The sequence below is a fragment of the Oncorhynchus clarkii genome, chromosome 17, assembly GCF_045791955.1.
Source record: "Oncorhynchus clarkii lewisi isolate Uvic-CL-2024 chromosome 17, UVic_Ocla_1.0, whole genome shotgun sequence".
Classification (NCBI taxonomy): domain Eukaryota; kingdom Metazoa; phylum Chordata; class Actinopteri; order Salmoniformes; family Salmonidae; genus Oncorhynchus; species Oncorhynchus clarkii.
In genome coordinates this window covers 8,019,776-8,163,954 of record NC_092163.1, presented here as the reverse complement: position 1 = coordinate 8,163,954, position 144,179 = coordinate 8,019,776, and the positions used below count along the sequence as shown (strand labels likewise).

The 144,179-nt window shown below is 43.1% G+C and overlaps 5 protein-coding genes and 1 pseudogene across 5 annotated transcripts in view; 2 read left to right on the top strand and 4 right to left on the bottom strand.

Annotated features, from left to right (window-relative positions):
* Positions 1-12,826: 12,826 nt before the first annotated feature.
* LOC139370173 (B-cell receptor CD22-like) lies at positions 12,827-17,255 on the bottom strand. The gene is made up of 11 exons (XM_071109502.1): positions 17,201-17,255; positions 16,619-16,963; positions 16,217-16,435; positions 15,695-16,027; positions 15,350-15,580; positions 14,737-15,000; positions 14,434-14,524; positions 14,203-14,242; positions 13,818-13,898; positions 13,051-13,127; positions 12,827-12,955 (listed from the first exon to the last, which is right to left on the bottom strand). Exons 1-11 carry the CDS (start codon positions 17,253-17,255, stop codon positions 12,949-12,951), a joined length of 1,743 nt encoding a protein of 580 aa, XP_070965603.1. The 3' UTR covers positions 12,827-12,948.
* Positions 17,256-26,407: 9,152 nt separating this feature from the next.
* On the bottom strand, positions 26,408-31,127 carry LOC139370169 (sialic acid-binding Ig-like lectin 7). The gene is made up of 10 exons (XM_071109496.1): positions 30,689-31,127; positions 30,119-30,460; positions 29,790-30,017; positions 29,318-29,650; positions 28,973-29,203; positions 28,383-28,646; positions 28,111-28,201; positions 27,949-28,000; positions 27,618-27,853; positions 26,408-27,310 (listed from the first exon to the last, which is right to left on the bottom strand). Exons 1-10 carry the CDS (start codon positions 30,900-30,902, stop codon positions 27,232-27,234), a joined length of 2,070 nt encoding a protein of 689 aa, XP_070965597.1. The 5' UTR covers positions 30,903-31,127; the 3' UTR covers positions 26,408-27,231.
* Positions 31,128-40,646: 9,519 nt separating this feature from the next.
* On the bottom strand, positions 40,647-50,800 carry LOC139370476 (sialoadhesin-like). Its single transcript, XM_071109975.1, has 9 exons — positions 50,723-50,800; positions 50,141-50,485; positions 49,759-49,977; positions 49,299-49,631; positions 48,963-49,184; positions 45,501-45,833; positions 45,180-45,401; positions 41,719-42,051; positions 40,647-41,607 (listed from the first exon to the last, which is right to left on the bottom strand). The coding sequence occupies exons 1-9, from the start codon at positions 50,775-50,777 to the stop codon at positions 41,315-41,317; spliced, it is 2,355 nt and encodes a 784-aa protein (XP_070966076.1). The 5' UTR covers positions 50,778-50,800; the 3' UTR covers positions 40,647-41,314.
* A 14,744-nt stretch (positions 50,801-65,544) lies between these two features.
* Positions 65,545-88,759, bottom strand: LOC139370471 (B-cell receptor CD22-like; annotated as a pseudogene).
* Positions 88,760-99,085: 10,326 nt separating this feature from the next.
* Positions 99,086-109,699, top strand: LOC139370470 (rho GTPase-activating protein 19-like). The gene is made up of 12 exons (XM_071109968.1): positions 99,086-99,141; positions 101,261-101,547; positions 101,792-101,872; positions 102,881-103,090; positions 103,290-103,516; positions 105,577-105,663; positions 106,137-106,202; positions 107,761-107,964; positions 108,116-108,232; positions 108,970-109,086; positions 109,331-109,429; positions 109,643-109,699. The coding sequence occupies exons 1-12, from the start codon at positions 99,098-99,100 to the stop codon at positions 109,697-109,699; spliced, it is 1,596 nt and encodes a 531-aa protein (XP_070966069.1). The 5' UTR covers positions 99,086-99,097.
* Positions 109,700-115,811: 6,112 nt separating this feature from the next.
* The window catches only part of LOC139370183 (slit homolog 1 protein-like), a 126,238-nt gene continuing 97,870 nt past the window's right edge, over positions 115,812-144,179 (top strand). Inside the window, exons 1-4 of the mRNA XM_071109520.1 lie at positions 115,812-116,123; positions 135,837-135,908; positions 140,287-140,358; positions 140,527-140,598. Of these exons, the coding sequence (XP_070965621.1) occupies positions 115,888-116,123; positions 135,837-135,908; positions 140,287-140,358; positions 140,527-140,598 (452 nt within the window). The 5' untranslated portion in view covers positions 115,812-115,887. The remainder of the gene's footprint in view (positions 116,124-135,836; positions 135,909-140,286; positions 140,359-140,526; positions 140,599-144,179) is intronic.

Here is a 144,179-nt window from a genome sequence, read left to right as displayed (position 1 = left end):
ATGGAGCCTGTTATCCATATATAGTCTAATACAGCCTCTTATCCATATATAGTCTAATGTAGCCTGTTACCCATACATAGTCTAATGTAGCCTGTTATACATATATAGTCTAATGTAGCCTGTTATCCATATATAGTCTAATGGAGCCTGTTATCCATATATAGTCTAATGTAGCATGTTATCCATATATAGTCTAATGTAGCCTGTTATCCATATATAGTCTAATGTAGCCTGTTATACATATATTGTCTAATGTAGCCTGTTATCCATATATAGTCTAATATAGCCTGTTATACATATGTTGTCTAATCTAGCCTGTTATACATATATAGTATAATGTAGCCTGTTATCCATATATAGTCTAATGTAGCCTGTTATCCATATATAGTCTAATGTAGCCTGTTATCCATATATAGTCTAATGTGGCCTGTTATTCATATATTGTCTAATGTAGCCTGTTATCCATATTTTGTCTAATGTAGCTTGTTATCCATATATAGTCTAATGTAGCCTGTTATCCATAAAAAGTCTAATGTAGCTTGTTATCCATATATAGTCTAATGTAGCCTGTTATCCATATATAGTCCAATGTAGCCTGTTATCCATATATAGTCTAATGTAGCCTGTTATCCATATATAGTCTAATGTAGCCTGTTATCCATATATAGTCTAATGTAGCATGTTATCCATATATAGTCTAATGTAGCCTGTTATCCATATATAGTCTAATGTAGCCTGTTATCTATATATAGTTTATTGTAGCCTGTTGTCAAAATATAGTCTAATGTAGCCTGTTATCCATATATAGTCTAATGTAGCCTGTTATCCATATATAGTCTAATGTAGCTTGTTATCCATATATAGTCTAATGTAGCCTGTTATCCATATATAGTCTAATGTTGCTTGTTATCCATATATAGTCTAATGTAGCCTGTTATCCATATATAGTCTAATGTAGCCTGTTATCCATATAAAGTCTAATGTAGCCTGTTATCCATATATAGTCTAATGTAGCCTGTTATCCATATACAGTCTAATGTAGCCTGTTATCCATATATAGTCTAATGTAGCCTGTTATCCATATATAGTCTAATGTAGCATGTTACCCATATATAGTCTAAGGTAGCATGTTATCCATATATAGTCTAATGTAGCCTGTTATCCATATATATTCTGATCTACCAAAACTACTCCACAAACACTACTACTATACTTCTCCTAAACACAACCCACCATCACTGTGTCTCATGTGATTACTACTCCTAAACACAACCCACCATCACTGTGTCTCATGCTAATACTACTCCTCAGCACAACCCACCATCACTGTGTCTCATGTTAATACTACTCCTAAACACAACCCACCATCATTGTGTCTCATGTTAATACTACTCCTAAACACAACCCACCATCACTGTGTCTCATGTTTATACGACTCCTAAACACAACCCACCATCACAGTGTCTCATGTTAATACTACTCCTAAACACAACCCACCATCACTGTGTCTCATGTTAATACTACTCCTAAACACAACCCACCATCACTGTGTCTCATGTTTATACTACTCCTAAACACAAAAGCTTCGACTCAATCACTCTTACTCTTACTTTAGGCCATTTTCAAAATGTCTCCACAACAATCTGTTGCTCTCAGAGGTCTTAAAATTGAATACACAAGTCTTTATGTGAAACCACATGTACAACGCCCATCTTTTGTAGCAGACAATAAAACACACACACACACACACACACACACACACACACACACACACACACACACACACACACACACACACACACACACACACACACACACACACACACACACACACACACACACGCATGCACGCACACACTCACACACACGCACACACACACTCACACACGTACACACACGTACACACACACACACACGTACAAAAATACATTTACACACACACACACAGTTATCATTGACCCTGTTATACTATGACAGTGAACATGACCCTATTGACTGGAGATCTGGGTGTTACTGGTAAACTCTACTGATCATGTTTTAAACATGCAACTGAATAAACTGAACTAAACTAAACACATGAAAACACAGTCCAGGGTCAGTATTCACAAAGTGTATCAGAGTAGGAGAGCTGATCTGGGATCAGTTTAGCCTTTTAGATCATAATTATATGGACCATCTGAGACACTTTATGAATACAGGCCCTGATGTAACAACCAAAACACAGTTCAATATAAACCAACAAGTACAAAGATACAGGAAGTCATGTGATGTTTGGCTAAAAACATCAAAACTAAAACTATATTTCAAGATATTGTCAAGTGTACTTACAGAGTGAAGTGAAGAGGAGAGGTCTTGTACTGTCAGTCAACTTATTGTCACTGCGTGGGAACAAGAAGTAGTCTACTGTAAGTGTTAGTAGAAGCAGACGAAGCCTAAGTGTGAGTTCTGTGGTTGACACATTTTAAAGTAGCCTAGTCAGGTCATTAACATGCAGGAACAACATGTCACATAAGGGATGTTACTGTATCTAAATAGAAAATGGTCTAAAGTCAGAATACTGTAGTTACATTTCTTTATTTGAGGAGTGGGCCTACATGTTTTACAAGAGACAAAATGTGACCCATTCCCATCACTCCTCATCAGCTGGTACTGAAGGTTCCAGAACAGAACAGATGAATTACATCAAGACCCCATACTTAGCTTGTGAGCTAGTTAGTTAGCTAAGATTTAGCTATCAACATTAGCTAGCTAGAAACAACAGACAACAGTGAGCTGTCATTATGCCAAGGCCAAGGCAAGCTGCTCTGTATTTCCACTGTGTTCTTGTGTGAAAGAGATGTGTTCAGCTCACTGATCTTCAGAACAACGGACTCAAAGTGAACCCTGACATCCATATAACTAAGTCTGTGTGTCCTACTGTATTTGTGTCTGAGTGATGAGTGTTTTTTTAAATGACAATGAATAATCTTTCATGTAATTGTTTATTGCTGCTTCATTATTGTTATTTTATTGTGTGATCTTTTTTTGTAGCATTTTTATAATATATATTTTTATTATTTTCTGACATATATATATATATATATATACACAAAAAATCTGACATAAAAACAACTGCATTGTTAGTTAAGGGCTTGTCAGTTACCATTTTACAGTAGATCTACTACACCTGTTGTATTCGGCGCATGTGACTAATACAATTTCATTTGATTTGTGTGTCTAGGTGCTGGACATTGCTCCCTCTGACACAGGGTTTCTGAACCTCTAAAAGTCTAAGCCGTTTGAGGGGGGTACTGTCACGTTCTGACCTTTATTTCCTTTGTTTTGTATTTATTTAGTATGGTCAGGGCGTGAGTTGGGGTGGGCAGTCTATGTTTGTTTTTCTGTGATTTGGGGATTTGTATGTTTGGTTCTCTAGTATGGTTCTCAATCAGAGGCAGGTGTCATTAGTTGTCTCTGATTGAGAATCATACTTAGGTAGCCTGGGTTGCACTGTTTGTTTGTGGGCGATTGTCTATGTTAGTTGCTTGTGTCAGCACAGGTCTCATTTATAGCGTCACGGTCGTTATTTGTTTATTGTTTTTGTATCGTTTGTATTCAGTGTTCAGTGCTTTCTTTTATTAAATACTCATCATGAACCCATACCACGCCGCATTTTGGTCCTCCGATCCTTCTCGCCTCTCCTCTTCAGATGAAGAGGAGGACGACGTGACAGAATCACCCACCGACCAAGGACCAAGCAGCGTGGTAAAAGACAGCGACGAAAGCAGTAGCAACAACAGCGGCCAGCATCACAGGACTCCTGGACATGGGAGGAGATACTGAACGGAGAGGGACCCTAGGCACAGGCTGGGGAATATCGCCGCCCCAAAGCAGAGCTGGAGGCAGCGAAAGCTGAGCGCCAGCGATATGAGGAGGCAGCGAAAGCTGAGCGGCAGCGATATGAGGAGGCAGCACGGCAGCGCGACAGGTACGAGAGGCTGAGGGGGGGGACACACGAGGTGTGGGGCTAAGCCAGGTAGCAGACCTGAGCTCACTCCTCTAGTCAGGCACCGTGTTATACGGTTAAGCGCACGGTGTCGCCAGTACGTGCCCATAGCCCGGTGCGCTATAGGGCAGCCCCCCGAGAGTGTCATGCGAGTGTGGGCATCGAGCCAGGGCGTATGGTGCCTGCTCAGCATGTCTGGTCGCCAGTACGCAGTTTTGGTCCAGGGTATCCTGCGCCGGCTCTGCATACTGTGTCTCCGGGGCGCTGGGAGGGTGCAGTGAGTCCTATGCCTGCGCTCCGCTCATGCCGGGCAAATGTGGGAGTGGAGCCTAAGGAAGAGGTGCGCGTAGTAGGCACTAGATCTCCCGTGCTTACCCACAGACCCGTTCAACCTGTGCCTGCACTCTGGAGGGTCCGGGCTAGAGTAGTGATCCAGCCTGGGGGAGTGGTGCCAAGGCTGCGCACCAGAGCTCCAGTACTCCCCCGCAGCCTGGTCCTTCCGGTGCCTCCTCCTAACACCAAGCCTCCTGGAGGTCTCCCCAGCCTGGTGGGTCCTGTGGCAGCCCCACGCACCAGGCTGTCTCTCTGTCTCCTCCCTACAGGTGTTCCTGTCTGTCCGGCGCTGCTGCCGGAGCCTCCCGCCTGTCCGGCGCTGCTGCCGGAGCCTCCCGCCTGTCCGGCGCTGCTGCCGGAGCCTCCCGCCTGTCCGGCGCTGCTGCCGGAGCCTCCCGCCTGTCTGGCGCTGCTGCCGGAGCCTCCCGCCTGTCCGGCGCTGCTGCCGGAGCCTCCCGCCTGTCCGGCGCTGCTGCCGGAGCCTCCTGCCTGTCCGGCGCTGTCGGAGTGTCCAGCGCTGCCGGAGCCGCCCCTCAGCCCAGCGCTGCCGGAGCCGCCCCTCAGCCCAGCGCTGCCGGAGCCGCCCCTCAGCCCAGCGCTGCCCGAGCCGCCCCTCAGCCCAGAGGCGCTGATTTTTTGATTTTGAATTATAGTACCCCTTTAGGTTAAAAAAAATACAATTCTTAAAAATGATTTGATAAAATATTGAATTAGTCCTTTACTGTTATATCCCATATAAACACATTGAGTAACACTACCATAAATGGCAAAGACAGTGATGAAATGTCTAATAAGAACTAAGGTTTTGTAGTGACTGTCCTCTATCTAGGAGATGTAACAACGCTCAGGATACTATATATTCAAAAGTATGTGAACACCACTTCAAATTAGTGGATTAGGCCATAACAGACCCGTTGCTGACAGATGTATAAAATCGAGCAATCTCCATAAACAAACAGGCAGTAGAATGGTCTTACTGAGGAGCTCAGTGACTTTCAACGTGGCACCTTCATAGGATGCCATCTTTCAATTTGTCACATTTCTGCCATGTTAGGGCTGCCCTGGTCAACTGTAGGTGCTGTTATTATAAAGTGGTAATGTCTAGGAGCTGTCTAACGGCTCAGCTGCAAAGTGGTAGGCCACACCAGCTCACAAGACGGGACAGCCGAGTGCTGAAGTGCCTAGCTTGTAAAAACAATTGTGTCCTCGGCTGCAACACTCACTACTGACTTTTGAACTGATGCTGGAAGCAACATCAGCACAATAACTGTTTGTTGGGAGCTTCATGAAATGTGATTCCATTGCCAAGCAGACGCACACAAGCATCAGATCACCATGTGCAATGCCAAGCATCCATCTGGCAGTCAGATGGATGAATCTGGGTTTTGCGGGGCTCTTTGTCATGGTTTGGGCTAGATCCCTTAGTTCCAGTGAAGAGAGATCTTAATGCTGCAACATACAATGACTTTCTATACGATTCTGTGCTTCCAACTTTGTGGCAACAGTTTGGGGAAGACACTTTCCTGTTTCAAAATGACAACTCCCCGATGTACAAAGCAAGGTCCATACAGAAATGTTTTGTCGAGATCGGTGTGGAAGATCTTGAATGGCCTGCACAGAGCCCTGACCTCAACCCCATCAAAAACCTTTGGGATGAATTGGAACGCCGATTGCAAGCCAGGCCTAATCACCCAACATCAGTGCCAACCTCACTAATGCTCTTGTGGCTGAATGTAAACAAGTCCCCACAGAAATGTTCCAACATCTAGTGGAAAGCCTTCCCAGAAGAGTGGAGGTTGTTATAGTAGCAATGTACAACGCATCAGCTCTATGTGACCAGGCGAAAAAACCTTTCCAAGCCAAACCCCTACACACACTCTATATCGTTGCCACCATATTAGCTAAAGTGATGTCATAGTCAACATAGCTAATGGAACTAAAGTGTTAGTAAACCAGCTAAAATCATGCAGTAACGTTACTGTGAACAGTCAGTAAGCAGTTTAGCACTTACACAGGCGAGCCCCGGTGGCAATAAATTAGTAAAGCCAAAAGCTTCCCTTGACTTGGAAGAGTTCCAGTGTTGTGTTGGATCATCATAGCCAGCTAGCTAATATAGCATCCCTCTGTTTGAGCAGGGTGTTTCAGTAGGCTAAACTAGATAGCTGCATTTGATAGCTAAGTACTGTGTTTGGAAGTACTGTGTTTGGAAGTACTGTGTTTGGAAGTACTGTGTTTGGAAGTACTGTGTTTGGAAGTACTGTGTTTGGAAGTACTGTGTTTGTTCAAAACTGTTCAACTATTGTCTTTCTCTCTTTCTGAGTCAACTACTCACCACAATGTTATCCACTGCAGTGTTAGCTAGCTGTAGCTTATGCTTTCAGTACTAGATTAATTATCTGATCCTTTGATTGGGTGGACAACATGTCACTTCATGCAGCAAGATCTCTGATAGGTTGGACGATATCGTTCAGAAGTTGTCATAATTACTGTGTAAGTCTATGGAAGAGGTTGAGAACCATGAGCCTCCTAGGTTTCGTATTGAAATCAATGTACTCAGAGGAGGACGGAATCTAACTGTTCTCCAGCTACACCATGGTGCTAACCTACAGAATGCTGTCCACTGTAGAATGTGGACCCGGTAGAACTTCATTGCGAAATAGTATGTTTTAATCATTTATTTGATGACATAATTTTATCTTAAAAGGATTACTTTTTTAAATGTTAAAACATTTAATTTTTATGAAATTCACTAAGGAGTATGGTTCTCCCCTTCCTCCTCTGAGGAGCCTCCACTGTGTTACATGGCCCCGTCTGCCTCAACATAAAGCTGGAGAGAAAAGAGGGGAGGAAGGAGGGGGGGTGGAGAGACAGTCAGATTTCTGACAGACAAACACACACACACAGAGCAATGGATGGGAGTATAGTGGTGTTTTGTGTTATGTACCTGTGGTTTTTGGGGTTATAGGCTAGAGGTCAAGCTTTAAGGTGTTGTGTATCTGTGGTCTTTGGGGTAATAGTGGATAGCCTCAGAGAACATGTTCACAGCCTGAGAGTACTGGCCCTGCTTAAACAACTGAATACCCTTCTCTGGAGGAGAACACACACATACAGTGTTAAACTGGGGTCATTTCAGTGAATGGAAATAATCATTCTGAGACAATTGTGTTCATGTCACCTGTTAGTGAGACTCTCTTCCTCTTCGCAGGGTCTGAACTCTCCACCTGAAATGAGACAACTCAGTTAACACTGCCTCTGTGTGCGTGTGTGTGCATGTGTGTGTCTTTGTGTTTGTGTGTTTGTGTGTGTGATTGTTAGTGCACACTTTGTGAAGGGTGGAGAATAGGGACGCAGGCAGTAAGCAGGGGCCATGAGCAGAGAGAAACAGGCAAAGCCTAAATCGTTTTCCTAGATACGGTCTGTCTTTGCCAGTAGAGGATTCACATCTTTCATCAATGTCGTTTTTTTATTTAATTGTCACTTGACGAGAAAATTCAGACAATCCAATCAGAGGGAAACGTTCATATAAAGATATGCCACATGGCAGCGGATAAAGATACAGATTAAAATGACATTCAATAATGAAACTACATCTGATTTGATACAACTGTATTTTATTATGAATTAATACAACTGATTGTCATAGTAAACCAGTAGTCATTAGTTCACCCAGCTCCCCCACATGCGAGGATGAGAGGATACAGACAGATTGTCATTTTACATTGATATTAACACTGCCTCTCTCTGCGTGTGTGTGTGTGTGTGTGTGTGTGTGTGTGTGTGTGTGTGTGTGTGTGTGTGTGTTTTATTGTGTCCTGTTGTGTCTGAGTGATGAGTGTTTTTTTAAATGACAATGAATAATCTTTCATGTAATTGTTTATTGCTGCTTCTTTATTATTTTATTGTCTGATAATTTTTTAAATTTTTTTGCATTTTTATAATAAAAAAAATCTAATATTTTCTAACATAAAAACAACTGCATTGTTGATTAATAATTAAGGGCTTGTCATTAACCATTTCACAGCAAGGTCTACACCTGTTGTATTCTGCACATGTTCTGTTTAATTTGAGTACCCCTTTAGGTTAAAAAGGAGAAGGACTAATGTTTGTGAGAGCAGGCAGGTGACTGCAATATAATCTGCCCCATACACTGGTACATTCTTATTCAGAAGACCATTTAAGGAAAACTGATATATTATATATCCTCTCTTCTAGCATGACATGAGAACACGTACATACTCAGATCTCAATCTTGTTTTATGATAACAGTACCGAAAACTAGAACCAAACATGGAAAAAAGTCCTTTCATTATTCAGCCCCTTGATCTTGGAATGTGTTTCCTTGGACGAGTTCAAAGGACAAATAGATGAACAGGTTATTGAGACATGTAGCTGTTTCTAGTTGTCAGCCCATGTCACTAGTTTGCATTGCCTTTTTTAACCCCCGTCCCCACAGGAGACCTTATGCCTCTTGAAAGGCCGCCATTGTAAATAAGAATTTGTTCTTCATTGACTTGCCTGGATAAAATAAAGGTTGAATAAAGATTATCCTAAAAGTGCAATGGAACAAATAGCATTGTCCCAAAAGTACAATAGAACCAATCGCGTAGCCCTAAGCGTACACTGGAACAAATAGTATAGTCCCAAAAGTACAATGGAACCAATGGCATAGTCCTAAAAGTACAATTGAACCGATGGCATGGTCCCAAAAGCACACACTCCTTAAGTTCAAGCTGAAAAATTGAAAGCACATCTCACATAGTTAAATGCATATGACAGCATTAATTTCATCCCACCTCTCACCTTTAGCCTCTCCAAGGTGCAAGTGGACATGTTGGGATTCTTGAAGTTGACAGAGGCATATAATCTCTCTTGTAGAACTCTGATACTCTCTCTCTCCCCACATTTACAGTAGAGAACAAAAAAGTAGAATGTAGAACTGATACTCTCTATCTCCCCACACCTACAGTACAGAACATAGAGTATTAGAGTTCTACATTCTAATTATATCTCCCCTCACCTACAGCACAGAATGTAGAAGGAGGAGAGGAAGGGATGGAGGTGACCACAGTCAAAATAGAAGGAATGTAGGAACAGCGTGCTATTTGAGACAGCCTATTAAACCTATAACTGTAGAAATGTATACTGTGGAATAACCAGAAATAAACATACTCACCCACTGGAGTCCTGAGGAGAGGTGAGTCCACCACTGAAGTCATGATGGGAGGAGAGTCCACCACTGGAGTCCTGAGGGGAGGAGAGGTCCACCACTGGAGTCCTGAGGAGAAGTGAGTCCACCCCTGGAGTCCTGAGGGGAGGAGAGGTCAACCACTGAGTCCTGAGGGGAGGAGAGGTCCACCACTGGAGTCCTGAGGAGAAGTGAGTCCACCACTGGAGTCCTGAGGGGAGGAGAGGTCAACCACTGAGTCCTGAGGGGAGGAGAGGTCCACCACTGAAGTCATGAGGGGAGGAGAGTCCACCACTGGAGTCCTGAGGGGAGGAGAGGTCCACCACTGGAGTCCTGAGGGGAGGAGAGGTCCACCACTGGTGTCCTGAGGGGAGGAGAGGTCCTCCATCAGGAAACATTGTAGCTAAACATCACAATAAATCAATGTTAGATGTACAGCATGTATTTCTTCATTGTTGTAGTGTTTTGGTAAAATCAGAAAACAAACTCCTCTAATAATGGCTATGCTCCCTGTGATGGTGTCTGGTTGTGCAGTCTGTATATACTATGCCCCCTGTGGTTGGGTCTGGTACTGCAGCATTTCTATACTATGGTGGGGAGATGGAGAGACACAGACAGACAGACAGACAGACAGACAGACAGACAGACAGACAGACAGACAGACAGACAGACAGACAGACAGACAGACAGACACATGTAAGATGAGGGAGGACACGTGTTTTATGAGCAAGGCCGCATTTCTATCACAGCATTTAGGATGACTGTCATTCATATTCCATTCGCCCAGTTCAATGTAACACGGATATATTTTAGCTACTACATATCATGATATTCTAATGTTCCCTATAGCCATCATGAGGTTGTTACAACCTAGCTAGAAAGGCTACAACGTAGGTGCACAGGTCAACAGAAACAGAGTAATCAAGGTGACAGACAGTGACACATTCAGTACCACCAAAAAAAACACCAAACACCACCAAAAAAAACGTTTTTCAACAGAATCGGTGGAATGAATACACCTCTGATCACATTCAAACACAGTTCACTTTCAAAGCAGACACATACAAACAGCATGATCACATTGCCCATTGTAGAATTCCTTCTTACATCTCTGCACTATACTCCTCTCACCTTTTCCCTTCACCTGTGGACTTCAGTGCACAACACATCAGCTGTCTGTGAGCAGGAGAAAAAACCTTTCCAAGCCAAACCTTCATATCATGACTGCTAACGCTACACACAGCCTAAATCGTTGTTACCATATTAGCTAACGTATTGACAACATAGCTACTAGAACTAATATGTTAGTAAACACGCTACAATCATGCAGTACAGTGTACAGTCAGCAAGCAGTGTAGCAGTTACACCGGTGGGCCCAGGTGGTAATAAATGAATAAAACGTAAAGCTTACCTTGGCTTGGAAGAGGATAGCCGTAGCCAGCTAGTTAACATACCATCCCTCTCTGTTTGAGACGGTTATTTGAGTAACTAAACTAGCTAGCTATATTAGATGCTGGCTAAGTAAGTGAAAGTGAAAGCAAAAATCAAAGTAGAGTTTGCTAGCTCTCTCCCACTCTCTCTTGCTTCTCCTTCATTTTTAAAGAAATACATATTTTTCAAAACTGTTCAACTATTGACATTATCTTTGAGTCAACTACTCACCACATGTTATGCACTAAAGTGAGAGCTGGCTGTATCTTATGCTTTCAGAACTAGATTACATATCTAATACTTTGATTGGTCGGACAACATGTCAGTTCATGCTGCTTGAGCTTTGATGGGTTGGAGGACATCGTCCGGAAGTTGTCATAATTACTTTGTAAGTCTATGGAAGGGTTTGAGAACCATGAGCCTCCTAGGTTCTGTATTGAAGTCATTGTACCCAGAGGAGGATGAAAACTAGCTGTCCTCCGGTTACATGGTGCTACCCTGCAGAGTGCTGTTGAGGCTACTGTAGACATTCATTGCAAAACAGCTGCTTTAGTGAAAATAAATACTGGCTGTGCTTATACAGCTGAATACCCTTCACTGGAGGAACACACACAGGGTTAAACTAGGGTAATTTCAGTGACTAGAAATCATATTTCTGAGGTTAATAAGACAACTAAGTAACACTGCCTCTGTGTTTGAGTAATCAACTCGACAGTAAGATTTTATTATTTGAATCAGCTGTGTAGTCCTTGGGCAAAAACCAAAACGTTCACACCTTGGGGTCCCCAGGACTGAGTTGAGGAGACGCTGGCCGAGCCACTCATGGTTAAATGATTCAATGTCGCCATCATGTGTCTAATAGGCAGAAATACAAGAAACAAGAGCTGAGTGGAAATAGTTATGAATCAATGTATTATTAGTTGATCAAATAATCTATGTATTTATTGTCTTAAATGTTGATCTTATTTACAACATGATGCTTCTACTGTATTGACACTAAACTGTAAAAACTGAAAAGGTAAACACGTATTTAACATATATAAAATACGTAATAATGAAAAATGTGACGACAAAACACGTGATATCATGACACTGAACAATATATTATTACGTAATATACAATTATAATTAATATAAAATGTAAAAAAATGCAAATGTTTAAATGTATGTAATGAACTGATTACATTTAAAAAATATATATATATAGTATTATAAAATCTAAAATAAATAATGTGTGATAATGTCTGACAGCAATACAAAGTTAATCATCATTAAACACATCAGGAGAATCTTGACCCAAAAGCAAAAAATATTAAAAAGCTGTTGTCAATATGATCCATATTAGTTGCTGAGGAAAGTAAAACTATTGATGTTATAAATCCCTCATTTGCAAAATTCCATAGAAAAATATCAGGAATATAATCTTAAACTATAGATAGGAAACAGATTGGTACACAAGAAAAAATATGGAAATGGGAAAATCCCATTGAAAAAAAGCAGAAGCATAACCCCTCCCATTTATCATCAATATACATAATTATCATAATAAGAAAATAAAAAATATATTCCAGCATTTACTCAAAGGTTAAAGTTCATGGTCTGGAAAACCATCTAGATATGGTTGCAAGAGAATAGAGGAGTGAGGCCTGGCTTTGGATTGGAACCGTAGCTGTTCAGTCCAGCTTCTGTGGTGGTTCTCTTCAGTCCAGCTTCTGTGGTGATTCTCTTCAGTCCTGCTTCTGTGGTGATTCTCTTCAGTCCAGCTTCTGTGGTGATTCTCTTCAGTCCAGCTTCTGTGGTGGTTCTCTTCAGTCCAGAATCTGTGGTGGTTCTCCTAAGTGCAGGTTCTGTGGTGGTTATCTTCAGTCCAGCTTCTGTGGTACTTTTCTTCAGTCCAGCATCTGTGGTGGTTCTCTTCAGTCCAGGATCTGTGGTGGTTCTCTTCATTTGATGTTCTGAGGTACTTTTCTTCAGTCCAGGATCTGTGGTGGTTCTCTTAAGTGGGAGGGTCCCCTCACATTCTGAAAGAAGATACTGAGTTAGCAATTTACACTCCCACTAAAATGTTTGTGGACACACACACACACACAAACACACTACTGCCAGGGTGTCATACTCTGGTGAACTGGTCTTCATGTTCAGAGGTGTGTACATGTCACTGTTGGGGTCACTGTTAGGGTCAGGATTGACACTCTGTGGACAGGAAGAGAGAGAGAGTGAGAAAGAGAGAGGGAAAGATATATATAGAGAGGGAAAGATATAGAGAGAGTAGGAGAGAGAGAGAAAGATATATATAGAGAGGGAAAGATATAGAGAGAGTAGGAGAGAGAGGGAAAGATATATATAGAGAGGGAAAGATATAGAGAGAGTAGGAGAGAGAGGGAAAGATATATATAGAGAGGGAAAGATATAGAGAGAGTAGGAGAGGGGGAGAGAGAGGGAAAGATATATATAGAGAGGGAAAGATATAGAGAGAGTAGGAGAGAGAGGGAAAGATATATATAGAGAGAGAAAGATATAGAGAGAGTAGGAGAGAGAGGGAAAGATATAGAGAGAGTAGGAGAGAGAGGGAAAGATATATATAGAGAGAGAAAGATATAGAGAGAGTAGGAGAGAGAGGGAAAGATATAGAGAGAGTAGGAGAGAGAGGGAAAGATATAGAGAGAGTAGGAGAGAGAGGAAAAGATATATATAGAGAGGGAAAGATATAGAGAGAGTAGGAGAGAGAGGGAAAGATATAGAGAGAGTAGGAGAGGGGGAGAGAGAGGAAATGCATGTGTTCTTTGAAACACAACTTTCCATCATTTTCTCTAAACACATTCAAGTACTGTATAAAACACACACACACTCACAAACAATCAAAATGTATTATAAGAGACTTACTGCCAGAGTGTCATAGTCAGGGGACATGGTCCTCATGTTCAGACCTGTGTACGTGTCACTGTTAGAGTCAGGACGGACACTCTGTGGAGAGAGAGAGAGAGAGAGAGAGAGAGAGAGAGAGAGAGAGAGAGAGAAAGAGAGAGAGAGAGCGAGAGAAAAAAAAAAAAAGAGAGAGAGAGAGAGAGAGAGAGAGAGAGAGAGAGAGAACAATGAAAATAGTATGAAAGAGACTGTAGTGACACAGTAAATTAGTTGTAACTCAGGGTTTCCCAAACTCGGAGCTGGGGCTCCCTCTGGGTGCACGTTTTGTTTTGTGCCCTAACACTACACGGGGGGGGGGGGGGGGGGGGGGGGGGCTGGTGTAACTGATAACCGATATAATCACCTGTGTGTCTGTTGTCGCATCACTTCCTCCTGTGAATCTCCTGTAAAGATGGACAGAGTGAGTTCTGCTCTCTACTGACCTCTAGTGGAAGTGTAAAGTGTATTACTAATACAGTTTAGCAGTTAAGGGCGTTGGGCCAATAAATACATTTATGAATGAATTAAGTTAGCAACAAATCAGAGTGCTAAGGTGAAAGAATAATACAAATATCAGTTTTCCTTCTTTACTCACCTGAACCACATGAGTCCAGAGAGACAGAGGATGAGAACTGGAACAACCACTATGATTCCTACAGCTGCAGTCACAACTGAGGTCTGTTTCCCTAATAGATGAAATGGATGATATGAGTACAGGTTATTATGAAGTGAAAACGAATATACAGCAATACAGGACATTAATGTAATACTTGTATATAGAAGCCTATGTATAGTTATAAACCAAAGTGTAATGAGGCAAACTAGAAGAAGATCACCTTGAAACATCATTTCTTATTGAACATCATTTTGTATTGAAGTATTGAAGATGTAACTTTACCTGCTACAATGATCATCAGAGCTGTAGAGTTCATAGATCCTCTTCCATTCTGGGCCTCACAGTAATATTCTCCTCTGTCCTCAGAGATGATGTTAGTGATGCTGTAACTCTGTCCTGATGCTTTTGGTGAGGTTACGTTCTTCTTGTACCAGGTGTATTTGTCCACAGGTGGGTTGGCATTACTGCTGCAGGTCAGAGTCACTGAACTGCCCTCCACTATTTCACCAGAGGGACTGACTGACACTGAGGTGTTCTTTGGAGCATCTAGTAAAGGAGAATATGTCAGAGGGTCAGGATTGTAGTATACTACCTCAAATGACATCATGTCAAAAATAAATAATATCTAAAGTCAGAGAACTATCTAAAACTATCACTTACACAAAACATGAACAATAATACATTTGGAGATACTTTAGGACTTTAGTGTCTACTAAACTATTCTTCAAGTGTCTGAGGTACTGAACATTCTAACTATAGACATGCATACATCTATGACATTGTCTGTAATTTCTATGTAATGATGAATATGTATAGATAAAGCAGTAATACTCTTCTCATTGATATAACGTTTTTGATGCTTTCTAAGTAGAATAGTAGTTTAATACACACTCACACACTGCAGGAGAGTGGAGGTCCTCATGGTGTTCTACAGTACAGGAGTAACTGTCTGCAGAATGACCCAACACTACTAGGATATTACTAGAGTATTGTTGGGAAGTGGGCTCATCTAGACGTTGTCCGTTCTTGTACCAGATGTAGGTGGGGTTGTCAGTCAGAGTACAGGTGGTGATACAGGTCAGTGTCTTCTGTCCCTCTGCAGCAGGAGTCACCTTCACCTGCAGACCTGAAACAATATGTATAAAACCACATACACCTCTGTGTTAACAGGATGGTTAATATATTTATCCTGTAATTCAATATGATTTACAGTTGTATCATACAGGGTAGTATTTATTACCTGTGACAGACAGAGTTGTTCCTGGGAAACTATGACCCCATTCAAAGTTGTCTGTTTTAAAAGTGAAGCGATACTCAGCTGAGTCCTCCTCTCTCAGATCTGTGATTCTCAGGGAGGAGGGACCTCTGTATGTTCCAGGGTACTCCACACGACCTGCATACCCTGGGTCTGTGGTTAGGTCTTCAGGGGTCGACTTATCACTTCTAAACCAGAATGATGATGTGGTGGAATAATAACTAACATAAGTACAGGATATGTCCACTGTTGACCCCTTCAAGACACAGATTCTCCTCTTGGTGTAAGTCACTCTGTTGCAGCTCTGACCCTGAACACCTGAAACATAATGACAAGAGGGCATTACTTATACATTTACACAGTAGAATCATAAACTGCAGTAATCCAGAATAGTTATGCCATCTGGTCTTGTGTTGCAGTTTGGTTAGATAACTGTGAGGACTGTTTAGCAGACAGAAAGTTCTACTTGAAAAGTTATACTAAAAACTGAGTTAAATCCATACTCACACACTGCAGGAGAGTGGCGATCCTCGTGGCCTTTTACAGCACAGGAGTAACTGTCTGCATCACTAAAGTAGTCTGAGTACAGGCTGGAGGTGTCCTCCTTTACTTTGTGTCCGTTCTTGTACCAGATGTAGGTGGGGTTGTCAGTCAGAGTACAGGTGGTGCTACAGGTCAGTGTCACCCTATTTTGCCAAGTTTTAGAAGTTATCTTCACCTGCAGAGCTGGAATAGATCACAGCATTAAACCCTGAATCACTTATTGTCTTGTTTAATCACATGATGCAAGACATTCTCAAACTAATTTAATTCTCAAATCTGTTTCATATATACAAATCCAATTTCTAGACCTAAATGGACAGTAGATATTAATTGAACAGACTAGCAGTATAAAGCATGTTACTGTACCTGTTACAGACAGAGTGACTCCAGGATCTCCATAATATTTCCCTCCTTCCTGATCTGTTATGAATCTGAACTTGTACGTAGCTGAGTCTCTCTCTCTCAGGTCTGTGATTTTCAGGGTACAGTCTTTCTTCTTAACCCCATGATACTCCAGACGACCTGCATACTCTGGGTCCTGACCTAGATCTTTAGGTTCTTTACCAGCCTCCATTTTAGTGAACCAGAGTGTTGTTGTGACTGTACCTCTGGGATATGTGTAAGAGCAGAACAGATCCACTGATGACCCCTTCAAGGTACAGATACTCTGAGTGGTGTATGTAACACTCCATCCTTTCTGACCCAGTACCACTGAAACACAGTTAGACATCACAATGGTATCAGAATTAGGACAAGGTATTTGGCTCACACTGAAGGTAGGGTTTGTCCACACTTTGTTGCCATATTGGAAACCACAGATAATCATCACTCAGTGAGGTGTGAAACCTAACTATTTAAAGTGAAGTGGAGATGCCTAACAGAACACAAGCAAATGTAATACACATGTCTGTAGATTGAAAAACATATAAGTTATGAATGAGACCATACCTGTCACAGACCAGAGAAAGACCACCAACACACTTCCTGCTGTTCTCAAGGCCATTGTTACATCTCCCACCCTGCAGTCTTAGAAACATAAACAACAACTCACTCTATAGCTGGTGAATAACTCCACCTGATACATTGAAGTAGAAACTGTAAATGGGGTACAGGGCCTCATTACTAAAAATGAACCAGGCTCATATTGTGTTGTGTTGTATTGTGCTATATGGTTGTCTATGTGAATACTGTCTGTCTGTAAGTCTACTGCACTATGTATGTAATGTGTGTGATGTGTTGCATGTCTGTCTACGTCTGTCTACTTAAACTGACATGATGCAAAAATAAATTCCTAATATATACAGTAGTCATCATCATCATTGTAAACAACAACAACAACAATCACTTATTGAACTGTAAACACATATTTCTACATTGATTGTTCTGAAGCTGTTTTATTCTCAGAACCCCAAATATAGGAGGATAAATGTTCAAACCTCTACAGTCCGTCAAGCTGTACAGCAGCCTAAAGTCTGACCACCAGGGTCAATGACAGCAATGACAGTCAATGACAGCTGTGAGGCTAAACAGCCAGTGACTTTCACTCTCTCACTCTCTTTCTCTCTCTCTCACACACACACACACACAAATGATACATTACCCTCAAGTATTTGACTTATGACTAAAAACAAATAACCAAAAACTATATTTCAAGATATTGTCAAGAGTAGTTCCAGAGTGAAGTGAAGAGGAGAGGTCTTGTACAGTGAGTGAGTCAACTGTCTGGTAGTGAGTGAAAACAAGAAGTAAGAGTTGAAACCTTATAAAAGCAGTCGGAACACAAGTAGTGGATGCAGAACTGTCCTTCCTGTTTAGTAAAGACATTAACATCCACGACAACCAGACCAACACGCCAGAAAAGGGCTGTTACTGTAATAGAACAGAAATTGTGAAAAAGACAAGTCTGGGCATACATTTATTTTATTTTAAAAAATGTGTAAATTTTCACTGTGGTCTTTTATACTACATACAGAATCATGTAAACAATGTGTTGACTAAACTATTTATAACATTAAAACCAGTTATGCATTAGGGGGCGCTATTAAAATGTTTGGATGAAAAACGTTCCCGTTTTAAACAAGATATTTTGTCACGAAAAGATGCTCGACTATGCATATAATTTACAGCTTTGGAAAGAAAACACTCTGACGTTTCCAAAACTGCAAAGATATTGTCTGTGAGTGCCACAGAACTGATGTTACAGGCGAAACCCAGAAAAAAATCCAACCAGGAAGTGCCACATTTTTTGAAACCGCCTCATGCCAATGACTCCTTATATGGCTGTGAATGAGCTACGAATGAGCTTACGTTTTTCACGTATTCCCCAAGGTGTCAATAGCTTTGCGGAGTCTTTTTAGGCATTTCCATTGAAGAATGGCCGTAAGGGACCATATATAGTGGTCACATGGTGTCTCCCGCAGAAAATCTCACGTAAAATACTGAGGTAGCCATTTTTCCAGGTGGTCTCATGTTAATACTACTCCTAAACACAACCCACCATCACTGTGTCACATGTTAATACTACTCCTAATCACAACCCACCATCACTGTGTCTCATGTTAATACTACTCCTAAACACAACCCACCATCACTGTGTCTCATGTTAGTACTACTCCTAAACACAACCCACCATCACTGTGTCTCATGTTAATACTACTCCTAAACACAACCCACCATCACTGTGTCTCATGTTAATATTACTCCTAAAGCTCTTACGAAGCATCCACTCAATCACTCTTACTCTCACACACGTTTTCCTCACCCTGTTATACTATGACAGTGAACACGACCCTATAGAATTGAGATCCGTCCCCCTTTCGGCAGAAATGCATCTTGGTAATACTGGCAAACTCTACTAATCATGCTTAAAACATCAAGAAATTGAATAAACTGAACTTAACTAAACACATGAAACCGCAGTCCAGGGTCAGTATTCACAAAGTGTATCAGAGTAGGAGAGCTGATCTGGGATCAGTTTAGCCTTTTAGATCATAATTATATGGACCATCTGAGACACTTTATGAATACAGGCCCTGATGTAACAACCAAAACACAGTTCAATATAAACCAACAAGTACAAAGATACAGTAAGTCATGTGATGTTTGGCTAAAAACATCAAAACTAAAACTATATTTCAAGATATCGTCAAGTGTACTTACAGAGTGAAGTGAAGAGGAGAGGTCTTGTACAGTTAGTCAACTTACTGTCACTGTGTGGAAACAAGAAGTAGTCTACTGTAAGTGTTAGTAGAGTGTGAGTTCTGTGGTTGACACATTTTAAAGTAGCCTAGTCAGGGCATTTACATGCAGGAACAGCATAAGTCACATAAGGGATGTTACTGTATCTAAATAGAAAATGGTCTAAAGTCAGAATACTGTAGTTGCATTTCTTTATATGAGGAGTGGGCCAACATGTTTTACAAGAGACAACATGTGACACATTCCCATCACTCCTCATCAGCTGGTACTGAAGGTTCCAGAACAGATGAAAGGGGAGTATCTTTGGTACCAGTGTTCTAGACTATAGCTCTCCCTACTGACATCTCAACATTACTGCAGACTCCAGTGTTTTAGACTAGAGCTCTCCCTACTGACATCTCAACATTACTGCAGCTTCCAGGCTTCATATGTCCCTACTAGTCGGATGAAAATATCTAAAATAGAAGGTAGAAAATGTAACAAATATATACAGAATAAAACAGTCACGCATGTAAAAATACTGTTATTGGGACTTATGTTGAACTGGCGTTTGAATTGAGTGAATCAGTGAGCTCAGCTAGCTTGTTAGCTACATGATGATGTTGTTATTCAGCGATAAACAAGTATTTTTGTGAATCACACAGCTACTCTGAATGTACTGGATTGTGAACAATATGATGCGCTGCCTCTGAATTACAGCAAGACCCTATAGTTAGCTAGTGAGCTAGATAGTTAGCTGTCATTTAGCTATCAACATTAGCTAGCTAGAAACAACAGACAACAGTGAGCTGTCATAATGCCAAGGCCAAGGAAACCTGCTCTGAATATCCACTGTGTTCTTGTGTGAAAGAGATGTGTTCAGCTCACTGACCTTCAGAACAACGGACTCAAAGTGAACCCTGACATCCATATAACTAAGTCTGTGTGTCTTACTGTATTTGTGTCTGAGTGATGAGTGTTTTTTTTCTATGACAGTTTATCTCCTGACAGTAATGTAGCAGGTCTGACGAGCCTTCAGCCGAGCCACTCATTGGCTACGTGGTTCAATGGCGCCATCATGTGTCCAAAAGGCAGAAATAACATCAAATTGGAAATAGTGATGAATCAATGTTTTAATAATGCATTAATGTATTTGTTGTAAAAAAAAAAAAATATTATTTACAACATGATGCTGGTATGATGTTTATCCTGTACGGACACTGATCCACACACAATCTTTCATGTATCTAAATATGTAATATTTGTTTAAATAATAAAACAAGCATCATATCATGACCCTGAACAATATGGTATTATTTAACATAAATCAAATCAAATCAAATTTTATTTGTCACATACACATGGTTAGCAGATGTTAACATTATATTAGGTAGCATTGTTTAAAGTGGCTAGTGATATATTTTACATCATTTCCCATCAATTCCCATTACTAAAGTGGCTGGAGTTTAGTCAGTGTGTTGGCAGCAGCCACTCAATGTTAGTGGTGGCTGTTTAACAGTCTGATGGCCTTGAGATAGAAGCTGTTTTTCAGTCTCTCGGTCTCAGCTTTGATGCACCTCTACTGACCTCGCCTTCTGGATGATAGCGGGGTGAACAGGCAGTGGCTCGGGTGGTTGTTGTCCTTGATGATCTTTATGGCCTTCCTGTGACATCGGGTGGTGTAGGTGTCCTGGAGGGCAGGTAGTTTGCCCCCGGTGATGCGTTGTGCAGACCTCACTACCCTCTGGAGAGCCTTACGGTTGTGGGCGGAGCAGTTGCCGTACCAGGCAGTGATACAGCCCGACAGGATGCTCTCGATTGTGCATCTGTAGAAGTTTGTGAGTGCTTTTGGTGACAAGCTGAATTTCTTCAGCCTCCTGAGGTTGAAGAGGCGCTGCTGCGCCTTCTTCACGATGCTGTCTGTGTGGGTGGACCAATTCAGTTTGTCTGTGATGTGTATGCCGAGGAACTTAAAACTTACTACCCTCTCCACTACTGTTCCATCGATGTGGATAGGGGGGTGTTCCCTCTGCTGTTTCCTGAAGTCCACAATCATCTCCTTAGTTTTGTTGACGTTGAGTGTGAGGTTATTTTCCTGACACCACACTCCGAGGGGCCTCACCTCCTCCCTGTAGGCCGTCTCGTCGTTGTTGGTAATCAAGCCTACCACTGTAGTGTCGTCCGCAAACTTGATGATTGAGTTGGAGGCGTGCGTGGCCACATAGTCATGGGTGAACAGGGAGTACAGGAGAGGGTTCAGAACGCACCCTTGTGGGGCCCCAGTGTTGAGGATCAGCGGGGTGGAGATGTTGTTGCCTACCCTCACCACCTGGGGGCGGTCCGTCAGGAAGTCCAGTACCCAGTTGCACAGGGCGGGGTCGAGACCCAGGGTCTCGAGCTTGATGACGAGCTTGGAGGGCACTATGGTGTTAAATGCCGAGCTGTAGTCGATGAACAGCATTCTCACATAGGTATTCCTCTTGTCCGGATGGGTTAGGGCAGTGTGCAGTGTGGTTGAGATTGCATCGTCTGTGGACCTATTTGGGCGGTAAGCAAATTGGAGTGGGTCTAGGGTGTCAGGTAGGGTGGAGGTGATATGGTCCTTGACTAGTCTCTCAAAGCCCTTCATGATGACGGAAGTGCTACTAGTCGTTTAGCTCAGTTACCTTAGCTTTCTTGGGAACAGGAACAATGGTGGCCCTCTTGAAGCATGTGGGAACAACAGACTGGGATAGGGATTGATTGAATATGTCCGTAAACCCACCAGCCAGCTGGTCTGCGCATGCTCTGAGGGCGCGGCTGGGGATGCCGTCTGGGCCTGCAGCCTTGCGAGGGTTAACACGTTTAAATGTTTTCCTCACGTCGGCTGCAGTGAAGGAGAGTCCGCATGTTTTGGTTGCGGGCCGTGTCAGTGGCACTGTATTGTCCTCAAAGCGGGCAAAAAAGTTATTTAGTCTGCCTGGGAGCAAGACATATAATATAATATAATATAACATGTGGAATAATGTCTGACAGCAATACAAAGTAAATCATCATGAAACACATCAGGATCAACTTGGTCCAGGCCTCCCTTGTGGCGCGGTGGTTTAAGTTACTGCATCACAGTTACTAGCTGGTTCGAGTCCAGACTCTGTCGCAGCCGGCAGACCCATCAGGCGGCAAGTAACTGGCCCAGCGTCTTCCGGGTTAGGGGAGAGTTTGGTCGGCAAGGATGTCCTAGTTCCATCGCGCTCTAGCGACTCCTGTGGCGGGCTGTGTGTGTCACGGTGTTTCCTCTGACACATCGGTGTGGCAGGCTTCAAGGTTAAGCGGGCGTTGTGTTAAGAAGCAGTGTAGCTTGTTTGGGTTGTGTTTCAGCGGTCGCGTGGCTCTCAACCTTCGACTCTCCCGAGTCCGTACGGGAGTTGCAGTGATGAGACAAGACTGGAACTACCAATTGGGTAGAACGAAACTGTGGGGTAAAAGTAAAATGTTTTTATGACTGAACATGATAACAGGCTACATTAGACTATATATGGATAACATGCTACATTAGACTATATATGGATAACATGCTACATTAGACTATATAGGGATAACATGCTACATTAGATTATATATGGATAACAGGGTACATGAGACTATATAGGGATAACATGCTACATTAGACTATATATATGGATAACATGCTACATTAGACTATATATATATGGATAACATGCTACATTAGACTATATATATATGGATAACAGGCTACATTAGAATATTTTGGGATAACATGTTACATTAAACTATATATGGATAACAGGCTACATTCGACAAAATATTGACAACAGGCTACATTAGACTATATATGGTTAACAGGTTACATTAGACTATATATGGATAACATATATAACATAACATATAAATATTTATATATATATGCATAATGTAACCATTAGACAATATAATGACAACATGCTACATTAGACTATATATTGACAACAGGCTACATTAGACTATACATGTATAACATGCTGCATTAGGCTATATGTGGATAACTGGCTACCTTATACTATATATGCAAACAGGCTACATTAGACTAAATATGGATAACATGCTACATTAGACTATATATGGCTAACAGGCTACCTTAGACTATATATGGATAACATGTTACATTAGACTATGTATGGATAACAGGTTACATTAGACTATATATGGATAACATGTTACATTAGGCTATGTATGGATAACAGGCTACATTAGACTATATATGGATAACATGCTACATTAGACTATATATGGATAACATGCTACATTAGACTATATAGGGATAACATGCTACATTAGATTATATATGGATAACAGGCTACATTAGACTATATATGGACAACAGGCTACATTTGACTATATATTGACAACAGGCTACATTAGACTATATATGCATAACATATATAACATAACATATATATATGCTTATGTAACCATTAGACTATATAATGACAACAGGCTACATTAGACTATATATGGATAACATGCTACATTAGACTATATATGGATAACAGGCTACCTTTGACTATATATATGGATAACAGGCTACCTTAGACTATATATGCATAACAGGCTACATTAGACTATATATGTATAACATGTTACATTAGGCTATATATGGATAACAGGCTATATTAGACTACATATGGATAACATGCTACATTAGACTATGTATGGATAACAGGCTACATTATACTATGTATGGATAACAGGATATTTTAATGTGTGTATACATACAGTATATAGTGTAAAATATGTACTTTAATATCAGGTTTTAAAAGTGAGATTTTCATTGGACAGTTACTACTTCTTGTGACTCCCCATCCCGGGTCTGGGAGCGTAATCATCGCCTGACACTAATTAGCATAACGCAACGGACATAAATCTTCCTAGAAAATCTTACTATTCATGAAAATCACAAGTGAAATATATTGGAACACAGCTTAGCCTTTTGTTAATCACCCTGTCATCTCAGATTTTCAAAATATTCTTTACAGCCAAAGCTAGACAAGCATTTGTGTAAGTTTATCAATAGACTAGCATAGCATTATGCCTTGCTAGCAGCAGGCAACCTTGTCACGAAAATCAGCAAAGCAATCAAATTAAATCGTATACCTTTGATGAACTTCGGATGTTTTCACTCACGAGACTCCCAGGTAGATAGCCAAAGTTAATTTTTGTAGGCGCAATAGCTTCGTTTGTTCTTCACGTTTGGCTGAGAAATCGCCCAGAAATTGCAGTCACAAAAACTGTGAAAAATATTCAAAATTAGATCCATAATATCAACAGAAACATGGCAAATGTCGTTTATAATCAATCCTCAAGGTGTTTTTCAAATATCTATTCGATAATATATCCGTCGGGACAATTCGTTTTTCAGTAGGACCGATTGGAGTAATGGCTACCTCTGTATTTTACTCGAGAGTCACCCTGGGAGCCATCAGGTGACCACTTACACAATGTAGCCGCCTACGGCTATTCTTCAACATAAATGCGTAAAACTACGTCACAATGCAGTAGATGTTTCTACAACTTGATTGGAGCCCACCTGTAGTATATTCAATCAATTGGACATGATTTGGAAAGACACACGCCTGTCTATAAGGTCCCACAGTTCACAGTGCATGTCAGAGCAAAAATCATTAAGGTCGAAGGATTTGTCTCTAGAACTCTGAGACAGGATTGTGCTGAGGCACAGATCTGGGGAAGGGTACCAAAACATTTTTGTATTTTTGAAGGTCCAAGAACACAGTAGCCTCCATCATTCTTAAATAGAAGAAGTTTATAACCACCAAGACTCTTCCTAGAGCTGGCCACCTGACCAAACTGATCAATCGGGGGAGAAGAGCCTTGGTCAGCGAGGTGACCAAGAACCCGATGGAGCTCCAGAGTTCGTCTGTGGAGATGGGAGAGCCTTCAAGAAGGACAGCCATCTCTGCAGCACTCCACCAATCAGGCCTTTATGGTAGAGGGGCCAGATGGAAGCCAATGGCATATGAAAGCCTGCTTGGAGTTTGCCAAAAGGCACCTAAAGACCCTAAGACCATGAGAAACAAGATTATCTGGTCTGATGAAACCAATATTGAACCCTTTGGCCTGAATGCCAAGCTGGAGGAAAACTGGCACCATCCCTAAAGTGATGCATGGTGTTGGCAGCATCATGCTGAGGGGATATTTTTCAGCGGCAGGGACTGGGAGACTAGTCAGGATCGAGGGAAAGATGAATGGAGAAAAGTACAGAGAGATCCCTGAGGAAAACCAGCTCCAGAAGGCTCAGGGCCTCAGACTGGGGTGAAGGTTCAACCTTCCAAAAGGACAAGGACCCTAAGCACACAGCCAAGACAAAGCAGGAGTGGCTTCGGGAGAAATCTCAATGTCCTTGAGTGGACCAGCCAGAGCCCGGACTTGAACCTGATCGAACATCTCTGGAGAGACCTAAATATATCTGTTCAGTGAAGCTCCCGATCTAACATGACCAAGCTTGAGAGCATTTGCAGATAAAAATGGGAAACTCCCCAAAAACAGGTGTGCCATGCTTGTAGCGTCATACCCAAGAAGACTCGAGGCTGTAATCGCTGCCAAAGGTGCTTCGACAAAGTACTGATTAAAGGGTCTGAATACTTATGTAAATGTGATATTTTTTAATTTATACATTTGCAAAATTGTCTAAAAACCTTTTTTGCTTTAGCATTATGGGGCTTTGTGTGTAGATTGATGAGGGGAGAACTATTTCATCAATTTGAGAAAAAGTTTGAAACATCACAACATGTGGAAAAAGTCAATGGGTCTGAATACTTTCTGAATGCTCTGTAAGATATAACTGAAACTCAAGGTTTCCTACTTCAGAAATACAACATTTTTCAATGTAAAAATATATATAAAAGATGTTAAGGCCCTTTTCTAATTCATAATTGTAACAATTCACAATTCATAATAATAACAATTCATAATTGTTTCAAAGTCATAACTGACCCTAGATCAGAACTCCTACTCTAAGTGTGAATAGAGTCGTCCTGTGGCTCAGTTGGTACAGCATGGAGCATGGGTTCCATTCCTGCTGGGACTTCCCATACGAAAAGTGTTTTCAAACATGACTGTAATGACTGTGTGAATTTGGATAAAAGTGTCTACTAGATGGCATATATTATTAAATACAATTACAAACTGGGTAGTTTTGGCCCTGGATGCTGATTGGCTGAAAAAGCATTTCAGAAGACAATATACCACGGGTATGACGTAAAAATACTTGTTTACTGTTCTATTTATGTTGTTAACCAGTTTAAAATATGCCGTGGAACAGTATGTTGGTCATATAACACAAACCCCTGAAGTGCCTTGTTGCCATTATAAACTTAAGCAATAAGGCCTGAGGAGGTGTGGTATATGGCCAATATACTACCGCTAAGGGCTGTTCTTATGCACAATGCAAGGCGGAGTGCTTGTATGCACCACAAATCCCGAGGTGCCTTATTTTAAACTGGTTACCAATGTACTTAGACCAGTAAATACAAATGTTAATACCCATGGTATACGGTCTGGTATACCACGCCTGTCAGCCAATCAGCATTCACAGCTCAAACCACCCAGTTTATAATGGTCAATATTCCACACCTCCACAGGCATTATATCACTTAGTTTAAATATACAGGTCCTGAGTCACAAGGTTATTGTCAAACTTCTTCTGTTCAAGTCTTCTTGGTTCTGGGTTTGTTGTGTTCAGGTCTTCTTGGTTCTGGGTTTGTTGTGTTCAGGTCTTCTTGGTTCTGGGTTTGTTGTGTTTGTTGTGTTCAGGTCATCTTGGTTCTGGATTTGTTGACTGTGTAGAGAACAGAGGAGTCCTCCTCTCCTGCTTGTGCTGCTGCGGTTCTGAAGAGAGAAACAAAAATGAAACAAAGACAGTGTCCCAAATGGTGGCACCCTATAGGGCTCTGTATAAAGTAGTGCACTAAATAGGGAATAGGGTTCAATTTGGAACAGAAGAACAGTTCCTCAAAACCATCATCACGTCACTCCCTCATTATAGACATGTCATAGTAACTGTCCTGAGATGTCCATTGTTGGGTTCATAGTTTGGGTTCATAGTGGTCACTAAGGATCAACTGTTTTTCTTATTGATGACATCTCCTACAATAAACTGCAGCATATGAATGACCTTAATGCAGAATATGCTCACTGGGTGGCAGCACTGGGGAGGTTGAATTTCACAGCAGCGTAGTGGACATCCTCATCCTCTTTCTGGGGCTGAGGCACTTGGACGGTGGAGTACAGAGGCACTTCCTGGTTTTTGGAGCCAGAGAAGTGGACACTGGCGTAGTGAACATCATCCTGGTTGTCTGTGTCAGCTGTCTGTGCTGCAGTAGAGGTCATGGCCACGCTTGAGATGTTGTCATACACTGGACTAGAGTCTCCCTGATGGAGAGAGAGAACAGACAACATGAGGAGTGAAAATGTTCCACAAAGAATACACAGTCATCACAGTCTCCTTCTGATTCCAACAGACTCACCTGTCCAACGTCTGCTGTGTCTCTTGTGTTGGTGGGTTTGGAGGCCTTCTTCCTGTTTTGCACATTAATTAATAAATACATTACGTCATAAATGAAGTTAACAATAAATCAGAGGGCTACATTTAAATAATGAACAACATGATACTATGCATTTTCACTCACCTGAACCACATGAGTCCAGAGAGACAGAGGATGAGAACCAGAACAACAACTATGATTCCTACAGCTGCAGTCAGAACTGAGGTTTGTTTCCCTATAATAAAATATGGATGATATGAGAACACAGCATTATATAATAAACTAAAAATACACTATAATACTTGTTAAGGGATCTTATAACCCAATGTATAGTTATAACCTAAGGTGTAATAAGCCAAAACATAATGATTAAGATTAGATTGAAACATGTAGGTTTGTATTGAGATGTATTTTACCTGCTACAATGATCATCAGAGCTGTAGAGTTATTAGATCCTCTTCCATTCTGGGCCTCACAGTAATATTCTCCTCTGTCCTCAGAGATGATGTTAGTGATGTTGTAACTCTTTCCTGATGCTTTTGGTGAGAATACGTTCTTCTTGTACCAGGTGTATTTGTCCACAGGTGGGTTGGCATCACTGCTGCAGGTCAGAGTCACTGAACTGCCCTCCACTATTTCACCAGAGGGACTGACTGACACTGAGGTGTTCCTTGGAGCATCTAGTAAAGGAGAATATGTCAGAAGGTCAGGATTGTAGTATACTACCTCAAATGACATCATGTCAAAAATAAATCATATCTAAAGTCAGAGGACTATCTAAAACTATCACTTACACAAAACATGAACAATAATAATAAACTTTAGGACTTTAGTGTCTACTAAACCATTCTTCAAGTGTCTGATGTACTGAACATTCTAACTATATGACATTGTCTGTAATTTCTATGTAATGATGAATATGTATAGATAAAGCAGTAATACTCTTCTCATTGATATAACGTTTTTGATGCTTTCTAAGTAGAATAGTAGTTTAATTCATACTTACACACTGCAGGAGAGTGGTGGTCCTCATGGTGTTCTACAGCACAGGAGTAACTGTCCTCAGAATGACCAAACACTACTAGGGTATTACTAGAGTATTGTTGGGAAGTGGGCTCATCTAGACGTTGTCCGTTCTTGTACCAGATGTAGGTGGGGTTGTCAGTCAGAGTACAGGTGGTGATACAGGTCAGTGTCTTCTGTCCCTCTGCAGCAGGAGTCACCTTCACCTGCAGACCTGAAACAATATGTATAAAACCACATACACCTCTGTGTTAACAGGATGGTTAATATAGTTATCCTGTAATTCATTATGATTTACAGTTGTATCATACAGTGTAGTATTTATTACCTGTGACAGTCAGAGTTGTTCCTGGGAAACTATGACCCCATTCAATGTTGTTTGTTTTAAAAGTGAAGCGATACTCAGCTGAGTCCTCCTCTCTCAGATCTGTGATTCTCAGGGTGAAGGGACCTCTGTATGTTCCAGTGTACTCCGCACGACCTGCATACCCTGGTTCTGTGGTTAGGTCTTCAGGGGTCGACTTATCACTTCTAAACCAGAATGATGATGTGGTGGAATAATAACCAACATAAGTACAGGATATGTCCACTGTTGACCCCTTCAAGACACAGATTCTCCTCTTGGTGTAAGTCACTCTGTTGCAGCTCTGACCCTGAACACCTGAAATACAGTGACATAACAAGAGGTCAATTGGATTGTATTCTCAGTTATTTCTAGAAATGCTAAAAGTTCTCAAGTTCTCATAGTGAAACCAACACACATTTAGGTTAAACAGTATTGTTAATAAAGAAACACTCACACACTGCAGGAGAGTGGAGGTCCTCATGACCTTTTACAGCACAGGAGTAACTATCGTCATAGTTACTGGAGACTGGGTTTTTGTACTGGGGGGAGTTTCTCTCATCTAGATGTTGTCCGTTCTTGTACCATATATAGATGGGGATGGGGTTACTCAGAGTACAGGTGGTGATACAGGACAGTGTCTTTGACTCTGAACTCCATTTAGGAGTCACCTCCACCTGAGAACCTGAATTAAAGGAGATGCAAAAAATAGTATATGGTTCAGAATTGGTTTGAGTTAATTATTAACATCATGACTCTTCAAAACGTTATAATGTGCTATGTTACCTGTGACAGTCAGAGTTGTTCCAGGGAAGCTGTACCCCCATCTTGCCTCATCAGATGTAAATCTGAACTTGTACTCAGTTGAGTCACTTTCTCTCAGGTCTGTGATTCTCAGGGTGGAGTCCTTTTCTGTTTGTCGATGATATTCCACACGATCTGCATACTCTGGGTTCAGGCTCAGGTCTTTAGTGACACCAGACTCCCATTTGTTGATCCAGGACACTTCTGTGACGTTATGCCAACTGGGATGTGTGTAAAAGCACGATATGTCCACTGTTGACCCTTTCAAAGCACATATACTCTGATGGGTGTAAGTCACATTCATACAGCTCTCACCCACAACACCTGAAACAAAATGTAACTGATCAATTCCTGAAACCATAATGAGACTCAATGTTATAGATGTGTTGGACAGGTTCATTTTGAATAATAAACAATATATATATTGACATAGATCTATAAAACTGTTTATCATTCCAATATATCTAGTTAAGAATATTGACAGAGAAAGTAAAACCATTCTTATTTGTTCCAAATGATACCACATAAAATACTAGTTTCATTCAAACTCACACACTGCAGGAGAGTGGAGATTCTCATGGCCTTTTACAGCACAGGAGTAACTGTCTTCATAGCCATTGGAGACTGGGTCTTTGTACTGGGGTGAGGTGCTCTCATCTAGATGTTGTCCGTTCTTGTACCAGATGTAGGTGGGGTTGTCAGTCAGAGTACAGGTGGTGATACAGGTCAGTGTCTTCTGTCCCTCTGCAGCAGGAGTCACCTTCATCTGCAGACCTGAAACAATATGTATAAAACCACATACACCTCTGTGTTAATAGGATGGTCAATTTATTTATTTATTTTTCACCTTTATTTAACCAGGTAGGCAAGTTGAGAACAAGTTCTCATTTACAATTGCGACCTGGCCAAGATAAAGCAAAGCAGTTCGACACATACAACGACACAGAGTTACACATGGAGTAAAATAAGTCTACATAATACAGTATAAACAAGTCTATATACGATGTGAGCAAATGAGGTGAGATAAGGGAGGTAAAGATTAAAAAAAAGCCATGGTGGCAAAGTAGATACAATATAGCAAGTAAAACACTGGAATGGTAGATTTGCAATGGAAGAATGTGCAAAGTAGAAATAAAAATAATGGGGTGCAAAGGAGCAAAATAAATAAATAAATGAAATACAGTAGGGAAAGAGGTAGTTGTTTGGGCTAAATTATAGGTGGGCTATGTACAGGTGCAGTAATCTGTGAGCTGCTCTGACAGTTGGTGCTTAACGCTAGTGAGGGAGATAAGTGTTTCCAGTTTCAGAGATTTTTTAGTTCGTTCCAGTCATTGGCAGCAGAGAACTGGAAGGAGAGGCGGCCAAAGAAAGAATTGGTTTTGGGGGTGACTAGAGAGATATACCTGCTGGAGCGTGTGCTACAAGTGGGAGATGCTATGGTGACCAGTGAGCTGAGATAAGGTGGGACTTTACCTAGCAGGGTCTTGTAGGTGACATGGAGCCAGTGGGTTTGGCAACGAGTATGAAGCGAGGGCCAGCCAACGAGAGCGTACAGGTCACAATGGTGGGTAGTATATGGGGCTTTGGTGACAAAACGGATTGCACTGTGATAGACTGCATCCAATTTGTTGAGTAGGGTATTGGAGGCTATTTTGTAAATGACATCGCCAAAGTCGAGGATTGGTAGGATGGTCAGTTTTACAAGGGTATGTTTGGCAGCATGAGTGAAGGATGCTTTGTTACGAAATAGGAAGCCAATTCTAGATTTAACTTTGGATTGGAGATGTTTGATATGGGTCTGGAAGGAGAGTTTAGAGTCTAACCAGACACCTAAGTATTTGTTTTTGTCCACGTATTCTAAGTCAGAGCCGTCCAGAGTAGTGATGTTGGACAGGCGGGCAGGTGCAGGTAGCGATCGGTTGAAGAGCATGCATTTAGTTTTACTTGTATTTAAGAGCAATTGGAGGCCACGGAAGGAGAGTTGTATGGCATTGAAGCTTGCCTGGAGGGTTGTTAACACAGTGTCCAAAGAAGGGCCAGAAGTATACAGAATGGTGTCGTCTGCGTAGAGGTGGATCAGAGACTCACCAGCAGCAAGAGTGACCTCATTGATGTATATAGAGAAGAGAGTCGGTCCAAGAATTGAACCCTGTGGCACCCCCATAGAGACTGCCAGAGGTCCGGACAGCAGACCCTCCAATTTGACACACTGAACTCTATCAGAGAAGTAGTTGGTGAACCAGGCGAGGCAATCATTTGAGAAACCAAGGCTGTCGAGTCTGCCGATGAGGATGTGGTGATTGACAGAGTCGAAAGCCTTGGCCAGATCAATGAATACGGCTGCACAGTAATGTTTCTTATCGATGGACCTTGAGCGTGGCTGAGGTGAACCCATGACCAGCTCTGAAACCAGATTGCATAGCAGAGAAGGTTTGGTGAGATTCGAAATGGTCGGTAATCTGTTTGTTGACTTGGCTTTCGAAGACCTTAGAAAGGCATGGTAGGATAGATATAGATCTGTAGCAGTTTGGGTCAAGAGTGTCCCCCCCTTTGAAGAGGGGATGACCGCAGCTGCTTTCCAATCTTTGGGAATCTCAGACGACACAAAAGAGAGGTTGAACAGGCTAGTAATAGGGGTGGCAACAATTTCGGCAGATAATTTTAGAAAGAAAGGGTCCAGATTGTCTAGCCCTGCTGATTTGTAGGGGTCCAGATTTTGCAGCTCTTTCAGAACATCAGCTGAATGGATTTGGGAGAAGGAGAAATGGGGAAGGCTTGGGCGAGTTGCTGTGGGGGGTGCAGTGCTGTTGACCGGGGTAGGAGTAGCCAGGTGGAAAGCATGGCCAGCCGTAGAAAAATGCTTATTGACATTTTCAGTTATGGTGGATTTTTCAGTGGTGACAGTGTTTCCTATCTTCAGTGCAGTGGGCAGCTGGGAGGAGGTGTTCTTATTCTCCATGGACTTTACAGTGTCCCAGAATTTGTTTGAGTTAGTGTTGCAGGAAGCAAATTTCTGCTTGAAAAAGCTAGCCTTAGCTTTTCTAACTGCCTGTGTATAATGCTTTCTAGCTTCCCTGAACAGCTGCATATCACAGGGGCTGTTTGATGCTAATGCAGAACGCCATAGGATGTTTTTTTGTTGGTTAAGGGCAGGCAGTCAGGTCTGGGGAGAACCAAGGGCTATATCTGTTCCTGGTTCTAAATTTATTGAATGGGGCATGTTTATTTAAGATGGTTAGGAAGGCATTTAAAAAAAATATCCAGGCATCCTCTACTGACGGGATGAGATCAATATCCTTCCAGGATACCCCGGCCAGGTCGATTAGAAAGGCCTGCTTGCTGAAGTGTTTCAGGGAGCATTTGACAGTGATGAGTGGAGGTCGTTTGACCTCTGACCCATTACGGATGCAGGCAATGAGGCAGTGATCGCTGAGATCTTGGTTGAAGACAGCAGAGGTGTATTTAGAGGGCAAGTTGGTTAGGATGATATCTATGAGGGTGCCCGTGTTTAAGGCTTTGGGGAGGTACCTGGTAGGTTCATTGATAATTTGTGTGAGATTGAGAGCATCAAGTTTAGATTGTAGGATGGCTGGGGTGTTAAGCATGTTCCAGTTTAGGTCGCCTAGCTGTACAAGCTCTGAAGATAGATGGGGGGCAATCAGTTCACATATGGTGTCCAGAGCACAGCTGGGGGCAGAGGGTGGTCTATAGCAGGCGGCAACGGTGAGAGACTTGTTTTTAGAGAGGTGGATTTTTAAAAGTAGAAGTTCAAATTGTTTGGGTACAGACCTGGATAGTAGGACAGAACTCTGCAGGCTATCTTTGCAGTAGATTGCAACACCGCCCCCTTTGGCAGTTCTATCTTGTCTGAAAATGTTGTAGTTTGGGATTAAAATTTCAGAATTTTTGGTGATCTTCCTAAGCCAGGATTCAGACACAGCTAGAACATCCGGGTTGGCAGAGTGTGCTAAAGCAGTGAATAGAACAAACTTAGGGAGGAGGCTTCTAATGTTAACATGCATGAAACCAAGGCTATTAGGGTTACAGAAGTCGTCAAAAGAGAGCGCCTGGGGAATAGGAGTGGAGCTAGGCACTGCAGGGCCTGGATTCACCTCTACATCGCCAGAGGAACAGAGGAGTAAAATAAGGGTACGGCTAAAAGCAATAAGAATTGGTCGTCTAGAACGTCTGGAACAGAGAGTAAAAGGAGGTTTCTGGGGGCGATAAAATAGCATCAAGGTATGGTACAAAGGTATGGTAGGATGTGAATACAGTGGAGGTAAACCTAGGTATTGAGTGATGAAGAGAGAGATATTGTCTCTAGAAACATCATTGAAACCAGGAGATGTCATTGCATGTGTGGGTGGTGGAACTAATAGGTTGGATAAGGTATAGTGAGCAGGACTAGAGGCTCTACAGTGAAATAAGCCAATAAACACTAACCAGAACAGCAATGGACAAGGCATATTGACATTAAGGAGAGCCATGCTTAGTCGAGTGATCAAAAGGGTCCAGTGAGTAGAGAGGTTGGTTGGGGGTCACGGCGATTTAGACAGCTGGCCAGGCCATCGGTAGCAAGCTAGCATAGGATGGAGGTCTGTTATTAGCCACCTCTTGCGTTCCGTCAGTAGATTAGTGGGGTTCCGTCTGGTAGAGGGGATTAATCCAAATCACACAACAACAAAAAAAAAAACAATAGATGTAGTTATAGAGGCCCAAGAAGAAAAATAATTAAAAATAATAATAAAAATAAATAAATAAATTGTCCAATTGTCTATTCAGATAGCAGCCGATAAGACAGCTAACGGTTAGCGGGCCGCAGATGGGCGTTCATGTAACGTCGCGACGGAGGAGCCAGCAAGATAACTCCTTCGGGTAGATAACGTCGGCAGTCCAGTTGTGAAGGCCCGGTGCGGCTCCGCGTAGGCAGTAAAGCGGGTCCGGATAGGTGATTGTAGCCCAGGAGTGATTGATGGAACTCTTCAGCTGGCTAGCTCCGGAATAATTGATGTTTGCTCCGGAATCGACGAAAGCCGATAGTCACACGGATAGCAGCTAGCATAGCTGTGAGATCCAGGTATGAATGTCCAGAGTTAGCGGTTGAAATCCAGGGACATGGAGAGAAAAATTGGTCCGGTAAGTTCCGTTCCGAGCCGCACTGCGCCGTACAAAACTGGCAATAGATTTTCGAGCTAAAGGATAGCTGATGACCACAAACCGTGGATAGCTGAATACTAACGATTAGCCAGTAAAGAAGCTAACTAGCTTCTGGATTAGCTTCTGTTTAGCTTCTGGCTAGCTCCTGGCTAGCTTCTGGCTAATTTCTGGCTAGCTTCTTGGTGGATTACAGATTTGAGGTAAATAATACTTTTTTTATAAATATAAATTGGTGGGGCGGGTTTCAGGAGAGTGTTTTGAAGATGAGTTTATGGAAAATTTAAAAATATATGTATAAAAAGGTATGTGAAAAAAGTTGTAAATATATATATATACGGGACACGACAAGACGAGGACAAAAGACGTCTGAACTGCTATGCCATCTTGGAAAAAGATCATATGTTCATATATTTATCCTGTAATTCAATATGATTTACAGTTGTATCATACAGTGTAGTATTTATTACCTGTGACAGTCAGAGTTGTTCCTGGGAAACTATGACCCCAGTCAAAGTTGTCTGTTTTAAAAGTGAAGCGATACTCAGCTGATTCCTCCTCTCTCAGATCTGTGATTCTCAGGGTGAAGGGACCTCTGTATGTTCCAGTGTACTTCACACGACCTGCATACCCTGGGTCAGTGGTTAGGTCTTCAGGGGTCGACTTATCACTTCTAAACCAGAATGATGAAGTGGTGGAATAATAACCAACATAAGTACAGTATATGTCCACTGTTGACCCCTTCAAGACACAGATTCTCCTCTCTGTGTAAGTCACTCTGTTGCATCTCTGACCCTGAACACCTGAAACACAGTGACATAACAAGAGGTCAACTAGATTGTATTCTCAGTTCTATCTAGAAATGCTAACAGTTCTCATATTATAAAATGAAACCAACACAGATATACATTGTATACAGTTTTACAGTGATGTATTAGGGATCTATTTAGCTTTTATTTTGGGGAGGATTGTGTGTTTTTTTACATTCAGCCCAGGATTTCCACATCCGGCTTCTTCACCTGCAGGATCATCTGAGAACAGCCACCCAGACAGCTGATGAAACTGAGGAGTAATTCTGTCTGTGATAAAGCCCTTTTGTTGGGAAAACCTCAGTCTGATTGGCTGGGCCTGGCTCCCCAGTGGGTGGGCCTATGCCCTCCCAAGCCCACCTATGGTTGCGACCCTGCCCAGTCATGTGAAATCCATAGATTAGGACCTAATGAATATACAGTATTTCAACTGACTGATTACCTTATATGAACCGTAACTCAGTAAAATGGTTGACATTTTTGCACGTTGCTTTTACATTTTTGTTCAGTATAATTGTAAATGTATTTATATAAAACATAGGGACCACAATGAAAATAAGTCACCAACTTTATTGTGCAATCCTTTAAAACAACAATCCTGTTTACTTAAAATAATATTGTTTATATATGTATTTCTTTAACTGACAAATAAAATCAATCAGTCAATCCAAACTGAGCAGCAGCCATTTGATGAACGGAAAGAGACATTAGTTACAAAACACCAAAAAGTTGAATGACATTCAGAGATTGTCAAGCCTTCAATACTGGGTCAGACTACAAGGTAGGTGTCACGTTCTGACCTTTATTTCCTTTTGTTTTGTCATTATTTAGTATGGTCAGGGCGTGAGTTGGGGTGGGCAGTCTATGTTTGTTTTTCTATGATTTGGGTATTTCTATGTTTCGGCCTAGTATGGTTCTCAATCAGAGGCAGGTGTCATTAGTTGTCTCTGATTGAGAATCATACTTAGGTAGCCTGGGTTTCACTGTGTGTTTGTGGGTGATTGTTCCTGTCTCTGTGTTTTGCACCAGATAGGGCTGTTTTGGGTTTTCACGTTTCTTGTTTTTGTCAGTTTGTTAATGTGAAGTGATTTATTAAAACATGAGTCAAAATAACCACGCTGCGCTTTGGTCCGCCTCTCGTTCAGATGAAGAAAACCATTACAGTAGGGAGGGATGTATTCTCTGTTTGTCCAGATTTACATTGTCTTTGTATTGTGGTGTTGAAAACACAAACCATGACATTGAAGTGTCTGAAGTCAGTATGCTTTGTTTATTGGTTGTGTGCTGCATTGGCAAAGAAACCTGTTGGTGGAAAATGTGTTGCATATATTTTGTATATGATGGCAGTGTAATAGAACAGGCAGGGTGAGCTTGTCTGTGGTGGTCGGGAACCCTCAAACTTCTGGCCCGTAGCCCAGCGTGGCATCGATCAGTCGGAATTCACGTTTATAAATGCAGGTTGCTACAGTTATTCTTATTTGTGGTCGTAAACATTATTTTATTTTACAGGAGAAGGGGAGGGTCATGTGAAAATATTTTAAACTTTAAAAGACCAGTCCTGTCCCGTCCCACAGTAAATTTCAATCTGTCCCTTAATAAATAAACACTCACACACTGCAGGAGAGTGGAGATTCTCATGGCCTTTTACAGCACAGGAGTAGCTGTCTTCATAGTTACTGGAGACTGGGTCTTTGTACTGGGGGGAGGTGCTCTCATCTAGATGTTGTCCGTTCTTGTACCAGATGTAGGTGGGGTTGTCAGTCAGAGTACAGGTGGTGATACAGGTCAGTGTCTTCTGTCCCTCTGCAGCAGGAGTCACCTTCACCTGCAGACCTGAAACAATATGTATAAAACCACATACACCTCTGTGTTAACAGGATGGTTAATATATTTATCCTGTAATTCAATATGATTTACAGTTGTATCATACAGGGTAGTATTACCTGTGACAGACAGAGTTGTTCCTGGGAAACTATGACCCCATTCAATGTTGTCTGTTTTAAAAGTGAAGCGATACTCAGCTGAGTCCTCCTCTCTCAGATCTGTGATTCTCAGGGTGAAGGGACCTTTATATCTCCATCTCTCTTTGTCAGTGTACTTCACACGACCTACATACCCTGGGTCTGTGGTTAGGTCTTCAGGGGTCGACTTATCACTTCTAAACCAGAATGATGATGTGGTGGAATAATAACCAACATAAGTACAGGATATGTCCACTGTTGAACCCTTCAAGACACAGATTCTCCTCTTGGTGTAAGTCACTCTGTTGCATCTCTGACCCTGAACACCTGAAACACAGTGACATAACAAGAGGTCAACAGATTGTATTCTCAGTTCTATCTAGAAATGCTAACAGTTCTCATATTATAAAATGAAACCAACACTGATATACATTGTATACAGTTTTACAGTGATGTATTAGGGATCTATTTAGTTTTTATTTTGGGGAGGATTGTGTGTTTTTTTACATTCAGCCCAGGATTTCCACATCCGGCTTCTTCACCTGTGGGATCATCTGAGAACAGCCACCCAGACAGCTGATGAAACTGAGGAGTAATTCTGTCTGTGATAAAGCCCTTTTGTTGGGAAAACCTCAGTCTGATTGGCTGGGCCTGGCTCCCCAGTGGGTGGGCCTATGCCCTCCCAAGCCCACCCATGGTTGTGACCCTGCCCAGTCATGTGAAATCCATAGATTAGGACCTAATGAATATACAGTATTTCATCTGACTGATTACCTTATATGAACTGTAACTCAGTAAAATGGTTGTGACCCTGCCCAGTCATGTGAAATCCATAGATTAGGACCTAATGAATATACAGTATTTCATCTGACTGATTACCTTATATGAACTGTAACTCAGTAAAATGGTTGTGACCCTGCCCAGTCATGTGAAATCCATAGATTAGGACCTAATGAATATACAGTATTTCATCTGACTGATTACCTTATATGAACTGTAACTCAGTAAAATGGTTGTGACCCTGCCCAGTCATGTGAAATCCATAGATTAGGACCTAATGAATATACAGTATTTCATCTGACTGATTACCTTATATGAACTGTAACTCAGTAAAATGGTTGTGACCCTGCCCAGTCATGTGAAATCCATAGATTAGGACCTAATGAATATACAGTATTTCATCTGACTGATTACCTTATATGAACTGTAACTCAGTAAAATGGTTGTGACCCTGCCCAGTCATGTGAAATCCATAGATTAGGACCTAATGAATATACAGTATTTCATCTGACTGATTACCTTATATGAACTGTAACTCAGTAAAATGGTTGTGACCCTGCCCAGTCATGTGAAATCCATAGATTAGGACCTAATGAATATACAGTATTTCATCTGACTGATTACCTTATGAACTGTAACTCAGTAAAATGGTTGTGACCCTGCCCAGTCATGTGAAATCCATAGATTAGGACCTAATGAATATACAGTATTTCATCTGACTGATTACCTTATATGAACTGTAACTCAGTAAAATGGTTGTGACCCTGCCCAGTCATGTGAAATCCATAGATTAGGACCTAATGAATATACAGTATTTCATCTGACTGATTACCTTATATGAACTGTAACTCAGTAAAATGGTTGTGACCCTGCCCAGTCATGTGAAATCCATAGATTAGGACCTAATGAATATACAGTATTTCATCTGACTGATTACCTTATGAACTGTAACTCAGTAAAATGGTTGTGACCCTGCCCAGTCATGTGAAATCCATAGATTAGGACCTAATGAATATACAGTATTTCATCTGACTGATTACCTTATGAACTGTAACTCAGTAAAATGGTTGTGACCCTGCCCAGTCATGTGAAATCCATAGATTAGGACCTAATGAATATACAGTATTTCATCTGACTGATTACCTTATATGAACTGTAACTCAGTAAAATGGTTGTGACCCTGCCCAGTCATGTGAAATCCATAGATTAGGACCTAATGAATATACAGTATTTCATCTGACTGATTACCTTATATGAACTGTAACTCAGTAAAATGGTTGTGACCCTGCCCAGTCATGTGAAATCCATAGATTAGGACCTAATGAATATACAGTATTTCATCTGACTGATTACCTTATGAACTGTAACTCAGTAAAATGGTTGTGACCCTGCCCAGTCATGTGAAATCCATAGATTAGGACCTAATGAATATACAGTATTTCATCTGACTGATTACCTTATGTAACAGTATAACTTTAGACCGTCCCCTCGCCCATACCCGGGCGCGAACCAGAGACCCTCTGCCCACATCAACAACAGTCACCCACGAAGCATCGTTACCCATGGCTCCACAAAAGTCACGGCCCTTGCAGAGCAAGGAGAACTACTACTTCAAGGTCTCAGAGAAAGTGATGTCACCGATTGGAACGCTAGTTAGCGTGCACAGCTAACTAAGCTAGCCGTTTCACATCCGTTACACTTATATGAACTGTAACTCAGTAAAATGGTTGAAATTGTTGCACGTTGCGTTTATATTTTTGTTCAGTATAATTGTAAATGTATTTATGTAAAACATAGGGACCACAATGAAAATAAGTCCCCAACTTTATTGTGCAATCCTTTAAAACAACAATCCTGTTTACTTAAAATAATATTGTTTATATATGTATTTCTTTAACTGACAAATAAAATCAATCAGTCAATCCAAACTGAGCAGCAGCCATTTGATGAACGGAAAGAGACATTAGTTACAAAACACCAAAAAGTTGAATGACATTCAGAGATTGTCAAGCCTTCAATACTGGGTAAGACTACAAGGTAGGGAGGGATGTATTCTCTGTTTGTCCAGATTTACATTGTCTATGTATTGTGGTGTTGAAAACACAAACCATGACATTGAAGTGTCTGAAGTCAGTATGCTTTGTTTATTGGTTGTGTGCTGCATTGGCAAAGAAACCTGTTGGTGGAAAATGTGTTGCATATATTTTGTATATGATGGCAGTGTAATAGAACAGGCAGGGTGAGCTTGTCTGTGGTGGTCGGGAACCCTCAACCTTCTGGCCCGTAGCCCTGCGTGGCATCGATCAGGCCACAAAAGCAAGCTGAAGTGGCAAAGTCGGTATTCACGTTTATAAATGCAGGGTCACTACAGTTATTCTTATTTGTGGTCGTAAACATTACTTTGAGTTAATTCTATGAGGGGGAGGGTGTTCAATTTATTTTACAGTAAAAGGGGAGGGTCATGTGAAAATATTTTAAACTTTGAAGACCAGTCCTGTCCCACAGTAAATTTCAATCTGTCCCTTATTAATAAATAAACACTCACAAACTGCAGGAGAGTGGAGATCCTCATGGCCTTTTACAGCACAGGAGTAACTGTCTACATAGTCATTGGAGACTGAGTATTTGTACTGGGGGGAGGTGCTCTCATCTAGATGTTGGCCATTCTTGTACCAGATGTAGGTGGGGTTGTCAGTCAGAGTACAGGTGGTGCTACAGGTCAGTCTCTTCTGTCCCTCTGCAGCAAGAGTCACCTTCACATGCAGACCTGAAACAATATGTATAAAACCACATACACCTCTGTGTTAACAGGATGGTTAATTTATTTTCTCCTGTAATTCAATATGATTTACAGTTGTATCATACAGGGTAGTATTACCTGTGACAGACATAATTGTTCCTGGGAAACTATGACCCCAGTCAAAGTTGTCTCCTTTAAATGTGAAGCGATACCCAGCTGAGTCCTCCTCTCTCAGATCTGTGATTCTCAGGGTGAAGGGACCTCTGTATGTTCCAGTGTACTCCACACGACCTGCATACCCTGGGTCTGTGGTTAGGTCTTCAGGGGTCGACTTATCACTTCTAAACCAGAATGATGATGTGGTGGAATAATAACCAACATAAGTACAGGATATGTCCACTGTTGACTCCTTCAAGACACAGATTCTCCTCTTGGTGTAAGTCACTCTGTTGCAGCTCTGACCCTGAACACCTGAAACACAGTGACATAACAAGAGGTCAACTAGATTGTATTCTCAGTTCTATCTAGAAATGCTAACAGATCTCATATTATAAAATGAAACCAACACTGATATACATTGTATACAGTTTTACAGTGATGTATTAGGGATATATTTATTTTTTGTTTTGGGGAGGATTGTGTGTTTTTTTACATTCAGCCCAGGATTTCCACATCCGGCTTCTTCACCTGCGGAATCATCTGAGAACAGCCACCCAGACAACTTATGAAACTGAGGAGTAATTCTGTCTGTGATGAAGCCCTTTTGTTGGGAAAACCTCAGTCTGATTGGCTGTGCCTGGCTCCCCAGTGGGTGGGCCTATGCCCTCCCAAGCCCACCCATGGTTGTGACCCTGCCCAGTCATGTGAAATCCATAGATTAGGACCTAATGAATATACAGTATTTAATCTGCAGCAGCAGGAGAAGCAACAGAGGCAGCAGCAGGAGCAGCAGCAGTGGGAGAGGCTGCACTACTTGGAGAAATGGACTTGGGAGGAGATTCTAGACGGGAAAGGACCCTGGGCAGAGCCAGGAGAATATTGCCGCCCCAAGGCCGAGCTGGAGGCAGCAAAAGCAGAGAGGCGGCATTATGAGGAACTAGCACGGCAGAGCGGATGGAAGCCCGAGAGTCAGCCCCAAAAATGTCTTGGGGGGGGGGGGGGCTAACAGGGAGTATGGCTATGTCAGGTAGGAGACCTGTGCAAACTCCCTGTGCTTAACGGGGGGCTAGAGAGACCGGTCAGGCACCGTGTTATGCAGTGGTGCGCACAGTGTCCCCAGTGCGGGTGCATAGCCCGGTGCGGTATATTACAGCTCCGCGTATCGGCCGGGCTAGATTGAGCGTCGAGCCAAATGCCATGAAGCCGGCTCTACGCATCTGGCCGCCAGTGCGTCTCCTTGGGCCGGCTTACATGGCACCAACCTTGCGCACGGTGTCCCCGGTTCGCCTGCATAGCCCAGTGCGGGCTATTCCACCTCGCCGCACTGGCAGGGCGACCGGGACCATTCAACCGGGTAAGGTTGGGCAGGCTCGGTGATCAAGAGCTCCAGTGCGCCTGCACGGCCCGGTCTATCCGTCACCACCTCCACGCACCAGTCCTCCGGTGGCAGCCCCCCGTACCAGGCTGTCTCTCCGGCCCATCCTTACAGGGGCTCACTCCTCTCCAGCGCTGCCGGAGTCTCCCGCCTCTCCGGCACTACCAGAGCCTTCCTCCTCTCCAGCGCTGCCGGAGTCTCCCGCCTCTCCGGCGCTACCAGAGCCTTCCTCCTCTCCAGCGCCGCCTGAGCCACCCGTCTGCCCAGCGCCGCCAGTGCCGCCCGTCTGCCCAGTGCCACCCGTCTGCCCAGCGCCGCCAGTGCCGCCCGTCTGCCCAGCGCCGCCAGTCAGCCAGGGGCCGCCAGTGCCGCCAGTCAGCCAGGGGCCGCCAGTCAGCCAGGGGCCGCCAGTGCCGCCAGTCAGCCAGGGGCCGCCAGTGCCGCCCGTCAGCCAGGGGCCGCCAGTGCCGCCAGTCAGCCAGGGGCCGCCAGTGCCGCCAGTCAGCCAGGGGCCGCCAGTGCCGCCAGTCAGCCAGGGGCCGCCAGTGCCGCCAGTCAGCCAGGGGCCGCCAGTGCCGCCAGTCAGCCAGGGGCCGCCAGTGCCGCCAGTCAGCCAGGGGCCGCCAGAGCCCCTCAGCCCAGAGCCGCCGCCCCTCTGTCCCGAGCCGCCGCCCCTCTGTCCCGAGCCGCCGCCCCTCTGTCCCGAGCCGCCGCCCCTCTGTCCCGAGCCGCCGCCCCTCTGTCCCGAGCCGCCGCCCCTCTGTCCCGAGCCGCCGCCCCTCTGTCCAGAGCCGCCGCCCCTCTGTCCAGAGCCTCCGCCCCTCTGTCCCGAGCAGCCGCCCCTCTGTCCCGAGCAGCCGCCCCGCTGTCCCGAGCAGCCGCCCCGCTGTCCCGAGCAGCCGCCCCGCTGTCCCGAGCAGCCGCCCCTCTGTCCCGAGCAGCTGTCTCACCTCTGTCCCGAGCAGCTGTCCCACCTCTGTCCCGAACAGCTGTCCCACCTCTGTCCCGAGCTGCCCCACCTCTGTCCCGAGCTGCCCCACCTCTGTCCAGTGGGGTCATTGAGAAGGGTGGCCATGGTGAGAAAGCCGCGGAGGCGGACAATAAGGCGGACTAAGACAATGATGAAGTGGGGTCCGCGTCCCGCGCCAGAGCCACCACCGCGGACAGACGCCCACCCAGACCCTCCCCTATAGGTCAAGGTTTTGCGGCCGGAGTCCGCACCTTTGGGGGGGGGGGGGTACTGTCACGTTCTGACCTTTATTTCCTTTTGTTTTGTCATTATTTAGTATGGTCAGGGCGTGAGTTGGGGTGGGCAGTCTATGTTTGTTTTTCTATGATTTGGGTATTTCTATGTTTCGGCCTAGTATGGTTCTCAATCAGAGGCAGGTGTCATTAGTTGTCTCTGATTGAGAATCATACTTAGGTAGCCTGGGTTTCACTGTGTGTTTGTGGGTGATTGTTCCTGTCTCTCTGTTTTGCACCAGATAGGGCTGTTTTGGGTTTTCACGTTTCTTGTTTTTGTTAGTTTGTTAATGTGAAGTGATTTATTAAAACATGAGTCAAAATAACCACGCTGCGCTTTGGTCCGCCTCTCGTTCAGATGAAGAAAACCATTACAGTAGGGAGGGATGTATTCTCTGTTTGTCCAGATTTACATTGTCTATGTATTGTGGTGTTGAAAACACAAACCATGACATTGAAGTGTCTGAAGTCAGTATGCTTTGTTTATTGGTTGTGTGCTGCATTGGCAAAGAAACCTGTTGGTGGAAAATGTGTTGCATATATTTTGTATATGATGGCAGTGTAATAGAACAGGCAGGGTGAGCTTGTCTGTGGTGGTCGGGAACCCTCAAACTTCTGGCCCGTAGCCCAGCGTGGCATCGATCAGTCGGAATTCACGTTTATAAATGCAGGTTGCTACAGTTATTCTTATTTGTGGTCGTAAACATTATTTTATTTTACAGTACAAGGGGAGGGTCATGTGAAAATATTTTAAACTTTGAAGACCAGTCCTGTCCCGTCCCCCAGTAAATTTCAATCTGCCCCTTAATAAATAAACACTCACAAACTGCAGGAGAGTGGAGATCCTCATGGCCTTTTACAGCACAGGAGTAACTGTCTTCATAGTTACTGGAGACTGGGTCTTTGTACTGGGGGGAGGTGCTCTCATCTAGATGTTGTCCGTTCTTGTACCAGATGTAGGTGGGGTTGTCAGTCAGAGTACAGGTGGTGCTACAGGTCAGTGTATTCTGTCCCTCTGCAGCAGGAGTCACCTTCACCTGCAGACCTGAAACAATATGCATAAAACCACATACACCTCTGTGTTGACAGGATGGTTCATATATTTTCTCCTGTAATTCATTATGATTTACAGTTGTAGTATTACCTGTGACAGACAGAGTTGTTCCTGGGAAACTATGACCCCAGTCAAAGTTGTCTGCTTTAAAAGTGAAGCGATACCCAGCTGAGTCCTCCTCTCTCAGATCTGTGATTCTCAGGGTGAAGGGACCTCTGTATGTTCCAGTGTACTCCACACGACCTGCATACCCTGGGTTTGTGGTTAGGTCTTCAGGGGTCGACTTATCACTTCTAAACCAGAATGATGATGTGGTGGAATAATAACCAACATAAGTACAGGATATGTCCACTGTTGACTCCTTCAAGACACAGATTCTCCTCTTGGTGTAAGTCACTCTGTTGCAGCTCTGACCCTGAACACCTGAAACACAGTGACATAACAAGAGGTCAACTAGATTGTATTCTCAGTTCTATCTAGAAATGCTAACAGATCTCATATTACAAAATGAAACCAACACTGATATACATTGTATACAGTTTTACAGTGATGTATTAGGGATCTATTTATTTTTTGTTTTGGGGACGATTGTGTGTTTTTTTACATTCAGCCCAGGATTTCCACATCCGGCTTCTTCACCTGCGGAATCATCTGAGAACAGCCACCCAGAGAGATGATGAAACTGAGGAGTAATTCTGTCTGTGATAAAGCCCTTTTGTTGGGAAAACCTCAGTCTGATTGGCTGGGCCTGGCTCCCCAGTGGGTGGTCCTATGCCCTCCCAAGCCCACCTATGGTTGTGACCCTGCCCAGTCATGTGAAATCCATAGATTAGGACCTAATGAATATACAGTATTTCATCTGACTGATTACCTTATGTAACAGTATAACTTTAGACCGTCCCCTCGCCCATACCCGGGCGCGAACCAGAGACCCTCTGCCCACATCAACAACAGTCACCCACGAAGCATCGTTACCCATGGCTCCACAAAAGTCACGGCCCTTGCAGAGCAAGGAGAACTACTACTTCAAGGTCTCAGAGAAAGTGATGTCACCGATTGGAACGCTAGTTAGCGTGCACAGCTAACTAAGCTAGCCGTTTCACATCCGTTACACTTATATGAACTGTAACTCAGTAAAATGGTTGAAATTGTTGCACGTTGCGTTTATATTTTTGTTCAATATAATTGTATATGTATTTATGTAAAACATAGGGACCACAATGAAAATAAGTCACCAACTTTATTGTCCAATCCTGTTCACTTAAAATAATATTGTTTATATACAGTGGGGAGAACAAGTATTTGATACACTGCCGATTTTGCAGGTTTTCCTACTTACAAAGCATGTAGAGGTCTGTAATTTTTATCATAGGTACACTTCAACGGTGAGAGACGGAATCTAAAACAAATATTAAGAAAATCACATTGTGTGATTTTTAAGTAATTAATTTGCATTTTATTGCATGACATAAGTATTTGATACATCAGAAAAGCAGAACCTAATATTTGGTACAGAAACCTTTGTTTGCAATTACAGAGATCATATGTTTCCTATAGTTCTTGACCAGGTTTGCACACACGGCAGCAGGGATTTTGGCCCACTCCTCCATACAGACCTTCTCCAGATCCTTCAGGTTTTGGGACTGTCGCTGGGCAATACGGATTTTCAGCTCCCTCCAAAGATTTTCTATTGGGTTCAGGTCTGGAGACTGGCTAGGCCACTCCAGGACCTTGAGATGCTTCTTACGGAGCCACTTCTTAGTTGCCCTGGCTGTGTGTTTCGGGTCGTTGTCATGCTGGAAGACCCAGCCACAACTCATCTTCAATACTCTTACTGAGGGAAGGAGGTTGTTGGCCAAGATCTCGTGATACATGGCCCCATCCATCCTCCCCTCAATACGGTGCAGTCATCCTGTCCCCTTTGCAGAAAAGCATCCCCAAAGAATGATGTTTACACCTCCATGCTTCACGGTTGGGATGGTGTTCTTGGGGTTGTACTCATCCTTCTTCTTCCTCCAAACACGGCGAGTGGAGTTTAGACCAAAAAGCTCTATTTTTGTCTCATCAGACCACATGACCTTCACCCATTCATCCTCTGGATCATCCATATGGTCATTGGCAAACTTCAGACGGGCCTGGACATGCGCTGGCTTGAGCAGGAGGACCATGCGTGCGCTGCAGGATTTTAATCCATGACGGTGTAGTGTGTTACTAATGGTTTTCTTTGAGACTGTGGTCCCAGCTCTCTTCAGGTCATTAACCAGGTCCTGCCCTGTAGTTCTGGGCTGATCCCTCACCTTCCTCATGATCATTGATGCCCCACAAGGTGAGATCTTGCATGGAGCCCCAGACCGAGGGTGATTGACTGTCATCTTGAACTTCTTCCATTTTCTAATAATTGCGGCAGCAGCTTTGCCTTCTCACCAAGCTGCTTACCTATTGTCCTGTAGCCTATCCCAGCCTTGTGCTGTTCTACAACTTTATCCCTGATGTCCTTACACAGCTCTCTGGTCTTGGCCAATGTGGAGAGGTTGGAGTCTTTTTGATTGAGTGTGTGGACAGGTGTCTTTTATACAGGTAACGAGTTCAAACAGGTGCAGTTAATACAGGTAATGAGTGGAGAACAGGAGGGCTTCCTAAAGAAAAACTAACAGGTCTGTGAGAGCCGGAATTCTTACTGGTTGGTAGGTGATCAAATACTTATGTCATGCAATAAAATGCAAATTAATTACTTAAAAATCATACAAAGTGATTTTCTGGATTTTTGTTTTAGATTCTGTCTCTCACAGTTGAAGTGTACCTATGATAAAAATTACAGACCTCTACATGCTTTGTAAGTAGGACAACCTGCAAAATCGACAGTGTATCAAATACTTGTTCTCCCCACTGTATGCATTCTTTTAACTGACAAATAAAATCAATCAGTCAATCCAAACTGAGCAGCAGCCATTTGATGAACGGAAAGAGACATTTGTTACAAAACACCAAAAAGTTGAATGACATTCAGAGATTGTCAAGCCTTCAATACTGGGTCAGACTACAAGGTAGGGAGGGATGTATTCTCTGTTTGTCCAGATTTACATTGTCTATGTATTGTGGTGTTGAAAACACAAACCATGACATTGAAGTGTCTGAAGTCAGTATGCTTTGTTTATTGGTTGTGTGCTGCATTGGCACAGAAACCTGTTGGTGGAAAATGTGTTGCATATATTTTGTATATGATGGCAGTGTAATAGAACAGGCAGGGTGAGCTTGTCTGTGGTGGTCAGGAACCCTCAACCTTCTGGCCCGTAGCCCTGCGTGGCATCGATCAGGCCACAAAAGCAGGCTGAAGTGGCAAAGTCGGTATCACGTTTATAAGTGCAGGTCGCTACAGTTATTCTTATTTGTGGTCGTAAACATTATTTTGAGTTAATTCTGTGAGGGGGAGGGTGTTCCATTTATTTTACAGTACAAGGGGAGGGTCATGTGAAAATATTTTAAACTTTGAAGACCAGTCCTGTCCCGTCCCCCAGTAAATTTCAATCTGTCCCTTATTAAATAAACACTCACAAACTGCAGGAGAGTGGAGATCCTCATGGCCTTTTACAGCACAGGAGTAACTGTCTTCATAGTTACTGGAGACTGGGTCTTTGTACTGGGGGGAGGTGCTCTCATCTAGATGTTGTCCGTTCTTGTACCAGATGTAGGTGGGGTTGTCAGTCAGAGTACAGGTGGTGCTACAGGTCAGTGTCTTCTGTCCCACTGCAGCAGGAGTCACCTTCACCTGCAGACCTGAAACAATATGTATAAAACCACATACACCTCTGTGTTAACAGGATGGTTAATATATTTATCCTGTAATTCAATATGATTTACAGTTGTATCATACAGTGTAGTATTTATTACCTGTGACAAACAGAGTTGTTCCTGGGAAACTATGACCCCAGTCAAAGTTGTTTGTTTTAAAAGTGAAGCGATACTCAGCTGAGTCGTCCTCTCTCAGATTTGAGATTCTCAGGGTGAAGGGAACTCCGTATGTTCCAGTGTACTCCACTCGACTTGCATACCCTGTGTCTCTGGTTAGGTCTTCAGGGGTCGACTTATCACTTCTAAACCAGAATGATGATGTGGTGGAATAATAACCAACATAAGTACAGGATATGTCCACTGTTGACCCCTTCAAGACACAGATTCTCCTCTTGGTGTAAGTCACTCTGTTGCAGCTCTGACCCTGAACACCTGAAACACAGTGACATAACAAGAGGTCAATTGGATTGTGTTCTCAGTTCTTTCTAGAGATGCTCAAAGCTCTCAAGTTCTCATAGTGAAACCAACACACAGTATAATGTATTAAATGAACACTCACACACTGCAGGAGAGTGGAGGTCCTCATGGCCTTTTACAGCACAGTAATAAGTGTCATCATAGTTCCTGGAGACTGAGTATTTGTACTGGGGGGAGGTGCTCTCATCTAGATGTTGTCCGTTCTTGTACCAGATGTAGGTGGGGTTGTCAGTCAGAGTACAGGTGGTGCTACAGGTCAGTGTCTTATCCTGATGTCCACCATTCACCTTCACCTGAAGACCTGGAGAAAAAACAATATCACTGTAAATCCCTTTATCACTGACTTATCACTCTAATACAAAGATGGAGGAAATCCTATGTTATACAGACATAAACACAAACCAAGACAATTTTCCTGAACTAAATGGAATTCAACAGTTTAACTGTATTGAATGTAACTGTACCTGTAACAGAAAGAGTGACTCCAGGACTTCCAGAATATTTCCCTCCTTCCTGATCTGTTAATAATCTGAACTTGTACGTAGCTGAGTCTCTCTCTCTCAGGTCTGTGATTTTCAGGGTACAGTCTTTCTTCTTATCTCCGTGATACTCCAGACGATCTGCATACTCTGGGTCCTGACCTAGATCTTCAGGTTCTATACCAGCCTCCATTTTAGTGAACCAGAAGGTTGTTGTGACTTTACCTCTGGGATATGTGTAAGAGCAGAACAGATCCACTGATGACCCCTTCAAGGTACAGATACTCTGAGTGGTGTATGTAACACTCCAGCCATCCTGACCCAGTACCACTGAAACACAGTTAGACATCACAATGGTATCAGAATTAGGACAAGGTATTTGGCTCACACTGAAGGTAGGGTTTGTCCACACTTTGTTGCCATATTAGAAACCACAGATAATCATCACTCAGTGAGGTGTAAAACATAACTATTTAAAGTGAAGTGGAGATGCCTAACAGAACACAAGCAAATGTAATACACATGTCTGTAGATTGACAAACATATAAATTATGAATAATAACATACCTGTCACAGACCAGAGAAAGACCACCAACACACTTCCTGCTGTTCTCAAGGCCATTGTTGCATCTCCCAACCTGTAGTCTTAGAAACATAAACAACAACTCACTCTATAGCTGGTGAATAACTCCACCTGATACATTGAAGTATAAACTGTAAATGGGGTCCAGGACCTCATTACTGAGAATGAACCAGACTCATATTGTGTTGTGTTGTATTGTGCTATATGGTTGTCTATGTGAATACTGTCTGTCTGTAAGTCTACTGCACTATGTATGTAATGTGTGTGATGTGTTGCATGTCTGTCTACGTCTGTCTACTTAAACTGACATGATGCAAAAAATAAATTCCTAATATATACAGTAGTCATCATCATCATTGTAAACAACAACAACAACAATCACTTATTGAACAGATCTGTAGAACTGTAAACACATATTTCTACATTGATTTTTCTGAAGCTGTTTTATTCTCAGAACTCCAAATATAGGAGGATAAATGTTCCATCCTTTACGGTCCGTCAAGCTGTACAGCAGCCTAAAGACTGACCACCAGGTTCAATGACAGCACCTATCCTCAAGCTGTGAGGCTAAACAGCCAGTAACTTTCACTCTCTATCTCACTCTCTCTTACTCTCTTTCTCTCCCTCTCACACACACACACACACACACACACACACACTCACACACACACTCACACACACACACACACACACACACACACACACACACACACACACACACACAAATTATACATTACCCTCAAGTATTTGACTTATGACTAAAAACAAATAACCAAAAACTATATTTCAAGATATTGTCAAGAGTACTTACAGAGTGAAGTGAAGAGGAGAGGACTTGTACAGTGAGTCAACTGTCTGGTAGTGAGTGAAAACAAGAAGTGTTGAAACCTTATAAAAGCAGTCAGAACACAAGTAGTGGATGCAGAACTGTCCTTCCTGTTTAGTAAAGACATTAACATCCACGACAACCAGACCAACACGCCAGAAAAGGGCTGTTACTGTAATAGAACAGAAATTGTGTAAAAGACAAGTCTGGGCATATATATATATATATATTTTTTTTAAATATCAATTTTCACTGTGATCTTTATACTACATACAGAACCATTTAAACACTGTGTTGACTAAACTATTTATAACATTAACATTTTAATGACCTACCTTGCCCTTCTGAGTTCTGTATATACAGGTCAAAGTTCCATGATGTTATTCAATTAGAACCCATTCAATTTACACACCCATGACCATCACTCCTCATCAGCTGCATCAAAGTGGTACTGAAGGTTCAGTGATCTAGACTAGAGCACCTATGGGTGGTCCTGGGAACCAAACCCATAACGTTGTAGGTGCCATGTTCTACCAACTGAGTTACAGAGGAACATATTCTGTAAAGTATAATGTGTATATACATGTTTCTGATATGACTCGGGAGGTCTGTCAGAGGACAGACAGGAAAGGAAAACAGGGAAGTGATACTGAGTGTGTGCATCTAAACCAACAAAATACTTTATACTAATCCTAAACACAACCCACCATCACTGTGTCTCATGTTAATACTACTCCTAAACACAACCCACCATCACTGTGTCTCATGTTAATACTACTCCTAAACACAACCCACCATCACTGTGTCTCATGTTAATACTACTCCTAAACACAACCCACCATCACTGTGTCTCATGTTAATACTACTCCTAAACACAACACACCATCACTGTGTCTCATGTTAATACTACTCCTAAACACAACCCACCATCACTGTGTCTCATGTTAATACTACTCCTAAACACAACCCACCATCACTGTGTCTCATGTTAATACTACTCCTAAACACAACCCACCATCACTGTGTCTCATGTTAATACTACTCCTAAACACAACCCACCATCACTGTGTCTCATGTTAGTACATGTCTCATGTTAATACTACTCCTAAACACAACCCACCATCACTGTGTCTCATGTTAATACTACTCCTAAACACAACCCACCATCACTGTGTCTCATGTTAATACTACTCCTAAACACAACCCACCATCACTGTGTCTCATGTTAATACTACTCCTAAACACAACCCACCATCACTGTGTCTCATGTTAATACTACTCCTAAACACAACCCACCATCACTGTGTCTCATGTTAATACTACTCCTAAACACAACCCACCATCACTGTGTCTCATGTTAATACTACTCCTAAACACAACCCACCATCACTGTGTCTCATGTTAATACTACTCCTAAACACAACCCACCATCACTGTGTCTCATGTTAATACTACAAACACAACCCACCATCTCTGTGTCTCACTGTGTCTCATGTTAATACTACTCCTAAACACAACCCACCATCACTGTGTCTCATGTTAATACTACTAAACACAACCCACCATCACTGTGTCTCATGTTAACACAACCCACCATCACTGTGTCTCATGTTAATACTACTCCTAAACACAACCCACCATCACTGTGTCTCATGTTAATACTACTCCTAAACACAACCCACCATCACTGTGTCTCATGTTAATACTACTCCTAAACACAACCCACCATCACTGTGTCTCATGTTAATACTACTCCTAAACACAACCCACCATCACTGTGTCTCATGTTAGTACTACTCCTAAACACAACCCACCATCACTGTGTCTCATGTTAATACTACTCCTAAACACAACCCACCATCACTGTCTCATGTTAATACTACTCCTAAACACAACCCACCATCACTGTGTCTCATGTTAATACTACTCCTAAACACAACCCACCATCACTGTCTCTCATGTTAATATTACTCCTAAAGATCTTACGAAGCATACACCTAATCACTGTTACTCTCAGTCTTACTTTAGGTCATTTTCAAACAAGTCTCCACAACAATCTCTTGCTTTGAGAGTCCTTAAAATACCATGCTAAAGTATTATATGTGTAACCCCATGTACAATACTGTATCAGATTAATATACACAGAAATACATCTACAGAGTATACTGTAAATAACAGAAAAACAAAACATATATTACAATAGCATGGCCATGCACATAACAGGATACAGAAGTTCATGGATACAAACAAATGATCAAATAAACATATTTTAAGATATAGTCAAGCATACTTACAGAGTGAAGGGGAAATGTGTTGCAAGTTAGCTTACTGGAAGTCTATATAAATAGACACTGAGTGTGAGGTTGGAGGTTTGAAGTCTGTGGCTGACACAACTTTGAAGCAGTCAGGGACAATAGAGTTGAGTAGAGGGCGTTCTTGCTTCAAAGCCTGTTTTAGCATGGCTAAGCCATTGAATACACCATTTCAGTTGGTATAAAGACTGTTATCAAACTTATGGAAGTTGAAGATATGAACAACTTTAATATGGAAATAGCCCTCAATGGTGCTGCTCATTCTGTCACAGAAGACATCATGACAAAGATGTCAAGATGTACCTTCTATCCAACTCTATGTCAGGGACCAAGAAGCTTATGCAGTGAGGGCTTCCTTCAGCAGTCACTCAGACAGTGTTCGAGAGCATCAAAACTGATGTATCATGGGTAAATTGTGACTGACTGAATGATCTATAAATAATATTGAGTAGTTATTCATCATGCAAGGTGATTTGTAGATTTCGACTTGCCTCTAAAGTTGGCTACAATGTCGAAAACTCCCACATTTACAAAAATCCCATTCAAATCACGAGACTGATATTAAGATTTTACATATTAACAATCTCACATCATGTTCAAATCATCTGGAAGTGACTTTGTTGAGCTTCACAACGCATTTTTTAAAACTTTTGATTGATTTTGAAATTATGTGCGAGAAATGCCTCTTATCAGTCACATGACGAATGGGATTTGTGACACGAATGCTAAAACGTTAGCAAGTGGAAACAGTGTCAGGGGAAACTAAACCAAAGCAGGGACTGATGTCACACCATGTTCATAGACTGCTAAAAGGGAAGGGAAACCAATGTGTCATTTTGTAATTTGGTTGAACCTCCGAGATATTATAACAATATATTAGTAAGAGAATAGAGGTGTAAGGACTAGCTTTGATTTGGAGCCATAGCTCTTCAGTCCATGTTCTGTAGTGGTTCTCTTCAGTCCATGTTCTGTGATAGTTCTCTTCGGTCCATGTTCTGTGGTGGTTTTCTTCAGTCCATGTTCTGTGGTGGTTCTCTTCAGTCCAGGTTCTGTGGTGGTTCTCTTCAGTCCAGGTTCTGTGGTGGTTATCTTGTGTCCAGGTTCTGTGATGGTTCTCTTTAGTCCATGTTCTGTGGTGGTTTTCTTCAGTCCATGTTCTGTGGTGGTTCTCTTCAGTCCAGGTTCTGTGGTGGTTCTCTTCAGTCCAGGTTCTGTGATGGTTCTATCAGCCCAGGTTCTGTGGGTGGTCCCCTGGATGGTCTGATACACAGAGGGCTGAGTGTCTCTCTGAAGAGCTGTGAATGTGTCACTGGGCGAGTCCCTCACACTCTGAGAGAGAGACAGCGACACAGGAAACACAGCATGAGCACTTTACACACTGCTCTATAGCATTCTCGCTCACTTCTACTTTCTGTGTTCATCTCTCTCACTCACCCAATTACCCACTCACACAAACAAACACAAAAACTGTATACAAAATAAACACCTATATGAATGTGTTATAACATACCTACTGCCAGAGTGTCTGGTCCTCATTTTCAGTGGTGTGTGTGTCCCAGTTAGGGTCAGGATGGACACACTGTGGAGAGAGAGCTGTGTCAAGGTACAGGGAAAATAGTAGAAAGAGACTATTGTGACACAGTAAAAAATAAAAGCAGTAACTTATCAACAGGTAGTGTGTTGATAGAATGACCATCTGTAGAGCATCTATCCAGACCATCCAAATAAAGTGATTAAAAAACAATATCACTGTAAATCCCTTTATCACTGAGTTTTCCCTCTAAGACACTGATGGAAGAAATCCTATTCTATACAGATGTAAACACAAACCAAGACTAATGCCCAGAACTAAATGGAATTCAACAGTTTAGCTTTATTGAATGTAACTGTACCTGTGACAGACAGAGTGACTACAGGATCGCCAGCATATTTCCCTACGGTCTGATCTGCTATAAATCTGAACTTGTATGTAGCTGAGTCACTGTCTCTCAGGTCTCTGATTGTCAGAGTGTGGCCATTCTTCTTGTCGCTACGGTACGTCACACGACCTTTGTAGTCTGGGTCACCACTCAGAGTCACGGTATAAAGTTTGGTAAATCAGAAGGTTGTTGTGATTGTATAGCCACTGGGATATGTGTAAGAGCAGGACAGCTCTACTGTTGACACCTTCAAGGTGCAGATACTCTGAGTGGTGTATTTCACACTCCTGCCATCCTGACCCAGTAACACTGCAACGCAATCACACATGATGGTGATTATACATTACAGACTCATTTTCTCACACTAACAGCGTTTGTCCACACTTTGTTGCCGTACTCTACTTGCTGAGTGTGAATGAAAACCACAGAAAGGACTTAAGCGTTACTCAGTGAGGTGTGAAAGACAACTATTCCAGAAAAGCAGAAGCCCCTAACAGACGATGTGTAATGATTTTCCTCCTCTTCTGACGAGGAGTATGAAATATCGGACCAAAACGCAGCGTGGTAAGTGTCCATTTTTTATGAAAATATAACTGAACACTGAATACAAAAAAAAACTAAGTGAAACAATGAAAATCGAAGCAGTTCTGAAAGTGAAGTGAAGCACAGACACAGAAAACAACTACCCACAAACCATAGTGGGAAAACAAGCTGCCTTAGTATGGTTCTCAATCAGAGACAACGATGCACAGCTGCCTCTGATTGAGAACCATACCAGGCCAAAACCAGAAATACAAAACATAGAACAAAAACATAGAATGTCCACCCCAACTCACACCCTGACCAAAGTAAAATAGAGACATAAAAAAGGAACTAAGGTCAGGACGTGACAGTACCCACCCACGCAAATCCTAAACCCATAGGGGAGGGTCTGGGTGGGCATCTGTCCGCGGTGGCGGCTCTGGCGCGGGACGTGGACCCCACTCCACCATAGTCTTGGCCCACTTAAGTTGCGCCTTTGGAGCGGCGACCCTCGGCGCCGACCTCGGACTGGGGACCCCTGCAGCGGGCCCCGAATAGACGGGAGACTCCGGCAGCGCCGGAGTGAAGGGCGGCTCCGGCAGGTCCTGACAGACGGGCGGCGCCGGCAGCTCCTGACTGACGGGCGGCGCCGGCAGCTCCTGACTGACGGGCGGCTCCGGCAGCTCCTGACTGACGGGCGGCTCCGGCAGCTCCGGACAGACGGGAGAACCTGGAGGGAGGAGACGGAGAGACCTACAGGAGGCCTGGTGTGTGGAGGAGGCACCGGATGACTGGGCTGTGGGGGAGCACTGGAGATCTGGTGCATACCACTCGCACCTCTCCCTTAGGCTCAATGCCCACATTCGCCCGGCACGGGCGGAGCGCAGGCATATTGGCAGCGCCCCGGAGACACAACACGCAGCGCCAGCGCATGATACCCTGGGCCGAAACGGCGTACCGGAGACCAAACACGCTGAGCTGGCACAACACGCCCTGGCTGGATGCCCACTCTCGCATGGCACTTGCGGGGGGCTGGCCTATAGCGCACCGGGCTGTGAGCGTGTACTGGCGACATTGTGCGCTTGACCGCATAACACAGTGCCTGACCAGTACTATGCTTCTTCCGGTAAGCACAGGGAGTTGGTTCAGGTCTATCACCTGACTCTGCTAATCTCCCCGTGTGCCACCCCAAAAAAAAATTTTGGGCTGCCTCTCGTGCCTGTTGCGCTGCCTTACCTCATTTCGCGGCTCCCTTTTCCTGCTGCCTCTGCTCTCCTGGCTGTCTCCACCTGTTCCCATGGGAGGCGATCCCTTCCAGCCAGGATCTCCTCCCATGTGTAGGAACCCTTCCCGTCCAGAATGTCCTCCCAAGTCCAGGAGTCCAGAACCCTCTGCTCCTGGTGACCACGCTGCTTGGTCCTTTTTTGGTGGGTAGTTCTGTAACGATTTTCCTCCTCTTCTGACGAGGAGTATGAAAGATTGGACCAAAACGCAGCGTGGTAAGTGTCCATTTTTTATGAAAATATAACTGAACACTGAATACAAAAAAAACATAGTGAAACAATGAACATCGAAGCAGTTCTGTATGGTGAAACACAGACACAGAAAACAACTACCCACAACCCATAGTGGGAAAACAGGCTGCCTTAGTATGGTTCTCAATCAGAGCCAATGATTGACAGCTGCCTCTGATTGAGAACCATACCAGGCCAAAACCAGAAATACAAAACATAGAACAAAAACATAGAATGCCCACCCCAACTCACACCCTGACCAAAGTAAAATAGAGACATAAAAAAGCAACGAAGATCAGAAAGTGAAACAATGTCAACGAACACACCAGAATAACATTAAGATAACATTACTAAAACAGTTATGAATGAGACCATACCTGCTACAGACCAGAGAAAGACCCCCAACACACTTCCTGTTGTTCTCAAGGCCATTGTTGCAGTCGAAGAAACATAAACAACAACTCACTCTATATCTGGTGAATAACTCCACCTGATACATTAAACCAGTCCAGGGTCCATATTCACAAAGTGAATCAGAGTAGACTAAGAGTGCTCATCTCGGACCAGTTTAGCCTTTTAGATCTTTATTATATGGATCGGTAGGACCCGATCCTACATCAGCACTCCTTCTCTGAGACACCAAAAAAAGTATACATCTATATATACAGTGGGGACAAAAAAGTATTTAGTCAGCCACCAATTGTGCAAGTTCTCCCACTTAAAAAGATGAGAGAGGCCTGTAATTTTCATTATAGGTACACTTCAACTATGACAGACAAAATGAGAAAAAAAATCCAGAAAATCACATTGTAGGATTTTTAATGAATTTATTTGCAAATTATGGCCGAAAATAAGTATTTGGTCACCTACAAACAAGCAAGTTTTCTGGCTCTCACATACCTGTAACTTCTTCTTTAAGAGGCTCCTCTGTCCTCCACTCGTTACCTGTATTAATGGCACCTGTTGATCTTGTTATCAGTATAAAAGACACATGTACACAACCTCAAACAGTCACACTCCAAACTCCACTATGGCCAAGACCAAAGAGCTGTCAAAGGACAACAGAAACAAAATTGTAGACCTGCACCAGGCTGGGAAGACTGAATCTGCAATAGGTAAGCAGCTTGGTTTGAAGAAACCAACTGTGGGAGCAATTATTAGGAAATGGAAGACAGACAAGACCACTGATAATCTCCCTCGATCTGGGGCTCCACGCAAGATCTCACCCGGTGGGGTCAAAATGATTACAAGAACGGTGAGCAAAAATCCCTTGTGAATGACCTGCAAAGATCTGCGACCAAAGTAACAAAGCCTACCATCAGTAACACACTACGCCGCCAGGGACTCAAATCCTGCAGTGCCAGACGGGTCCCCCTGCTTAAGCCAGTACATGTCCAGGCCCGTCTGAAGTTTGCTAGAGAGCATTTGGATGATCCAGAAGAAGATTGGGATAATGTCATATGGTCAGATGAAACCAAAATATAACTTTTTGTTAAAATTCAACTCGTTGTGTTTGGAGGACAAAGAATGCTGAGTTGCATCCAAAGAACACATACCTACTGTGAAGCATGGGGGTGGAAACATCATGCTTTGGGGCTGTTTTTCTGCAAAGGGACCAGGACGACTGATCCGTGTAAAGGAAAGAATGAATGGGGCCATGTAGCATTGAAGATGAAACGTGGCTGGGTCTTTTAGCATGACAATGATCCCAAACACACCGCCCAGGCAACGATGGAGTGGCTTCGTAAGAAGCATTTCAAGGTCCTGGAGTGGCCTAGCCAGTCTCCAGATCTCAACCCCATAAAACATTTTGGAGGGAGTTGAAAGTCCGTGTTTCACAGCAACAGCCCCAAAACATCACTGCTCTAAAGGCAGGTTGCCTTTGTGTTCTGGGCACAGGGACAATAGTGGTCTGCTTGAAGCATGTTGGTATTACAGACTCAATCAGGGACTTGTTGAAAATGTCAGTGAAGACACCTGCCAGTTGGTCAGCACATGCCCGGAGCACACGTCCTGGTAATCCGTCTGGCCCCGCAGCCTTGTGTATGTTGACCTCTTTAAAGGTCTTACTCACGTCGGCTACGGAGAGCGTGATCACACAGTCGTCCGGAACAGCTGATACTCTCATGCGTGCCTCAGTGTTGCTTGCCTCGAAGTGAGTTTTGAAGTGATTTAGCTAGTCTGGTAGGCTCGTGTCACTGGGCAGCTCGCGGCTGTGCTTCCCTTTGTAGTCTGTAATAGTTTGCAAGCCCTGCCACATCCGACGAGCGTCAGAGTGTGTAGTATGATTCAATCTTAGCCCTGTATTGATGCTTTGCCTGTTTGATGGTTCGTCGCAGGGCATAGCGGGATTTCTTTTAAGCTTCCGGGTTAAAGTCCCACACCCTGAAAGCGGCAGCTCTACTCTAGCTCAGTGCGAATGTTGCCTGTAATCCATGGCTTCTGTTTGGGGTATGTACGTACAGTCACTGTGGGGACGTCGTCCTAAATGCACTTATTGATAGTGAAGGGGAGAGGTCTTGTACAGTGAGTCAACTTACCGTCGTAGCAGTGCATAGAAACAAGAATTGTGATTTTAGTGATTGACACATTTTGAAAGTAGCCTAGTCGGGGATTTAAGACAATCACATGTATCAACAGCATGTCAGAAAGGGATGTACTAGATGTACTGCTAAAGACCACATAGCTATTTACATTTCTTCATTTGAGGGGTGGGCTTAGATTTTGCCTAAATGCAGCCCATTTTCAACTTTTCTTTAAATACAGATCCATAACAAAGTGTTGACTGTTCTATATGGTTTCTGAATGTGTTTTCTCACATAATGTGACCCATCACTCCTCATCATCTCCATCAAAGTGCTACTGAAGGTTCCAGTGTTCTAGACTAGAGCTCCTTCTACTGGCATCTCAACATTACTGCAGCCTCCTTTGTCACAATCATGTCCTCATCCACTTGGATCATTAACAGAATAACAAACTGGTAATAAGGTGCCTAAGGCTGAGATCCCGGTTCTCAACCTTTTCCCAAGAGTGCAAGTTCACACTTTCCGTCATGGATTTAAAAGTTTGGAATTGGTGTGAACATTGGAGTTTCCATATTTGTAAGCTGAATCCATGCCAGAGGAACAGGCAAAGATCTTTGCCCTATACACAGTCTATGTTTTTGCCAGGGGTCATGGAAACGGGCGAGGGATTCACATTTGTGACTGACCGGCTCAAATCGGACTTATGTAGCATAACTTGAAATTGTGTACTCTACATCGGATAAAAGTAGAGACTCAAAGCTACAAAATGATATATCATACAGTACAGTTAAGGAACAATGGGAAAGTAATTTGGTCTTTGAATGTTTTGGTACTACTATTGGAGACCCTTTCTTTGTCTACACCCAATCAGCATCGTTCACACCCTCTTAAGCTTTAGCCCCACCCATCTCTTTAAGGGTTGTTCCAAGCATTCTGTATTAACTTGCTAGCTACTTTCAGACATCTAAGTGAGAGAGAACAGCTCACTGAACATTACTCGCCCTAGCAGAGCTGGTTAGGCTGTTATGTTATCTGTTGGTGACTGCAACTGTGCTGTCCTATTGTCCATTCATAAACTCTGAGCATTTCACGTTCAGAACACACACGGGATGCTCTGGCCGATGAGTCGCGTTGATCCGAACGTTCTGACCTCACAATGGCAGGCAAGCACCCAAGCTAATTAGCTAGCTTGTTAGCTACTTCCAGACACATAATAAGAGAAAACCCTACTCTGACCATTTTACTCACCCTAGCAGAGCTGATTCGGCTTTATTAATGTTATCCAGAGTGTTGGTGACTGTATCTGTGCTGCTGGCAACAATTTAATTACGCTTTTTACCAACGTTTACTGACACGGCCATATTCAAATGGTGTTGAGCGTTGGTAAATCCATCAGTTATTCTGCGCTCTGGCACACGAAGAAGAGACTATTTTGTTATGACATGTAGCTAGCTACCTAGGTAAACAATGAACCATAATCCCAACTCATGACTTTACTACCCTGTATGAATCTGCAGGTCGCTAGCCAACCAGGTTCAATGTTAGCTAGCTAACATTAGGCTAAAATTAGTGGCTCTGAGATATGAATTAAGGTCATACACATTAGTTAGCAAGCCAACTAACATTAGCTAGCTAGCTAACAGTACACTTTAACAACTTCTTATGGCTGGGGGGCAGTACTGAGTAGCTTGTATGGATAAGGTGCCCAGAGTAAACTGCCTGCTACTCAGGCCCAGAAGCTAAGTTATGCATAATATGTCTGTGAGTATAACAGAACTCATATGTAAGGCAAAAACCTGAGAGAAAATCCAACCAGGAAGTGGGAAATCTGAGGTTTGTAGTTTTTCAACTCATTGCTTATCGAATATACAGTGTCTATGGGGTCATATTGCACTTCCTAAGACTTCCACTAGATGTTTAACAGTCTTTAGAACCTTGTTTCAGGCTTCTACTATGAAGGAGGAGGGAATGAGAGCTCTTTCAATCAGGTGTCTGGCATGAGCTGATCACGTGTGCTCGTGTGAGAGCGACCTGCATTTCATTGCATTTCTGAAGACAAAGAAATTCTCCGGTTGGAACATTATTGAAGATTTATGTTAAATATATCCTAAAGATTGATTCTATACATCGTTTGACATGTTTCAAAGGACTGTAATGGAACTTTTTTACTTTTCGTCTGGACCTAGTGACCGCGCCTCATGAATTTGGATTTGTGAACAAAATGCGCGAACAACAAGGAGGTATTTGGACATAAATTATGAACTTTATCGAACAAAACAAACATTTATTGAGGAACTGGGATTCCTGGGAGTGCATTCTGATGAAGATCATCAAAGGTAAGTGAATATTTATAATGCTATTTCTGACTTCTGTTGACTCCACAACATGGCGGATATCTGTATGGCTTGTTTTTGTGTCTGAGCGCTGTACTTAGATTATTGTATGGTGTGCTTTTTCTGTAAAGATTTTTTGAAATCTGACACAGCGGTTGCATTAAGGAGAAGTGGATCTATAATTCCATGTATAACACTTGTATCTTTTATCAATGTTTATTATGAGTATTTCTGTAAATTGATGTGGCTCTCTGCAAAATCACCGGATGTTTTGGAACTACTGAACATAACGCGTCAATATAAACTGAGATTTTTGGATATAAATAGGAACTTTATCGTACAAAACATACATGTATTGTGTAACATAAAGTCCTATGAGTGTCATCTGATGAAGATCATCAAAGGTTAGTAATTCATTTTATCTCTATTTCTGCTTTTTTTTGACTCCTCTCTTTGGCTGGAAAAATGGCTGTGTTTTTCTGTGACTAGGCACTCACCTAACATAATCAATTGGTGTGCTTTCATCATAAAGCCTTTTTAAATTCGGACACGGTGGTGGGATTAACAACAAGTTTATCTTTAAAATGGTGTAAAATTCTTGTATGTTTGAGGAATTTTAATTGTGAGATTTCTGTTGTTTAAATTTGGCGCCCTGCACTTTCACTGGCTGTTGTCATATCGATCCCGGTAGCAAATGAAAAGACTTTATGTCAAATTTAGAAACGTGTAATATCTGAAAATGTAGCTAGCTAGAATCTCTTACCCTTATACATCATGGTTTGACGCGTCTCCTGATGATTTGGTTGCCCTTAGTTGGAAGATGTAATCCAGAGACAGGTGTTTTCTCCATCTCCTTAGCTATCATACTAGAATTCCACTGATTTCAAAACTCGGCCCTCCAGAAAGTGGAGAGCATACACATAACGTTAGCTAGCGAGCCAGCCAGCTAGTGTTAGCTAGCTAATAGTACACTTTAATTTGACATTAGATTTACGTAGTTTTACTACGCAATAAAAAAATAAAAGCCACGTTAGATAGGATTACCTAGATTTACTGACCAGCTCAAATAGACAGAAGTCTGCTTATGGCAGACCAATCCGAAATCATCTTTCGGCCTGTCCATCCCACTCATTGTCTTAGCCAATCATGGTTAGCGGGAAGGTTGCTGACTTTTTCTCTGGTTAAACCAACTAGGCTCATAAGTTAACAATTGTATTTGTATTTACAGATGGAATACAAGATTGTTATTAAGGCACATGAAAGTTCACATGTTCAAGAAGGCATTGTTGCCAAAAAATGCATTTTGATTTAAAAAAGTTTACGTTCTAATGGCTCTCCTGTGAAGTAGTGACCTGCGACACACGACTAGTTTCCTGAAAAAGGTCACATTTTCTCAAAATATCTTTCATCAATGTTTTTTTTTTCCGGGATTGACACTTGACTAGCGAATTCAGACAATCCAATCTGAGATTGAAACATGTGAATCTACGATGCTCACAAGGTCTTTTTTTGATAATGGCCAATCAAGAAAGAAATGGGCAGAGTCAGGGGAAACCAGCAGAGGATTTTAATTGAACCTTTATTTAAATTTGCAAGTCAGTTAAGAACAAGTTTTTATTTACAATGACAGCCTACTGGGTTAACTGCCTTGTTCAGGGACAGAATGACAGATTTTTACCTTTTCAGCTTGGGGATTTGATCCAGCAACCTTTCTGTTACTGGCCCAACACTCTCACCACTAGGCTACCTGCCTAACCAAACAAGATTCAAACAGAAGATGGCAGTAGATAAAGATACCAATGAATATACACAAAATTGAAGGTAAAATAATGTTTAAAAATAAATAGTAAAGCATCCATGTAAAAATACTGTGTTATTAAGAGTTGACGTGGGAGTGGCTTATGAATTTAGTGAACTAGCTATCCCAGCAAGCTTGTTAGCTACATAAAGCAGACATTGTTCAGCGATACCGAAAGTCTGAACGGCCATTTTGTGTGAAAGAGGTGTCTTCAGCTGACTGAGTATTTGGCCAAATTATTTATTTTTTTCAACCTGCCATGCATACAAGTCTGTCTGTCTGTCTCGGTTTATTGAGTCATATCGTGTCTGCATTTAAAAAAATGACAATACATAATATTTTATGTAACTGGTTGTGTGTCTAGGAGCTGGACTTTGCTTCTTCTGAAAGTGTGTGTGTACATTTTGTATGGAAATAATGATTATGAAGGTGAATAAACCACTATTGCTCTACAAACTAATTTAAATGTATTATTTGTAGTTACTGTATGTACAGTACAAGATTGTGATTTTAAAAGCTTTTAATTTTCTCTCCACTGAAAATACTGTAATAACAAGGTAAAAACAATGACAATGAAGTTTATGATAGATTGTTTACACTTCACACATTAGTAAAAAACAAAAATGATAAAATTAATAAGAAACATTGAATCAAGAATAACTATTTCCTTAAATTTGAGTCAAAATTGTGCTATAACTTTGTGATAAAAAACAATGAAACAAATATTTTTTTTAAATCTAGCAAACTTATATTAAGTGTATATAAATGAATTGAATTTATTTGCGTAACAGACATATGAAACAAAATGTATTGCTGTAAAAAATGTATAACCTTGTAGCATCATAACCAAGAACACTCGAGGCTGTAATCGCTGCCAATGGCGCATCAACCAAGGTCTGAATACTTCTGTAAATTTATATTTCAGTTGTTTAGTTTTTTGCAAACATTTCTTAAAAACAGTTTGTTGTGTTCAGGTCTTCTTGGTTCTGGGATTGTTGTTTTATGTTCTTCTTGGTTTGGGGCTTGTTGTGTTCAGGTGTTCTTGGTTTTGTTGTGTTCAGGTGGTCTTGGTTCTGGGTTTGTTGACTGTTCTGTAGATCTCAGAGGTGTCCTCCTCAGCTGCTTGTGCCGCCGTGAGTCTGAGGAGAGAGAAACAGAGATTATGCAAATCTTTGTCCCAAATGACAGCACCCTATACCCTTTATAGTGCACTACCTCTGACCAGAGCCTATAGCGCTCAGTAGTGCACTAAAGAAGGAATTGGGTACCATTTGGAACGCACTGAGAACAGTTCCTCAAACTCATCATCACATCCCTCCGTCATTGTCCATTATTGGGTTGGTAGTTTACAATATTATGGGATATCCCCCTTTTTTTAAATTTTCGCCTAAATGACATACCCAAATCTAACTGCCTGTAGCTCAGGCCCTGAAGCAAGGATATGCATATTCTTGGTACCATTTGAAAGGAAACACTTTGAAGTTTGTGGAAATGTGAATTGAATGTAGGAGAATATAACATAATAGATCTGGTAGAAGAAAATACAAAGAAAACACCAACCAGTGTTTTTTTTACCACCATCTTTGAAATGCAAGAGAAATGTCACTGTTAAATCCATCACTCTGGTTGTAATTCCGATAGAGTCCACAAGATGGCAGCAGTGTATGTGCAAATTTCAGATGGATAACTTGGACTATGACTGATCCTGTCCCCAGGTACATTTGAGCAAATCGTGAAGGAGACGTTCGCATTCATATTCCATTTTTCTGCAAAGAATATCGTCAAATCTGAATGCTTGGACTTTGATTTAGCTTTCCAAGTATTAGTAGCCATGTTATAAGTTCAGCATCTGCAAAACAACCAGTTTTCATAACATCATAACTCTGAATTATCCTTATAATTTTTGTCCAAAATTAAAAGGCATGCTGTCGTACAAGGTTAGAAGATACATTTTACAACATATACATGGTTTTTGGATACTCCCGTAAAGCCCAGCTCATTGGCTATCTAGCTAGCTTTTTTTGACCCTGATTGGTTCTTATTTAACAAACGTACAGTTGTTCAAGTGATGGCCGCCCACGTGACCAAATATGGTGTCCTATAGGATATACTAGACCCCTAATGAAATAGTAGAATCTTGTTACCTTCTAGGATCTCTGAGGAATATTTACGAACGTGATTTGACTCATTCAAACAACGTTTAGGGTGAGATGTTCACAGATTATTTTCTTTACAAATTGAACAAGTGGAAATAAAATAAAATACATCGATATTGTATGCTATATGGACCTTTTTAGGATATGAAAAAGGATTTTATCTAACAAAATGACACTTCATGTTATTTCTGGGACCCTTGGGATGATAAATCAGAGCAAGATTTCAGAATGTAAGTACACATTTCACCTTCAGAGGTGAATTTATAAAACCTATCGCGTTGAAAAAAGGGTTTAGTTGTTAGGAGCTCTCCTCAAACAATAGCATGGCATTTTCTCACAGTAATAGCTACTATAAATTGGACAGTGCAGTTATATTAACAAGAATGAAGGCTTTCAGTCTATAAAAGACACTTCTATGTACCGACATTTGTTGTTACTCTAAAATCGGTGATCTTGATATAATGCGCTGCATGATTTACAACTGTCCCGTTGATGGAACGCCGATCCTTAAGAAGTTGGAAATGGCATCACTAGAGGTCACTGTTTTGGTTATTGATGACATCTACTACAATAAGCCGCAGCATATGAATGACCTTAATGCAGAATATGCTCACCAAGTGGCAGCACTGGGGAGGTTGAATTTCACAGCAGTGTACTGGACATCTCTGTCCTGTTTCTGGGGTTGAGGCAGTTGCACGATGGAGCACAAAGCTCTTCCGGGTTTTTGGAGGGAGAGACGTGGACGCTGGTGTAGTGAACGTCATCCTGACTCGACGGTGACTGCTGTCTCTGCTGCATGGCCATGCCTAAGACGTTGTCATAAAGGAGAGTAGAGTCTCCCTGATGGGGAAAGAGTATAGACAACATGAGTAGAAAAAAGAATACACAGTTCCACAAAGAATACACAGTCATCACAGTCATCTTCTGATTCCAACGGACTCACCTGTCCCTCATCTGCTGTATCTCTTGTTTCTATTGTGCCAGAGGTGGAGTTGGATGCCTTCTTCCTGTTTTGGACATTCATTTAACTAATGATGAATGAAGTTAGTAACAAATCAGAGTGTTAAAAAGCTAAATGTTCACTCACCTGAACCACATGAAGCCAGAGAGACAGAGTATGAGAACCAGAACAATAATTATGATTCCTACAGCTGCAGTCTTAATTGAGGTATGTTTCCCTATAATAAAATATAAATGATATGAGTACATGGTATGTTGTAAACTGAAAAGAAAATCACATTAAAGGCTTGGGAATCGTATAAGCCAACACAAAAGTCAAGTGTAATAAGCCAAATTTAGATTAGATTGAAACATGTAATTGTGTATTTTGCATATTGAAGATGAACCTTTACCTGCTACAATGATCCTCAGAGCTGTAGAGTTCTCAGATGCTATTTTATTCCTGGCCTCACAGTAGTAATGTCCACTGTCCTTAGAGCTGATGTTAGTGATGTTGTAATTCTGTCCTGACAATACTGGTGAGGTTACATTCTTCTTGTACCAGGTGTAATTCTGCACAGGTGGGTTGGCATCACTGCTGCAGGTCAGAGTCACTGAACTGCCCTCCACTATTTCACCAGAGGGACTGACTGACACTGAGGTGTTCTTTGGGCCATCTGGTGGACAATATGAACCAATACAGTGTTTTAAAACAGTGTTTTACATGAGGAGAATTATGGAACTTGGAGGTAAACTCAACAAAAAAAGAAACGTCCGCTCACTGTCAACTGCATTTATTTTCAGCAAACCTAACGTAAAATTATTTGTCTGAACATAAGATTCAACAACTGAGATTGATAAACTGAACATGTTCCACAGACATGTGACTAACAGAAAGGGAACAATGTGTCCCTGAACAAAGGGGGGGTCAAACTCAAAAGTAGTAGTCAGGATCTGGTGTGGACACCAGCTGTATTAAGTACTGCAGTGCATCTCCTCCTCATGGACTGCACCAGATTTGCCAGTTCTTGCTGTGAGATGTTACCCCACTCTTCCACCAAGGCACCAGCAAATTCCCAGACATTTCTGGGGAGAAGGACCCTAGCCCTCACCCTCTGATCCAACAGGTCCCAGACGTGCTCAATGGGATTGAGATCCGGGCTCTTCGCTGGCCATGGCAGAGCATTGACATTCCGGTCTTGCAGGAAATCACGCACAGAACGAGCAGTATGGCTGGTGGCATTGTCATGCTGGAGGGTCATGTCAGGATGAGCCTGCAGGAAGGGTACCACATGAGGGAGGAGGATGTCTTCCCTGTAACACACAGCGTTAAGATTGCCTGCAATGACAACAAGCTCAGTCCGATGATGCATTGACACACTGCCCCAGACCATGACGGACCCTCCACCTCCAAATCAATCCCACTCCAGAGTACAGGCCTCGGTGTAACGCTGATTCCTTTGACGATAAAAGCGAATCTGACCATCACCCCTGGTGACACAAAACCGCGACTCATCAGTGAAGAGCACTTTTTGACAGTCCTGTCTGGTCCAGCGACAGTGGGTTTGTGCCCACAGGCGACGTTGTTGCCGGTGATGTGAGGTGAGGACATGCCTTACAACAGGCCTACAAGCCCTCAGTCCAGCCTCTCTCAGCCCATTGCGTATAGTCTGAGCACTAATGGAGGGATTGTGCGTTCCTGGTGTAACTCAGGCAGTTGTTATTGCCATTCTGTACCTGTCCCGCAGGTGTGATGTTCGGATGTACCGATCCTGTGCAGGTGTTGTTACACGTGGTCTGCCACTGCGAGGACGATCAGCTGTCCGTCATGTCTCCCTGTAGCGCTGTCTTGGGCGTCTCACAGTACGGACATCGCAATTTATTGCTCTGGCCACATCTGCAGTCCTCATGCCTCCTTGCAGCATGCCTAAGGCATGACAACGCAGATGAGCAGGGACCCTGGGCATCTTTCTTTTGGTGTTTTTCAGAGTCAGTAGAAAGGCCTCTTTAGTGTCCAGAAGTTTTCAGAACTGTGACCTTAATTGCCTACCGTCTGTAAGCCGTTAGTGTCTTAACGACCATACCACAGGTGCATGTTCATTAATTGTTTGTGGTTCATTGGGGTGGCAGGGTAGCCTAGTGGTTAGAGTGTTAGAGTGTTGGAAGTTGTTGGAAGTAACCGGAAGGTTGCAAGTTCAAACCCCCGAGCTGACAAGGTACGAAATCTGTCGTTCTGCCCCGTTCTGCCCCTGAACAGGAACTTCAGAACATAAGAATTTGTTCTTAACTGACTTGCCTAGTTAAATAAAGGTACAATTTAAAAAAATGAACAGGCATGGGAAACAGTGTTTAAACCCTTTACAGTGAAGTTATTTGGATTTTTACGAATTATCTTATTATCTTATTTTTCAGAGTCCTGAAAAAGGGACGTTTCTTTTTTTGCTGAGTTTATTCTATGAGTGAAATATAAAGATGTGTGATTCTCTCATCAAAAGATGAGATGGTTAGGTGTACTTACACTGAACATCTACATAAATTGTAGAAGAGTTGAGACCTCCATATTCATTCTCAGCCTCACAGTAGTATTCTCCACTGTCCTCCAAGTTAATGTTGGTGATGAGGAAGGTGTTTTCAGATCCTTTCAGTGAAGCTCCATTCTTCTTGTACCAGGTGTATTTGTCCACAAGTGGGTTGGCATCACTGCTGCAGGTCAGAGTCACTGAACTGCCCTCCACTATTTCACCAGAGGGACTGACTGACACGGAGGTGGTCTTTGGTTTACCTGATAGAAAGATGAATGTCCCAAAGTGGTTGTGTCACAATACTTTCATTTTGAGTTTTTTAAATATATCTGTTAAACCACACGAGTACAAGATGGAGAGGATCTGCAATACTTACACAAAACATTTAGAGGAACAAGCTTTGATCTTTTGCATCCAACTTCATTCACTGCCAGACAGTAGTATTCTCCTCTGTCCTCAGGGCTGATGTTAGTGATCCTGTAACTCCATCCAGAATGTCTAATTGAGGTTTCAGCTCCATTCTTCTTGTACCAGATGTAAATCTGCACAGGTGGGTTGGCATCACTGCTGCAGGTCAGAGTCACTGGACTGCCCTCCGTTATTTCAACAGAGGGACTGACTGACACTGAGGTGTTCTTTGGACCGTCTAGTAAATAATTTTTAAAAAATGCATTAAGGCCTAGATTCTATGACATCTGCGATAGCCGACACCTGCATTGCGGTTGTTTTGGCGGTGTAGTAGTTGGAACTGCATTAGAGCTGTCAAATCCACAAGTAAATCCGGGCAATATACCTCAAGAGCACATTGTCATTGGCTGCACAGAGTCCCATTAAGGGAAATCTCATGCAGTTTTGTTTACAAGTTGGAACACTGGAATGTGAGATGTAATCTACACCTCAATTAGGCTGATAGAAATTATCATTATTTTAATTCATGATTTTAATTTGAGCGTCATTATTTCTATATTGCCATTCTCGTTGTGAACTTCTAATGGGAGTGGGATGGGTATGTCTTCATGATAATGATCAAGACCAGCTGGGATGGGTAGGTCTTCATGATAATGATCAAGACCAGCTGGGATGGGTATGTCTTTATGATAATGATCAAGACCAGCTGGGATGGGTATGTCTTTATGATAATGATCAAGACCAGCTGGGATGGGTATGTCTTTATGATAATGATCAAGACCAGCTGGGATGGGTATGTCTTCATGATAATGATCAAGACCAGCTGGGATGGGTAGGTCTTCATGATAATGATCAAGACCAGCTGGGATGGGTAGGTATTCATGATAATGATCAAGAGCAGCTGCTCACCAGTTAGAAAGCTACAATGCAGTTACACCTCCGACACCGCCAAAACACCAGCTATGTGAGTGTCGGCTGTCGCCGATTAACACTGATTGAGTCGAGGACTAACAGCCTTATGCTCTGCTTTAGGACCAATGTGAATCTAGGACTAACAGCCTTATGTTCTGCTTTAGGACCAATGTGAATCTAGGACTAACAGCCTTATGCTCTGCTTTAGGACCAATGTGAATCTAGGACTAACAGCATTATGCTCTGCTTTAGGACCAATGTGAATCTAGGACTAACAGCCTTATTCTGCTTTATGCTCTGCTTTAGGACCAATGTGAATCTAGGACTAACAGCCTTATGCTCTGCTTTAGGACCAATGTGAATCTAGGACTAACAGCCTTATGCTCTGCTTTAGGACCAATGTGAATCTAGGACTAACAGCATTATGCTCTGCTTTAGGACCAATGTGAATCTAGGACTAACAGCCTTATGCTCTGCTTTAGGACCAATGTGAATCTAGGACTAACAGCCTTATGTTCTGCTTTAGGACCAATGTGAATCTAGGACTAACAGCCTTATGCTCTGCTTTAGGACCAATGTGAATCTAGGACTAACAGCCTTATGCTCTGCTTCAGGACCAATGTGAATCTAGGACTAACAGCCTTATGCTCTGCTTTAGGACCAATGTGAATCTAGGACTAACAGCCTTATGCTCTGCTTTAGGACCAATGTGAATCTAGGACTAACAGCCTAATGCTATGCTTCAGGACCAATGTGAATCTAGGACTAACAGCCTTATGCTCTGCTTTAGGACCAATGTGAATCTAGGACTAACAGCCTTATGCTCTGCTTTAGGACCAATGTGAATCTAGGACTAACAGCCTTATGCTCTGCTTCAGGACCAATGTGAATCTAGGACTAACAGCCTTATGCTCTGCTTCAGGACCAATGTGAATCTAGGACTAACAGCCTTATGCTCTGCTTTAGGACCAATGTGAATCTAGGACTAACAGCCTTATGCTCTGCTTTAGGACCAATGTGAATCTAGGACTAACAGCCTTATGCTCTGCTTTAGGACCAATGTGAATCTAGGACTAACAGCCTTATGCTCTGCTTCAGGACCAATGTGAATCTAGGACTAACAGCCTTATGCTCTGCTTCAGGACCAATGTGAATCTAGGACTAACAGCCTTATGCTCTGCTTCAGGACCAATGTGAATCTAGGACTAACAGCCTTATGCTCTGCTTTAGGACCAATGTGAATCTAGGACTAACAGCATTATGCTCTGCTTTAGGACCAATGTGAATCTAGGACTAACAGCCTTATGCTCTGCTTTAGGACCAATGTGAATCTAGGACTAACAGCATTATGCTCTGCTTTAGGACCAATGTGAATCTAGGACTAACAGCCTTATGCTCTGCTTCAGGACCAATGTGAATCTAGGACTAACAGCCTTATGCTCTGCTTCAGGACCAATGTGAATCTAGGACTAACAGCCTTATGCTCTGCTTCAGGACCAATGTGAATCTAGGACTAACAGCCTTATGCTCTGCTTCAGGACCAATGTGAATCTAGGACTAACAGCCTTATGCTCTGCTTTAGGACCAATGTGAATCTAGGACTAACAGCCTTATGCTCTGCTTTAGGACCAATGTGAATCTAGGACTAACAGCCTTATGCTCTGCTTTAGGACCAATGTGAATCTAGGACTAACAGCCTTATGCTCTGCTTTAGGACCAATGTGAATCTAGGACTAACAGCCTTATGCTCTGCTTTAGGACCAATGTGAATCTAGGACTAACAGCCTTATGCTCTGCTTCAGGACCAATGTGAATCTAGGACTAACAGCCTTATGCTCTGCTTTAGGACCAATGTGAATCTAGGACTAACAGCCTTATGCTCTGCTTCAGGACCAATGTGAATCTAGGACTAACAGCCTTATGCTCTGCTTCAGGACCAATGTGAATCTAGGACTAACAGCCTTATGCTCTGCTTTAGGACCAATGTGAATCTAGGACTAACAGCCTTATGCTCTGCTTCAGGACCAATGTGAATCTAGGACTAACAGCCCTATGCTCTGCTTCAGGACCAATGTGAATCTAGGACTAACAGCCTTATGCTCTGCTTTAGGACCAATGTGAATCTAGGACTAACAGCCTTATGCTCTGCTTTAGGACCAATGTGAATCTAGGACTAACAGCCTTATGCTCTGCTTCAGGACCAATGTGAATCTAGGACTAACAGCCTTATGCTCTGCTTTAGGACCAATGTGAATCTAGGACTAACAGCCTTATGCTCTGCTTTAGGACCAATGTGAATCTAGGACTAACAGCCTTATGCTCTGCTTTAGGACCAATGTGAATCTAGGACTAACAGCCTTATGCTCTGCTTTAGGACCAATGTGAATCTAGGACTAACAGCCTTATGCTCTGCTTTAGGACCAATGTGAATCTAGGACTAACAGCCTTATGCTCTGCTTTAGGACCAATGTGAATCTAGGACTAACAGCCTTATGCTCTGCTTTAGGACCGATGTGAATCTAGGACTAACAGCCTTATGCTCTGCTTTAGGACCAATGTGAATCTAGGACTAACAGCCTTATGCTCTGCTTTAGGACCAATGTGAATCTAGGACTAACAGCCTTATGCTCTGCTTTAGGACCAACGTGAATCTAGGACTAACAGCCTTATGCTCTGCTTCAGGACCAATGTGAATCTAGGACTAACAGCCTTATGCTCTGCTTTAGGACCAATGTGAATCTAGGACTAACAGCCTTATGTTCTGCTTTAGGACCAATGTGAATCTAGGACTAACAGCCTTATGCTCTGCTTTAGGACCAATGTGAATCTAGGACTAACAGCCTTATGCTCTGCTTTAGGACCAATGTGAATCTAGGACTAACAGCCTTATGCTCTGCTTTAGGACCAATGTGAATCTAGGACTAACAGCCTTATGCTCTGCTTTAGGACCAATGTGAATCTAGGACTAACAGCCTTATGCTCTGCTTCAGGACCAATGTGAATCTAGGACTAACAGCCTTATGCTCTGCTTTAGGACCAATGTGAATCTAGGACTAACAGCCTTATGCTCTGCTTTAGGACCAATGTGAATCTAGGACTAACAGCCTTATGCTCTGCTTCAGGACCAATGTCGTTCAAATGGTTGATACATTTTAGATGTTAGTTTCTCCAATATTCCAACACTGAGCTGTACTTTACTCACATTTCACATCAATGTCGATATACTCAGACCTCCCTGTCTTCATCCCATTCCAGGCCTCACAGTAGTACTCTCCAGTGTCAGATGACTGGATTTGGTTGAAGACATGCTGTGGTCCTGTCATACTCTTATTGTCACCTCCATTCTTATTGTACCACCAGGTGTAACTCTGGACAGGTGGGTTGGCATCACTGCTGCAGGTCAGAGTCACTGAACTGCCCTCCACTATTTCACCAGAGGGACTGACTGACACTGAAGTGTTCCTTGGGCCATCTGGTGTAAAAAGAAACATGAGTTCAGTCAGAGAACTATCCAAAAGATTATTCACTTACATAAAACAGTAAAATAAAGAGATTTGGGCTATGATATGGTTTAGGATTAATGCAAATTATTGAATTCATTAAACTGATTCCAACATTCCAACACTGATCTGTACTTTACTCACATTTCACATCGATGTTGATTGACTCAGACCTCCCTGTCTTCATCCCATTCCAGGCCTCACAGTAGTACTCTCCAGTGTCAGATGACTTTATTTGGTTGAAGACTTGCTGTGGTTCTGTGTTCCCATAGGAGACAGACTGATGGCCACTCTTCTTGTACCAGGTATAACGCTTCACAGGTGGGTTGGCATCACTGCTGCAGGTCAGAGTCACTGAACTGCCCTCCACTATTTCACCAGAGGGACTGGCTGACACTGAGGTGTTCTTTGGGCCATCTGATAAAAGACCATTATAATTTCCACAAATTAACAAGGCACAGCTATTAATTAATTTAAATTCATTCCAGGTGAATACCTCATGAAGCTGGTTGAGAGAATGTCAAGAGTGTGCAAAGCTGTCATCAAGGCAAAGGGTTGCTACTTTGAAGAATCTCAAATATAAAATACATTTTGATTTGTAAAAAAAATAAATTAGGTTACTAAAATATTCCATGTGTTATTTCACAGTTTTGATGTCGTTACTGTTATTCTACAATGTCGAAAATAGTAAAAATAAATAAAAAACCCTGGAATGAGTAGGTGTGTCCAAACTATTGACTTGTACTGTATATTATCTTTTCTTTCTGAGAACATTAGATTTACCAAATAAAGTAAACCAGTCCGTACAGGTCCGTTTGAAATAATTACATTCACATTGTGAAAATACATATTCAGAGATGTGTATATTAAAATGTTTTTTGACTCATCATTATTTAAGCAGTTTAAGTATGACCAAAACGTTAAAGATGTACGTACACTGAACGTCCACAAATACAGGGGAAGAGTTGAGTCGTCCATATTTATTCTCAGCCTCACAGTAATATTCTCCTCTGTCCTCAGAGATGATGTTAGTGATGCTGTAACTCTGTCCTGATGCTTTTGGTGAGGTTACGTTCTTCTTGTACCAGGTGTATTTGTCCACAGGTGGGTTGGCATCACTGCTGCAGGTCAGAGTCACTGAACTGCCCTCCACTATTTCACCAGAGAGATTGGTTGACACTGAGATGTTCTTTGGGCCATCTGGTGTAAAATAAACATTAGTTCAGTCAGAGAACTATCCAAAAGATTACTCAGTTACACAAAACATTAAAATAAAGAGATTTGGGCTATGATTATTGTTTAGTATAATTCAGTTAAAATTATTGATTTCATTAAACTGATTCCAACATTCCAACACTGATCTGAACTTTACTCACATTTCACATCGATGTTGATTGACTCAGACCTCCCTGTCTTCATCCCATTCCAGGCCTCACAGTAGTACTCTCCAGTGTCAGATGACTTGATTTGGTTGAAGACTTGCTGTGGTTCTGTGTTCCCATAGGAGACAGACTGATGGCCACTCTTCTTGTACCAGGTATAACGCTTCACAGGTGGGTTGGCATCACTGCTGCAGGTCAGAGTCACTGAACTGCCCTCCACTATTTCACCAGAGGGACTGACTGACACGGAGGTGTTCTTTGGGTCATCTGACAAAGGTCCAATATAAAGTCATTAACATCTTGGTTATAGTATTATCAAATCAAACATTATTTGTCAAATGCACCGAATACAACAAGTGTAGGTAGACCTTATCTTGGCTTTCTGAAGAGATTAGATTTAGTGAATAAGGTAAACCAGCAGATTTTACAGGTCAGTTAGAAATAATTACATTCCCATTGTGAAAATACATATTGACAGATGTGGATGTTGTATAGTAAAATGTTTCTTGATGTATCATAATTTTAGCAGTTTACAAGTATGAGGAAAACGTTAAAGATGTACTTACACTGAACGTCCACAAATACAGGGGAAGAGTTGAGACGTCCATATATATTCTCAGCCTCACAGTAATATTCTCCTCTGTCCTCAGAGCTGATGTTAGTGATGCTGTAACTCTGTCCTGATGCTTTTGGTGAGGTCACATTCGTCTTGTAAAAGGTGTATTTGTCCACAGGTGGGTTGGCATCACTGCTGCAGGTCAGAGTGACAGAGTTGCCCTCCACTATTTCACCAGAGGGACTGACTGACACTGAGGTGCTTTTGGGGGCATCTGGTAAGGGATAATGTGTGGAGGGGGTTATCATGTGACAATAGTGCAATCAAGACCTTGCATCAGTTATCAGACGAATCAAAGATAACATGACATTGACCGGTCAGAAAACATTAACTAGTCAAAACATTAAAAGAAACACATTTGGAAAGGTGCTTTACATGACCAACCAGATGCTAAACACTGGTTGTCTACACGTCTCAAGACTGTGTTAGCCCATTGCAGTAAAAGCTAGGTATTAGCGAATGGTTGTAAGCTTCAGGTAAGGGTTAGGCTTCTCATTATGCAAGCGTAGTTCACTGAACCACCTCCACTTTATAGTCCCTAGGCCTCCACTCTTCTGGGAAGGCTTTCCAGTAGATGTTGGAGTTTTGCTTCCATTCAGCCACGAGAGCATTAGTGAAGTTGGGCACTGATGTTGGGGGATTAGGCCTGGCTCACAGTCCGCGTTTCAATTCATCCCAAAGGAGTTCGATGAGGTTGAAGTCAGGGCTCTGTGCAGGTCGGTCAATTTCTTCTACACCGATCTCGACAAACCATTTCTGTATGGACCTAACTTTGTGCACATGCGCATTGTCATGCTGAAACAGGAAAGGGCCTTCCCAAACGGTTGCCACAAAGTTGGAAGCGCAGAATCGTTTTGAATGTCATTGTATGCTGTAGCGTAAGAATTTCCCATTCTGTGAGCTTGTGTGGCCTACCACTTAGCGGCTGAGCTGTTGTTGCTCCTAGACATTTCCTCTTTACAATAACAGCACATACAGTTGGCCGTGGCAGCTCTAGCAGGTCAGAAAGTTGATAAACTGACTTGTTGGAATCCTATGACGGTGCCATGTTGAAAGTCACTGAGCTCTTCAGTAAGGCCATTCTACTGCCAATGTTTGTTTTATAAACCTTTCAGCAATGGATGTGGCTGAAATAGCCAAATTCAGCAATTAGAAGGGGTGTCCACATACTTAAGCATATATAGTGTATGCAGGGTTAAATTGAATAAGAAACGGGATAGAAAATACACAGTAGCAGCAGCGAATGTGATGAGTCAAAAGACTGCAAAAACGGTCAATGCTGATAGTCCGGAAGCTATTTGGTTAACTACAGTATTTAGGAGTCTCATGGCATGTGGGTAGAAACTATTCAGGGTCCTGTTGGTTTCAGACTTCAGACGGTAGAGCGTGCCATGCAATAGCGATGAGAACATTCTATCACTTGGGTGACCAGAGTCTTTGATCATTTTTAACGCCATTATTTTTCACTGACCGGTATAGAGGTCCTGAATGGCAGGGACCTTGCGGTTGGATGCCAAGCAGTTACCATACCAAGCAGTGATGCTGCCAGTCAAAATGCTCTCAATGCTGAAGCTGTAGAACCTTTGGAAGATCTGAGGGTCCATGACAAATCTTTTCATTTGTCGTGACTTCTTCAAGACTGTGTCGGTGTGTGGACCATGTTAATTACTTACAGTGATGTGGACACCTAGAATTTTGAAGCTCTTGACCCTCTCAACTACAGTACAGCCCCGTCGATGTGGATGGGGCGTGCTTGGCAATTCATTTCCTGTAGTCCACGTTCAGCTTATTTGTCTTGCTCACATTGAGGGAGAGGATGTTGTCCTGGCACCACACTGCCAAGTCACTAATCTCCTCCCTATAGGCTGTCTCATCGTCGTTGGTGATCAGGCCTAACACTGTTGTGTCGTCAGTAAACTTAATGATGGCGTTGGAGTCGTGTGAGGCCATGCAGTCGTGGATGAACAGGGAGTACAGTAGGGGACTAAGCACTCACCCATGATGGGCCCCTGTGTTGAGGCGGATGGCGGCTGTGTTGCTACCTACCATCACCACCTGGGGGCGGCCCGTCAGGAAGTATACAATCCAGTTGCAGAGGGAGGTGTTCAGTCACAGGGTCCTGAGTTTAGTGATGAGCTTGGAGGGCACTATGGTGTTGAACGCTGAGCTGTAGTCAATGAATAGCATTCTAACATAGGTGTTCCTCTTGTCCATGTGGGAGAGGGCTGTGTGGAGTGCAATAGAGATTGCGTCAGCTGTGGATCTTTTGGATCGGTATGCGAATTGGAGTGCGTCCATTGTGTCTGGGATGTGATGTGATGTGAGTGATGACCAGCCTTTCAAAGCATTTCATGGCTACAGATGTAAGTGCTACAGGGTAATAACAATTTAGACTGGTTATTTTGGGGTTCTTGGGCACAGGGACTATGGTGGTCTGCTTGAAACAAGTAGGTATTACAAACTGGGTCAGGGAGAGGTTGGAAATATCAGTGAAGACACTTGCCAGCTGGTCCGTGCATGCTCTCAGCCCCACGGCCGTCCGGCCCGGCGGCCTTTAGAATGTTAACCTGCTTAAAAGTCTTACTCACATCAGTTACTATGAGCGAGATCACACAGTCATCCGGAACAGCTGGTTCTCTCATGTATGGTTCAGTATTGCTTTCCTCATAGTGAGCAAAGAAGGTATTTAGCACATTTGGTAGGTTCACGTCACTAGGCAGCTCGTGGCTGGGTTTCCCTTTGTAATCCGTGATAGTTTTCAAACCCTGCCACATCCGACGAGTGTCAGAGCCGACATAGTACGATTCGATCTTCATCCGGGACTGAGGCTTTGCCTGTTTGATGGCTCGTTGGAGGTCGTAGCAGGATTTCTTATAAGCATCTGGATTAGTGTCCCACTCATTGAAAGGGGTAGTTCTAGCCTTTAGCTCAGTATGGATGTTGCTTGCAATCAATGGCTTCTGGTAGAGATATGTACGTACGGTCACTGTAGGGATGAAGTCGCTGGTGCACTTATTAATGAAACCGGCGATTGATGTGGTAAACTCCTCAATGTTATCAGATTAATCCTGAAACATATTCCAGTCTGTGCTAGCAAAACAGTCCTGTAGCTTAGCTTCCGCTTCATCAGACCACTTTCGTATTGAGCGCGTCATTGGAACTTCCTGTTTGAGTTTTTTTTTGTAAGCAGGAATCAGGAGTATAAGAGTTATGGTCAGATTTGCCTAAAGGAGGGTGAGGAAGAGCCTTGTATGCATTTCTGTGTGTGAACATGGCATGGAATGGTAACATGGAGTTGTGACGCCTCTAGTTGGACACCACCAGCCATGAGAAACATCACCTCTGGATGGTCTTTTTCTTGTTTGCTTATGGCCCTATACAGCTTGTTGAGTGCAGTTTTAGTGTCAGCATCGGTTTGTGATGGTAAATAGACAGCTACGAAAAATATAGAAGAAAACTCTCTTGGTCAATAGTATGGTCTGCAGCTCGGGGTATTTTAACTCAGGCGAGAAAGACTTCCTTAACATTAGAGAACACATACCAGCTGTTGTTAACAAAGACACCCACCCCTCCCCCCTTTTCTTACCCAGGCTAACATTCAAACACTGAGCAACTCTCATGTTTTACTCACATTTAACATCAATGTCTAAAGATGGAGACCTGTCTGTACTAATTCCATTCGAGACCCAGCAGTAGTACTGTCTAGTGTCAGATGACTTGATTTGGCTGAAAACCTGCTGTGGTTCTGTGTTCCCATAGAAGATACTCTGATAGACACTTCCATTCTTGTACCAAGCATAACTCTGCACAGGTGGGTTGGCATCACTGCTGCAGGTCAGAGTCACTGAACTGCCCTCCACTATGTCACCAGAGGGACTGACTGACACTGAGGTGTTCTTTGGGCCATCTGGTGTAAAAGAAACATGAGTTCAGTCAAATAACTATCCAATAGATGATTCACTTACACAAAACATTCAAAGGAACCAATGTTGGCTGTGCTATGCTTTATGGATTCATTTACATTTAAACTGATTCCAACATTTCAACACTGAGCTGTACTTTACTCACATTTCACATCGATGCTGATAGACTCAGACCTCCCTGTCTTCATCCCATTCCAGGCCTCACAGTAGTACTCTCCAGTGTCAGATGACTGGATGTGACTGAAGACATACTGTAGTTCTGTGTTCCCATAGGAGATAGACTGATAGTGGGCTCCAATCTTCTTGTACCAGGTGTATTTGTCCACAGGTGGGTTGGCATCACTGATGCAGGTCAGAGTCACTGAACTGCCCTCCACTATTTCATCAGAGAGATGGATTGATGCCAGTGTGTTCTTTGGGCCATCTGAATGACAGAAAGAGTGTAAGCACATGCAGTAAGGACCTAAGTGATGTAATTTAGTAAAGAATACAATAAAAATCCTCACATTTGACAGTGAGAGTCTCTTCAGGAGAGTGGAGATCCTCAAAGCCTTCTACAGCACAAGAGTATCTGCCTGCATCCTCACTGCTGACTGGGTTGAGGATCAGGCTGTTATTTTGGTCGGTGAGGCGCTGGCCTAACTTGTACCAGATGTAGAAGGGGTTGGGGTTATCAGTCAGAGTACAGACGGTCCTACAGGCCAGTGTCACTCTCTGTCCCTCAGTCACTGTGGCAGGAATCATCTCCACCTGCAGACCTGAAAGATTGTGAATAAGGAGTAAATGACATATTTTCTCTGGTTATTTTCTCCTGTTATTGGACCAGATAAATAAAACACGAATCAGTTCATGTATACAGTCTTAGAAAAACAGGGTTCTTCGACTATCCCCATAGGATAACCCTATTTTGGTTCCAGGTAGAACCCTTTTCTGTTTCAGGTAGAACCATTTTGAGTTCCATGTAGAACCCTATGGGTTCTACATGGATCCCAAAACTGTTCTTCAAAGGGTTATCCTATGAGGACAGCCAAATAACCTTTTTAGGTTCTACATAGCACCTTTTTTTCTAAGAGTGTAGAGTATAAAGTACACACCTGTGACAGACAGAGTTGTTCCAGAGAAGGTATATCCCCATTCTGCATGAACTGTTTTAAATCTGAACTTGTACTCAGTTGAGTCTCTTTCCCTCAGGTCTGTGATTTTTAGAGTGGAGTCCTTGTCTGTTTGTCGATGGTATTCCACACGATCTGCATACTCTGGGTCCTGGCTCAGATCGTTAGTTACACCAGACTCCCATTTGTTGAACCAGGACACTTCTGTGACGTTATGCCAACTGGGATGTGTGTAAAAGCAGGATATGTCCACTGTTGACCCTTTCAAAGCACAGATACTCTGATGGGTGTAAGTCACATTCATACAGCTCTCACCCACAACACCTGAAACAAAATGTAACTGATCAATTCCTGAAACCATAATGAGACTCAATGTTATAGATGTGTTGGACAGGTTCATTTAAAATTAAATATAGACATATGTCTACACTCAGAAATAAAGGTTTAGATTTGTTGCTAAAAGGGTACAAACACATGTCTCTGGGGTGGTGCCCTGTAAGCTCCTCCTTTCTACTGTTAGTTATAGGTGGTGATGTTACGTTTGATACCAAAGCTCCGAGGCATGTGTAGAAATAGCAAAGCGGTGTATTTCGAAGCAGCGTGCCGATGCCTGTATCACTTTATCAGAAGCACATGATCAATGACGTCCAAATCTTCGTTTCGTCAAACAACCACCAGGTTAGTTTGGTATTGGTTTGGTAGAAGACATAAAGGCTACACTGCATATGCTGTATGGGGTGTGGGGCGTCAACAATAATAATTGAACTGCTCTAAATCATTTGGACCAGCAGGTGCCACCAGTGTACCCTCTGTTTATCAAAGCCTTGATTTATTAAACTATTTTCTACACAATGGACCTCAAAACCTCAAGGCAGCCGCCTGGGGCAGCATCTTGCTGGGGGCAGCACGGGGAACCCGCACAAAACAAAAAAAACGAAAATAATAATTGGAATAGTGACATTTGAGCGATCGGTTTTCTATCCCACATTCGCATGTCACGTCAATGATATCATGTCACCGTGTGGGACTGTGGGTCAATGATATCATGTCACCGTGTGGGACTGTGGGTCAATGATATCATGTCACCGTGTGGGACTGTGGGTCAATGATATCATGTCACCGTGTGGGACTGTGGGTCAATGATATCATGTCACCGTGTGGGACTGTGGGTCAATGATATCATGTCACCGTGTGGGACTGTGGGTCAATGATATCATGTCACCGTGTGGGACTGTGGGTCAATGATATCATGTCACCGTGTGGGACTGTGGGTCAATGATATCATGTCACCGTGTGGGACTGTGGGTCAATGATATCATGTCACCGTGTGGGACTGTGGGTCAATGATATCATGTCACCGGGTGGGACTGTGGGTCAATGATATCATGTCACCGTGTGGGACTGTGGGTCAATGATATCATGTCACCGTGTGGGACTGTGGGTCAATGATATCATGTCACCGGGTGGGACTGTGGGTCAATGATATCATGTCACCGTGTGGGACTGTGGGTCAATGATATCATGTCACCGTGTGGGACTGTGGGTCAATGATATCATGTCACCGTGTGGGACTGTGGGTCAATGATATCACGTCACCGTGTGGGACTGTGGGTCAATGATATCATGTCACCGTGTGGGACTGTGGGTCAATGATATCATGTCACCGTGTGGGACTGTGGGTCAATGATATCATGTCACCGTGTGGGACTGTGGGTCAATGATATCATGTCACCGTGTGGGACTGTGGGTCAATGATATCATGTCACCGTGTGGGACTGTGGGTCAATGATATTATGTCACCGTGTGGGACTGTGGGTCAATGATATCATGTCACCGTGTGGGACTGTGGGTCAATGATATCATGTCACCGTGTGGGACTGTGGGTCAATGATATCATGTCACCGTGTGGGACTGTGGGTCAATGATATCATGTCACCGGGTGGGACTGTGGGTCAATGATATCATGTCACCGTGTGGGACTGTTGGTCAATGATATCATGTCACCGTGTGGGACTGTGGGTCAATGATATCATGTCACCGTGTGGGACTGTGGGTCAATGATATCATGTCACCGTGTGGGACTGTGGGTCAATGATATCATGTCACCGTGTGGGACTGTGGGTCAATGATATCATGTCACCGTGTGGGACTGTGGGTCAATGATATCATGTCACCGGGTGGGACTGTGGGTCAATGATATCATGTCACCGGGTGGGACTGTGGGTCAATTAACCTTGTCGGAGTTACGCACCTCTAACTTTGTACAGTACTAATGCAATTCGTAATGCACTTAGTTGTGTCATTTAGTTTGTGTGTTTCTTGTTTGAAGTACAATAGTGTAATAATCAGGTTATCTTCTTTATAAGTGTGTTATTCAATTTGTGTATTTGTGTGATATAGGATTTATGCAATTTAGTTATATTTGTGTGTTTTTTTGTTAGCAACAGGGTAATAGTGTAATAATTTGATTATCTTTTTATTTGTATTTAAATACTACAATTTGTTTCCATTTGTCTTTGTTACTTATTTTTGTATGTATTTCTTATATTTATATATTTTTAATGTTATGATTTTATATTTGTGTCACCCAGGGTGCCATACAAGCTCGAACCACCACTGGTTATAGGTACAGTACCAGTCAAAAGTTTGGACACACCTACTCATTGTAGGGTTTTTCTTTATTTTTACTAATCTACATTGTATAATAATAGTGAAGACATCAAAACTATGAAATAACACATGGAATCATGTAGTAAAAACAGTATTAGACAAATCAAAATATATTTTATATTTCAGATTCTTCAAAGTAACCACCCTTGCCTTTATGACAGCCTTGCACACATTATTCTATAATGTAGAACATGGTACAGATAAAGAAAACCCTTGAATGAGAAGGTGTGTCCAAACTTTTGACTGGTACTGTACATGATTGTACCCCAGTTTATAACACAGATTGTACCTTTCGCCACAGGTACAAAAGCATTGCAAAGCTATTTGTTCCTTGTCTGTGGCAAAACTGTACCTCTACCATACATCACTTAAACTGGTACAACACTTCCACTCATGGGTGGCCAAAAATAACTATCTGAACAGCATGCACGCACTAAGCCATGCCTCCAATATAATTATCCAGTTTGAGTGAATTGTAGAGTTACTTGTTAGTGACGGAGACATGGTTGTTGAATTCGTACATTTTCAGTCCTGAGTTCCTAGGCGTATATTATTCAAATGAAACTCTTCATGACAATACATTACATATCTCATGAGGCCTTATTTTGAGGACTAGTTTTACTCTACTACAGTGGCTTGAAATTCGTGGTTAACAGGCCACATCAGGCCTGCAAGTAAGCTAAAAAAAATCAAGTAACTTTCCCCAAATTCCCAGATTTTAACAACTTTTCATCCGTTTCAGAAATCTTCCAACCGGGATTTCTGAAAAAGCTGGCTTGCATTGTGATTTGTCCTAACACTATGACACAGTGATAACCATGCCTTATTATGTCATAACAGCTGACATAACTTGTCATAATATGGAGAACACTGTCATGATGCATATATTGACACCTTTTATGACATATATTGCGTTACTTTATGGCTGGTTATGGCACCTACAGTAACATTTATTACATGTAAAAACAATCCCTGCCAAGAAGTTTCCTTTCATTTGAGAGTTTGTCTCTTAAATCCTTTGTTATTGTAATGAATTATTTACAGTCATGTTTTTTTCCATCATATTTTAGATAACTTGTATAAAAAAAAACATGTTATGACACTGTCAGGAAGCATTACGACCATCCTGTGTCACTTGGACTAAGAAAATACACTTTATGACACTGTCAAGAAGCATTATGACCATCAGAATCATATCAGCCAGATAGGCCTGTCACGTTCATGCCCTTATGTCAGTCATCAGTCAAAAGAGGGTGTCTTATCCGGCTGCTGAAATCATCCCAGTCATCAGCAACAGAGCATCGGGTTAGGTGCATGTCTGACATCAATAGGTGCGCAATTACAATGATAATTTAGTATGGTCAATATTTATTTTTTGATAAAGTAAAGTATTACCGATTATTGTTCCTTTATATTTGAAATATGGGGTACAAAAATGTATCAATAAACTCTTTATCCTCAGATGTACCCTAAAAGGTACCTAACAGTACCATGTGAGATCATTATGTGTACCTTTGAAGGTACATTATGTGTATTTTTATATTTTTGTACCCCAGGGAAAAATACTGTATCCTTATTTTATAAGAGTGTATGACGTTGTCATTTCTATTTAATCTGTCCCTTCTCGTTGGCCTTAAATGATTGATGCTTGTTAAGTAGAGAACTAATTGCATTCACACTCACACACTGCAGGAGCTTGGATATCCTCATGGCTTTTTACAGCACAGGAGTAACTGTCTGAATAAGAATTATTGACAGAGTATTGCAGGGAAGTGGGCTCATCTAGACGTTGTCCGTTCCTGTACCAGATGTAGGTGGGGTTGTCAGTCAGATTACAGGTGGTGCTACAGGTCAGTGTCTTCTGTCCCTCTGTGTCAGGAGTCACCAAACCTGCAGGTCTGAATGAAGAGAGAATAAAAACAGAAAATAACAATATTTCCACCTCATTTGTATTTATGTAACCTTTATTTTACTAGGCAAGTCAGTTGAGAACAAATTATTATTTATAATGACACCAGGGAACAGAGGTTAACTGCCTTGTTCAGGGCCAGAACAGATGTTTTACCTTGTCAGCGCAGGGATTCGACCCAGCAACCTTTCAGTTACTGGTCTAATGCTCTAACCACTAGGCTACCTGCCGCCCCAATGCTATTGGAGATAAAGTAGTTACACTATAGAATAATGTTAAAATAGTACTACCAGTAAATCATAATGTTCTGTAATACTACCAGTATATTATACAATTCTGTAAGTGTAGTATTACCAGTATTCTATAATGTTCTGTAAGTGTAGTATTACCAGTATATCATCATGTTCTGTAAGTGTAGTATTACCAGTATATCATAATGTTATGTACGTGTAGTATTACCAGTATATCATCATGTTCTGTAAGTGTAGTATTACCAGTATTCTATAATGTTCTGTCAGTGTAGTATTACCAGTATATCATCATGTTCTGTAAGTGTAGTATTACCAGTATTCTATAATGTTCTGTCAGTGTAGTATTACCAGTATATCATAATGATCTGGAAGTGTAGTATTACCAGTATTCTATAATGTTCTGTCAGTGTAGTATTCCCAGTATATCATAATGATCTGGAAGTGTAGTATTACCAGTATTTCATAATGTTCTGTAAGTGTAGTTTTACCTGTGACCGACAGAGTTGTTCCAGGGAAGCTGTACCCCCATCCTGAGATCTGTGTGTTGAATCTGAATTTATACTCAGCTGAGTCGCTCTCTCTCAGATCCGTGATTCTCAGGATGGAGGGAAGGCTCTCCAGGGCCCGACCTGCATACTCTGGGTCTCTGGTTAGGTCCTCAGGGGCCGACTTATCACTTCTAAACCAGAATGTTGTTTTGATCGGATGATAACTGGAATAAGTACAGGATATGTCCACTGATGACCCCTTCAAGGCACAGATACTTTTGTCAATATAAGTTACTCTGTTGCAGCTCTGATCCTGAACACCTGAAACACAATGACAAGAGGACATTACTTATACAATCATGAGCTGCAATAATCCTGTGTTAGTTATGTTAGATAACTGTGAGGACTGTTTAGGAGACAGAATAGATATACTTGAAACGTTCTACTAGAATACTGAGTTGAATCCATACTCACACACTGCAGGAGAGTGGAGATCCTCATTGGATTTTACAGCACAGGAGTAACTGTCTGCAGCATCAGGGTAGATTGAATAGGGAGAAGTGTTGTCCGTTACTATCTGTCCGTTCTTGTACCAGATGTAGGTGGGGTTACCAGTCAGAACACAGGTGGTGCAAGTCAGTGTCTTCCACGCTGATACAACTGAATAAGGAGTCACCTTCACCTGCAGACCTGGAGGAGATCGCAACACATTACAACCATTAGTCATCTGACATATTTTCTAGTCACATGACATTTATTTTTTGAAGACAAAACACTACAATTTCCAGAACTAAATTGACAGAAGAATATCACTGTACCTGTGACAGACAGAGTGACTCCAGGACTGCCAGTAAATCTCCCTCCAGTCTGATCTGTTATAAATCTGAACATGTACGTAGCTGAGTCACTCTCTCTCAGGTCTGTGATTCTCAGAGTGCAGTCATTCTTGTTATCTTTATGATACGTCACACGAGCTTTGTAGTCTGCGTCATCACTCAGACTAACAGGATTCCCCTCAGCATCATTTTTAGTGAACCAGAAGGTTGATGTGACGATATAACCACTGGGATGTGTGTAAGAGCAGGACATCTCCACTGTTGACCCCTTCAAGGTACAGATACTCTGAGGGGTGTATGTAACACTCCAGCCATCCTGACCCAGTACAACTGAAACACACAGTCACACAATACAAGGATATTACATTAAGCAAAAGTCTATTGGCTTACACTGACAGTAGGGTTTGTCCACACTTTGTTGCCGTCCTGTAGTTTCTGAGTTGAGTGTGAATGGAAACCACACATAAGCATCACTCAGTGAGGTGTGAAAGATAAATGCCTAACAGACAATGTCACTGAACACAACAGAATAACATTAAGATAACATTACTAAAACAGTAAAGAATGAAACCATACCTGCTACAGACCAGAGAAAGACCACCAACACACTTCCTGCTGTTCTCAAGGCCATTGTTGCATCTCCCACCCTGCAGTCTTAGAAACATAAACAACAACTCACTCTATAGCTGGTGAATAACTCCACCTGATACATTAAACCAGTCCAGGGTCCATATTTACAAAGTGTCTCAGAGTAGACTAAGAGTGCTCATCTAGGATCAGTTTAATTAACTTTTTAGATCATTATTATATGGACCAGTGGGACCTGATCTTAGATCAGCACTCCTTCTCTGAGACACTTCATGATACTGGCCCTGATGTAACAACCTAAACACAGGTCAAAACTAAACAAATAGTTAAATGATTCAGTAAGTCGTACCATGTGATTTATGGCTAAAACATAAAATAATAACATTGATAATAACAATAACATTTAAAAAAACTCAACTATATAATATACTGTAGCGTACTTACAGAGTGAAGGGGAGAGGTATTGTACAGTGAGTCAACTTACTGGTGTAGCAGGGCATAGAAACAAGAAGTGTGAGTTCTGTGGTTGATTGACACATTTTTAAAGTAGCCTAGTCAGGAATTTAAGACAATAACACGCATCAACAGCATGTCAGAAAAAAAGATGTACTGTATTTTATGTATCTAATTATAAAATGTGACCACATAGCTAGTTGCATTTCTTCATTTGTGCCTAAAAAAAAATTCAAGAGGCAAAATGCAGCCCATTTTCAATGTGGTCTTTATACAGATCCAATACAACGTGCTGACTGGGATGTACATGGTCAACCCTCATACTACCGACTGGGGTCATTTTGACCCCAGAGGCATGTTTTTTATCATAGCCCGTTAATTAAATTCTTCACATTTTTCATGACTATGTCAATAAACTTGTTCTTAATACATCTAAATCATTGTTTAGGGTTTCTGTATCAATATGGAATTTTGAAAAGTTTGACCCCGTGCAAAAAACACCTATTCCGCCCATATTCATTTGAGTGGACCTGTATCAGGGATTTTGATCACATAGACAGATCATCTGCAGAGATATAGCTCCCCATGTACTCTCCTCAGATCATCTGTAGAGATATAGCTCCCCATGTACTCTCCTCAGATCATCTGCAGAGATATAGCTCCCCATGTACTCTCCTCAGATCATCTGCAGAGATATAGCTCCCCATGTACTCTCCTCAGATCATCTGTAGAGATATAGCTCCCCATGTACTCTCCTCAGATCATCTGCAGAGATATAGCTCCCCATGTACTCTCCTCAGATCATCTGCAGAGATATAGCTCCCCATGTACTCTCCTCAGATCATCTGCAGAGACATAGCTCCCCATGTACTCTCCTCAGATCATCTGCAGAGATATAGCTCCCCATGTACTCTCCTCAGGTCTTAGTTTTCTGTAAACCACTAAAAAAAGGCCAGCCCTTTCAATCTGATTGGCATTCAGGCCTGTCAATCACCCTCACATGCCAATCAATCAGGGCTCTTGGACGTATTCCAGGGATCTGCACCCGACAACTCAAATTCGAGCTTGTATAAAATGCTGTCCATAGAGAAGGATAGAGGTCTCTAGTGGACAAAAGGCTGTGTTAGCATGGGCAGTGCCATTTTAATGTAGTCAACTGGATGTGACTTTCAACTTTATTGGCTGATCCCTCCTGGTGACCCAGTTAGAGTCATGTCCAACCAAGTCATCAGAAGGGATCAGCCAATTGTGGAAAAAAAATGGACTACTTCAAAATGGAGATAGCCTCAATGGCATAGATACAAAGATGCAAGAAGAAGAAAGTGCAAAAAGAAGAAAGTGTTGTGCTGAGGGACTGTTCACATGCTGTTTCCTAACCCAAGTGTTGTGCTGAGGGACTGTTCACATGCTGTTTCCTAACCCAAGTGTTGTGCTGAGGGACTGTTCACATGCTGTTTCCTAACCCAAGTGTTGTGCTGAGGGACTGTTCACATGCTGTTTCCTAACCCAAGTGTTGTGTATGTCAATTGGCATGTAAATTTGGGCATACTCTCTAGGGGATATTCGGTGTGATGAAACTGAACAAAAATATAAACGCAACATGTAAAGTGTTGGTCCCATGTCTCATGAGCTGAAATAAAAGATCCCAGAAATGTTCCATAAGCACGAATAAGCTTATTTTTTCTCAAATGTTGTGAACAAATTTGTTTACATCCTCATTAGTGAGCATTTCTCCTTTGCCAAGATAAATCATCCATCTGACAGGTGAGGCATATCAAGAAGCTGATTAAACAGCATGATCATTACACAGTTGCACCTTGTGCTGGGGACAATAAAAGGCCATTATAAAATGTGCAGTTTTCTCACACAACACAATGCCACAGATGTCTCAAGTTTTGAGGGAGTGTGCAATTGGCATGTTGACTGCACGAATATCCACCAGAGCTGTTGCCACAGAATTTAATGTTAATTTCTCTAACTTAAACTGCATTCTTTGTCTTTTTAGAGAATTTGGCAATACGTTCAACTGGCCTCACAAGCACAGACCAGGTGTATGGCGTTTTGTGGGTGAGCGTTTTGCTGATGTCAACATTGTGAACAGAGTGCCCCATGGTGGCGGTGGGGTTATGGTATGGGCAGGCATAAGCTACAAACAACAAACACAATTACATTTTATCAATGACAATTTGAATGCACAGAGATACCGTGACGAGATCCTGAGGCCCATTGTCGTGCCATTCATCCGCTGCCATCACCTCCTGTTCCAGCATGATAATGCACGGCCTCATGTCACAAGGATCTCTACACAATTCCTGGAAGCTGAAAATGCCCCAGTTTTTCCATTGCCTGCACACTCACCAGACATGTCACCCATTGAGCACGTGTGGGATGCTCTGGATCGACAAGTGACGACACTGTTCTCCAGGTCCCACCAATATCCAGCAACTTCTTATAGCCATTGAAGAGGAGTGGGACAACATTCCACAGACCACAATCAACAACCTGATCAACTGTATGCAAAAGAGATGTGTTGCACATGGTGGTCACACCAGATAATGACAGGTTTTCTGGTCCATGCCCCTCATTTTTTTTAAAGGTACTGTATCTGTGATCAACAGATGCATATCTGTATTCCCAGTCATGTGATATTTCCTTATTTCCTTATGTGAACTCAGTAAAATCTTAGAAATGATGCATTTATATTTTTGTTCAGCATATATCCTGTTTATACTTCCTTCTCACATCTATCTACACATGTTCCTTCTCCCATTTTTTCCCTTGCTTGTGGATTTTCAGGGCACAACACATCAGCTGTATACAGTGTATCCAGCAACCAGACAGTACCAGTCAAACGTTTGGACACACCTACTCATTCTTGGGTTTCTCTTTATTTATTATTTATTATTTATTTAAAAAATGTACGTTGTAGAAAATGATAGTGAAGACATCAAAACTATGAAACAACACATATAGAATCATGTAGTAACCTAAAAAGTGTTAAACAAATATTCTAGATTTTTCAAAGTAGCCACCCTTTGCCTTTATGACAGATTTGCACACTCTTGACATTCTCTCAACCAGCTTCATGAGGAATGCTTTTCCAACAGTTTTAAAGGAGTTCCTACATATGCTGAGCACTTGTTGGCTGCTTTTCTTTTACTCTGCGGTCTAACTTATCCCAAAACGTCTCAATTGGGTTGAGGTCGGGTGATTGTGGAGGCCAGGTCATCTGATGCAGCACTCCATAACTCTCCTTGGTCAAATAGCCCTTACACAGACTGGAGGTGTGTTATGTCATTGTCCTGCTGAAAAACAAAATACTCAAACCTGATGGGATGGTGTATCACTGCAGAATGCTGTGGTAGCCATGCTGGTTAAGTGTGCCTTGAATTCTAAATACATCACTGACAGTGACACCAGCAAAGGACCCCCACACCATCACACCTCCTCCTCCATGCTTCCCAGTGGGAACCACACATGCAGATATCAACCTTTCACCTCCACTGCATCTCACAAAGACACAGTGGTTGGAACCAAAAATCGCAAATTTGGACTCATCAGACCAAAGGACAGATTTCCACTGGTCTGATGTCCATTGCTCATGTTTCTTGGCCCAAGCAAGTCTCTTCTTATTATTGGTGTCCTTTAATAGTGGTTTCTTGACAGCAATTCGACCATGAAGGCCTGATTCACGCAGTCACCTCTGAACAGTTGATGTTGAGATGTGTCTTACTTGAACTCTGTGAAGCATTTATTTGGGCTACAATCTGAGGTGCAGTTAACTCTAAGGAACTTATCCTCTGCAGCAGAGGTAACTCTGGGTCTTCCTTTCCTGTGACGGTCCTCATTAGAGCCAGTTTCATCATAGCACATGATGGTTTTTGCGACTGCACTTTCAAAGTTTGATGACATTTTTGTGAAAGATGAATTAATCTCTTTCTTTGAGCTTTGTGTTAGTATTAAATAATACCATTTTCAAAAACCAAAATGACCATACAATATAGCTCAGTATTTGTATTATTTATTTCATACAGTCTTTTTGCTCATCTTTATCAAGGGTGCCATTCATTTGGTACCTGACTGTACCTATCCAGGAACCAATGTGACAAACTGGTTTCTAACCTAGGTCTCCTGCCTGCCACAAGACTGTGTTACCCTGCTACACTTAGTAAGCATTGGCATTAGCTTAGGGAGCTTTTTTTTACCTTTATTTAACTAGGCAAGTCAGATAAACCAAAATGACCATACACATTCTTATTTTCAATGACGGCCTAGGAAGTGGTGGTTTAACTGCCTTGTTTAGGACGACAGATTTTTACTTTGTCAGCTCGGGGATTTGATCTTGCAACCTTTCGGTTACAAGTCCAACGCTCTAACCACTAGGCTACCTGCCACCCTGTGAGAACAATTGATGAGAACCATTATTATGAATGTTTGATTGCTGCATGCTATTTAGACATATCATTCATGTCAATCACCACTAATACATCAAATATGCCTATTTTAGACATTTCAGACTGATTAACTGAATAAGGAAAATGCAACATGTGTTCGACAGTTTGACCTCTCAACGAGTTACTCAACAGTGTTGGTTTTGAAGAAGTCAGCAAGAACAAACACAGGAAGAGAGCTTTCCTGTGTTGCAATCTTATCTTTGCCTGTGCATTCACCAAACTCTGTCAAAACTACTGTCACTGCAGGCTTATTCAGAATGTGTGAAAATAGACACATTTTGATCAACTAATGATCAAATGTTAATTGTCACTTCCTTTAGGAAGGGCCAGACAGCTGAAGACAGCTTGGCTGTCGAAACGTTGGATATTACATTTTTGCATCTGAGCTCCTAGAGTGTGTGGCTCTCCTTAATTTTCAAACCTTCCTTCAGGCTCAGCATGGCAGAGCCATGTGTCTCATGCTGGGTACATAATGGCACATAAAAACATGGATTTTGGTATGAACGGTTTAAGTTATTCTTTTTTTTTTTTAATACTCACCTGAAAACATAATAATCATGGCAAAGATGCGCACTCTATCCAACTCTATGTCAGGGACCAAGAAGCTGACGCAGATGGCGTCCTTCCTCAACAACACATTTACATGCTTGACAACCAACAATGTAATACAATATTATAATAACTGTCTACGGTCCCGTGGAATACAGTTTAACCCTTGTTTGGTCTTAGGGGTAAAAAAAAATGACCCGCCACTATGTTTAACAGCAGGGAAAACCCACTAAATATTGTTTCGACTTGAAATTTGATCCCTTTTCCAAGAGTGACCCCAACATTAGAAAAAGTGAAACATCGCCTTTGTTGATATTTCCATGGAAGCTGTACACCACCAGGGTACAAAGATTGTCTTAGGGTAATTTTTGACCCGGCAGTTATAAAATCATTTACACACCACAAACACACACACACACACACACACACTGAGAAATTGAGATTATGTGTGCTACTGATTGAACAACCAGCAGCTCCTGAAGAGGAAGACCACCATGGTTGGCACAGTTAGAAAGAACAAGCCTGAGCTCCCCCCTGACCTCCTCACAACAAGGGGGGAGAGGCCTTCTCATCAAAGTTTGCCTTCACCCCCACTCTAGTTTCTTACCTCCCAAAGAGGAACAATAATGTGGTCCTCCTGAGCACACTGCACAAAACGGCTGAGATCAGTGATCGTGAGGACAGGAAGCCAGCCTTCATCCCGGACTACAACCATAACAAAGGAGTCATGTAAAACCTGGACAAGGTGATTGGAGCTTACAGCTGCAGGAGGATGACTTCCCGCTGGCCCCTGGTCATCGTCCATAAAATCATTGATGTGTCCTCATACAATGCCTTCTTGATTTGGAACAAGATCAACCCTACCTGGATACCTGATAAGCGGAACAAGAGGAGGGTGTTCCTGGAGCAGCTGGGAAAGGCACTTGTAACCCCACACATCCAAAGGGAGCACCTCCCCCGCACGGCAGCCTCTGCAGCGCTTGTGAAAGCTGTTCAGGGGGCTGAATCTTGTCCTGATCCACCTGAGGCAGCAGCTGGGGCAGACAAGAGGAGGAGAATCCAATTCTGCCCCCTAAAGGACTGTAAAACAAACACTATGTGCTGCGTTTGTGAGAAATACATCTGCTAAGTCCATCAACACACACCTGCATACTGTCCTACACATTTGCTAATTAGAGTTGATTGATTTATGTTATTCACGTTTTTGTTTTGTATCTATTATCTTATTTTATTCTTATTTATTGTTGTTTATACACCTTGTGGGTGGGGGCAATGGTTTAAAAAAATGGGAGAAGACTAGCATGTTGAATTCCTCATTGTACAATAAAATGCTTTCAAAACTACTTTCTGCATATTTCTGCTACTTTCTTAGGCTATACAAGTGCTATCTATTGCTATAAAAAAATGTACACCTTTATCAATAACAATAATAAACCTCTACTTTAGTAAAGTAAACAATTATGACAGGTGTGTTGTCATAGAAACAAGCGGTGTCCACTGTTTAAATGCAGCCTTTCTGCATTGTGAAGAGGGAAAACCCACATATTCACAAAGTTTGTGATCAATGACAGGTTGTTTCTTCATGCAAAATAGATTTGGGGTTTAACATTTAATTAAGCTGCTTTATTTTAGGGGGTTTGGTGAAGGTGAGTCATTTCTTACCCATAGGACAAGGGGAGTATACAGAATGTTAAGACTTCAAAAGGTTACAGCTTTTAGTAAAGAATGGCTGGCTGAGCTGTAATATTGTCAAACACATTTAAATGTGTATCTATTGTCTTAAACTCTGAGCTTATTTACAACATGATGCTTATAATCTATTGACACTCAAACCACACTGTAAAAACTGCAAAGGTAAACATGTAATTAATGTATCTAAAATAGGCAATAATGAATCATTTGATGATAAAACAAGTGATATCATGACACTGAACCATAAAGTATTACCTACTATAAAATCTTAGTAACAAGCCATTGAGTAATAATGTCTGACAGCAATACAAAGCAAATGATTAAGACACATAATTAGCAACTTAGTCCAAGAGACAAAAATATTGAAAAGCTGTTATCAACAATATCCGTATTAGTCACTGAAAAGTAGGATGATTAATAATGGTAAAATCCCATAGAAAAACATCTGCAACATGTTCTAAAAAGTCTGGAAATGGAAAATTCCCAAGGAAAAAGAGCAGAAGCCAAATCCATCCCATTTATCATCAATATACATAACAGAGCTCAACAGTTTAAAGTCCTAAACACTAGAAGTTAGTTACCTCTGGTTCATTCAGCCATTCCTGTGGGGAAAAGTCATGGGGAAAGAATCGGGTTTTGGGATGAATGCTTAAAATAAGGTCAGAGGTTAAAACATCTTTTTTTTATTTTTTTATTATTATTATTATTGTTTACTTTTATTTCATAAATACTTTCTTACCGCAATTTTGTCCTTAAAACTGCATTGTTGGTTAAGGGCTTGTAACTAAGCATTTCACTGTAAGGTTTTGTTCTCAGCTCATGTGACAAATACATTTGATTTGATCATATTGTTTGTTCTATGAGATAATGTCAGTAAGTTAAGATGACCTTTATGAATTACACACACAGATATATAGTTTGACTGTAGCTTAGACCTGCATTGTTTTATGTACTGTTTGGTGAGGTTACTTGTCATTAAGTATTTCAATATATTTTTATACATATGACAAATAAACCAAACTCTGAACCTGTCGAATTAAAATGCGGGATCCTTAGGCAGAAATGCATCTTGGTATTACTGGTATACTCTACTGATAAATGTTTAATCAAATAAAACGTTCAGCCTTTTAGATCATAATAAATAAGACAGGGGACCTGATCCTAGATCAGCACTCTGGGACGCTTTATGACTCCAGGCCCTAATGTAACAGCTAAAACACAGCTCAAAACAAAATTTTAAATGATACATTAAGACCAGTACATTAAAAACTCTCAGTTTTAGACTGTTTCATTCCGGAACCTATTTGGCCGGATTCAGTAGCTCTTGTGGCGTGAACAATTATTTTATTTAGCACACAATATGAGTCTCCACACACCTAGGCCTAGGCTATTGATGAATTCAAGACAAGGTCGTTTTCATTTACCTCAGATTCTCAGTTTGTCAGTGTCAAAGAATCCTGTCATTTCCATCATTTGTGCATTATTATGGTGCTTTCAAGACAACTGGGATCTCAGAAAAAAACGAGGTCTAATAGAATCATGACATCGGTGATCTTCAGGTAGGAAAGTTGGAGCTCCAGAAAAAGTCCTTCCAGACTTGGAATTCCGAGTTGGATGACCGTTCAACATCAATTTGCTCAGTAGGTGCTAATTTTTTTCCCCCAGAGTTCTCAGTTGTCTTGAATGCACTGAAGTCGGAAGTTGAAGATTTCCCAGTTCCGAATTCCGAGATTATGCCAAAGTTTTCAGTCATGTAAAAGGATGTAGAATTGCATGAAATGCGTTTATAAAAGTCAAACATTTTCCCGGATCCAAGGCCACAAAAATGTTTACCCATGTGTGCAACTTCTTTAATGCCTCTACTTTACTGCTCTATCAAATTTAAATCACATTTTATAAGTCACATGTGCCGAATACAACAGTGAAATGCTTACTTACAAGCACCAAACCAACAGCGCAGTTTAAAAAAATACGCATAAGAATAAGTAAAGTAAAGTAACAAGTAATTAAAAAAGAACAATATATACAGGGGGTACCGGTACAGAGTCAATGTGTGGGGGGCACCGGTTAGGTGAGGTAGTATGTACATGTAGGTAGAGTTAATTAAAATGCGTATAAATAGATGACAGAGAGTGACAGTGGAGAGGGGGGGGGGGGGGGGGGGGGGGGGGGCAATGCAAATAGCAGTCATGAGTGAACAGGGAGTACAGGAGGGGGCAGAGCATGCCCCCGAGGGGCCCCTGTGTTGAGGATCAGCGTGGCGGATGTGTTGTTACCCACCCTTACCACCTGGGGGCAGCCCGTCAGGAAGTCTAGGATCCAGTTGCAGAGGGAGGTGTTTAGTCCCAGGGTCCTTAGCTTATGGATGAGCTTTGATGGCACTATGGTTGGTGTTGAACGCTGAGCTCTAGTCAATGAATAGCATTCTCATATAGGTGTTCCTTTGTCCAGGTGGGAAAGGGCAGTGTGGAGTGCAATAGAAATGGCATAATCTGTGGATCTGTTGGGGTGGTATGCACATTGGAATGGGTCTAGAGTTTCTAGGATAATGGTTTTGATGTGAGCCATGACCAGCCTTTCAAAGCACTTCATGGATATAGACGCGAGTGCTACGGGACGGTGTTAAATGGCACAGTGATGCCATCTGTTGGTAAATGTTCATTACTGCAACTCTTGTGTTTTACCGGGCTGCTTGAGTTACCCGGATGCGTTGTGATGTACTGAACAAGACTGGTTACTCGCGTCAATGCCTCTGTCTCGTCATTTAACATTCAAACAGCCTCCTCCCTCTTTAGCACGAGTGAAGTGAGTTCGGTACAACTGAATGTATGCATCTTATAAATAGTTTTAAAATACAAACTTTACATGTCCGAACTCAGAATCAAATGTGCTCACCAAAATAACATGGTCGCTGTGGTATAACTTTTATTTTGATTAGCGATTTTCTGTATTTATTAGATTTCAGATGTGTCCATTATTTGGGAGATCGTTCTTCGTACAAAGCATGTAAACGTTTTTAATGGAATTGTTATATGAATCAAATTATCCACAATAATCGCGTTACTGTGTGGATGTAACTGCACTCAATGTTATTGTTTTTCCTTGATTGACACTAAAGTGAATTCAAACAATCCAATCAGAGAACCAAACATGCAAATCTTTACTGCTCACCACGCCCGTATTTTATAACCGACCACTCAGAGATGGAGTGGGCGGAGTCAGGGATACCAGTGGAGGATTCAAACGGAAGATGGCAGCGGATAAAGAGTCCAATAAAAATACACAAAACAGAAGGTAAAATAACATTTAAACATTATGTATACAGAATAAACCATGCACGCACGTACATAGACTGTGGAGTTGTCGTGATACTGGCATTTGAATTTGGCTTGCTAGTTTGTCTAACATGCATGTTGTTTTTCAGTGACAGTGAAAGCTAATTAAGCTAGCTAACGTTATTTAGCTACTGTAGCTCTGACAATCAAGTGACGTGTTGTGGCAAAATACAATTTCTGTGCATCACACAGCTACTCTGAACAACAATACGGTGCAGGGCATTTATTTCTGCGCTGTCGCTGAATTACAGCAACACTCCATAGTTAGCTAGCTAGTAGTCGCAAATATAGAGACCACTGCAGTGAGCTGTCATTGGTCGACTTCGTTTTGGATGGTCCGGTGAGCGGGGTTTGTTGATTTTAGACCATTCCATTGGTCCTGAAGTGAAATCTCCACTCACCTGAGGCACCAGGCCATGCAAAAGCAACTATCCGCCATTATGCCAAGTCAAGCTGCTCTGAATTGCCAGTGAGTGTGTACTTGTGTGAAAAAGGTGTCTTCAGCTCATTGATCTTCAGACCTATGAGTTCACTGATCTTCAGCACAATGGACCCAAAGTAAAACTCTAGCATGCATAAAAGTTGGTTTTCTCCTCTGTCCAACCACTAACCCATTCATCGACGCTAACTACATTTAGCGCCTATGAACGATAGCATCCTCTGGCCGGAGTAGTATCTTCTGGCCAGAGGAGAAACATAATGAACGTAGCTTTCATTTTCAAATTATTTTCAAAAAACAAAAAGTCCATTACTACACCTTTTTATAGGGTCCCGGTTCCCACAAGGTTATACAGTGGGGCGAAAAAGTATTTAGTCAGCCACCAATTGTGCAAGTTCTCCCACTTAAAAAGATGAGAGGCTTGTAATTTTCATCATAGGTACACTTCAACTATGACAGACAAAATGAGGAAAAACAATCCAGAAAATCACATTGTAGGATTTTTAATTAATTAATTTGCAAATGATGGTGGAAAATAAGTATTTGGTCAATAACAAAAGTTCATCTCAATACTTTGTTATATACCCTTTGTTGGCAATGACAGAGGTGAAGACTTACGGAAAACGTTTGACAAGATTTTCACACACTGTTGCTGGTATTTTGGCCCATTCCTCCATGCAGATCTCCTCTAGAGCTGTGATGTCTTGGGGCTGTTGCTGGGCAACACAGGCTTTCAACTCCCTCCAAAGATTTTCTATGGGGTTGAGATCTAGAGACTGGCTAGGTACTCCAGGACCTTGAAATGCTTCTTACGAAGCCTTACTCCTTCGTTGCCCGGGCAGTGTGTTTGGGATCATTGTCATGCTGAAAGACCCAGCCATGTCCCAGCTCTCTGCAGGTCATTCACTAGGTCCCCCCGTGTGGTTCTGGGATTTTTGGTCACCGTTCTTGTGATCATGTTGACCCCGCGGGGTGAGATCTTGCGTGGAGCCCCAGATCGAGGGAGATTATCAGTGGTCTTGTATGTCTTACATTTCCTAATAATTGCTCCCACAGTTGATTTCTTCAAACCAAGCTGCTTACCTATTGCAGATTCAGTCCTCCTATCCTGGTGCAGGTCTACAATTTTGTTTCTGGTGTCCTTTGACAGCTCTTTGGTCTTGGCCATAGTGGAGTTTGGAGTGTGACTGTTTGAGGTTGTGGACAGGTGTCTTTTATACTGATAACAAGTTCAAACAGGTGCCACCAATACAGGTAACGAGTGGAGGACAGAGGAAAATACTTTTGGCTGCAACTGTTAAAACAGTCTACAGTGAAATTATGTTGATGTGATATGAAAGTAGAGGGCTTTATGTTTCTAGAACTGTACCGCAATTGAGAACCGATTCACATTTAGATGGACTATTTTGCTGTTTCGGCTGCCAGAGCCAATTCGCCTCTCAACAAATCATCTAAGGTCCTTGGACTATAGTAACGTTAGTCTCCTTTAGTCCATTATTGGGCTAGCCAACCACCACGCCATCATCATACGTGTGTAAGAGGGAGAGCGGGAGTTGGTGTGTGTGAGAGAGTCAGTGTAAAGATAAAGCGGTTGTTTAAAGATTAGATCTTCAGCATTTCTGTGTGTGTGTTCCATCAGGGGTACGGTGTGTAACGTGGTGATCAGCCAGGATGCAGGGGGATCTTGGGGCGGCAGTGGGGTTGGTGCCCGCCCGCCCGTCATCTTCAACCCAGACTTCTTTGTGGAGAAGCTACGTCACGAGAGACCTGAGGTGTTTCAAGAGCTGGTGCTTAGCAACATCAGCCGCCTCATCGACCTTCCCGGTGCTGAGTTCTCTCTGCTGTTAGGGGACGAGGGAGGGCCCAAGACACCCACAGGGGCCGGAGGGGGATTCTTCCGCTCCTTCAACTTCCTCAAACGTAAAGGTGAGAGAACTGCCATGAAGATCAACCAAGGTTGTCTTCGCCTGGGGTGTGTTCAGCAGGATGCAATGTAGAACAAACATGCATGACTGAAATGTAGAAGAAGGTATCACGATGGCTTTACTAATGGAATTTTTATCTGCAACGTTTGGCTACTGAACGTGGCCCTGGGTGGCAATAATGTTGAATAATAATATAAATGTACAGCACTCAGATTCTCGTCCTTTGGCCGTTGTCATCGTCACAGATAAGGAAGTGGTGTTCGGGACTCCTCTGACAGAGGGAGGCATCGCCCAGATTTACCAGCTCATCGAATACCTCAGCAAGAGTGAGTTGATCATGTTGTTACAGTTCCCATCTGAGGCATGATACCTGAATGTAATTCTCTGTTCTTTGTCCTGGCATTACAGTAGGAGGCACTCTTTCCTCTGGTCTAAAAAAGATCCCAATGCCCCAGGGCAGTGATTGGGGACACTACCCTGTGTAGGGTGCCGTCTTTCGGATGTGACGTTAAACGAGTGTACTGGCTCTCTCTGAGGTCATTAAAGATCCCATGGCACTTATCGTAAGAGTAGGGGTGTTAACCCTGGTGTCCTGGCTAAATTCCCAATCTGGCCCTCGAACCATCACGGTCACCTAATAATCCCCAGTTTACGATTGGCTCATTCATCCCCCTCATCTCCCCTGTAACTATTCCCCGGGTCGTTGCTGTAAATGAGAACGTGTTCTCAGTCGACTTACCTGGTAAAATAACAGATAAATCGTATTTTTTATTTATTTTTCAGCCTTATCAACTCTATGCAAAGGAGATGTGTTGCGCTGCATGAGGCAAATGGTGGTCACACCAGATACTGACTGGTTTTCTGATTTTACACCCCTAAATTTTTTAAGGTATCTGTGACCAACCGATACATATCTGTATTCTCATTCATGTGAAATCCATAGATCAGGGCCTGATTAATTAATTTCAGTTGACTGGTTTCCTTATATGAACTGTAACTCAGTAAAAATCTTTGAAATTGTTTCATGTTGTCTTTATATTTTAGTTCAGTGTACATACTTTATATCTGGTTTAAGTTTGCATTGAAAACATTTTACCAACCCTAAAATAATTTCCATGAAAAAAAATATATAATAAAATCATATTTTTTGGAGTGCCGGGAATGATGTATCAGCGGTGACCCGCCGCTGCTAAATGACTATTGGAGAAACACTGCTGATTGATTCACTACATATTTGATTTATTGATTGATTCATTGATTGATCAGACTTACATGTTAAGGGCCTGTTCAGGGTGCTAGGTGGTTTATTGACTGTTTGATTGATTGCTGATCAGACCTGCAGGTAGAGGGTCTGTTCAGGGTGCCAGGTAACAGTGTGCGGCAGCAGGCCCTGAAGGAGCAGCTGAACAGTGGCGCAGACATTGACCTGGAGGCAGGGGGCTTCCACCCCAACGACGTGGCCACCCTCCTCAAGACCTTCCTGGGAGAGCTACCTGAACCCCTCCTCACGCACCAACACTTCCATGCTCACCTCAAAATAGCAGGTACCTCTGTCTGAGGCCCTCCCCACTCTCTCTCCTGTAGCACTTTTTAGTTTTCAAAAACCTACAAAAAAATCACACCCTGGTGATCAAAAATAAGTGGCATTGATGTTCACCTGTACCCCATGAGACCCATACTGAAGTGTCTTGTGTTCTGTTTCTGTCCCATCTTCCCCTCTTCTCTCTCCCTCTATACCCCCAGACATGACTCTCTTTGATGAGAAAGGCAACAAGACGTCAGTACCTGATAAGGAGCGTCAGATTGAGGCCTTACAGCTCCTCTTCCTGCTGCTGCCCCAGGCCAACCGCAGCCTCCTCAAACTGATCCTGGACCTGCTCTACCACACCGCCAAGCAGCAGGACAAGAACAAAATGTCCGCCTTCAACCTCGCCCTCATGTTTGCCCCCCACGTCGTGTGGCCCAGAGATGTATGTACTGTAACTCAAATCAAATGTGTTTTATAAAGCCCGTTTTTATATCAGCAGTTGACACAAAGTGCCTTACAGATACCCAGCATAAAACCTCAGAGAAAGCAATACCGAGGCAGAAGCACAGGGACTAGGAAAAACGCCTGAAGCTGGACTGTGCCCGTCATCATTTATCATGTGGATCAGAGTTTCCCAAACTCTGTCCTGAGGCTTGTTGTCCTAGCACTGCACAGCTGATTTAGATAATCACAGCTTGACCATGACTTCCTTATTTCAATCAGCTGTGTAGTGCAAAATACATAAGTATTCAGACCCTTTGCTATGAGAGTTGAAATTGAGCTCAGGTGCATTCTGTTTCCATTGATCATCCTTGAGATGTTTCTACAACTTGATTGGAGTCCACCTGTGGTAAATTCAATAGATTGGACATGATTTGGAAAGGCACACACCTATCAAAATAAGGTCCCACATTTGACTGTATATCAGAGCAAAAAAACAAGCCATGAGGTTAAAGGACTTGTCTGTAGAGCTCTGAGACGACAGGATTGTGTCGAGGCACAGAGCTGGGGAGGGTACCAGGTTCCAACAAAAACACAGTGGTCTTCATCATTCTTAAATGGAAGAAGTTTGGAACCACCAAGACTCATGACCAAACTGAGCAGTAGGGGGGGGGAAGGGTATTGGTCAGGGAAGTGACCAAGAAGCCAATGGTCACTCAGAGCTCCAGAGTTCTTCTGTGGAGATGGGATGACCGTCCAGAAGGACAACCATTTCTCGCTTGCAGTTTTCCAAAAGGCACCTAAAGACTCTCAGACCATGAGAAACAAGATTCTCTGGTCTGATGAAACCAAGATTAAACTATTTGGCCTGAATGCCAAGGGTCATGTCTGGAGGAAACCTGGCACCATCCCTACGGTGAATCATGGTGGTGGCAGCATCAGTGGCAGGGACTGGGAGACTAGTCGGGATCAAGGGAAAGATGAACAGAGCAAAGTACAGAGCGATCCTTGATGAAAACCTGCTCCAGAGAACTCAGGACCTCAGAATGGGGCAAAGGTTCACCTTCCAACAGGACAATGACCCTAAGCACACAGCCAAGACAGGAGTGGCTTTGGGACAAGTCTCTGAATGTCCTTGAGTGGCCCAGGCTTGAACCCGATCAAACATCACTGGAGAGACCTGAAAATAGCTGTTTAGTGACGCTCCCCATCCAACCTGACAGAGCTTGAGAGGATCTGCAGAGAAGACTGGGAGAAAATTCCCAAATACAGGCGTGCCAAGAATACTTATGTAAATGTGATATTTCTGGAGTTTATTTACACATTTCCCAATATTTCTAAAAGCTTGTTTTTTTTCTTAGGCATTCATTTTTTTATATATATATATATATATATATATATATATATATATATATATAAAAAATTAAATAAGGCTGTTGTGTAATTGTTTTTTTTAGAAAAGATCAAGGGGTCTGAATACTTTCCGAATGCACCGTATGTAAGTACTGTACACTGTTAAATATAGGCTCTACTGTCCTGTAGTCATGACGATTGATTCACTTGACTTGCCTAGTAGAACCTCAGACATACACACTGGCCCAGAAATGTGTTCTGTGCTCAGTGTTCTGTTCGGGTACAGTCTATCCTCACAATGCACTCTGTTATGAATTGTAGGATCAGGAATGTGATAAAATAAAAATGCATTACATTTAGATGTGAATAGAAATAATTAGGTGGGTGGTTATATTTGTCCTATTTCACACATGTAGTGTTACGCATGTATGAATTAGAATTATGTATTTTTTTGCATACCCCCCCCCCCCCCCCTCCGAGACCTTCGGCGAGTGGGGTCACGGCCAGGGTCTGCCATTATCAACGGCGACACTGGAGCAATTAGGGCTTAGTGCTTTACTCAAGGCACATCAACACATTTTTCACATTGTCGACTCTGGGATTTCAACAAGGGACTTTTCAGTTACTGGCCCAACGCTCTAACCACTAGGCTGCCTCTGACTGATTGATTTTCATTCTTCTACAGTAATTTGTGTGTGTTTCATCCAGATGGTGGCCAGTGACCTCCAGGAGAATCTGAAGAAGCTTAACAACGGCATGGCCTTCCTCATCAAACACTCCCAGAAACTATTCAAGGTCAGAGAGACTAACTTCACACTCTTGGCCAGTTTCCCAACCCAGAATAAGCCTAGTCCAGAGGGGGACTTTCTATAAAGCAGGATCAAAGAGTTAGCCAGCTAACTTGCCTAAATATTCTGTTAACTTTTCATTTTTTTGAAAGATAATCTTGAAATGAACATGGTCTAATTGATTCGACAAACAAAAGCACATATCTAGTAGTTATTTCTGGTTGGTTATCAAAGTTCGCTGGCTAACTCACTAATCCTGCTTTGTACTATGCCACACTGGGCTACAACACTCCATTGAGAACACCTCATACTATTGGCTTCAACTGTGTCTGGGAAACCGGCCCAGTTGTCAGTGTTATTTTATAAGATCTGTGGAACATGGGCTACAATAAGGTAATGATTTGTGTCAAACACAGAAGAGAAATATAATCATTATTTTTAGTGTGTTGTGATGGATACTTAGTGTGTGTCTCCACTCAGGCTCCTATGTACATGAGGGAGCATGCCAGAATGCACTTCACAGGATCTAAGACCCTGCAGACCAAGGTTAGTAGTAGGACTCTTTCACCTGCTGGGTTTACATCATCTATGCCATTAAAGGATGTTGCACTTCTCTCAAACAAAGGACCATATTAGATCAAACAAGGCAAGTATTCATGAAGAGTCTCAAAGCAGGAGTGCTGATCGAGGTTCAGATCCTCCCCCTTTCCATTCATTATAATCTGCAAGGCCAAACTGATCCTAGATCAGCACTCCTCTGAGATGCTTTATGAATACAGGCCCTGTATAGGTGTAAGCATCCCAGTTTACCAGAAGGCTAGGTGGAGCTTTTGCCCAACTTGTTAACACCTTTCTAGTCTTTTCAGATCTACCAGGGCCTATTATAAGTGTCTAGGTGCTAGAAATGTCTAGCTGTGGTTTGGACTTGTCTAGCTGTGGTTTGGACTTGTCTAGCTGGGGTTTAGAAATGTCTAGCTGGGGTTTGGACTTGTCTAGCTGTGGTTTGGACTTGTCTAGCTGGGGTTTAGAAATGTCTAGCTGGGGTTTGGACTTGTCTAGCTGTGGTTTGGACTTGTCTAGCTGGGGTTTGGACTTGTCTAGCTGGGGTTTGGACTTGCCTAGCTGCGGTTTGGACTAGTCTAGCTGCGGTTTGGACTTGTCTAGCTGTGGTTTGGACTTGTCTAGCTGCGGTTTGGACTTGTCTAGCTGCGGTTTGGACTTGTCTAGCTGTGGTTTGGACTTGTCTAGCTGTGGTTTGGACTTGTCTAGCTGTGGTTTGGACTTGTCTAGCTGTGGTTTGGACTTGTCTAGCTGTGGTTTGGACTTGTCTAGCTGCGGTTTGGACTTGTCTAGCTGTGGTTTGGACTTGTCTAGCTGTGGTTTGGACTTGTCTAGCTGTGGTTTAGAAATGTCTAGCTGGGGTTTGGACTAGTCTAGCTGGGGTTTGGACTTGTCTAGCTGTGGTTTAGAAATGTCTAGCTGTGGTTTAGACTAGTCTAGCTGGGGTTTGGACTTGTCTAGCTGTGGTTTGGACTTGTCTAGCTGTGGTTTAGAAATGTCTAGCTGGGGTTTGGACTAGTCTAGCTGGGGTTTGGACTTGTCTAGCTGTGGTTTGGACTTGTCTAGCTGTGGTTTGGACATGTCTAGCTGTGGTTTGGACTTGTCTAGCTGCGGTTTGGACTTGTCTAGCTGTGGTTTGGACTTGTCTAGCTGGGGTTTGGACTTGTCTAGCTGTGGTTTGGACTTGTCTAGCTGTGGATTGGACTTGTCTAGCTGTGGTTTGGACTTGTCTAGCTGCGGTTTGGACTTGTCTAGCTGCGGTTTGGACTTGTCTAGCTGCGGTTTGGACTTGTCTAGCTGTGGTTTGGACTTGTCTAGCTGCGGTTTGGACTTGTCTAGCTGCGGTTTGGACTTGTCTAGCTGTGGTTTGGGGGCGTAGATCAACCTAATCTCCCTCTAAGCTGAAATAGGTTCTGTCCCGTGTGGCACCCTATTCCCTTTATAGTGCACTACTTTATATAGGGAATAGGGTGCCATTTGGTATGTATCATAGACTCATGTTGTGATGGAAACTAATAGCTCCTTTCTCACCCCCCTCCCTCAGGATGATATGGACCTGTTATCTGTGACTGGTTTCCCTGCCCCTGTTCCCTGGAAGAGGTGTTGTGCTGACCCGTCTCAGTACCTGTCCCCCTCCTCGTCGTCCCAGGGCCAGCAGCACCACACAGAGGAGTCCCTGAAGGAGCTGTTCAGACACGTCCATGACAACATGCCCAACTCTGCCAAGAAGAAGAAACTCCTACGACAGGTACTCACTGCGGGACTGCTTCCTAATATTCTCTGTCCTCGTCTCCATATTCGATACGAGGCAGATTTCACATTTCATGTAGATTAGAATGACTGGCTAAATCCCAGTATCCTGTCTCTTCATCCTACATCTCTTCCTCCTCCTCCTGCAGCTTGCTAAACAGACCACCCCCGGCCTGGCCCCAGGGACACCCATCAACAACTATCAGCCCCCCCCGGCCCAGAGCAAGAAACACCCCCGCTCCCGCTCCTTCGGTGGATTCATCAAGGTGTGTGTCATTGTGTTTATGTGTATTTGACTTACAAGTGTAATATCCAATCAACATACTTTGTTGATGTATTTTGTAAATGTGTTACTTTGTATCCAATTTAGTATGTTGTAGTCACCATCTGCTACATCAGGACTGTTCTGTCTATTGTATATGAGGATCTTTAAGGACAATTCCTCCCCTTTTCAACCTCCTATTCATTATGCCAAGCACCATACCAGTGTATATGAGGATCTTTAAGGACAATTCCTTTTCAACCTCCTATTCATTATGCCAATCACCATACCAGTGTATATGAGGATCGCCAAGCACCATACCAGTGTATATGAGATCTTTAATTCCTCCCTCCTATTCATTATGCCTCCTATTCATTATGCCAAGCACCATACCAGTGTATATGAGGATCTTTAAGGACAATTCCTTTTCAACCTCCTATTCATTATGCCAAGCACCATACCAGTGTATATGAGGATCTTTAAGGACAATTCCTTTTCAACCTCCTATTCATTATGCCAAGCACCATACCAGTGTATATGAGGATCTTTAAGGACAATTCCTTTTCAACCTCCTATTCATTATGCCAAGCACCACCAGTGAAAACGGGCATTTCTACGTTCTATAGATTAAAAAGTTATCTATGACATTATCAAAAAAATATATTTCCTGGTAAAGTGAAGGTTAAATAACTGTTCTGTCAACTATCCTACCCTCCTGATCAAATGAACCAATGAAAACAGAGGAGACATAAGGGGGACCAACAGGCGTTGGAGAGGAGGGGCAGACAGATCTCCCCGGAGATGGTTGCTGCGGCGGCGATGGGACGGCTGGGAAAGGAGAACGTCGTCCTGCAGTCGGTGAGCGACATTGACAGACAAGGAGACCACACAAAACACTCCCTTGTCCACAGCTTCCTTGTTTTTTCTAGATGTTCATAGTTGTGTGTGTGTGTGTGTGGGGTGTGTGTGTGTGTGTGTGGGGTGTGTGTGGGGTGTGTGTGTGTGTGTGTGGGGTGTGTGTGTGGGGTGTGTGTGTGTGGTGTGTGGGGTGTGTGTGTGGGGTGTGTGTGTGTGTGGTGTGTGTGTGTGTGTGCGTCTCCAGGTGAACAGTCCGGTGACAGTGAATAATAGTACCCCAGTCGGGGTCAAGGCCTCTGACAGCATGGCCCTCAATAGAGAGCGGGGACTCAAACTGTCAAAGGTATGTTGCTTTTGGATTGATAACATGGCAAATCCCACTTTTTCTATAGACATTTACATGTGTTTTTGCGTATGTTGTATGTCTTTCCTGATACACTTCAATGTCTTCATTCAACATTACAATACAGCCACATCTTGTGAACTTTGTCTGTTTTGTCTCATTCATCTCCTTTCTCTTTTTTTTCCCTTGATCTCTCCGTCTCCCTCCCTCCAGGACTCTCCATCCATCTCCAGAATGTGTTTCTCTCCCTCCCTAGAAACGTCCATGTAGAGGATTGGTACTAGCAACACTGGACTTGACTTTTGTTTGGTTCTTTTTTTCTTCTTTTATCAAGTAAACTATATTGTAACTTTCTAAATCTGTGACGAATACAACATTAGTCCCCAGCCAGACATGGGGTGCATCCCAATAATCTCTTCTTTCTCCTGAAGTGTGCACTTGTTCACTTCCCTTAATGTGTTTGAAAGGAAACGACTGGAATACCTATATGGAAACTCCTTCTAGCCCATGCCTACACAATCCAAGACTTTTACATTGTGTGTGGAGTAGTGAATGAGTGCACACTTCAGGGGGAGAGATTATTGGGATGTAACCCAGGAAAGTACAAGACCAACTCTGTTAAGTGTGGAGGCAGGGACAGAAGGGAGCTTTCTTTGGTCTGTTTGGGGTCTGAGTGCCACTCATAACTTGAAACAGTTTTGTTAGACACTTTTACATTTGACCGCTAGCTGAGCCTACATAGATACTTTTACAGTTGACCACTAGCTAGCTGAGCCTACATAGATACTTTTACAGTTGACCACTAGCTGAGCCTACATATATATTTTTACAGTTGACCACTAGCTAGCTGAGCCTATATAGATACTTTTACAGTTGACCGCTAGCTAGCTGAGCCTACATAGATACTTTTACAGTTGACCGCTAGCTAGCTGAGCCTACATAGATACTTTTACAGTTGACCGCTAGCTAGCTGAGCCTACATAGATACTTTTACAGTTGACCGCTAGCTAGCTGAGCCTACGTAGATACTTTTACAGTTGACCGCTAGCTAGCTGAGCCTATATAGATACTTTTACAGTTGACCACTAGCTAGCTGAGCCTACATAGATACTTTTACAGTTGACCACTAGCTAGCTGAGCCTATATAGATACTTTTACAGTTGACCACTAGCTGAGCCTACATAGATACTTTTACAGTTGACTGCTAGCTAGCTGAGCCTACATAGATACTTTTAATGTTGATCGCTAGCTGAGCCTGCATAGATACTTTTACAGTTGATCGCTAGCTGAGCCTACATAGATACTTTTACAGTTGATCGCTAGCTGAGCCTACATAGATACTTTTACAGTTGATCGCTAGCTGAGCCTACATAGATACTTTTACAGTTGACCACTAGCTAGCTGAGCCTATATAGATACTTTTACAGTTGACCACTAGCTGAGCCTACATAGATACTTTTACAGTTGACTGCTAGCTAGCTGAGCCTACATAGATACTTTTAATGTTGATCGCTAGCTGAGCCTGCATAGATACTTTTTCAGTTGACCACTAGCTGAGCCTACATAGATACTTTTACTGTTGATCGCTAGCTAGCTGAGCCTACATAGATACTTTTACTGTTGATCGCTAGCTGAGCCTACATAGATACTTTTACCGTTGACCGCTAGCTAGCTGAGCCTACATAGATACTTTTACAGTTGACCGCTAGCTAGCTGAGCCTACATAGATACTTTTACAGTTGACCGCTAGCTAGCTGAGCCTACATAGATACTTTTACTGTTGACCACTAGCTGAGCCTACATAGATACTTTTACAGTTGATCGCTAGCTGAGCCTACATAGATACTTTTACAGTTGATCGCTAGCTGAGCCTACATAGATACTTTTACAGTTGACCGCTAGCTAGCTGAGCCTACATGAATACTTTTACCGTTGACCGCTAGCTAGCTGAGCCTACATAGATACTTTTACCGTTGACCGCTAGCTGAGCCTATATTGTACTATATGTAAGTATCTTGTTTGTGTTTTCTGAATCTGGTGTTTGTACTACTCATCTGAAAATGTGGTTCTAATTTTACTAATATTTTAAGTCCCAAATGGTTGCCCTACACACACAGCACACTGATGGCATGATTATATCCTCCTACAAAATGCTGATTAGCACCAGTCACATTCGTCTGGGGCCTGTTCCAAAAAGCTTGATCAATGAGTTAGCCAGCAAACTGACCCAAATTGCTTGAAATGGTTTGAAATGACTCAACAGCAACAACAACAGAAACAACTATTATACAAATGTAGATCATTTTAATCAACCAGGAAATCTGGAGATATGAGGCAAAGGCTGTTAATCAAAGTTAGCTGGCTGATGTATTAACCCTGCTTTCTGGAATACCCCACAGCTCTTATGGTGTCTCAAGGCCAGTGGGTTTACTGATACTGTCTGTTAGCTCAAATGAAGCCCCCGTTCCCTATATAGTGCACTATTGGCCAAAAGTAGTGCTCTCCACTTTATAGTAGTGCATGTGGTGGTGTTGGAGAAACACTGGCTCAGGGTTTTCTTGAATCTATATCATACAAATACAGGTCGATACATATTGGATGATGATGAACAAATACGAGCTGAACAAACCAACCTTTCTGTAACGGTATTCGTGTTTGGGAGAGATGTAGGGCTTCATTTTGGGACGACTATTTATTTTTATTGTCTGAGATTTGTGTATTGACTGTTTGAACTCCTCAATGTGTACAATGTCATATTTCAACTGCCTGGTTTGGCCTTTTGAGGTTTAATAGTACAATGATGTGATTATTATAATTGTATTTTTTTTAACTGGAATGGGTTTTGGGTGGATATTGGTTGGGACGCTAACGTTGTTGAAAGATTTTCTGGAAGTCTGAGATGGTTTTTGCTTTGTTGAAGAGGGAAATTTGTAGTGACTGTGTCGATAGGGGATTCTCTTACAGTACCTTCAGTGTTGCCCAGTCTGATACAAGTCTTCTTTATTGAGCGTGAATTGGGACATTTTGTTCTGGGTCATGTTCATTAGGCACCAAATAGAACAGGACGGATTCAAACTGGGAGGGACTACCTGGACTTTGTCCAATAAGGAACCCTTATTTTCACTTTCCGTTGCAGAACGTTTGGAAAAGATTTTGTAGTGTACCCTAATGGACATGACATGACGTTGGTTTTAATGGGGCTGTTTTTAGAGGAAGTGTTAATGGGGAATGTGTGATAATGGGTTTATGGGTTTATGGTAAGTTTTAAAGAGATGGGTGTGTTTTTTCTACACATGAAATGAAAGACACTAGAAGCTTGCTGCTGAGGTTATCAAGATGGCTTTGTTTTTTTACTCTTGTTATTTTATCTGTGCTGGTCAAGTAGCCTACCTATTTTACATGTTATTTTGTCCCCGCTTTTCTCTCTGTTACCTGAAGGTTTTCAGACAATCAAGGCCCAACACATTTTTTTCGTGTCATTTTGAAAAGCTGAAGGGTCATCTGGCGTGGTTGATACACCCTGAGTCTTGCTGGAAACCGTTTTACTAATGTGCGATCATCTTTATGATGTGAGTCAGTTCTAGATTACATGATACAACATGTGGACATTATCTTTTAATCTCCCTTATTATTTTTGTGTTAACGTGTGTATGTTGAAAGTCTTTGGTTTTGTCAGCCAATGTTGACCATAGTTTTAAATGTTGACTTATCAACTGTACAGTACTACTTGTTTATTTTTGTTCAATTTCATTCTGCCCTGTTGTCTGTGTCCCAAATGGCACCCTATTCACTATATAGTGCACTACTTTAGACCAGGGCCCTATTCCCTATATAGTGCACTACTTTAGAACAGGGCCCTCTTCCCTATATAGTGCACTACTTTAGAACAGGGCCCTCTTCCCTATATAGTGCACTACTTTAGACCAGGGCCATCTTCCCTATATAGTGCACTACTTTGGAGCAGAGCTCTGTGCCCTGGTCAGAAGTAGTGCACTACATAGGATGCAATTTGAGACGCAAGCATGGAGTTACATTAATGTCTACTAAAATAAACATAGTATACTGTAATCTCACATTGCTGCCTAGATTTCCTACCATGCATCTTCCTCTGTTCACATAAACCTGTTACCAGTCCGTGCCTTTTAATGTAAGGACATTTTAGCCTGTTGTGTTTTTGTTGTGTAAAATAAGATGTTTGTTTTTATTATTCTGTCAAATAGATGCATTGATTTACTACTGGTGCTATGGATTAAAACTATTTTTCTACATGTGGAAAGTCTCACTGCAGAACATAAACTGTTACCTACACTGCTGCACCTTTCTTAAACATCCACTAGGTGGCATCCCGAGTCATTGACTAAGGACGCTGTGTGGTGCTAAGGCATAGACCGAAACGTGTACCCAGGGGGGGCCCAGGACCGAGCTTGGGAAACCCTGCTATAGACCACTACATACTTATTGAGTGTGTTATGTATGCAGTTTAAATGCAGTCTACTCTTAAATAGGCCGTTTTTGAAAGAATATGAAGTATGATTTCACCTGCCCAGCTGTCACGGAAGTCAAGTTTCCATTGCCTTGTCTGTTTAAAAAGCACATGCAATTGAAGGAGTAATTTATAGCAGCTTTAGCCTATATTCTTGATATTTTGTAGTATAGGCCTATCCTGTTCTTGTTTGGGGTAGGTTAATATCAGAAGCAATTGATATTCCAGGGAACCACCTCCCTATGTATGTAATTATCTCATAACGGTCTATAATGTAAACATTGGCTGTGATATTCATAGTCCTGATGATTTTTCCGCAGACGCCCCACGCGTATTTGACTACCGCAGGCGCGCGGTGCCATTGATATTGCCGTTTTCGTAATTGTTCATTGTAGAAATTGAGCGGTTTTTTCTTAATTCCAACCTGTCTCTTCGATTCACCGTTAACTCTGCCGAGCGAAGCGGAAACGCAGTAAGATTGAACCTAGCGCACATCAAGGCTCTCTGCGCGCTCTACCTTACGCCCCTTGGGCGTCGCATCTGCTCCCCTTCCAGCGCGCGATCAATTCAGACGCGCCTCTGATGAAATGAAAAGCGACCCACCGGCGTCCCCGCGCACTCAGAAACCTAATTTTGTATTAGGAGCTCAAACGGGGGTCCTTCCCGCGCATGTAAACATCGAGGTTCTCTCTTTGTTGTCGGTCTGGGTGCAGTGACTCATTCTATTCATCATGCACAATAGAGCCGCTGTGGCGCGTTTTCCCCGTGGCCAGTTTGTATTCGATAAAGTTTACTGTGTTTGTTTATGCGTGTGAGAGGAGAGTAGCCTTGTTAAATCAAACAGACTACAGACCATGGGAGGGACTAACATAATAGAGAATTCCATGCTAGAGAAAAAGACAGAATCATATATGTAATTTTGAATTCTAGAGGGTTTGGTATCTGGTAGTTATATACACACTAAATGAAAAACCTGTCCCCTAATTTGAATTTCAAAGACTCATGATCATCATTCTGAATTAAAAGCAGGCTCTTTGTCCAGCAGGGAACATCCATTGGTGCCAGTCAAAAGAAGCCGACCACTTTCCAATCCTGCAATACAGTAACTAAATACAGTAATACACATCATTTATACAGTTAACTACATGAAACGTTTATCGAAGCCACCATTCCATGGTAGAGGGAAAATAGAGATAATTGAGAGAGTAGGGTATTCCCCCCTCTACATCCAGGCCCATGCAGCCTCGCGCTGTGTTCCCCCCCAGGGGAGGAGACCAAAAGCGGGCAGCACAGGAAGGGAGAGAGGCTACTGTCACTGGAAGTGGCTCTCACTACTACTGCTGCTGCCAGGAGAGAGAGAGAATGGATGTGAGTTCACACAGGGTTCTGGGAGGTGTGTGCCTGTGTGTGTGTGTGGCTTGGGGGGGTGTTGTGTGGGAGGAGTCTCTCAGCTATTATTTGTAGAACCTTTTGATGGATGATTGCTGAGAGAGAGAGGGAGGGTGAGAGTCCTTTTTTTTGGTCGTTCACTGTTCCCTCTTCTACAGGCAGAGAGCACAATGAGTCAATGAAAGCTGAAGGGAAGAGGAGCACTGTACAGCAGAGAGGAGAGAGAGAGAGAGGGAGCACAACCAAGAAGACGAAAGCACGAGAGGGAGATAGAAAGAAGGAAAGCTTTTTGGACAGAGGTCTAAACCAGATAATAAAGAGAACATCTGGTTTTAAAGCCAGGCTGGGATGAAGTATCAGTGACCGGTCATCTGAGGACTGACTACTTCACCTCTCTGTTTCCAGAAGGTGGTTTTCTGATCTTCCCTTTTCTATTAGGAACATTTGGACCATTTTCAACCCTCCACTTGGTCTCTGGTCAGGGGATCTTGCTAGCCGCAGTAACCCAGGTCTCTGGAGCCCTGAGTGGGGTTGAGGTAGAGGAGCCTTGTCTCTGGTTGCTGGTGCTTTGGGGCTGGAGGAGAGGATGGCCATGCCAAGGAGATCCATGGCTGGAGCCGGGTCAGGGGGCTGTGGAGCCAGGCTAGACCACGTTGGGGTGGCCCGGGCTGGGCTGTGGCTGCTGCTGTGGGGGTGCCTGCTGGGGGCTGGCGGGGTGGAGGCATGCCCTTCTCTGTGTACCTGTGTGGGAGCCACGGTGGACTGCCACGGCCTGGGGGTCCGGAACATCCCCAAGAATATCCCCAGGAGCACAGAGAGACTGTGAGTACTGGCGGGGTGTGTGTGTTCCCCTGTTTATGAGCGTGTTGTAGTGTGTGTAACAAACTATCAATGTGACTTATTGCCTGTGTGTGTGTGGGTTCCTGTGTGGCATACCATGTCCCCATGGTGTATGCCAGTCTAGTTAACTTCAAACACATTCAGCTCAGGGTTGTAACAATACCAGTGCCTTTCCACTTGACCCCTTGTCCCTTATATAGGATGCATCCCAAATTGCACCCTATTCCCTATTTAGTGCACTACTTTTGACCAGACTCTCTCTATAGTCTACAACACCAGTAATATCCAACTAGAGACTCTCTCCACTATTGTTACGGTTTTCTTCCGGTGAAGGAGAGGCGGACCAAAATGCAGCGTGGTTATTTAGATACATGTTTAATAAAAGATAAACACGAACTATACAAACCGTGAAAACCTAAACAGCCTTATCTGGTGCAAACAAACACAGAGACAGGAACAATCACCCACGAAACACTCAAAGAATATGGCTGCCTAAATATGGTTGCCAATCAGAGACAACGATAAACACCTGCCTCTGATTGAGAACCACCCCAGGCAACCATAGACTTTTCTAGACAACCCCACTATACCACAATCCCAATACCTACAAAAACCCCAAGACAAAACACACCACATAATTAACCCATGTCACACCCTGGCCTGACCAAAATAATAAAGAAAACACAAAATACTTAGACCAGGGTGTGACAGTACCCCTCCCCCCAAGGTGTGGACTCCCGGCCGCACACATAAACCCATAGGGGAGGGTCCGGGTGGGCGTCTGTCAACGGTGGCGGCTCCGGTCGCGGGACGTGGACCCCACTCCAACAAAGTCTTAGTCCACTTAATATGCGTCCTTAGATATGCGACCCTCGCAGCCAACCTTGGCCTAGTAACCCTAACCAAGGGCCCCACTGGACTGAGGGGCACCTCCGGAATGAGGGGCACCTCGGGACTGAGGGGCAGCTCGGGACTGAGGGGCAGCTCGGGACTGAGGGGTAGCTCGGGACTGAGGGGTAGCTCGGGACTGGGGGGTAGCTCGGGACTGGGGGGTAGCTCGGGACTGAGGGGTAGCTCGGGACTGAGAGGAAGCTTGGGACTGAGAGGAAGCTCAGGCAGGTAGATGGCTCTGGCAGATCTTGGCTAGCTGGTGGTTATGGCAGATCCTGGCTGACTGGCGGATCCTGGCAGACTGGCGGCTCTGGCTGCTCCATGCTGACTGGCGGCTCTGGCTGCTCCATGCTGACTGGCGGCTCTGGCTGCTCCATGCTGACTGGCGGCTCTGGCTGCTCCATGCTGACTGGCGGCTCTGGCTGCTCCATGCTGACTGGCGGCTCTGGCTGCTCCATGCTGACTGGCGGCTCTGGCTGCTCCATGCTGACTGGCGGCTCTGGCTGCTCCATGTTGACTGGCGGCTCTGGCTGCTCCATGCTGACTGGCAGCTCTGGCTGCTCCATGCAGACTGGCAGCTCCTTGCAGACTGGCAGCTCTGGCTGCTCCTTGCAGACTGGCAGCTCTGGCTGCTCCTTGCAGACTGGCAGCTCTGGCTGCTCCTTGCAGACTGGCAGTTCTGGCTGCGCTGAACAGGCGGGAGACTCCGGCAGCGCTGAACAGGCGGGAGACTCCGGCAGCGCTGAACAGGCGGGAGACTCCGGCAGCCCTGGAGAGGAGGAAGGCTCTGACAGCGCTGGACAGGCGAGTCGCACTGTAGGCCTGATGCGTGGTGCTGGCACTGGTGGTACTGGGCCGAGGACACGTACAGGAAGCCTGGCGCGGGGAGCTGCCACCGGAGGGCTGGTGTGTGGAGGTGGCACTGGATGGACCGGACCGTGAAGGCGTACTGGAGATCTTGAGAGCAGGGCTGGCACCAACCGCCCTGGCTGGATCTTCACCCTAGCCCGGCAGATATGAGGAGCTGAGATGTAGCGTACCGGGCTAAGCACGCGTACTGGGGACACCGTGCGTTCCACCGCATAACACGGTGCCTGACCAGTACCACGCCCGCCACGGTTAGCACTGCTGTAGCGCTGAGCTGGCACAGGACGTGCAAGTCTAGGGAGGTGCACAGGAGGCCTGGTGCGTAGGGCTGGCACCATCTTCACCAGCCGACTAGCACGCACCTCAGGACGAGTATGGAGAGCTGACCCAGGTGCCATCAAATCCCCGACACGCTCCGTCGGCCTCATGCACCAACACAGCAACTCCCTCATAACTCTCTCTTCCAATTTCCCCATTAACTCCTTCACAGTCTCTGCTTCGCTCACCTCCAACACCGGGTCTGGTTCTGGTTTCCTCCTTGGCTCCTTACGATAAACAGGGGGAGTTGGCTCAGGTCTGACTCCTGACTCTGCCACACTCTCCCTGTGCCTCCCCCCAATACATTTTTGGGACTGACTCTTGGGCTTCCATCCGCGCCGCCGTGCTCGTCTCTCCAACTCCATTCTCCTATAACTCTCCTCGCACTGCTCCAGCGAATCCCAGGCGGGCTCCGGCACTCTCCCTGGGTCGACTGCCCACCTGTCTATTTCCTCCCAAGTCGTGTACTCCAGACTTCGTAGCTCCTGCTGCCGCTGCCTGTCACCACGCCGCTTGGTCCTGTTGTGGTGGGTGATTCTGGAAGGTTTTCTTCCGGTGAAGGAGAGGCGGACCAAAATGCAGCGTGGTTATTTCGATTCATGTTTAATAAAAGATAAACACGAACTATACAAAACAATAAACGTAACGTGAAAACCTAAACAGCCTTATCTGGTGCAAACAAACACAGAGACAGGAACAATCACCCACGAAACACTCAAAGAATATGGCTGCCTAAATATGGTTCCCAATCAGAGACAAAGATTAACACGTGCCTCTGATTGAGAACCACTCCAGTCAACCATAGACTTTTCTAGACAACCCCACTATACCACAATCCCAATACCTACAAAAACCCCAAGACAAAACACACCACATAATTAACCCATGTCACACCCTGGCCTGACCAAAATAATAAAGAAAACACAAAATACTTAGACCAGGGCGTGACAACTATAGTCTACAACACCAGTAATATCCAGCTAGAGACTCTCTACTATAGTCTACAACACCAGTAATATCCAGCTAGAGACTCTCTCTACTATAGTCTACAACACCAGTAATATCCAGCTAGAGACTCTCTACTATAGTCTACAAAACCAGTAATATCCAGCTAGAGACTCTCTACTATAGTCTACAACACCCATAATATCCAGCTAGAGACTCTCTCTACTATAGTCTACAACACCAGTAATATCCAGCTAGAGACTCTCTCTACTATAGTCTACAACACCACTCTCTACTATAGTCTACAACACCAGTAATATCCAGCTAGAGACTCTCTACTATAATCTACAACACCAGTAATATCCAGCTAGAGACTCTCTACTATAGTCTACAACAATAGTAATATCCAGCTAGAGACTCTCTCTACTATAGTCTACAACACCAGTAATATCCAGCTAGAGACTCTCTCTACTATAGTCTACAACACCAGTAATATCCAGCTAGAGACTCTCTACTATAGTCTACAACACCAGTAATATCCAGCTAGAGACTCTCTCTACTATAGTCTACAACACCACTCTCTACTATAGTCTACAACACCAGTAATATCCAGCTAGAGACTCTCTACTATAGTCTACAACAATAGTAATATCCAGCTAGAGACTCTCTCTACTATAGTCTACAACACCAGTAATATCCAGCTAGAGACTCTCTCTACTATAGTCTACAACACCAGTAATATCCAGCTAGAGACTCTCTACTATAGTCTACAACACCAGTAATATCCAGCTAGAGACTCTCTCTACTATAGTCTACAACACCAGTAATATCCAGCTAGAGACTCTCTCTACTATAGTCTACTACACCAGTAATATCCAGCTAGAGACTCTCTATTATAGTCTACAACACCAGTAATATCCAGCTAGAGACTCTCTCTACTATAGTCTACAACACCAGTAATATCCAGCTAGAGACTCTCTCTACTATAGTCTACAACACCAGTAATATCCAGCTAGAGACTCTCTACTATAGTCTACAACACCAGTAATATCCAGCTAGAGACTCTCTCTACTATAGTCTACAACACCAGTAATATCCAGCTAGAGACTCTCTCTACTATAGTCTACTACACCAGTAATATCCAGCTAGAGACTCTCTATTATAGTCTACAACACCAGTAATATCCAGCTAGAGACTCTCTCTACTATAGTCTACAACACCAGTAATATCCAACTAGAGACTCTCTACTATAGTCTACTACACCAGTAATATCCAGCTAGAGACTCTCTACTATAGTCTACTACACCAGTAATATCCAGCTAGAGACTCTCTATTATAGTCTACAACACCAGTAATATCCAGCTAGAGACTCTCTCTACTATAGTCTACAACACCAGTAATATCCAGCTAGAGACTCTCTACTATAGCCTACAACACCAGTAATATCCAACTAGAGACTCTCTCTACTATAGTCTACTACACCAGTAATATCCAACTAGAGACTCTCTACTATAGTCTACAACACCAGTAATATCCAACTAGAGACTCTCTACTATAGTCTACTACACCAGTAATATCCAGCTAGAGACTCTCTACTATAGTCTACAACACCAGTAATATCCAACTAGAGACTCTCTACTATAGTCTACTACACCAGTAATATCCAGCTAGAGACTCTCTACTATAGTCTACTACACCAGTAATATCCAGCTAGAGACTCTCTATTATAGTCTACAACACCAGTAATATCCAGCTAGAGACTCTCTCTACTATAGTCTACAACACCAGTAATATCCAGCTAGAGACTCTCTACTATAGCCTACAACACCAGTAATATCCAACTAGAGACTCTCTCTACTATAGTCTACTACACCAGTAATATCCAACTAGAGACTCTCTACTATAGTCTACAACACCAGTAATATCCAACTAGAGACTCTCTACTATAGTCTACTACACCAGTAATATCCAGCTAGAGACTCTCTACTATAGTCTACAACACCAGTAATATCCAACTAGAGACTCTCTACTATAGTCTACTACACCAGTAATATCCAGCTAGAGACTCTCTACTATAGTCTACTACACCAGTAATATCCAGCTAGAGACTCTCTCTACTATAGTCTACTACACCAGTAATATCCAGCTAGAGACTCTCTACTATAGTCTACAACACCAGTAATATCCAGCTAGAGACTCTCTATAGTCTACTACACCAGTAATATCCAACTAGAGACTCTCTACTATAGTCTACAACACCAGTAATATCCAGCTAGAGACTCCCCATGTACTGTGCAGTTAGTCAACCCCTTGTGCAGGGGTTCTCCAACCTCTCCTCAGGGACCCGAAGTCGTTCCTTGTTTTTTAAAATCTATTCCAGAGCTAGCACCGCTGATTCAACTAATCATCAGACCGTCGACTAGGTAAATCAGGTGAGATCAGGCTAAATCAGGCTACAACAGAAGGGTGAAACGTCTGAGGGTCCGTGAGGAGAGGTTGGAGAACCACTGCCCTAGTGCACTTACTCAATGCCCACCAATCACACTAGCTGAACACACAGTCAGTACTTTCTTAGCCACGATAGGGCATTAACAGGCTCATTCCTCTCTCTCTCTCACTCACACTCTCTCTCTGTGTCACTCTCACTCACTCTCTCCCCCTCCTTCTGTGTGTTTGTTTGTGTCCCTCTTGGTGTGTGTGAGGGTTGGGATCTTGGGGAGGCTTAACATCATGTACTGTCTGTCTCAGGTCTGGAGTGCATGTGTGTGAATTATTAATGGTCCCAGGGGGCAGTGTGTGTCTGTGGGTCAGTGAAGCCTCTGAGTGGGTATTCTAGACACAGTGCCCTATTCCTCTCTCTGTAGAGGAATCACAGCAATGATGATGTCATAGTATGATGACTGTATTCCAGAGGTTCTTCATCCCGGGGGTCGCGTTTGAGTTTTTCCGCTAGAGGCACTACACACCTGATTCCACGAATCAAAGGTTTGATGATGAGTTGATTCGTGGAATCAGATGTGTAGTGCTAGTGGAAAACCAAAACGATCTGCCCCCCGTTGTGTACCCGGGACCAGGATTCAGAAACACTGATGTGTTGTTCAGTGATACAGTAGCTGACCTGTGTCAGATACAAACACTTCTACCTGTCCTCGTCAAGCCATGCATGAAGAGCTGACCCACTAGACTACAGTCAGAGGAGGTTCGACAATGTGCCGGTGTCACTGTGGTCTCTAAGGGGGTTGGTGATCCAGCTACAAGATATCCCCTAATACAGTAGCTCAGTACATCCACGACAGCCATAGTCATGTCGTTGTCTGATAGAGTTGGTTCAATCTCCAACAGAACTGAACCAGGGTTCATCTAGCAGTGCTGATCAAGGATCAGGTTTCAACTCTTATTCATTATGACCTGAAAAGCCAAACTGATCCTAGATCAGCAGTCTTGTTGTGAGAAGCGTTGTGAATAGTCTAGTAGTAGTAGTAGTAGGTCATTACAGGGTGGGGTGTGTTAAACCTCTTGTCTGATAATTAGCATGTCAAGTGTAAAGTGATCTGTGTGTCAGGGAGGTAGATTGGGAACACACACTAACTCTCTCTCCTTCTCTCTCTCTCACACACACACACACACACACACACACACACACACACACAGTGTGTATTCCCGTGGGGTCCCGGGGCAATAAGAGGGTGATTCATCATGGTAACTCCACCAGTCAAACAATATTCCTCCCCACTCCCTGGGGTATTGTCAAGGCAACGGTGAAAAATGGCTAACGCCTTGGGCTCTCGGGAACCGTTATTTGAGTGGGGAGGGGTGGGATGGAGGGAGGGGGGACAACATTGTCCATACCAGCCAGCAATATGCTTCCAACTTTGAACAAAGCAGTGCTGACAACAAAAGGCTGGTTTGATTTGAAATGGGACCTAAACTGAACCTTATTGTGGGGTTCAAGTGGGGTAGATATTATAGAGGGTTGGTATTGTGAGGTTCAAGTGGGGTAGATATTATAGAGGGTTGGTATTGTGAGGTTCAAGTGGGGTAGATATTATAGAGGGTTGGAATTGTGAGGTTCAAGTGGGGTAGATATTATAGAGGGTTGGTATTGTGAGGTTCAAGTGGGGTAGATATTATAGAGGGTTGGTATTGTGAGGTTCAAGTGGGGTAGATATTATAGAGGGTTGGTATTGTGAGGTTCAAGTGGGGTAGATATTATAGAGGGTTGGTATTGTTAGGTTCAAGTGGGGTAGATATAGAGGGTTGGTATTGTTAGGTTCAAGTGGGGTAAATATTATAGAGGGTTGGTATTGTGAGGTTCAAGTGGGGTAGATATTATAGAGGGTTGGTATTGTGAGGTTCAGGTGGGGTAGATATAGAGGGTTGGTATTGTTAGGTACAAGTGGGGTAGATATTATAGAGGGTTGGTATTGTTAGGTTCAAGTGGGGTAGATATTAAAGAGGGTTGGTATTGTGAGGTTCAAGTGGGGTAGATATTATAGAGGGTTGGTATTGTGAGGTTCAAGTGGGGTAGATATTATAGAGGGATGGTATTGTGAGGTTCAAGTGGGGTAGATATTATAGAGGGTTGGTATTGTTAGGTTCAAGTGGGGTAGATATTATAGCGGGTTGGTATTGTGAGGTTCAAGTGTGGGAGATATTATAGAGGGTTGGTATTGTAGTCAGACAAAACAGAATGACACATCTATCATTTAGAAATATATATAACTACTACACACATTTATTTGAGAAGAACTTCATCATGTCAGTCCTGGCTTTCCCTGACTACTGTAGGACTATCCCAGTGTGTCTACTGTGGGACTATCCCAGTGTGTCTACTGTGGGACTATCCCAGTGTGTCTACTGTGGGACTATCCCAGTGTGACTACTGTGGGACTATCCCAGTGTGTCTACTGTGGGACTATCCCAGTGTGTCTACTGTGGGACTATCCCAGTGTGTCTACTGTGGAACTATCCCAGTGTGTCTACTGTGGGACTATCCCAGTGTGTCTACTGTGGAACTATCCCAGTGTGTCTACTGTGGAACTATCCCAGTGTGTCTACTGTGGGACTATCCCAGTGTGTCTACTGTGGAACTATCCCAGTGTGACTACTGTGGAACTATCCCAGTGTGACTATCCCAGTGTGTCTATCCCAGTGTGTCTACTGTGGGACTATCCCAGTGTGACTACTGTGGAACTATCCCAGTGTGTCTACTATAGGACTATCCCAGTGTGTCTGCTGTGGGTTTTTGGCCATTTTCTATAAAGTGGGACCATTTCTCTCTACCTTTTGTTAAGGACTACAGTATTATTAACAGAGAGTGTCTGCTCTAGCTAATGGGATTTCTTGTAGTGTGTGTGTGTGGACACCAGCTTATTGTCATGTCATTAAGAGGTCAAAGGTCATGGACCCCCACTCTGAGTCTCAGACTTGGACCCCTGTCCTTCTCCACTATGGGAAACTTAAATAAATCCCTCCGGTTTGTGTGTGTGTTCGGTATCAGAGAAGGGGATCTCTGTTCAGCTCCTGGAAGTTTAAACCCAAACAAATCTCTGCAAGGGTTGGAGCCACCGGCGGCGGTCACACACACCAGACGGAAAACACACACTGTGTGTGTGTGTGTGTATGTATGTATGTGTGTGTGTGTGTCTATGTTTCTGTAGTGACTCTGAGATGTCTTTGTGTCTTTTATTTACAGTGCCTTGCGAAAGTATTCGGCCCCCTTGAACTTTGCGACCTTTTGCCACATTTCAGGCTTCAAACATAAAGATATAAAACTGTATTTTTTTGTGAAGAATCAACAACAAGTGGGACACAATCATGAAGTGGAACGACATTTATTGGATATTTCAAACTTTTTTAACAAATCAAAAACTGAAAAATTGGGCGAGCAAAATTATTCAGCCCCTTTACTTTCAGTGCAGCAAACTCTCTCCAGAAGTTCAGTGAGGATCTCTGAATGATCCAATGTTGACCTAAATGACTAATGATGATAAATACAATGCACCTGTGTGTAATCAAGTCTCCGTATAAATGCACCTGCACTGTGATAGTCTCAGAGGTCCGTCAAAAGCGCAGAGAGCATCATGAAGAACAAGGAACACACCAGGCAGGTCTGAGATACTGTTGTGAAGAAGTTTAAAGCCGAATTTGGATACAAAAAGATTTCCCAAGCTTTAAACATCCCAAGGAGTACTGTGCAAGCGATTATATTGAAATGGAAGAAGTATCAGACCACTGCAAATCTACCAAGACCTGGCCGTCCCTCTAAACTTTCAGCTCATACAAGGAGAAGACTGATCAGAGATGCAGCCAAGAGGCCCATGATCACTCTGGATGAACTGCAGAGATCTACAGCTGAGGTGGGAGACTCTGTCCATAGGACAACAATCAGTCGTATATTGCACAAATCTGGCCATTATGGAAGAGTGGCAAGAAGAAAGCCATTTCTTAAAGATATCCATAAAAAGTGTTGTTTAAAGTTTGCCACAAGCCACCTGGGAGACACACCAAACATGTGGAAGAAGGTGCTCTGGTCAGATGAAACCAAAATTGAACTTTTTGGCAACAATGCAAGACGTTATGTTTGCCGTAAAAGCAACACAGCTCATCACCCTGAACACACCATACCCACTGTCAAACATGGTGGTGGCAGCATCATGGTTTGGGCCTGCTTTTCTTCAGCAGGGACAGGGAAGATGGTTAAAATTGATGGGAAGATGGATGGAGCCAAATACAGGACCATTCTGGAAGAAAACCTGATGGAGTCTGCAAAAGACCTGAGACTGGGACGGAGATTTGTCTTCCAACAAGACAATGATCCAAAACATAAAGCAAAATCTACAATGGAATGGTTCAAAAATAAACATATCCAGGTGTTAGAATGGCCAAGTCAAAGTCCAGACCTGAATCCAATCGAGAATCTGTGGAAAGAACTGAAAACTGCTGTTCACAAATGCTCTCCATCCAACCTCACTGAGCTCGAGCTGTTTTGCAAGGAGGAATGGGAAAAAAATTCAGTCTCTCGATGTGCAAAACTGATAGAGACATACCCCAAGCGACTTACAGCTGTAATCGCAGCAAAAGGTGGCGCTACAAAGTATTAACTTAAGGGGGCTGAATAATTTTGCACGCCCAATTGTTCAGTTTTTGATTTGTTAAAAAAGTTTGAAATATCCAATAAATGTCGTTCCACTTCATGATTGTGTCCCACTTGTTGTTGATTCTTCACAAAAAAATACAGTTTTATATCTTTATGTTTGAAGCCTGAAATGTGGCAAAAGGTTGCAAAGTTCAAGGGGGCCGAATACTTTCGCAAGGCACTGTATCTGTCTGTGTTTTTATGATGTATAGACACTTGGCTCTCTGTGTGTTCATACATGTGCATTTGTGTTTTTGAGTTTGGGTGTTCATTTAGGGGCTAGAAGTGATGTTAGTATGTGTTATTTGGTTTGGGTGTTCATTTAGGGGCCAGTAGTGATGTTAGTATGTGTTATTTGGTTTGGGTGTTCATTTAGGGGCTAGAAGTGATGTTAGTATGTGTTATCTTCTCTGGCTGCTGGCGGAGCTGCTAAACAGGTGTGACGGCCGAGGTTAACTATACAGCGGTAACTCTCCTCGCCACATTAGCTTCGCCCTCACGTGGGTGCTAGCAAGCATGCTAAGTAGTGCTACATATCAACAGCCGCTGTAAGCCAATCCAGTAGGGGGTGGAAGCTATAGTAAGCTTCGATTGGTCACTCGCGCCGCGATATCGCGGAGGAATTGTATAGAATTAAGCTTTCCCTAACTTTAGTCCCACTCCGTTCAGCTCCCTCAACCATGCTCACTTCACCAAACAGTACCCCGCCCACTCTGCTTCTCTCGCTTTCCTTCCATTCAAAATGAGTGGCTTCCGATGTTTTCACCGTGTGATGCCGCTGTATCGTCAACCCGGCCAAGAGTGGATTAGCGGTTAGCGTGCGGTGGCGGCTAGCAGGGGGTAAGAGAGATAAAGGGAAATAGATTAGACAGAGATGAGACGCCGTGGGGGGCTGATACCTCTGGCTCCACTCTGTCACATGACTTCTTAGACGCTCACTCCATCCCTGTGGTGTAAAGTACTTAAGTAAAAAGTACTACTTAAGTCGTTTTAATGGGTATCTGTACTTACTTTTACTTCATTACATTCCTAAAAAAAAAAAAATACTTTTTACTCCATACATTTTCCCTGACATCCAAAAGTACTTGTTATATTTTTTGTGCTTAGCAGGACAGGAAAATTGTCCAATTGTCACACTTATCAAGAGAACATCCCTGGTCATCCCTACTGCCTCTGATCTGGCGGACTCATTAAACACAGATGCTTCGTTTGTAAATTATATCTGAATGTTGGAGTGCCCCTGGCTATCCATTTAAAAAAACAAGAAAATGGACCCAGTAATTTGAAATTATTTAGACTTATACATTTTAGCAATTACATTTAATTTTGATACTTAAGTATATTTAAAACCAAATACTTTTAGAATTTTACTCAAGTTGTATTTTACTGGGTGACTTTTACTTTTTTACTTATTTTCTCATTTTATGTTAAAGTATCTTTACTTTTACTCAAGTATGACTGATCTCAATTTTGACTGTCTCTTGTAATCATCGTGTGTGTTTAGTCAGTGACTGTCTCCTGTAATCATCGTGTGTGTTTTAGTCAGTGACTGTCTCCTGTAATCATCGTGTGTGTTTAGTCAGTGACTGTCTCCTGTAATCATCGTGTGTGTTTTAGTCAGTGACTGTCTCCTGTAATCATCGTGTGTGTTTAGTCAGTGACTGTCTCCTGTAATCATCGTGTGTGTTTTAGTCAGTGACTGTCTCCTGTAATCATCGTGTGTGTTTAGTCAGTGACTGTCTCCTGTAATCATCGTGTGTGTTTAGTCAGTGACTGTCTCCTGTAATCATCGTGTGTGTTTAGTCAGTGACTGTCTCCTGTAATCATCGTGTGTGTTTAGTCAGTGACTGTCTCCTGTAATCATCGTGTGTGTTTAGTCAGTGACTGTCTCCTGTAATCATCGTGTGTGTTTAGTCAGTGTGCTAACAGCAGAATGATTATGCAGCTGCTCCATGTAGTTCCAGTGTATTTAGGAGCAGCTGTGACTTGCTGCATCTGACACACATCACAGACCATTGAAGGATAGACAACCACAGAGATAACACATTAACAGTTAGTTCATTGTGTTTATCTTGATGATGGTAATACACATGGACACACACACGCACCCACCCACCCACACACACACACACTGCAGAGGACCCATGTGTGGCCAATCAGTGCAGACAACTCGTTTTAATCCGCTAATCAATCTAGCATCTGGGCGCTCGTGAAACCGTATTTTAAAAATCCATCAGATATTGACTGAATAATAGCACATTTTACTGGCTCGGACAAATAATGGAGCTCAGGGATTTTAGTAGGAATTCAGGTATTCTATTTATTGTCAAATTTATTTTTGGGTTTGTTGTAGAATGCACAAAAATGTAAACACAACATGCAACAATTTCAAAGATTTTACTGAGTTCATATCAGGCCCTGATCTATGGATTTCACATCACTGGGAATACAGATATGCATTTGTTGGTCACAGATACCCTAAAAAAAGGGTAGGGGCGTGGATCAGAAAACCAGTCAGTGTCTGGTGTGACCACCTTTTGCCTCATGCAGTGCGACACATCTCCTTCACGTAGAGTTGATCAGGCTGTTGATTGTGGCCTGTGGAATGTTGTCCGACTCCTATTCAATGGCTGTGCGAAGTTGTTGGATTTTGGCTTGAACTGGAACACTCTGTCGTACACGTCCATCCAGAGCATCCCAAGCATGCTCAATGGGTGACGTCTGGTATGAAAGCCATGGAAGAACTGGGACATTGTGTATAGATCCTTGCGACATGGGGCCGTGCTGAAACATGAGGTGATGACGGCAGATGAATGGCACGACAATGGGCCTCAGGATCTCATCCCGGTATCTCTGTGAATTAAAATTGCCATCAATAAAATATAATTGTGCTTGTTCTCCGTAGCTTATGCCTGCCCATACCATAACCCCACCGCCCCCATGGGACACTCTGTTCACAACGCTGCATCGAACTGCAGTCGGGTCAAGACCTTGGTGAGGATGACGAGCTTGCCTGAGACAGATTCCAGTTCTCTGTTTTTTGGTAAATTCTTTCCAATGTATCCAGTAATTATCTTTTAGTTTTCTCATGATTTGGTTGGGTCTAATAGAGTTGCTGTCCTGGGGCTCTGTGGGGTGTGTTTGTGTTTGTGAACAGAACCCCAGGACCAGCTTGCTTAGGGGACTCTTCTCTAGGTTCATCTCTCGGTAGGTGATGGCTTTGTTATGGAAGGTTTGGGAATCTCTTCCTTTTAGGTGGTTGCCGAATTTAACAACTTTTTGTTAATTAGCGGGTATCGGACTAATTCTTCTCTGCATTATTTGGTGTTTTACGTTGTACACAGAGGATGTTTTTGCAGAAGTCTGCATGCATAGTCTCAATTTGATGTTTGTCACGTTTTGTGAATTCTTGGTTGGTAAGCGGACCCCAGACCTCACAACCATAAATGGCAATGGGTTCTATAACTGATTCAAGTATTTTTAGCCAGCTCCTAATTGGGATGTCAAATTATATGTTCCTTTTGATGGCATAGAAGGCCCTTCTTACCTTGTCTCTCAGATCGTCTCTCAGATCGTTCACAGCTTAGTGAAAGTTACCCGTGGCGCTGATGTTTAGGCCGAGGTACAGTAGGTATAGCTTTTTGTGTGCTCTTTGTCTTACTGAGATTTGCTTTCTGGGTCCAGGTCTGACAGAATCTGTGCAGAAGATCTAGGTGCTGCTGTAGGCCCTCCTTGGTTGGGAACAGATCTAGGTGCTGCTGTAGGCCCTCCTTGGTTGGGTACATATCTAGGTGCTGCTGTAGGCCCTCCTTGGTTGGGTACAGATCTAGGTGCTGCTGTAGGCCCTCCTTGGTTGGAAACAGATCTAGGTGCTGCTGTAGGCCCTCCTTGGTTGGGTACAGATCTAGGTGCTGCTGTAGGCCCTCCTTGGTTGGGTACAGATCTAGGTGCTGCTGTAGGCCGTCCTTGGTTGGGAACAGATCTAGGTGCTGCTGTAGGCCCTCCTTGGTTGGGAACAGATCTAGGTGCTGCTGTAGGCCCTCCTTGGTTGGGAACAGATCTAGGTGCTGCTGTAGGCCCTCCTTGGTTGGGTACAGATCTAGGTGCTGCTGTAGGCCCTCCTTGGTTGGGTACAGATCTAGGTGCTGCTGTAGGCCGTCCTTGGTTGGGAACAGATCTAGGTGCTGCTGTAGGCCCTCCTTGGTTGGGAACAGATCTAGGTGCTGCTGTAGGCCCTCCTTGGTTGGGAACAGATCTAGGTGCTGCTGTAGGCCCTCCTTGGTTGGGAACAGATCTAGGTGCTGCTGTAGGCCCTCCTTGGTTGGGTAAAGATCTAGGTGCTGCTGTAGGCCCTCCTTGGTTGGGTACAGATCTAGGTGCTGCTGTAGGCCCTCCTTGGTTGGGAACAGATCTAGGTGCTGCTGTAGGCCCTCCTTGGTTGGGTACAGATCTAGGTGCTGCTGTAGGCCCTCCTTGGTTGGGTACAGATCTAGGTGCTGCTGTAGGCCCTCCTTGGTTGGGAACAGATGTAAACAAAGACTCTGCTTATCCGACGCAGCACAAAACGCAGAAATAAAATATAAAACATTAATTACCTTTGACGAGCTTCTTTCTTGGCACTCCTATATGCCCCATAAACATCACTATTGGGTCTTTTTTTCGTTTAAATCGGTCCATATATACCCAAAATAGCTTTGTATGGAAGCTGTGTCATTCAGAAAAAAACATCGTTTTTAAACGCTGCGTAATTTTTTTAAATTAAAAAAGTTGACGATAAACTTTCACAAAACACTTCGAAATCCTTTTGTAATCCAACTTTAGGTATTAGTAAACGTTTATAATCTATCAAAATGATTACAGGGCGATGTATATTCAATAGCTCCTCGTTTGCAAATCAATGGCTGCCAATGTCTACATTAACAACATCCGGGTGAAGACTGGAAGAAACGGATGCCAGATAGATGGATTTTCCAACAATTAATTCAATTTAAAATGACGACAATGGCGACATCGTGTGGAATTTGTATGAATTGCATGCAGGTCGATATTAAATTTTGTCCTCTTTTAACAACTCGTGGAAGTGACTTATGGAAATTATTTTTAGCTTTCAGAGAGCAGTTTTTCTTGCGTTTTTCAATGAAACACGCAATCTGTTATAGTCACAGCCGTGATTTAACCAGTTTTAGAAACTTCAGAGTGTTTTCTATCCACACATACTAATCATATGCATATACTATATTCCTGGCATGAGTAGCAGGACGCTGAAAAGTTGCGCGATTTTTAACAGAATGTTCGAAAAAGGAGGGGGTAGAAGTAAGATTAACAAACTATAGTTTTGGCAAGTCGGTTAGGACATCTACTTTGTGCAAGACACAAGTCATTTTTCCAACAATTCTTTACAGACAGATTATTTCACTTATAATTTACTGTACCACAATTCCAGTGGGTCAGAAGTTTACACACACTAAGTTGATTGTGCTTTTAAACAGCTTGGAAAATTCCAGAAAATGAAGTCATGGCTTTAGAAGCTTCTGATCGGCTAATTGACATCATTTGAGTAAATTGGAGGTGTACCTGTGGATGTATTTCAAGCCCTACCTTCAAACTCAGTGCCTCTTTGCTTGACATCATGGGAAAATCAAAAGAAATCAGCCAAGACCTCAGAAAATAAATTGGAGACCTCCACAAGTCTGGTTCATCCATGGGAGCAATTTCCAAACACCTGAAGGTACCACGTTCATCTGCACAAACAATAGTATGCAAGTATAAACACCATGGGATCACGCGGCCGTCATACTGCTCAGGAAGGAGATGCGTTCTGTCTCCTAGAGATTAACGTACTTTGGTGCAAAAAGTGCAAATAAATCCCAGAACAACAGAAAGGACCTTGTGAAGATGCTGGAGGAAACATTTTAAATAGTATCTATATCCACAGTAAAACGAGTCCTATATCGACATAACCTTAAAGGCATCTCAGCAAGGAAGAAGAAGCCACTGTTCCAACACCGCCATGAAAAAAACAGACTACGGTTTGCAACTGCACATGGGGACAAAGATTGTACTTTTTGGAGAAATGTCCTCTGGTCTAAAGAAACAAAAATAGAACTGTTTGGCCATATTACCATCGTTATGTTTGGAGGAAAAAGGGCGAGGCTTGCAAGCCGAAGAACACCATCCCAACCGTGAAGCACGGCCCTGTGGAAAGAAATGTGTTTGTTTTATTGTCAATTTGAACTTCACATTTGTTGTTTGTGTACATTGATTTTATAATGCCATATGTCTCTCTCCATCTATCTATCTCTCTCTCTCTCTCTCCATCTCTCCCTCTCCCTCTCTCTCTCTCTCTCTCTCTCTCTCTCTTTTCATCTGTCTATCTTTTTCTCTCTCTCTGTGGCCTTTCCTTCCATAGCCCAGCTAATAAGGGGGAACTTGAGTGGAACTTGTGCTGCTTGACTGCCCACTGAAGCTGCTATTACGGAGTAATTTGCTGTGTGTGTGAGGGAGAGAGAGTGTGCAGGTGGCTGGACGGATGAATGTGTCAGTGTGTACTGTGTGTGTTGCGCTGTGTAAGTGTGTAAGACGCGTTCTGCTGTAACAAGCCTTTGTCTGGTGGAGTTTCTCTCTACTTCAGGCTTCCCTGACCCCTGACCTCTCCATGCTCCACAAAACCCAATTATCCACACCTCATCAGCACACAAGGTGTGTGTGTTCATCTCCCCTCCTATCCGTCATCTCGCTCTCTCTCGACGTCATTAGGACCTACTCGCTCTCTCTCTCTTTTTTTCCAGGACCCTGTTAGCTAAGACTCTTCTCCAAGCTTATACTCCAGTCACGTAACCTGGGAAAACACATCAGTGATTTCAGTTGTTGTAAATACAGCCTCCTTGTTTGTAACAGTGACACAATTACAAGTGTCTCTCTAGGGATGATGTAGGAGTTGCTCTCTGAGACACTAGGAAGAGAGCATTGTGTGTGTACTTATACAGTATATAGGTCAAACACAACCTTCTTCTGGTGCCCAGGTCCACTCACTGTCAGAGCAATTTCACACACATCATGAGAGGGATTATAGGCCCCCTGTAATTCCACATCTCTCTCTCTTTCTCTCAAACCGTTCAGCATTTTTCTCACTGCTCCATGGGTGAAGTCTGGGTCAAGATCACACACCAAAACCAGTGTCTCTCTTTCTCTTTCTCTTTCTTTCTCTCTCTCTCTCTCTCTCTCTCTCTCTCTCTCTCTCTCTCGCTCTCTCTCTCACACGTTATACTGCTCTTTGGGACAGACAAGGTAATCCTCTACCTCACTCTTTACTGTAGTACAGCAACCTGATACCGCGCACACACCGTCTTACAGGCTCTCACCACAGAGCCCTGTGGGAAAGGTGACATCATCTTCTCCTATCTGGCTGTCAATTAAACCAAAGACAATGAGGTCATATTGTAAAGCAGCGGTTCCCAAACTAGGGGCCGCGACTGATTTGAAAATGGAGTTGCGGAAGAATTTCCAACCCCCCCCAAAAAATAATTTTGGGGAAAAATTGAATTCCAAAAATCCCAAAATATAATAACCCTGTCTATACAACAAGCTCTCACAGCCCTGCCTGCAACCTGATCTCATAGTTTCACTTCAGACTTTGACTTAAACGGATGAACGTCGATTTTTCACCCATTACTTCAGAGTGGAGTTGGTTGCTTCGCTTCGAGTTCTTAGAAGACAATGCAGTATTTAGTTTTTTGATGTAATATTTCTTACATTGTTACCCCAGGAAATCTCACTCATATGGACATATTCTCATTCACCCCTTTAGGTTTTTGTGTATTAGGTAGGTGTTGGGGAATTGTTAGATTACTTGTTAGATATTACTGCACTGTCGGAACTAGAAGCATTTCGCTACACTCGCATTAACATCTGCTAACCGTGTGTGTGTGTGAGCAGTAAGATTTGATTTGATTTGGTTACAGGGTTAAAACACAAACAACTCAAATGGTTAAGTATCGACGTCCTTGGGACCTTTTCAAACATCCCAAATCGACCGCTCTTTCTTGTGACCAGCATGCTCACAGACTCACTGCAGAATCCCGACGTTTGTCCATAAACCCAACCTTTTGAAGGTTAAGTTTAGGCATTCATTCTGAATGGTTAAAGTAAGGGTTCAGGTTTTGGGTTAAAACAAAACTATAAAAAACAAGTGCCTTGTACAGGGATTGAATATTCAACCCTCTTGAGCTGGAGCTCGTGGCTTCCGCCCATCCGCCATCCCTGTCCACAATTCCCTAGCAAAACCCAAGCCTACTTGGTGGTGATAGAGCTCAGCGTTGCCCCTAGTGGCTGGGGTTTGAAGGCATCTCCTGACGTCCTGGGGACCTGGACGTACGTCGAATTTCAGTGGATGTTGAGCGACCTAGTTCATCAATAATCAAGGATGTTTGATAGCAAGCTAAGGTTCTCTTAGACTAAACGCTGCAGCTCACCATGAAGTAGAACAATGGTGAGAATAGCATTGTCTGGTTTAACCAGGATTCCCTGTGTTTTCTCACATTGGATTCCTCATACTCTCAGAAACTTTAGGTTGAGATCATGCTGTCAGGTTATTTGTGATGACATAGGCACAGATGCTTACCAATGACACATCTCATCCTACTGTGGCTCCCTATTCCCTATATAGTGCACTTCTTTTGACCAGAGCCCTAGTCAAAAGTGGTGCCATTTGGGACGCAAGCAGATTGTCCTCTGGAGAGGAGCTGTTAATTCCTGTTTTGTGCCAGTCAACCTGCTGTGGCTTAATAAAACCACCCTGCGATTGGTTGACCGCCTGCTGCATCCAATCAGCACCTCTGTGGGCTGCTGCTCTGAGGACACTGTGTGGGTGTTTGAAAGAGACGTTGTAGCCCAAGGCAAGACAACACCAACACATTTGCAGCTCCCCTGTCACACAGCACCTGTGTCTGTGTGTGTGAATGAGAGCGGGAGGGAAGGAGAGCGATTGAGACAGCTAGAAGGAGAGAGAGAGACTGACTTCTGTTGTGTATTCTGAACTGTCGCTGAAACCAGTCTGCTCTACCTGTAGCTAAGGCCAGTCCTAGATAAAGGAGATAGAGTGTAGTATTATTGTGTTTACAGTGCATTCGGATTGTATTCAGACCCCTTGACTTGTTCCACATTTTGTTACGTTCCAGCCTTATTCTATAATGGATTAAAACGTTTTTTCCCCCCATAATGACAAAGCAAAAACAGGTTTTTAGAAATGTTTACAAAGAAAATGAAATATCACATTTACATAAGTATTCAGCCCCTTTGCTCATTACTTTGTTGAAGCACCTTTGGCAGCGATTACAGCCTTAGGTCTTCCTGGGTATGACGCTACAAGCTTGGCACACCTGTATTTGGGGAGTTTTTGGGGAGTGCCACCACCATTCTTCACCGTAGGGATGGTGCCAGGTTTCCTTCCAACATGACGCTTGGCATTCAGGCCAAAGAGTTAAATCTTGACCAACATGTTTGCTAATATTCTGTGTGTTTTTTTTCCTCTCATCCAGTGATCTAAATGGGAACAACCTGACGACCATCAGCAAGACAGACTTCTCTGGCCTCAAACACCTCAGAGTTCTGTAAGTCCTGTCCCTCACTACACTACTATTCACCTCAGAGTTCTGTAAGTCCTGTCCCTCACTACACTACTATTCACCTCAGAGTTCTGTAAGTCCTGTCCCTCACTACACTACTATTCACCTCAGAGTTCTGTAAGTCCTGTCCCTCACTACACTACTATTCACCTCAGAGTTCTGTAAGTCCTGTCCCTCACTACACTACTATTCACCTCAGAGTTCTGTAAGTCCTGTCCCTCACTACACTACTATTCACCTCAGAGTTCTGTAAGTCCCGTCCCTCACTACACTACTATTCACCTCAGTGAGGTCTTACTACACTCAATATTACTATTACCAGGAGTTGGAACTGGTTCAAGGAACAGAACCGGGAAATAATGACATTTTTCAAGGAACGGAAACAGAACCGGGAACAAAAGTGATCTCTAGTGGTCCGGAACAGAACCATTATTTTAAAAGCATGAGAACCGGTTAATGACTTTCTTTTAGGTTGAGATAATGTTTTTGTCCCACATGAAACACAATCAAAGTGCCAATGCAAAGCAGTCCCTCTGTCGCTCAGAAACATCTCCTTCCAGTGTCTGCCTGCCGGTATGTTTTCTAGGCTTAAGGATACAGGTATCACATTACACATGGGCTTCATTAACTTCAACAGGGTAAGATGTGTTGTGTGAAAGTATTCAGACCCCTTGACTTTGTTACATTACAGCCTTATTCTAAAATTGATTTAAAAAAACTATATTCTCAGCAATCTGCACACCCCATAATGACACAGCAAAAACAGGTTACATTTTTTTTTATTGCTAATGGATAAAAAAATATATATATATTACATATACATAAGTATTCAGACCCTTTACTCAGTACTTTGTTGAAGCACCTTTGGCAGCGATTACAGCCTTGGGTATGACGCTACAAGCTTGGCACACCTGTATTTGGGGAGTTTCTCCCATTCTTCTCTGCAGATCCTCTCAAGCTCTGTCAGGTTGGATGGGGAGCGTCGCTGCACAGCTATTTTCAGGTCTCTCTAGAGATATTCGATCGGGTTCATGACTGTGCACTGGCTCGGCCGCACAAAGACATTCAGAGAATTGTCCTGAAGCCACTCCTGCATTGTCTTGTCTGTGTGCTTAAGGTCGTTGTCCTGTTGGAAGTCTGAGGTCTTGAGTGCTCTGGAGCAGGTTTTCATCAAAGATCTCTCTGTTCTTTGCTCTGTTCATCTTTCCCTCGATTCTGACTAGTCTTCCAGTCCCTGCTGCTGAAAAACATCCCCACAGCATGATGCTGCTACAGTACCGCAATGCTTCACCGTAGGGATGGTGCCAGGTTTCCTCCAGATGTGACGCTTGGCATTCAGGCCAAAGAGTTCAATCTTGGTTTCATCAAACCAGAGAATCTTGTTTCTCATGGTCTGAGAGTCTTTAGGTGCCTTTTGGAAAACTCCAAGTGGGCTGTCATGTGCCTTTTACTGAGGAGTGGCTTCTGTCTGGCCACTCTACCATAAAGGTCTGATTGGTGGAGGGCTCCAGAGATGGTTGTCCTTCTGTCTGACCACTCTACCATAAAGGTCTGATTGGTGGAGGGCTCCAGAGATGGTTGTCCTTCTGTCTGGCCACTCTACCATAAAGTCCTGATTGGTGGAGGGCTCCAGAGATGGTTGTCCTTCTGTCAGGCCACTCTACCATAAAGTCCTGATTGGTGGAGGGCTCCAGAGATGGTTGTCCTTCTGTCAGGCCACTCTACCATAAAGTCCTGATTGGTGGAGGGCTCCAGAGATGGTTGTCCTTCTGTCTGGCCAGTCTACCATAAAGGTCTGATTGGTGGAGGGCTCCAGAGATGGTTGTCCTTCTGTCTGGCCAGTCTACCATAAAGTCCTGATTGGTGGAGGGCTCCAGAGATGGTTGTCCTTCAGGCTGGCCACTCTACCATAAAGTCCTGATTGGTGGAGGGCTCCAGAGATGGTTGTCCTTCAGGCTGGCCACTCTACCATAAAGTCCTGATTGGTGGAGGGCTCCAGAGATGGTTGTCCTTCTGTCTGGCCACTCTACCATAAAGGCCTGATTGATGGAGGGCTCCAGAGATGGTTGTCCTTCAGGCTGTAACGTAACAAAATGTGAAGGTTCTGAATACTTTCTGGTGAAGTAATGACAGGTCTACTACTAATGTCCTAAACACATTATATACACATCCTATTGATTACTGCACTGTTGGGAAGGCCCAAGCAGGAAGGGCATTTCACTGTACTTGTGCACGTGACATTAAAAACTTGAAACATATCATGATGCCCAGTGCTACAAGCCAACCCCCCCCCCCCCCCCCCCCGTCTCTCGCTCCCCACCTGCAAAATGTCAGTTGGATCTTGTGGCTTACACTTGTGTGTCCATCAAGTACATAAAGTTTAAACAACTAGCTTTCCTGGTCCATAGAAAGCTGCTCTATCCACAGTGAAGTGATTACCACGGTGTAGTGATTACCACAGTGTAGTGATTACCACGGTGTAGTGATTACCATGGTGTAGTGATTACCACAGTGTAGTGATTACCAGGGTGTAGTGATTACCATGGTGTAGTGATTACCACGGTGTAGTGATTACCAGGGTGTAGTGATTACCAGGGTGTAGTGATTACCACGGTGAGGTGATTACCACGGTGAGGTGATTACCACAGTGAGGTGATTACCACAGTGAAGTGATTACCACAGTGAAGTGATTACCACAGTGAAGTGATTACCACAGTGAAGTGATTACCTCAGTGAAGTGATTACCTCAGTGAAGTGATTACCTCAGTGAAGTGATTACCACGGCGAAGTGATTACCACGGCGAAGTGATTTTATCACGGTGAAGTGATTACCACAGTGAAGTGATTACCACAGTGAAGTGATTACCACAGTGAAGTGATTTATCACGGTGAAGTGATTACCACAGTGAAGTGATTTATCACAGTGAAGTGATTACCACAGTGAAGTGATTATCACAGTGAAGTGATTTTATCACAGTGAAGTGATTTATCACAGTGAAGTGATTACCACAGTGGATTTGTTTAACTAATCTTGTATGTGTGTGTGTGTGTGTGTGTGTGTGTGTGATAGTGGGTTAAAACCCTCAATATGAAACTAATAGTTACTAATAACATCTCCTTGGGTTAGTTACCGTCCTGTCCCTGTGTCTGTCCCTGTGTCTGTCCCTGTGTCTGTCCCTGTGTCTGTCCAGACAGTTGTCAGACTGGATGCTGTCAGGGAGATGAAGTATGAAGTGTTGCCCCGTGTAGACAGCAGGTAGAAGTTGTCAGACTGGATGCTGTCAGGGAGATGAAGTGTTGCCCCGTGTAGACAGCAGGTAGAAGTTGTCAGACTGGATGCTGTCAGGGAGATGAAGTGTTGCCCCGTGTAGACAGCAGGTAGAAGTTGTCAGACTGGATGCTGTCAGGGAGATGAAGTGTTGCCCCGTGTAGACAGCAGGTAGAAGTTGTCAGACTGGATGCTGTCAGGGAGATGAAGTGTTGCCCCGTGTAGACAGCAGGTAGAAGTTGTCAGACTGGATGCTGTCAGGGAGATGAAGTGTTGCCCCGTGTAGACAGCAGGTAGAAGTTGTCAGACTGGATGCTGTCAGGGAGATGAAGTGTTGCCCCGTGTAGACAGCAGGTAGAAGTTGTCAGACTGGATGCTGTCAGGGAGATGAAGTGTTGCCCCGTGTAGACAGCAGGTAGAAGTTGTCAGACTGGATGCTGTCAGGGAGATGAAGTGTTGCCCCGTGTAGACAGCAGGTAGAAGTTGTCAGACTGGATGCTGTCAGGGAGATGAAGTGTTGCCCCGTGTAGACAGCAGGTAGAAGTTGTCAGACTGGATGCTGTCAGGGAGATGAAGTGTTGCCCCGTGTAGACAGCAGGTAGAAGTTGTCAGACTGGATGCTGTCAGGGAGATGAAGTGTTGCCCCGTGTAGACAGCAGGTAGAAGTTGTCAGACTGGATGCTGTCAGGGAGATGAAGTGTTGCCCCGTGTAGACAGCAGGTAGAAGTTGTCAGACTGGATGCTGTCAGGGAGATGAAGTGTTGCCCCGTGTAGACAGCAGGTAGAAGTTGTCAGACTGGATGCTGTCAGGGAGATGAAGTGTTGCCCCGTGTAGACAGCAGGTAGAAGTTGTCAGACTGGATGCTGTCAGGGAGATGAAGTGTTGCCCCGTGTAGACAGCAGGTAGAAGTGATATGTTACGTTAACATGTTGTTTTTTGGGCTGTGTTGAGATCCATAAAATATGGTCAATCATTAATTGCTCTTTTTTCTTCTACCTCTTTATCTTCCTCCATCCTTCCTCCCTCTCTCTCCCTCCATCCTTCCTCCCTCTCGCTTCCATCCATTCTCTCCATCCTTCTCTCATTCTCTTCAGTCACCTGATGGAGAACCAGATAAGCAACATTGAGAGAGGAGCATTTGATGATCTGAAGGAACTGGAGAGACTGTGAGTGTGCGCACACACACACACAGACACACACACACACACACACAGACACACACACAGACACACAGACACACACACAGAGAGAGAGAGACACAGACACACAGACAGACAGACACACAGACACAGAGAGAGAGTCTGGTTTCTAATGTGTTCTGTCCTTCTGAACAGTCGTCTGAACAGGAACCGTCTCACTCAGCTCCCTGAACTCCTGTTCCAGAAGAATGAGGCTCTGGCTCGACTGTGAGTACCCTATTTAACCACCCTATACACTACTCTACCACACTATACACTACTCTACCACCCTGTACACTATACACTACTCTACCACACTATACTTCCATCCCTGTCCAACTCCATATTGGTTCTCCTCTACATACAGTGAGCTGCCAAAGTATTGGGACAGTGACACGTTTCTTGTTGTTTTGGATTTGAAATGATACAATGACTTTTAGGTTAAATTGTAGACTGTCAGCTTTAATTTAAGGGTATTTTCATCCATATCGGGTGGACAGTTTGCGTACGTTGTCTCCCAATCTAGGGGACCAACAGTATTGGGACAAATTCACTTATATCTGTATTGAAGTAGTAAAAAGTGTAGTATTTGGTCTCATATTCACAGCAGGCAATGACTACATCAAGCTTGTGACTCTATAGACTTGTTGGATGCATTTGCTGTTTGTTTTGGTTGTTTCAGATTATTTTGTGTCCAATTAAAAATGAATGGTAAATAATGTATTGGGTCATTTTGGAGACAATGTTATGGTAAATGGGAATATAAGTTTCTAAAACCTTCTATATTAATGTGGATGCTACCATGGTTACGGATAATCCTGAATGAATCGTGAATCATGTTGAGTGAGAAAGTTACAGACACGCAAATATCCCCCCCCCCCCCGAATAAAAGGCTGACCTCCCCTGTTATTGTAATGGTGAGAGGTTAGCCTGTTATTGTAATGGTGAGAGGTTAGCCTGTTATTGTAATGGTGAGAGGTTAGCCTGTTATTGTAATGGTGAGAGGTTAGCCTGTTATTGTAATGGTGAGAGGTTAGCCTGTTATTGTAATGGTGAGAGGTTAGCCTGTTATTGTAATGGTGAGAGGTTAGCCTGTTATTGTAATGGTGAGAGGTTAGCCTGTTATTGTAATGGTGAGAGGTTAGCCTGTCTTGGAGGTGTGATATTTGGGCGTCTGTAACTTTCTCAGTATGGGACCAAATACTTAATACACATATAAGTGAATTTGTCCCAATACTTTTGGTCCCCTAAAATGAGGGGACTATGTACAAAAAGGGCTGTGATTTCTGAACGTTTACTTGGTATGGATAAAAAAATGCATATTTAACCTCATAGTCATTGTATCATTTCAAAGTGCTGGAGTACAGAGCCAAAACAACAACAACAACAACATGTGTTTTGGACCTTCACTCTATTACGTCTTACAGTTTTCCTATCCAGATGGTTTGCTGGCCAATGGTGGTATATTGCAGCATTTTGGGGCTAAGCAGTGTGTGTGTGTGTGTGCTGTGTGTGTGTGTGAACACAGCGAGTCTGGGTATGTGTTATGTGTGTGTGTGGTGAGGAGAAAGGGGGGTATTTGGGCTTCCGTGCTACTGCTTGGAGACACTAGGAGACAGATACACAAACACAGACGGAGAAAGAGAGAGAGAGAGAGAGAGAAAAGCAAACACAGAGTAACTCTTTAATTATCCGATTGATTGATCCCAGCATGACAGGTGTGTTGGTGTGGATGGATGGATGGATGGATTATGGGCTCTAACAGAGTTCAGAGAGAGAAGAAAGAGGGAGAGGGGGGTAGGGGAGAATGAGAGTAGATGTTGAAAGGGAGATTGAGAGAATGTGATAGAAAAATAGGTGGGTTAGAAAGAGAGAAAAGGGGATAGAGAAGGAGAGAGGGAAAGGTGTGTGTGTGTGTGTGTGGGGGGGGGGGGGCTTGTTTGTTTTTGTGCAATTTCACACTGTCGCTCCCATCAGGGAATCACCAGATGGACTTGGCATGTTCAATCAATCAGTAAACACACAACAGGGAGGGAGGGAGATGTTTCCGTGCTGTGTTGATGGACATCATAATGTCTCAGTCCCAGCAGACCTCTTCCTCTGAAACACGCCAGCACACAGGGAGGAAGAGGAGGAAGAGAGGAATACACACAACATGCTAACACACAGGGAGGAGGAGGAGGAGGAAGAGAGGAATACACACAACATGCTAACACACAGGGAGGAGGAGGAGAGGAATACACACAACATGCTAACACACAGGGAGGAGGAGGAGGAGAGGAATACACACAACATGCTAACACACAGGGAGGAGGAGGAGAAGGAAGAGAGGAATACACACAACATGCTAACACACAGGGAGGAGGAGGAGGAGAGGAATACACACAACATGCTAACACACAGGGAGGAGGAGGAGGAGAGGAATACACACAACATGCTAACACACAGGGAGGAGGAGGAGGAGGAGGAATACACACAACATGCTAACACACAGGGAGGAGGAGGAGGAGGAGGAATACACACAACATGCTAACACACAGGGAGGAGGAGGAGGAGAGGAATACACACAACATGCTAACACACAGGGAGGAGGAGGAGGAGAGGAATACACACAACATGCTAACACACAGGGAGGAGGAGGAGGAGAGGAATACACACAACATGCTAACACACAGGGAGGAGGAGGAGAGGAATACACACAACATGCTAACACACAGGGAGGAGGAGGAGGAGGAGAGGAATACACACAACATGCTAACACACAGGGAGGAGGAGGAGAGGAATACACACAACATGCTAACACACAGGGAGGAGGAGGAGAGGAATACACACAACATGCTAACACACAGGGAGGAGGAGGAGGAGGAGAGGAATACACACAACATGCTAACACACAGGGAGGAGGAGGAGGAGGAGGAGGAGAGGAATACACACAACATGCTAACACACAAAGAGGAAGAGAGGAATACACACAACATGCTAACACACAGGGAGAAGGAAGAGAGGAATACACACAACATGCTAACACACAGGGAGGAGGAGGAGGAGGAGGAGAGGAATACACACAACATGCTAACACACAAAGAGGAAGAGAGGAATACACACAACATGCTAACACACAGGGAGGAGGAGGAGGAGGAGAGGAATACACACAACATGCTAACACACAAAGAGGAAGAGAGGAATACACACAACATGCTAACACACAGGGAGGAGGAGGAGGAGGAGAGGAATACACACAACATGCTAACACACGAAGAGGAAGAGAGGAATACACACAACATGCTAACACACAGGGAGGAAGAGGAAGAGAGGAATACACACAACATGCTAACACACAGGGAGGAGGAGGAGGAGAGGAATACACACAACATGCTAACACACAGGGAGGAGGAGGAGGAGAGGAATACACACAACATGCTAACACACAGGGAGGAGGAGGGGGAAGAGCGGAGGAAGAGGAATAGAGGAATTCACACAACATGCTAACACACAGGGGAGCTGTCTGTGGTGTCTTTAATGGGTTCTCTGTATGTATCCTCCTAATTCTCCCTCTTTTCCCCCCTCTTCATTTCTGCCTGATTCACTCCCTCCATCTCTCTGCTTCACTCCCTCCACCTTTCTGCTTCACCCCCTCCATCTTTCTGCTTCACTCCCTCCATGCATCTCCCTCACTTATATTCTTCTTCCATCTCCTTCCTTCTCCCTCCATCGTTCTCTCTGCCTCTCCTTTTTCTCTCTCCATCCCCTCTCCCTGTTGTTTTCTCTCTCTGTGTGTATCCTGTCTTTTGTGTGTGTCTGTGTTGTGG

Coding starts and splice junctions, on each gene's coding strand:
- LOC139370169 (XM_071109496.1), bottom strand. CDS start 30,902: ATGAAGGTGACTCCTGCTGCAGAGGGACAGAAGACACTGACCTGTATC. Junction 30,018..30,118: donor AACAACTCTGACTGTCACAG/GTAACATAGCAC, acceptor CCTTTAATTCAG/GTTCTCAGGTGGAGGTGACT. Junction 27,311..27,617: donor CTCCCCAGTGCTGCCACCCA/GTGAGCATATTC, acceptor TTCTCTCTTCAG/AACCGCAGCAGCACAAGCAG.
- LOC139370173 (XM_071109502.1), bottom strand. CDS start 17,255: ATGGCCTTGAGAACAGCAGGAAGTGTGTTGGTGGTCTTTCTCTGGTCT. Junction 16,964..17,200: donor CTTTCTCTGGTCTGTGACAG/GTATGGTCTCAT, acceptor ACTGTGTTTCAG/TGGTACTGGGTCAGAAAGGA. Junction 15,581..15,694: donor AACAACTCTGTCTGTCACAG/GTAATAAATACT, acceptor ATATTGTTTCAG/GTCTGCAGGTGAAGGTGACT.
- LOC139370470 (XM_071109968.1), top strand. CDS start 99,098: ATGGCAGCGGATAAAGAGTCCAATAAAAATACACAAAACAGAAG. Junction 101,548..101,791: donor CAACTTCCTCAAACGTAAAG/GTGAGAGAACTG, acceptor TCATCGTCACAG/ATAAGGAAGTGGTGTTCGGG. Junction 105,664..106,136: donor ACTCCCAGAAACTATTCAAG/GTCAGAGAGACT, acceptor GTCTCCACTCAG/GCTCCTATGTACATGAGGGA.
- LOC139370476 (XM_071109975.1), bottom strand. CDS start 50,777: ATGGCCTTGAGAACAGCAGGAAGTGTGTTGGTGGTCTTTCTCTGGTCT. Junction 49,185..49,298: donor AACAACTCTGTTTGTCACAG/GTAATAAATACT, acceptor ATATTGTTTCAG/GTCTGCAGGTGAAGGTGACT. Junction 45,402..45,500: donor AACAACTCTGTCTGTCACAG/GTAATACTACAA, acceptor ATATTGTTTCAG/GTCTGCAGGTGAAGGTGACT.